The sequence below is a fragment of the Lissotriton vulgaris genome, chromosome 5 (assembly GCF_964263255.1).
Source record: "Lissotriton vulgaris chromosome 5, aLisVul1.2, whole genome shotgun sequence".
Classification (NCBI taxonomy): Eukaryota; Metazoa; Chordata; class Amphibia; order Caudata; family Salamandridae; genus Lissotriton; species Lissotriton vulgaris.
This window is the reverse complement of record NC_141693.1, coordinates 583,216,430-583,360,608: the sequence shown is the minus strand read 5'-3', so window position 1 is coordinate 583,360,608 and position 144,179 is coordinate 583,216,430.

Here is a 144,179-nt window from a genome sequence, read left to right as displayed (position 1 = left end):
GACAGAGCGACTCAATTGTTTTAGGACATCAATTAACAGTACAAGTTCCACATTCTGTAGAGGTTCTTTTAAACAGAACTCAGACTCAGCACTTGACTATAGCACGACTGACAGGTTATGAATTGACACTATTCCAGCCACACATAGAAATCAGACGCTGCAGCATTCTGAATCCCGCAACATTGTTACCTACAATTATGACAGATCCAGCCCCGCATGATTGTATAGAGATCATTAATACAGTAACAAAGCCTCGACGAGACTTAACAGATGTCCCACTGACAAATCCAGACCTAACACTTTACGTGGACGGTTCATGCATGAGAACAAGTACAGGAGAATTAGTGGCCGCGTATGCAGTGACCACTGAAACTGAAGTTAAAGAAACACATCATATTGACACACTGTCTGCTCAAGCGGCGGAGCTCATCGCTCTGACCCGAGCTTGTATACTAGCCAAGAACAGAAATGTTAACATATACACTGATTCCCGTTATGCGTTTGGAGTCGTACACGACTTCGGAATGTTATGGCAAGAACGAGGCTTCTTGACCTCTCATGGTGCCAAGATACAACACGGTCCCCTCATTCAAGCACTGTTAGAAGCAATACATCTGCCCTCAGGCATATCCGTTATGAAGTGTAAAGCACATACTAAAGTTACGGATTCTGTTTCCCAGGGTAATGACCTGGCAGACCAGACAGCAAAACATACAGCATTGACTCACACCCAGACTACCGATGTGACAAAGACAATAGTACCAACACAGTGTATGTCAGTCCGGGATCCCACCCTAGATGTAATCGATATCCAGACACATGCTACTTCAGATGAAATAAAGAAATGGACTGAACTAGGAGGGATCCAGACAGATCAAGGATGGGTCACGAAGGGAAAATCTACATGGTTTCTCCCCGACTCAATGGTTCAAATCATGATAAATACAGCACATAGTCCAGCACATCTAGGAGAGAAAGCTATGTTAGACAGTTTACAGAATCTCTGGTACAACAAACACTTACGAGCAGCAGCAAAACAGAAAGTGCGTACTTGCATGATCTGTTGTCAGTTCAATCCCGGTAAAAGCGTTCCTGTAGAGCAAGGTGGATTCCATCCTCCCGATCACCCTTTTGAAGTCCTCCAGATGGATTATATCCAGATGGACCGTTGTCGAGGATTCAAATATGTCCTCGTAGTTGTTTGTGCACTCTCCCGTTGGACCGAAGCATATCCAGTCCCAGATTACACTGCCCCGACCACTGCCAAGCAGCTGGTTCGAGAATTCTTTCCATGGTACGGCTTGCCTCGTGTCGTGTACTCAGATAACGGACAGCCGTTCTCATCCGAACTTATGAGGCATGTTTCCCTTCTGTTAGGATACCAGTGGAGATTCCATTGTGTCCGACATCCCGAAGCCGCAGGCCTTGTAGAAAGGCATAATCAGACACTAAAGACCCGCCTTGCCAAAGTTTGTAAAGAGAAAGGGGTCGACTGGATAGTCGCCCTGCCAGTTGCATTATTCTACATGAGAATGGTTGCCCATTCGAGATCAGGACTATCCCCGTACGAAGTGGTCTTTGGTAGACCACCGAATATGTGGGGGACGCCCATGCCTAAGAAAATTACTGATGTCGATTGTAATATGCTGACAGATTACCTTGCCTCCTTGATGTCTGCACTCCAATCATGTCGTTCACAGGTTGCTGCAGCCTTCCCTGACAACACTGATGTAAAGCCACACGATGTCCGACCAGGGGACATGGTCCTAATTAGGAACTTCGACAGGAAAAGTCCGCTGGAGCCCCGCTGGAAAGAGCCGAAGACCGTCCTTCTTGCTACGAAGACCGCGATCAAGGTGGAAGGCAGAAAGGGGTGGATCCATACGAGTCATATTAAAAAGTGCAACGAACTGAAACCAGACCCAGACTCGTCCACCCCCTCCAAAGACTGTATCGAACCTAGTGACTTTAAGGTCCCCGAACGAGAGAAAACTCCCCAAGAGGAGTACAGACTGAAACTTCGATCTAGCAAGTCAGACAGTTTAATTGTTTAAGTCCTCCCCTAGGTGAATCGGTTAAATAGTTTCTGACATGTATCCCCTAGATCAAGATAGAGAGAGAGAGAGACAATTCAAGAAACGTGCATATTGCAAATCACTCCGTAGTCACTGTATAGTGACTTTATTGATTATGTTCTTTTTAAGTCTCCTGATTATTGTTGCTAGCATATTGCTTCCCATATACTACCCTATCTTCAAACGTGAACAATCTGCTTTCAATGTTTCTGCTGAACATTCTTTTAGTGAATTACCTCCCCACGAACTTTCTTACAGACTCTCGCTGCGCAACAACACATTCATTAGTATGTTACACCATTCCCATCAGACTAACAATGCTACAAACTGTTGGATATGTGGCCGACTCCCTCCCTACCAGAAATACAAGGGAGTTCTGCCCCTCTTTCCGTACCCGTTCACTCATAATGGCTCCTGTGGTGCATGGTTTAGAATAATTAATTCCTTAGATCCTGATGTCGCTGTTTTTAAAGGGAGCTGGGTTTGGGGAAACTTGAACTTAGTTCTGCTTAATGCCTGTTACCCTGACAAGAAGGGACTCCCCACTAGAGTAGGAACTGATCTAGAAAATGAAGTATATGGATTAGGTAATTATACAATTAACCTTATGATTCTCACTGTTGAATCCGAAGCCGCACTAGTTCTCCCTGCTATGTCAGTACTACCAGTCACAGGTGACTTATGTGTCAGAAAGAAGGGTTCAGTACACTTAGGTCATAGTAAATGTACTACCGTGGTCGAATTCAGTGTTCATGGCAAGTCCTCCTTTAAAGCTACTCGTCATTCCTACTTTGTTTGTGGTCATACCGCATACATACGCTTACCTCCAGATTGGGATGGTACCTGTTACATTGCCTTCCTTCTGCCACCTGTTTTCCTAGCCCCTCCTGATTATCACAGAAATACAAATCTAGTAAAGAGTAGACTCAGAAGAGATCTCCCGATTGTCGACTATACCGAAACGGCATGGGAGCAATACACAGATTTCAATAAGGGATTCTTTTTCTTCACAGGCCCCGTCCAAAACAGTAAATTAATACGTAGATTAACCAGAACACTCAAAGCAGTAGTAAATGAAACTGCCTCCGCTCTAGGTAACTTAACAGAGGAACAGTCTGCTATGCGGATTGTTGTTCTTCAGAATCGTCTTGTTATTGACGTCATCTTGGCAGATAGAGGTGGAGCCTGTAAGGTCATCGGGTCAAGTTGCTGTGTTTTCATTCCAGAAAACGCGCCAACTGTCTACAAAGCTATTACACGTCTTCATAAGATTGCAAGTTCGATACATCAGAATCCAGGCACCTGGACTTGGTCCGGTTGGTTCTGGACAACGTTAACCGCTTGGGGATGGAAGATCCTATCCTTCCTAGGCATTGCCCTTGTCATAGTATTCAGTTGTTGCCTGTGCCTACAGTGTGGGCCAGCGATTTGTGGACTGTGCGCCACATCGTGCATTGAACATTCCAGTTTTCTCTCAAACCGACAACGGAAGAGAGACGAGCAAATGATGTTACAAGAACAGACTGATCGATTCATGAGGATCGAGATATCATGAAGGGTCCGTAGGGAACAAGGAGGGAATGAGGAAATATAAATTTTTGGTCAAGTTATGTTCCCTATCGTGTACCCCACCGTCTCCATGTACGAGCTTAAAGTGCATGTAACTTCCCTCCTGTGCCAGCTATGAAGACGCAAATACATTTGCGTCCAACGTTAACATGTCCTCTTTCAGACCCACCCAAAATGGGTTGAATAGTCCGTTCCTAAGTATGCCATGCCAACGTCTTTTTGTGGTGTACTTTACACGTTTTTCAGCTCTGGCGAAGCAGGCCCTGAATTCTGCCATCGAGCCTTTTTCCGCTTTCTGACTCTGAAAGCCTCAGCCCAGGCTGTCTCTGTACCCGTGACCTCTGCCTTACTCCCTGCGCGGCTCACCGCGTTTAGCTCAGCCTGCTGCCTGCCAAGACTGAATTCAACCTTCGAGTTATCTGTTCCGCTCTCCGAAAATGCATTCCTGCCTACTAGTTTAAGTAAACATCCCCCAGCTGCAGAGCGAAGGGCCCGGCCTTACTGTCTCCGTGCAAGTAATTCATAGCCTCTGTTACCATGGCAGGCCCATGCCCCTCGCATCTCATGCAGACACTTAGACGCTTATGCACGCACTCACAGTCAGTATAGAATAGCTTCTGCCCCAGAGACCTTTTCCGCCCAGATAGTATGGTTCCCAAACATCAGATATCAGATATGATAGAGGTACGAGTTGATCTGACATGCCAGACTTCTGTCTCTTTCCGCCATTGTAAATGTCAAGTCCCCTGCACCCTCCAGTTTTACGTCAATCACACGTCATGCAGCTGTGCGCGCATCCAGGCCTCAGATTTCTGCTGACATTGCAAGATTCTGCTTTTTGTTGCCACCCACTTATGACACCTACTTATGACGTTTCTAGCACACACCTCTATGTTCACGCCTAGTTCACGCCTTCTAATTACGTATTATTACCACGTGTGTGTTTTATCTTGTTTCTCTCAGCTGTTACGCCTACTGTATTGGTTTCTATAATGTAACTTAAGTATAAAAGCTATGTATTGTCAATAAAATATTGCTCTATCCCTTCCTGCACCCCAGTGGTGGCAGGAACAAGATATCCGGTCATGACCATTCCTTTTTAAGGAATAAAACCCCTAAGAACTCTAACACCACGGACTCTGCCTTTTTCTTTCCGATTGAGTTATTATTGATTAAGTACTTACCTGCATAGAAATTAGGACGGTAAATCAAATATTTACCACAGGCCGGATGCCTTGCCGCTAGCATTACTCTCTCTTAGATCAGTGCCCCACTCTCGAACTGGCCTCACACCGTATGAAGTGGTGTTTGGAAGGCTTATGAACATATGGGGAGTTCCTAAGCCGCGATTGTTACAGGATGTGCCTTGTATAATGATGAACGATTATTTGGCACGATTAACAAATGATTTGCTTTCTATTCATCAACAGGTTCGAGAAGCGCTCCCTGACAATTCCATTGGAGAGGCCCATAATCTCCGTCCTGGAGATTATGTCATGGTGAAGTCGTTTGAGAGAGCGAACAGCTTGGAACCGAGGTGGCGTGGCCCCGAGCAGGTCCTCTTGGCGACTCGAACGGCTGTGCGAGTGACCAACAGGAAGCGGTGGGTGCATTCAACTCACTGCCGTCGCGTCTCTCCGGACCTGGTGAATCCTACGGTGTTGTCCGACTACAAAGAGATCTTGGATAAAGAAAAGAGCCCAGCTGTGACGTCGGCCAAACCTGAGGGAGCCTTCCCGGACCACACCGTTTCTGGACGACAGCGCTACGATCTGCGGCCAAGATAGGAAGAAGATTTTTTTTTTGTGCGAGACTGGTTGGTTACCGCTCTGGGGTTTGTGAAACGGAAGCCGGGAATCTCAAGGGGGGGGGATCAGTTCTGCCAAGAGTAGCGACACCCGTCTTGACCCCGGAGAAGAAAACAACGGCTACCTCGGAGCTCAGCACTAACGTTTTTATTTTTTTATAGTTGTGTATTTTAAGACATTGTGAACTTTTGAACTGTGGCGTCTTTTGCATCACGAGACAAGAGAATTCTTGGTGCTATCTTGTTCGTACTGACAATTGTGGTGATAGCAGTGATAGCCTGGGTAGTCGAACTTGTGGTGCCCGTGCGAGAACATTTGCTGCCGACTACCCCGGCTCCATCTGAACATTTTCACTTCACCTTACCCTACCATGAAGAACGGCACCGACAGACTTACTTGAACAATAGCTTTATTCAAATTTTGCATCATTCTCATAATATGACGAACACTTCTACCTGTTGGGTGTGTGGGATGTTGCCTGGGCATCAGAAGAAAGGGGGCACCCCGCTCATCCCACTCCCGTTTTCCCACAATGGTTCCTGTAACGCCTGGTATACTCTTTTATTCACTCTACGATGGCCAACAAAAGGGGGGGTGCTTTTCCGTTTAAACAAGATATGTTATCATGACCGGGATGGCTATCCACGAGCTGAGGGTACTCGATTTGAATGGGAAGAGTACCGCCCGACAATGTGTCTGCACCCCGAATTTACAGCAATCAAAGGAACATTAATATGTCCAGCTCGCATGTCATTAATGTTATAGATACTAAGGCTGATCTTTGTATACAAAATAAAGGTACAATCCCGGTTGGGAAAAGTGAATGTAACACCACACTTACATTTGACAGTCCGAATGGCATATCATTTGTGGCATCTCGAAATACATACTTCATTTGTGGTAATAAAGGCTATCATCAGCTCCCATTAGGATGGTTAGGTACATGTTATATTTCCTTTGTATTGCCCCCTGTATTCATTGCTCCACCAATGTATCATAATGATTACGTGTTTGTGTTAAATAGAGTTAAACGTGCTGTAGTCCTAGAGGACATCGATCAGACCGATACTGCCCTACAACAATATGTAGATTTCAATTTGGGATTGTTTTCCTTTGTGGGGGCTGCTCTGAATAGTCGGAAAATACGACGATTGACCCGTGTTGTTGAGGCTGTAGCTAATGACACTACTTTTGCATTAGGAAATATAACGGAAGAACTTCAAATATCCAGAATTGTTACGCTTCAGAACCGAATGGTTCCTGATCGAGGGGGGGCATGTAGAATTATCGGAAGTAGCTGTTGCGTTTACGTGCCTGATAACTCGCCATCTGTATATGATGCGATTTCCAAACTCCACAAAATCGCTGCTGAAATACACCCGGACAATGGTACATGGACCCTTTCGGGGTGGTTCTGGTCAATGCTTAGTACTTGGGGCTGGAAGCTACTGACGATTTTATGTATCATAGTTGGGATACTATTCTTTGTGTGTTTATGTATACAATGTGGCCCTGCCTTATGTTCTATGTGTTTATCAGCTTGCATTCCATCTAGACGAGCACTTGCCCAAAAAGAATTGATGCTTCATAAAGAAGTAGCTCAAATAATGTTAATTGATATCGAAGATGAGTATCCCGACTACGTCCACTATGAGGTAGCTTCAGCTAAACGCTAAAAGGGTCGTCTGTCGTAATTTGACAATGGCCGGGTTAGCGCTTAGCTTTGCTACACGTTATTTCCCTTAACTTGGCCTTACTTGAAAACGCCATTTTGTATGCTACGGCGGCCATTTTAGGGAATGAGCGGCCTCGTGGTCAGCATGCCCTTTAGTCCTTTGTCCGTGCCGCTGACCTCTCAAGTTTGCCCAGCAACAGGCTAATTTTAGTAACGGTCAAGCCTGTACATGCGCAGTTCCAACTGACCAGTCACCTCTCAGGAATGTTGCGCCAAAACTGACCAGTGGAGTTGTAACCCCTCCCATGAGTTGGCTGTGCTCCAAAAATGGCCATATATGTACCTAAACTCTGTAAACCTTGTACCGCCTACTTTTTATTACCTGTAAATTGTATAAGAGAAGGATTCGCACCAACGTTCGGTGTGATACTTCTTGCATTGCCGAAGGGTGCTGTAGGGATGTACAACCACCCCATGGGGTCTTAATAAACTTGTCTTTTGTACTTTTCAGTTTCCGTGCCAACAGTTCTTTCGGTGTAAGTGGGTATTTCTGCGGAGCATGTAGGACTTGGGAACCCATTACCACAAAACGATGAAAGGGTGGATGGATGAAGGATGGATGGATGAAAGGGTGGATGAATGAATGAAAGGGTGGATGGATGAATGAATGAAAGGGTGGATGGATGGAAGGGTGAAACGGTGGATAGATGGATGAAAGGGTGGATGGATGGATGAAAGGGTGGATGGAAGGAAGGGTAGATGGATGGGTGGATGAATGAATGAAAGGGTGGATGGATGAATGAATGAAAGGGTGGATGGATGGAAGGGTGAAACGGTGGATAGATGGATGAAAGGGTGGATGGAAGGATGAAAGGGTGGATGAAGGATGGATGTATAGATGGGAGGATGAAAGGGTGGATGGATGTATGGATGGATAAAAGGTTGCATGGATGAATGATGGATGGATGTGTGAAAAGGTGGATGGATGAATGATGGGTGGATGGATGGATGAAAGGGTGGATGGATGGATGAAAGGGTGGATGGATGAAGGATAGATGTATGGATGGGAGGATGAAAGGGTGGAAGGATGTATGGATGGATAAAAGGTTGCATGGATGAATGATGGATGGATGTGTGGAAAGGTGGGTGGATGAATGATGGGTGGATGGATGGAAGGCTGGATGGGTAAAGGATGGATGTATGGATGGAAGGATGCAAGGGTGGATGGATGTATGGATGGAAGGATGAAAGGGTGGAAGGGTGGATGGGTGAAGGATAGATGGATGAAGGATAGATGTATGGATGTAAGGATGAAAGGGTGGACGGATGAAGGATGGATGGATGAAAGGGTGGATGAATGAAGGATAGATGTATGGGCGTAAGGATGAAAGGGTGGATGAATGGATGAAAGGGTGGATGGATGGAAGGATGAAATTGTGGACGGATGAAGGATGGATGGATGAAAGGGTGGATGGATGTATGGATGGATAAAAGGTTGCATGGATGAATTATGGATGGATGTGTGAAAAAGTGGGTGGATGGAAGGAAGGGTGGATTGGTAAAGGATGGATGTATGGATGGAAGGATGAAAGGGTGGATGGTTGAAGGATGGATGTATGGATGGAAGGATGGATGTAAGGATGAAAGGATGGATGGATGTGTGAAAGTGTGGGTGGATGAATGATGGATGGATGTGATGAGGTCTAACAGGCGCATTTATGGTTGTCAAAAGTTGATGAAGAGGAGTACCAGTTTCTAGAAACTTTTGTCGGAAGGGGGTCCTTACGCCTCAAATCGTTTTACAAGGGGGTCTTGGCATCAAAAAGTTTGAAGACCTCTGCTCTATATGTTACCCAACTCTACATGCAAATACCCCAAGATGAGGCTTTAGCAGTATTACAACATTTTCTGGACTCAAGACCTAGACCAGTTCAGGTGCCAACTAAATTCCTAGTAGATTTAGCGACATTTGCCTTAAAATGAAATTACTTTCGTTTTGGAAATGAATTCTTTCTCCAAGTCAAAGGAGTTGCGATGGGGTGTCCCTTTGCCCCAGAGTTGGCGGTACTCTTTATGTCGCTCTATGAAGACACCTATGTTCACAATAACAATCCTTTCAGTAAATACATAGCCACTTGGTGGCGCTTCATAGACAACATCTTTATGATTTTTACGGGTGGTGTAGAAAATTTAACATCTTTTTTCAATTGGCTCAACACTAGAACGATAAACAAACAATTCAGCACATCACACTCAACGACAAAAATTTTGTTCCTGGATCTGGAAGTTTTTCCATCTGATGGTAAATTGGCACCATCACTATTTACAAAACCCACCGATCGCAATAAAGCATTACTATTCTCTAGCAATCACCCGAGAAGCCTAAAAGAAAATTTGCCATTTGGCCAATTTCTACGTATTCGAAGAAACTGCTCTTCCACTGAAGACTACAAATTCCTCTCAGAAAATCTAGTGTCTAAATTGTGTGACTGCGGTTACCCAAAAAAACTGGTCCGCAATTCAATGAAAAGGGCAAGATGGATACCCAGAGAAAGCCTTCTTGACCGAAAACCCAAATCCAAACTCAAACGACAGGTTTGTGTAACCACCTACTGTCCTAATGCCAATAACCTTAAAAAATCATTGGTCAGAATTGGCATTTAATAAAAAACCTGGACGAAAGCTTATATGCACCACCACTGTTTGCGTTCAAAAAAGAGAATAGTATTGCGAATCATGTAGTAAGAGCAGCTATGAAAAGGGAAGAACAACCATCCTTGAGACAAATGATGGGACTGGCTCCCATTGTCGGCCACCACAAATGTGGCACTTGCTTGTGTTGTGTATTGACCATAGAGGGATCGCTATTTCAACATCATGGCATCTCGTGGAAATATGAGACCTTCAGCAACTGTAAGTCTAAGTATGTAGTGTATGGAGTGTTATGCCCATGTGGACTCCTGTACATCAGAAAGACGAACCAAGAAATCCACCACAGAATTGCCACAGAATTGCCCAACACAAATCAAGGATAAAGAATCAAGTAGAAAATGCACCTTTGGTCAACCATTGGATCCGCAGCGCACATGGAATAAATGACCTCAAATGGACCGTCATCTCCCGCGTGGAAAAAGACCTATGTGGTGGAGACTTGGACTTGAAACTCTCTAAACGTGAAGCTTATCTAATTGTGAAGTTCGATACAGCCGTAAAGGGACTAAACGAACTATCTGAAATATACAAACTTTAAGACCCCATTATCTCAATTTTTGTAAGTTCACCCATATCTGCTAAAATCCTTCACAAATCAGATGTCTCTACACTAATACACCCGAAGTGCACAAGCCCTACCTCTTCACTTCCTTAGTTTTTGAACTGACCATTCCCGCTGTCTGTTTAATGTATCACAAGATTTGATTTTCACAGTTCGTTGGAACAACTGCTCAACTGCTCTGCCTTCCCTTTCAATAAAGGGACCGATATTTCATTTGACCCCGGGGAATTATAACGTACTTAGTACATGATCCCGCCTGAATAATGTAACACATTCATTTTTTTGCTCACCGGGACCAATGCCCTATCATACAACTGTCCGTTTCCACAAATGTAACTGACTTCGTGGCTCTGAAGCGCACTGATTATAACCTGTGTTCGCCCATTGCGTGAAGCCGGATATGATTTAGCACCCGCGCGCATGCCCAAGTAATCAGCGTTCCGTTTTTTAAGGAGACCTCGCATCTCCAAAACAACATGCTCAGCGCATGCGCGAGTAAGCAGTGCCACTTGAAACGCCGTTGGACTCTGACAAGCTGAAGCCGATTGCCGATCCCGGTAGGTCGATGCCTTTTCACCCATTTCTCTCAGAATCCCCGCATTGCTCGCTTTACTAAGTGCTTCCCATTTCCCTTCCAGCCTGAATCCCAGGAACCCCCTCGACTTATTTTGAAAATTGATCCCTTTCCAGCGCGCCCGACCCGAACTACGGGTAAGAGGTCTCCACCTTTTTTGCCTCATAGAAAACGCCTGTCTCCACCACAGTCTTTTACTAATAAAGTGTATCCCCTCACAGGTCAGTCCTTCCCCATCAAAATATACATTCTAGGACACAAGACCACCCACCTTAGAGGTACCTGTTCCAAAATGTTTGCACTCTGTATTAGTAGACTTCACATCTGAGAATACACACAGGAGCTGACATATTCTTTCCTGTTTTTCCTTTGTGTTTTTGGATTTGTTTTTATAGGTGACCCACATCTTTTCACTCTTTAATCTGCTCTGTTGGATACATGTTCCGAGTTAGTAAGCAGAGGTTACTTTGGGTGTTGTAGTGCTCATTTTGGTTCTGCCCCCGTATTGTTAAAAAATTGTGTACATAGGCTCTCTTTTTCTTTTCTTTTTTAGAGTGATCTGGCCCTGATGAGAATCCCTCCAAAAATTCCAGGGATTTGAAACGCGTAGGCCTCCTTTGTCCAGTGTCTGCTTTTCCTTTGTTTATTGCCCTAGTGTTGATCTGTTGCCCCACTAGGTTTCACCAATTATGCACCCATTCCATGTTTAATTTTGATAATTCAATGGATTTAAATGCAAATTAATGTGTGTACAATGTAAATTATTGTAAATACTTATGTTATCAGTTTGACAGCAGACCTAATACTTAAGTATTGGCACCCCTGTCTTGTTGTTTAGCTATTTAGGCTCAGCCTTACTGATTAGAGCCAACCCCAGTTGCTCCATATAGATTGAAAATATTCAAGGCTTGAGAAGAAGTTTACTGAACATCCTAGTGTACCTTTAGAGCGTTTCAATTTTTTTAAAGAAATCAAAAGGTAGGAGAATCTGTGGCTGCATCTGCCATCGGTTATTCTGCTGCTAATTGTAATTTTGAGACCATACTAGAGATCAATATAAGAGACCAAGGGCTAGATGTAGGTAATTTAAATTTACCGATTCGAAAATACCGAATTTTCACGATTCAGTATTTTCGAATCGATAAATGCTATGTGGGTAAAAAATCAGTAAAAAATACTGAATCGTTAAGATTCGGTATTTACCGAATCAGTATTTATCGATTCGGTAATTGCTATTCATTCCTATGGGCCTGTAGGCCGATAGGAATGAATGTCAATTACCGAATCGGTAAATACCGATTCCGTAAAATAGGGAAAGAGTCAAGGGTGGCAGGGGGTCACTTTGACACCCTGTTGCACCCCTGAATAGTGCTGGTGTGCACATGTGGCATACATACATGCCCTAAGGGCATGTGTGTCTGCTACATGGCACTGGTGTAAATGCACACATTTGTTATGTTATGCAGGGGTTTTGTATAGCGTACGGCTACTCGGAAGAGTGTCCCGACGCTTTAGATTGCACACTAATCTCATAACACAACAGGGAAAATAAGAAACAGAAATAGAAGGAAGCTAAAAGGGACCGAAACTAAGAGGAAAAGAGCCAGGTTTTAAGCCCTTTCCGGAAGGCCAACAGATTAGGAATGCTGCGCAAGGACACAGGCAGTTTATTCCATAACTGAGGTGCTAGTAGTTTAAAAGAGCGGCCTCCGATGCGGGCTCTCTTCACACGAGGAACCGCCGCAAGAAACAGGGCTTCAGACCTGAGCGACCTAGCAGGCAGGTAAAAAGCCAGCCTGTTCTGCAGGTATTTTGCTCCGGAGGCGTGCAAGGCTTTGTGCGCCAGAGTAAGAGTTTTAAAAATTATCCGCTTCCGGACAGGGAGCCAATGCAGAGCCTCCAGAAGACTCGAGGCTCTGGCACGGCGCGATAGTCCAAAAATGGCCCGTGCTGCCGAATTCTGGACAACCTGTAGCCGTTGGAGCAGATACTCTGGCAAGCCGAGATAGAGGACGTTGGAATAGTCAATTCTCGAGCCTATAATCGCCTGCACCGTGATCTTCCTATGTTCCTCCGATAACAGGGGAAGGAACTTGCGTAGCATCCGGAGTAGGCCAAAGCATGTACCAGTGAGACCGATTACCTGTGAACGTAGTGTGAGGCCATTATCGATCTTAATCCCAAGGTTTTTAGCCACCTGGGACGAACTTGCTGGTGGAAACATGTTCTCAGGCCACCACACTTTCCAGTCCGGATCCGAACTGCACCCAAAAAAGAGGACCTCGGATTTATCCGAGTTGCACTTGAGGCTGTTGTGATGAAACCATTGAAACACAGCCTCAAGGCAACCCTGGATCCTACCTCCATCGAAGTCCGCACCCCTCTCACAGGTGAAGAGGAGCTGGGTGTCATCGGCATAAGAAACGATCTGGGCCCGAAAGACTCCGCCAATGCCGCCAAAGGGGTCATGAAGATGTTAAATAGAGTTGGACTCAGGACAGAGCCCTGAGGAACTCCGACACCCAATGGCGACATCTCGGCGGAGCAAGCAGAAGCCCAGACCGTTTGTCGACGGCCTGCCAGGAAAGATCGAAACCACTGGAGCACCGTCCCTCGGAGACCAACCTCTGAGAGTCTTGCAAGAAGACCCTCATGAGGGACGGTGTCGAAGGCCGCCGTCAGATCTAGCATCACCAGCATCGCTCTCCCGCCCGAATCCAGCACCTCCTTAATCGCCTCCGAGACTTCCAGGAGGGCTGTTTCGGTGCTAAGATTGGCGCGGAAACCCGACTGGGTAGGGTGCAGTAGGTCGTGTGACTCCAGGTAATCGGCAAGCACCTTATGGACATGCTTTTCAATGACCTTTGCAAAAGCCGGCAGGATCGAAATAGGTCTATAATTCGCCAACACCTCCACATCCAGGCCAGGCTTTTTAAGCAGGGGAATGATCATGGCCTGCTTCCAGGCCTGGGGAACCACACCCTGTGCAAGAGAACAATTCAACAGGGGGTTCACAAGGGGGTTAATGACAGCTGCCATTTTAGCCAGAAATTTTGCCGGACAGGCATCCCGAGGGGAACCTGATTTAAGGCCAGCCATCAGGTCAAATGAGGCGGTCAGCGAGAGAGGAGGGAAAGCTGCCAAGGCCACACCTGCGTTAAGTCGGGTATCAGCGGTATTCTCCACCCGACCCGGTATCTCAGGCTCCAGTACAAGGAAGGAGTCCTGGATCCGCTGGATCTTAGAGGTGAAAAAATCCGCAATTGCCCTGACCCAAAGCGCAGGAGGGGGAGACTGGGTTGGTACTGCGCGAGACGTTGTAAACTCCCGCACAACGGCGAAAAGCTCCTTGCAGGAATTGGAGGCAGCTTCAATTTTTCTCGCGAAGTAAGCCTTCTTCTCCGCGAGGATGTTCCGATGGTAAGCTTTCGCCACAGACCTGTAGGTGAGTTTCGCCGTTGCGTCGTAATTTGCGCGCCATGCTCTTTCCGCTACCTTGCATTGGCGCCGAGAGGCCGCCAATGCTTCCGTAAACCAAGGGGCAGAAGCACCTTTTCCAGGTTTGCGGAGGGGTCTCAGAGGAGCCAGATCATTAAGTCTCTCTGAGAACCAGGCCTGCAGTTGTTCCACATCCTCCTCTAAGTTCCCCGCTAACACGAAAGGGTGGTCCGCACAAGCTTGTGCCAGCAGTTCCGGAGTAATCCGGTGAAGTGCCCTGAATCCCCCGGAAGACTGCCGGGGGGCATTTACAGAGGTATTTGCTATTTACCACCAACTAATAGTTGGTGGTAAATAACAAATCCTTAAAGCACAGAGAACTCTTTAAAGTGCTTCCTACATGTCATTTACCGATTCGGTAAATACCAAATCGGTAAATGATGATTCAGTGAACACCGAATTGGTACATACCAATTACTTATTTACCAAATTGGTAAATTTGCCACCTACATCAGAAAAGGCCGACCGGTAACAGCCTTCCTACATCTGGCCCTAAATTGTCTTTGGCTACAAGTCTAAGAAAATCCAGGGACGTATTTTAAGTTGTAGAGATCCAACCTTGACAGAAGTTATCGACTTGGCTAAGGCAATAGAGAGATCGACTATTTCTAGTGAAAGAGTGACTAATGATTTACATTCTCATTCTTTAAATGTGGTTCAAGAATCTGACACTGTGAATGCTTTATCTCTGAAAGAGAAAGGTAACAAGGTCCTACCTAAAAAGGGTGCTGTTTTTTGTTTTGGATGTGGATCAAAGTTTCATATGAGCAATTTTACAGGTTTTCCAGCTCTAGGTAAGAATTGTAACAAATGTCGTAAAGTTAGGCATTTTGAAGGGGTTTGCAGGAACAAGGGAAATGTTCAAGTACACAATATTGATATAGACCCTCCTATTTCTGGTCTTTCACATGATCTCTCCAAAGTGATGCTCACTTTAGACACTATCAATAGTAAAAGCAAATCAGTCAAAGGACCCCTCTATGAAGCAATGGTTGAGGGAGTCACTTTGCAAATGATGACTGACTCTGGAGCCCTAATTACCATTGTTTCTGACATTTAATTCACCCAACATAGGGATGATTCTAAGATATTCTTACCAACAGATGTTAACCCCAAAGCCTATGGGGACTCTGGAGCCCCAATTACCATTGTTTCTCACATTTTATACAACCAACATTGGGCTGATTCCAAGACATTTTTACCAACAGATGTTAACCCCAAAGCCAATGGGTACCAAGACATCGGCATGCTTGTATTCTTGGTTGAAAGTCTTGAAAGTCTTGGAAGAAAAGTCATGACAAAACTTTTTGTAGCCCTAAAAGGCAAATTTATTATTGGTTGGCAAGATCTAGCAAAACTGGACTTTATGCTGATTTCTGCATCTGACATTCCAGTGGTGGGTAATCCTACTTGCTTACCTACTGTTTGTGCTTTGTTTGAAGAAATTGAAGGGATTATAAATATTACAAAAACTTATAGAGAAGTGTTTCAATCTCAAATTGGGACGATTTCTGAGTTTGAGCACAAAATCAAATTGAAAGCACATATCCTACCAATTTCTCATAAACCCAGGCCTGTACCATTATAAGTGAGGGCTGAACTTTAAGGGTTATTAGACAAATTAGTTTCAGAAGCTGTAATTACACTCAAAGACTCCTCTGAGTGGGTTAGCCCCATTGTCATAGTGTGAAAAAACAATGGCAAACATCGTCTATGTGAAGATTTATGCACACTTAACAGCAATATATTGGTGGAGTGTCATCCCATTCCTAAAATTCAAGATCTATTGGCCAATTTATCTGAAGCAGAGTATTTTTCTCTTCTAGATTTGCACTCAGATTATCTCCAGGTACCACTTGCTGAGGATTCCCACGATTTGGCCACCTTTGTGACTCCATTTGGAGCTTACACATTTCTTATGCTTCCATTTGAGCTGGCATCTGCAGCGAGTGTTTTCCAAAAACTGATGGAGACTATTTTGCTTGGGATTTCTTGTACTCAAGCTTGCCAAGACGATGTGGTAATTTTTGGAAATCTATCAAGGAGAACAATGACAGTTTATTTAAAGTTTTGGATGTTTTACAATGTCTGGAATCACATTGAAACATGACAAATGCCATTTTGGGTAAAAAAACATGATTATTTAGGTCACCACCTTTCTATAGATGGTATCAAACCAACATTTCCCCTTTTTTAAAGGCTATCTCAGTGGTACCACTCCCCAAAGGACAACAAGGAATTTGTAGTACAACCTCTCCGTAATCTTTTAAGAAGGGGGGGACATTAGTATGGGACAATTCTGTACTCTATATTCTGTGTCCATCAAACAAATAATCATTCAAGCTCCAGCTCTTCTTTCCTACAAATCCGGATGTGAATGTACATTAATGGTTGATGCTAGTCAAGTTGGTCTTGGTGATGTTCTTTCTCAAAATGTGCAAGGTAAACATATAATTTGCCTATTGCCTAATGTAACAATCTGAGAAAGCATACAGTACTATCAAAAGAGAGGCATTAGCGTGCTCATGGGCAATAGAAAAATGTAAGAGTTTTCTTTAGAGCACACATTTTACACTATACAGGATTCATAAACCTTTACTCTAAAATTCTAACAGTAATGGCTCAGGCAAATCATCTGAGAGATTGGTAAGACTGCTATAGCGACTCCAAGAGTATAATTTTCAGGATTTTGCATGTACCAGGGGGGAAAATGTCACTGCTGATTGCCTCTCAAGTTTGTCATTGACAGATGTGGAGCCTGATGACTTTAAAAATTATGTTGAATGTGTTGTGGCTATCCTAGACTCCTTCTCTGCCAGGTGACCCCACAGGTCCAAGGAGGATCTAGACCGGCAAATCTTGTCTCTTTCTCTGCCAGGTGAACCAAGGAAGCTTTTTACAGCAAATAGCCTGATAAAGCCAGAGGGAATCCCCCTCTAACATATAAACGCACCTTAGGGAGTGCGACACATAGCCAACAAAATAACACAATCACTATAATTTAATACTTTTATTTAAATTGCACCTTTTCACATACTCACTTGGTCCTGAGGAAAGCCAGTTTTAAATTAAAAAAGGCCTGGCTGAAACATGTAGACCACACAGGACGCTGGAGGTCTTAATTCGAACTCCAATACGTCCGATTGCCTTTTAACAGCTAACAGGGGCCCAGTAATTAAAGTTTATCCATTTACCCTCGGGTACTGGGACCCACTGTATAGCTTTTTAAATTTCACTTTCTCACTCACTGCACTGCACACTCAGCGAACATACCAGCTCCGCAGTAACCTGGCGTCGAAGCACACCCAGGACACACTTGGATTCACTGTGGTGGGCCCGATGATGAAGCATGCCACCAACTAGGTTGGTAATAATAATAATAATAATTGTTTATTGATTGATTATTTAAAATCTTTACCAAAAAAGAATGCACAATATAACATTTTGATTATAGTAATACAGTAAAATTATAGTAGTACAGTAAAAGGGTGATGACTTTAAAATGTAAGCGGTAATTTAGTAATTTTTTTAAAGAAAAATTTAGAAATACAAACAATATATTAATTAATGTTTTAAAAATTCCAGTTTTTTCCATGCACTTGATAAAAATTTTGAGAGAGCCGAGTTAATATGTATATCTTCCAGGCAAAGGCACTGGATTAGCGCTTGTCTACATGTCCTTATTGATCTTTTATTGAAGTGCCTGTTTTAAAAGTGTTATTATTTCATTTTTTAGGTTGGTGGGTGAGGGCTTCATGAACAAACACATTGGTTTGCCGGCACACGTACTTCTTTGAGTCCCACCCTTCCCCCTAACATAGCTAGTCCTTAATGATTTTGACATAATATCCTAGACAATGCTCTTCTATCTTCTTCTGATACCATTTCAAAGCTTCAGTAAAAGGAAGCTCTAAATAGGGATGAAGTACTGCTGTTCGTTAAAGAGTTCTTGATGAAAGATTAGCCCAAGGAAAAATCTTTAGCAGCACCCTTGAAGCCATTTGCACACATTCAAGAAGAGTTTTCAGTAAGGGATTGTGTTCTTATGAGGAATGATTTATGTGTTCCTCCTACTTCCATTAGAGAAAACATCATTGCAGATTATTTTGCAGATCATTTTGGTCACATGTAAATTTATCAAACAGTTCCTTTGGTGGCCATCTTTGGACACACAATTTGTAAATGAGGGTAAAAAATGTACCACTTATCTATTATCTGACAAATTTTGGACAACTCGTCTTACACCTCATCACTCAGTACCACTTCCGTATGATGTGTGGTCCAAGGTCGCAATGGGCTTTGCTGGTAATTTTGATATTCTACCATCCTCTCAGAAATATCGTATTGTTCTTGTTGATTATTTCTCTAAGTGGGGTTATTTTGACTTTGTTCCAGTACCCTCTACAGCTTATGTTATTAGCTTTTTACAAACAAAAATGGTTTAGAAGGGCCACCTAGAGTATTAGTTACAGAGAATGCTACTCATTTCGCTTCCACACAAATGAACGAGTTCCTAGCCAAACATCAGGTTAAGCACCTGCAAGTTGCACTCTATATACCTACGTCCAAAGGTTTGGTTGAGAGTGTGAATTCTTTCCTAAAGGAAGGAGTGCAGGCAGCTGTAGCAAGCAAACTTCCTGTGCAAAGCTTTTGGAGAGAGAAAATGTTTGCATACTCCATCACACCACATAGTACTACTGGCTTGGCTCCCTTCTGCATATTAAGATCAAGGTCACTCAAGAATAATACTTGTCTGATCGGATTAGAAACATTGTTTCTAAAGATAAAGCCTGTTGGTGTGAGGTCAATAATCTTGTCAAGTCAAGAGTGCCCCAGGCACCAGACAATTAAAATAAACATATGATGAAAAACATAGTGTTAGGTGTGTAGATATTTGTGTCAGTGGTTCAGTAATGATAAAATGCCCCCACAGAGTGAAAAATCAAGAGTCAAAGTTTTCTGTTCCTCTCAAAGTGAAAAGAGTGGCTAAAGGATCACTTCAAATTGATGGAAGAGGATGGTGGAGTAAATGAGCAGTAGTGAAACTCACTCCTGAACAAGCCAAAACTACAAGCAAACGAAATGTGGTGCTAACCAAGGTACTGATCCAGCTCCCCTATAGAAAATCTGTCTCAACAACACTACCCAACACCATGATACTCACCATTAATCATAAATTCTCATAAGGCCCATAAATAAACGAGACAAATATTGGGCAACTGAATCATGTGACCTAATTAATCAGAACTATTTTCAAACTATTTACACATTATATACAACTGCAGTTTATCATCATCATAATCATTAAAAATATAGGAAAACATTTAATTAAGTCACTTAGGTAATTGGATCAACTGTTGGTAACTAGACTAAGAATAAACAAGACCAGCTTGTCATTTCAAAAACTTTATTTATTAGCAAAAGCAGATTAGCAGCATTTATTAAGGTAAAGGCACATAAAACTGACATTTCAAAACTTATTCAGAAACATGAATAATAATCAGAACGATTTTCATTCCGTAATCTATTTCACTAACTGACTCACTTCACCTAGGAGGGGAAAATGTAAAGTCCATAAACCCTATTATCCTTACGTGAGCAAAAAGTCCATCAGCATGTCACGTCTCTCAGGAATTGGAAAGTGAGGAGCACCCTCTTGTCATGGGGCCAGTTTTTATACCTTTCTAACTTACTAATCTACACTAAAAGAATACTTTTCACCGACATTCTGCGTTCTGATTGGCTGTCAACTGTCAGTCCATATGAGATCATAACTTTTTCAATCCAAAATCGTGCCATTCTAAAACATCTTTGTCCTTTATTCACAGGCGACATTAGCTTCTGAGGATTTGCAACATCTTAATAAATAACAGTTTGCTGCTTCCTCAGCTTGGCTGTTCTGCTGCTTCCTGTCCTTAAAGTTATTCAACCCAGAGCACATCTTGCACAGTTCAATTTATTTATTTAACTGATGAACATCATTGTGGCAAAACTTTTCCACTTTCTTAGCTGTGCTCGGCTCATCACGACAGGATTCCAAAACCCCATTTAAAAAGCTAGGCCCCAGGCCTTTTTCTTGAAAACTAGTATTCAAAGAAACACAAAACATTAATTAATTTGAGTATTGAAAATCATATTGTTACCCACCCCCTTTACTAATGTTAACCCATTAGTTTATGTTATCTAGCTTTAAGCAAATGAATGCAGCATTTTTTATTTACCATCTTCTTTTAGGCCAACAGGATTCTCCATGAACCTTTGCCACATATAAAACACGACATAGACAAACGCACATTTAAAATAGGCACATGCCATTAATTAAACAGCCGCAATTAATGTATTTTTATTTTTTTAAATCCTCATTTGCCAACTCGCCACCCAGTTAAGTCTTTTTTTTTGTATCTCATACGCTAGTATATCGAGGAAGAGACATCGGGCTCACCTCTACAGAGTCCGGCCAGCGTATTTTCCAAGCCCTTAATGCCATTTGACCCATCTGGTGTGCCCATCTAATCATCATTCCTGGAGCCTGAGTGTCAACCCAAATACTAGCGAGATAGGCGCGGGGCTTAATCATAGGATTCATGTTGCTTTGTTCAATAAACTATTCAAAATTTCCCACATGCCAATCACCCAAAATGTAGAAGAAACGGTACCCAAAATGCTAGATTTTTGCTGGTGTGATTCAACATATCTAATTTAGCTGTATATCTCATTGACTTTATCCAGTCCAAAACATTTGGAGAGAGGAGAGAGACCCACAACTTACAAAGTTCTCTAAGTGCCAGCAGTATAGCATAAAAAAATCAATTTCACATTGTCATTAATACTATCTCCCTCTAGGTCATTCCTCCCAGTAATTATACGTTTGGGGCTTACCTCTATTTGTAGGTTCAGAGCTTGAGATAGACAGTTACTCACATCTTGCCAAAAGCCTCTTATTTCCGAGCAAAAGACAAACATATGGAGGTCATTGGCATTGAGGGTCTTACATTTTGCGCACTCCACCACTCCACTTGATTTAAGTTTTGTCAATCTGCGCGGAGTCCAGTAGGCCCTGTGGGTTGTGAACAGAAGGTTTCTTCTTAAATTCGCAGGTTTAACCACTCTGTATAGTATAGCCATAGATACTTGCCATTGGTTTTCTGTTGCAATCTTTGGCAAGCTTTGCTTCCACAGGACCTCCGGAAGTAAGAAGGGGCCATCTTCCATCTCCAACATTGACCAATACCACAAGGCCACCTCCTTCTTAAAAGACCCCTCCATCGCCAGTTTTGCCTCAAAGTCATGCTGTATCCCAATTCGAATTTCGGCGCCCTTCGCCCAGCTCTGAATCTGTAGGTATTTATACCTTGAGAGGACTTGCCCCCACCTTTGCTCCATGCCAACAAATTTCCCTCCTGAAACAGGTCATTCCATCTCTGAACTGAACCCTCTCTCTTCAATGAAATTGCCAATAAGTCCTTTGTCCAAGGCGGAGAACCTGGTGAGTCCCATATTGGAGCCATACAACTCAAATATGGTATCTTTAAGAATTTCCTAATCTTGTACCACATCTCCGCCAAATCATATAGAACTTTCAACCTAATCTTTTTAAAAAACTTAGGATCTGAGAACTTATACAAAAAACCAAAATCTGTATAACCACCATTCTTTAACATCACACTAAATACTTTTCATTATTTTTAACATACTTGCAAATGCAACATAGAGCACATAATATTAATAATCCCTTATGTCGTGTATGCATTTGTATCTAGATTGATTAGTACATATCATGCATAAACTCATTAATACGATTAATTATTATGGAAGTTTAACTTCGCGAGTCAAAATACAATTCATTGCTGAACCTCGCTTCATCAGTACTGAGAACGTTTGAAATTCCTCTCACTCTGAGCACTTGCCCTATTATTTTTCTGATGAAGGTGTTTTTACACAACCAATCGCTTTTCATCAGTTGTCTGATGATACAATCTTAACTTCTGCTAAAGCTGGGTGCCCTCAAGAAGGGTTGACTGAGGTAAGGGACTTAGTGATTGACATTTCTGAGGTCCCACATGATACAGGTATCCCTGTTTTAAACAGGGATATTGATTCAACTTATGGTTTCAGAGTTTCATGCAATGTATCCTCACCTACGAGACTTAAGGCTAATTATATGACTTGAGTCCATCCTGTAGTGGTATGTTGCTTATGTATTTACATATCTTGCTTGGTTGCATTTAATACTTGTTGTTTTATTTGTGTAAGGAGGGAGATGATGTGGTGATAATCTGTTGTTTATTTTCTTCACTGCACAGCATGCCTGATATTGTGATGCAGCGAAGAATGCCCTGTTTATTCTTATATTGAGCTCAAGGTTCTCTATTCCATCTCCATGGTTGCCAACACCAGTTTAATACGCTGGAGCTGGGAATTCCTAAGAGAGGATACGCAGGGAGGGGCTCCTTTTGCATGAATAAAAACGGCGTCCTATTTACATACTTCAGCAACGTTATTTATATTCTTTTGATGCACCTCACATTGGCAGGGTGGTGATGAGTGACATGTGCCCACCCTCTACATCGGCGCCCATAGCCAGGATGGTGTAGCCTAGGTGGATGTGGCTCGGCCTGGGACCGAAAGAGAAAGTGAGGTCACCAGTCTGGGTGGCTTAAAGGCGATATCATGGGAATAACGGTTGGTGTTGTGCAGACTTCAATTAAAGGAGAGCGCAGCGATAGGCCACTTTGAGAACACATAGAGGTTGTCCTTGGGGGAGTGGTTATAGGCATATGTTTCCTAGGGGATGAAACTAGGTTAGCCTTCACGGAACCCTCTCCCCATCTACCTTCATGCCCAGTATGCGCATATGCGGGAAGCTTCACAACATTGACTGTGAAGCGCCCAGTAAATTAGGGGGCAGAGGTGCGTGTAGTGGGTCGGATCGGTAGGGAGAGCATGAAAATGAGGGAGCCTGCCTTGTCCCCAGCATGAAGAGGGCCTTGGGGGTATGGTGTCTTAAGTGCTAGAAGTTGAATTCAGCACTACACTTACCTAATTCTAGACAAGACCGAAAGCAGCAGAGCTCCGTCTGCAAAACCTCTGCAGCCCCTAACACCACACCCCATTTTGTTAAGATGCAGGGCAGCTAGGCTAAAGAGCACATAGAAATGGAATACGGCCCAGGAAGCAAGAATATAAAATAAAGTTATGGCTCATTCATGAACCGCATGTTCCTTGTAGGAAGGGCCCAGGCTCTATATGTATCAGTGTGCACATGGACATGACTGAGAACGAGCTCCTCATGAATTGATGCAATGTGATCTAAGAGCAGGTGTTCAGAGAAGGGAAAATCAGTCTTACCTTCAGATCAAATTGCCTACCTCTCTCGGGCCTCATTTGCTAGCCCAGCTCCGATTCTGTCCGTAAACACAAAGATCGCTATATTCAAATGAGGTAGTGACATTATAACTTGTACAAAAGGAATACAAACCAAGGCGCATATTGTCAAGGAGGTATCTCCAAGTTAACGGCACTTTATCGTAGCCAAAAACACAATAAAGTTATCACCCCATTCACAAGCTTCGCTAACAGCCCATAGCATCAGTTTACCCTTGATAGCAGCCGCAAAAAACATTGCCACAGACGACCCCAGCAATTATCGCTAGTGAGATGCAGAGTAGGCATTCCCATGCAAAAAGCAACAACAAAACTACTCCACAACATTCTCTATGACCAGCCATATCTGCGATATGACCACAAAACATGCGATAAGGCATGTTAGCAGCAGGAGAGTAACACCTGCTCTGACCTGGTGTAAAGTTGGACCACAGCCTGCACCACAAAAGGGAGCCAAGGCCAGAGCCACACCTGAAGGGCAACAGTTGCCATGGAGCCACTGATCATGCAGGCCAGACAACCAAGAGGGCCAACAACACCCACCACCACAACCCCCAGGACCCCCAGACCCCCCCGACCCCCAGGACAAATACTGAGGCAGCACACACAAAGGCAGCGACCCTCAGAAAATGCACGAACCTCACAGACCCAACTCCAGAGAATGTCATTGCCCACTACATGTTTAAAGGGACAACCCTCCTCTACATCCTGATCAGCATTGCCCACAGGCTGACGGTACCAACACAGCGGGCAACCAACATCCCAACTCGGACTAAGCTACTGGCCGTGATGCACCTGTTGGCCACAGGTACCCTCCAAACAAAATCTGCACGAGTCGGAGAAGTCACACAGCCAGGCCAATCCAAGTCCCTCACAACAGTCATGGATGACACTATCAGCTTGGTACCCCACTATCTTTACTTCCCCCACACTGCGCAGGGACAGCTGGAGACCAAGCAAGCCGTCTATGCCATAGCTGGCTTCCTTCACATGTTGAGGGCAATTGACTGCACACATGTCCTACTTGTGCCCCCTGGCAACACTGCACAAAATAGGCGCAGCAGAAAGCGCACATATCCCCCAAATGTGCAGGCACTAGTAGACCACCGGGGACTCTCCGCCAACATTGTGCCAACCTCCGACAGTCCATCATCAACCAGCGCTTCCAGGATGGCAGTCATGGAAATGCACTGCATTACCTGAGTCCTGGAGTATCCTGCTCTTTGCCCACACCGCCGAGAGTCATGTTCCCTGAAGCAGAAGTGTAGCGGGGGCATTTTACTAACGCTACTCCCACTGGACCCCACTACCATCAGTGCCGCAGCCCCGGAACTACAATTCCCGTTGATCCACAGCGGCGGCGCGCACCGCTCACGCGGCAGCAGCGCCAGGAGGCGCATTTAGATGCCCAGCCCTCAGTGGAGCGGGGGGGGAGCCATACCTGAGTCCTGGAGTAACCAGTTCTTTGCCGACACAGCTGAGAGTCATTTTCCCTGAAGCAGAAGTGTAGCGGGGGCATTTTATTAACCCTACTGCCACCGGACGCCACTACCATCAGCGCCACTGCCCTGGGACTACAATTCCCATCATCCTCAGCGGTGGCGCGCACCGCTGACGTGGCAGCAGCGCCAGGAGGTGCATTTAGAAACCCAGCCCTCCGCGTCGCGGGACGAGCCGGGCGAAGCCTGTGCCAAGGGCGGGCCCGTTTAAGCCCGTTCAAGTACGGATAAGGATGGGACGGGCCACCTCCCTAACATCCATACTCAAGCAAGGTCAGTGACTACCTGTAAAACTTAGTTTTTCTGACAGAGTTTGGATAGGATACATATATTTTAAAAGCTAGCCCTACCTGTTGTAAATATTATGGCCACTTACCCAACTGTAGGAGGGAACAGCAGGAAAAGCACTGGTGGGACTTTAATGGGCACTCAGGATAATTTCCTCATAAGAGTGTCAACTACCTTGGCCAAAGACATTGAACTGGCTGAAAAGAGACTATCTCTTGACCCCCTCTTTGACAAGCGATCATCAATGGGAAGTCTGGCAAAGGCTGGGTCACCTGTCCTCCAGGAGGTTGACTTCCAGGATACGCTGTCTTCCTCTGGGGGATGGGAGAAGTTGTATTTTACAGCCAGCTGGGCCCTTTGTACCCCCGGAAACACGACTTAACATTCTAATGGTCAAGACTAACCCGAATATTTCCTCGAAGAGGCTGCCTTCAACTAATATTAAGACCAGGTCAGCCAGCAATGCCAAAACAGGTGCAGCACAGCATCCACAGGGTCTGGCATCAAAAAGAAAACGTCCAGGGGTGCAAGAACAAGCATTAGCAAGAAAAGCAAAAAATGTAAAGGAGGCTGTGCCCAAGGATAACCCCACATTAAGCACTTCAGCTTGTCCTAACTCATCGTCACTAGCTAATGAAGGGGCAAATTTATTGCCAAATGTGAAGGGCGAACCATTGTGAGAGCCGGGTCTTTCCTTCTGGAAAAGGCTTGAATGTATTGTCAAGAAGATAATCCACCCGATATATGATAGACTAGAGTGCATTGATACGAGACTGGTGTATCTGGAACTTACGCTTGCTTCAGTTCAGTCACAGGTGGGAAATCAGGGTAGCGGACCACATTGTACACAGCTAAATGTGGCAGGGCAAAGTGTTGTGGGCACACATTCTAATGTTCTACTAAATGGCAGCAATAGTACTGCAGTGAACAATCCCCCAGTGCCCTGTGTCACAACTCCCCCAACTAACCTAACAGGGGTTATTAAAATATTACGGAATATAAGGTTATATATTAAGGTTCGAGGCCCTATCTGGGCTGGAGGACTGTGATTGACAACAAAAATGGAAAGGCTCCAATAGTGAGAGTAGAACACAATTGCCCGATAAACATGTAGTCAGGAGGGAAGACCAATTAACAGAATATGAAAGTCTACAGGCAAGTGCAATGGGATCTAAGTTGAGTAATGGAATTGTAGCTATCACACAGAAGGGTGGCAAACTTCCATTCCAGTATGCATCGAGTAGGGTAAGCCCCTCACCTTCCATGGACCGAAGTATACTGCCGCGGCATAAACCCGCTGTAGTTGGGGACGACATAGCTGGTAGGCGTCTGAGTACAGCTAGCCTGACATCTCTAATATCCTGGAATCTGGCGGGTATGGGGCCCAAGCTAGCATCGCCATGCTGGCTGAGCTTTATTGACATATTGAATATTTGTCTCTTTCAAGAGCCCTGGTCTGTTGAACCAGTGTTTAGATTGGGCTACCTGAACTTCTATGTTCCTGCTGCGAGAAGGCTAAAGGGACGTCCAGTAGGAGTAATGGTGATCTGGGTCAAGCAGAACCTAAGCTGCAGCATTCAATTACTTCCAGTCTTACACTGTGATATCCTTGCAGTAAGACTTAGCTTCCAGTGTAGCCTAAAAATTGATATCATCAATGTTTATGCAAGAGGTGTACCCGGAGGGAAAAAATCGGAGTAGTAATGGCTTTAGCAGCTCTGACTGAAACCATGCCAGCTAATGTATTGCCACTAATTGTGGGTGACTTTAACACAACTTTTGAGCCTTTGAGGCTCGAAGACCTGAATCTGTCAGAAGAAGAAGATTCTAGATGGGGTGTCCCCCAACTTGAGACTAGGCCTGTAAGTAAATGGACTGAGGCTGCATTGCTCCTGAATGGGTTCTGTCTAGGGAATCAGCTAAGGGCCGCTAACGGCCGTACACCGTCTGACAGGATGGGGAATAAAACCTATGATAATGGTATAAGGTAAAGTAATATTGATTATTTTCTTGATCACTTAAAGCTATGGCATTCTCTTGTGGACATGGAGGTGAAGTCTTGCATAGAGAGTGACCATAACCCCTTGACCACATTATTTAGATTGGGTCTAGAGGGAACGGTAGGCGTGACCCAATAACTAACAGCCCCAGAAACTGTCTTAACAAATGATGAGCGCCACCTTAAGTGGTGTAAAGTCGCTAACCACCCTGAAACACTAATTGCTATTAAAGCTAGTGTAGACAAGGTATTAGCTACGTTGGGGTCAGGTCTAATCAATGGGATGAAGTATAGTCCCTTTGTGGAAGACCATGCTGATCTCTTTGCCAACCTCAAAACCTATTTCTGCAAACCAAGCTCGGCTAAGAGAAAACTAAGGAAAAAAACAGAGAGCTGGTATAACAACTCTTGCAGAAAAGCCCGGGCTGAGTTGGGCCTAGCATTAAAATCTAGGAACCAAAATATAGTAAAAGTGGCTCGAGGTAATTATAGGAAAACAAAGTGTGGGGCAAAAAGAGAATGGGAAGATAACAAGTGGCAGGAACTCAAGGTGGCAGGTTTGTCTAAAACCCAAAGTTATTTTGGGATACTTTCAAATGGGATGGAGGAGGGGGTGCTGATAGCCGCAGAAGAACGTCCCGCAAAATTCATGGATTGAGTATTTTGAGCCCCAATACGCTAATGTAGAAGATAATCAAAGTGAGGTGGCTTTTGTCTTTAATTTCTATGAAGACACTGCATAGGGGGTGTTGACAGAGCTCTAGACTCAGTAACTGATGGGCGAGCCCCAGGGATGGATTGTGTACCTGCGGACCTATTTGTAAATGACAAAGAAAGATGGCGATTATATCCACTTATCAAATGCCATAGCCCAAGGGATGGCTGTCCCCCATTCATGGAAGGGGGCAGAAATTGTGCATGTTTATAAAAATGGGGATAAGTCGCTAGCAGGCAATTACAGGACAATCAGCCTGATTGATTCTATCCAAAAAATGATGTATCACTTAATTCTGGGAAAGATACAGACCTGGATGGACGAAGAGAATATCTTGAGCCCATTCCAGGCCGGCTTCCATCCCAGGACTAGCACGATAGATCAAGTTTTTCGGTTTATTAAACTATATTGGCCGACAGTGGTCCTAGAGAAAGGGGTACTTTATGCTGTATTCGTTGACTTGAGGGCGGCTTTTGACCTAGTTCCGCGTTGTAAACTTTGGCGTGTCTTGGAAGATCTAGGAATGGCCCCAGAGTTGTTGACCTTGATCGTCCGCTTGCATGAGGACAATTTTGCTAGGGTCAGGTGGGGAAAGCAGGGTGAGGTTACGGATGCCTTTCCTGTTGAGCGGGGAGTGAGGCAGGGCTGCGTCATGGCGCCTACCCTGTTCTCGCTCTTCGTGAATGGGGCGGCAGACTACCTCTCCCTGGTGTCCCTACTTTTGCCCCTGTGATGGCTGGCAATCGTATCCCGATCCTCAGGTTTGCGGACGACACTTTGATAATCTCAAAAACTCCAAGTGGTCTCCAACAGGCCCCCCAGGGCTTCACAGACTTCTGCCAGCTGCGCGGACTTGAAATAAACACCGCCAAAACTAAGTTTATGTTTCTTAGTGAACATAAACCGTCCAACTCATTTAAATCTTTCAGAGGAAGCATATATATGAATAACTGCCCGCTAGAGCAGGTTGACACTTTCACGTATTTGGGGGTCACCCTTCAGAAAGACATGCGCTGGAATAGTCAATTAGATCTGACCATATTAAGACACCAGCAACAGGCAGGTCCTCTTCTTAAAATGTTCAAAACTTCATTTGCGAAACCAATTAGCCCACTACTTGAGATCTACGGGATGAAGGTGCTAAGTTCGGCCCTATATGGACTGAACTATGGGGGTTCGAAAACCTGCAACATCCGACATTAGTAGAAAATGAATTTTTGCGTAAAGCTGCTAGTGTCCCGCAAAGCACCCCCCTAACACCTCTGTTTTGGGATCTTGGTAAAAGAGCAGTACAAGATTTGCCCATTCTTCGACCATTATTGTATTGCCGCAGAATTTGGACAACTGAGGAACTACACCATTACGCCCAGGGTCACAAGGAAAATATTGAAAAGGATCACTTTCATAAAATTAGTTGGTGGAAGGCAATTAGATCCTTGTTAGTGAGAATGGGTATGAGTGAACTGTGGGATGACCCAACAAATGCAGTATTTCCATCCAAAAAAGATATGAAGGCCATATACTGGAAGATGGTTATCTCAATAACATGTGCAAAAGGCCACTCAACTCACCTAATAGGGCGATTCCTTGAATTTAAGGCTTACCTAGCATTAGAACTGTACTAGGACACCATAGAGAACCCGTTTGATCGTAAGCTCTATTTCCAACTAAGGGTAGGCACCCTCCCCACAAGCAAGTTGGGCTGGGGCTACTGATGATAAATGCCCTAAATGCAGGGGAAAAAAAGAAACTATAAGCCACCTTTTGTTTTTTTGTCCCCTGTATGCTGCTCCACGGGAAAAATGGGTAAAACCAGTATGCCGACTAATTGGTACCCGCAGACATGAAGAGGCATTAAGAATATTATGTACAGACCCCAGCCTCCCAATTGCTATAGCTATGGCAAAGTTTTTAAAATGGGCATGGGTAATTCGATTGAAAATAATTTGACAATAATTTGGGAAGGTCAAATAATGGGAGGGCTGTCCTTATTATGATTAACTGAGTCAAGAGTAGTGACATCTAGCCTATACATACTGTATTTTTTTTTTTAAAGATTGATTTTACAGGGTCCTTTTATTCTAATCGTATATTCGACATTAGTCTTGTGGAGTATAATCTTTTCTTAAATATTTATATAAATGTATTTTTATGAGATTTTATCCTGTGATAAATGTATGTTTTTATGTGATACTTTTATGACTTAATTGTCGAATAAAGTTTATGATGATGAGGAAATGCCCTGCTCGTTGGCCAACACCACACACCTCAACTCCACAATCATGAAACTCGCAAACACAGGAAATACACACATCACAAGCTCACATACAACATGCACACCCACCAGACACAACAGCACTACTCACTTTGGGAATGTGGCCCGGCCATGGACTTTGGCCATTAATGGCATGGCACCTCAGCAACGCTTGAAAATTATTACTCCTAGGCAATCTCAAATTTATAAACCAATAAACAATTTCAAAGTTTGGCAAAATCTAGTAGGTGAAGTTTAAATCATCAGTAATTCAAAAAGACTTTTACACAGTTTTTAATAATGGTTAAAAAATCCCAACTAAAGGGATAGGTACAATACATCCAATGTTATACATTAAAAAACAACTGACATAATCATTCAATTTTACATTAAAAGTTAAAAGTGTCAAAATCTTTTAATTCTTTCTCGACGTGCATTTCGGCGTATTGACACCTTCTACAGGAAGAGCTACAATATATTCTGTAGGTAAAAAATACATACAATTTGAAATTTAAAAACCAAAAAATAACATAAATTTGTCATATTAATTTATATAATAACTTTTACAATTTATACATTATACCGTTTGACAATAAAATACAGCCTTAAAACATCTGTGTATTTCCTAAAACAACATTTAATCTTCACATATGCCACCTAATATAGTATATCTGGTCAAGTACTCATTCTAGGCGCTCAATGTTCTATATTTTACAGAAAGATATATATCTCTAAATCGTCATTGTTTATTTCTTATTCTGATATCAGAATAAGAGATAAACAATGACTATTTAGAGACATGTGTTGACATTTATGTGTTGGCGCATTGTTCTTATTTAAATGCCGACTGTATGACAATATACATTGTGACTTTTTGGGAGGTGCAGGATTTGGATGCGGGATCCTGTACAATTGGACTACATGACGGATGTGAGGTTGTAAACATACATTTCCATTTCACAGTTTCCAGCTCTGTCAGATGTTGTAGGCCTGTTTCTGCACGTTTGCGGAGCAAGTTGTGTCCTCTGTTCTGCAGTGTCTGGTTTGCGCATTGGACCACATTGTTGACAATGTGTGTGTGCTGTTATTGCTATGTGTGCATGCTGCAGTGTGCCATGGGGATCAGGGACATGATCCAAGGTCATTGTGAGTGTGCAGTGTGCTACATCTCGTTGTGCATGTGTGCCATTGTGCCCATCTCCCCCATCCCCCCAGTCTCTGGTCATTACTCACCCTGTTGATGTTGTATCAGGTCTTCTCGAGCTGTGTCCGTACTTCCGACTCCTTGCACCGTCTCCACACTGATGACTGTTGCCTCGGTTTCCTCCAGCTCCTCCTGTGGTGCAGGACTCCCACCTCCTGTCTCCATTGCAGTCTTCTTGTTGGCAGTGGGTTTGTGCCTGGTTTAGGTTATCACATCATGCCAGTGCCTCTTGGCCTCCTCGACACTCCAACTGCATTCCCGGTGGAATACTTGTGGGTCAGTTGATGGTAGTGTTCTCTCACCTCCGTGATGCAGATCTGATTTTGTTGTGGACTGCACCCCGACTACCACTCACTGTTCTCCTTGGCCATCCCCATTGTTCCTTGCTGGTGGTCTGTGGGGGTTGTGGGGTTTGCGTTGGACTCTGCTCTTGGTCAGGGTGCATCCATGTTGCTCTGTGCTCTGGATTGTTTCTGGAGTGTTGTTTCGCGTGGGATTTGTAGGCCTGTCACTGGTTTTCTCTGCTTTTTTTATTGCGATTGCCTCATCGTAAGATCTTTTGAGTTCGCATTTTGCATTTATGTGGCATGGCATTGATTTCAATGCTGACATTTGACGCATTATCTGGAGACTATTGCATGGTACCGCCATGTTGAGAATGCTTAGTTATCACAGTGTAATTTTCCCACGATAATCAGTGATGTTGATAGTTGTGTTACGTTACTTTTGCGACAGTTCTCACACGTTCTTGAGAATATGCCCCCAGGTTTTCTCTTGACAAAGGTGTAGCATCTATATCCCTGTTGCATTATGCTACATGTAGTTTCCCTCCCACACTGCAACAGAAATACAGTGCCTTTGCGAAAAGTGTGCGCCATGTGGGAGCTGGGTCTCCTAGAACTTACATTGGAGCTGTGAGAGCTACTACTGCTGCGAAGGTGGGTGTTGGCTGCAATGCTGCTCGCCAGTGTTTTGAGTCCGTTGTGTGCCCTGTAGTGCCTCTTACCAACGAGGTCTTGGCGTTAAAAGGTTTGCTCTGAGGAGAGTGGCAGGGCTGGAGGTGCTCCGACAGAGTCTTGCTCCTGTCCCATGAAGGAAAGTGTATTATGTTCTGTTGTTTCTTGACACAGTGCTGGCAGTCAGTTGTTCATTTGGGCCAGTGATTCCCTAGACAGTGCATTTCTTTTGTTTCACTGAAGCTGTCTAATACCTCAGGGTCGAGTTAAAATAGACAATGCGCCAGAAAGTATGGCATTGTCTGACCTCCTCAAAGTGTCGGGAGGAGGGTTCACGGACAGTTCACTAAGAGGTATTCTCCCATTTGTATGAGGTTGGTGTGAGTTTTTTGTAAAAAATAAGAAGCACTAGTTATTATAATCCTGCTGTAGCGGGCAATGGAGAGAGAGAATTACATGGTGCCATTGTGATGCTCTAAGCCTCTCTCACAAACAAAGGATGCATCTTCACTGTCCGACGTTCCTCACAGCCTCAACAGGTAGTAGGCAGAATTGATGTACAGCAGCTGGATGCATGATGGAAGTCTGCGACCTGCTGGTTGGAGATGTTGTATCAGGAGTTCCCATTCATTCAAAAGAACATGTCCATACCACCGCTATCTGTGTTGCAACACGGATAGCGGTGGAACTCCCAATGGAACGTATCATGGTTCTAACGATATAACTAACTTGAAAAGGAGGATGTTTATCGTACACAGAGTGCACAGATTTTAACTTTGGCTCCAAAGATGTTAAAAGAGGACTATAAAATTCAATTTGGGTACTTTGACTATATTTTGGAATTGTAACTATGTTCTGTGTTATTTGGAGACTTAACGTCACACTACTACATTAGCAAGCCTTGAGGAAGCCCCGGAGGGCGAAACACGCGTCGGCTGCAGCGTTTTGTGAAGAAATAAAATTTGAATTTGAAATTGATCTACTGCTACGGTGACACTTAATTCTGTAGGACTCTTTCTCGTGGGATGATACTGCTCTGCATGGGGCATAATGCATACAGTATGAAAGTAACTATTGTATGGTGTGCTCTGATGTCTTTTACTTAAACAGATATGGCTTAATAAGTGATGAGCACAGACACCAGCCCACCCGCCGGACCTACGACGCCACCGAACTCCGCGCACTCAACGCCGGTCGAATCCCAGGCTGCTATCGAGCCACCCCGAGATGCACCCACGGACCCTTCTGCTGCCACTCCTGCAAGTTCACCTGCACCCGGACCTGCACTACACCAGCACCGACCAAGCCGAGCACCAGCAGCAACCACCTCAAGTGCATCCTGCTCAACACCCGCTCCATCCACAGACACGCCGTCGAGCTCTGGAACCTGCTCGACACCACAGCCCCAGACGTCGCCTTCCTCACGGAAACCTGGATGAACGCCTCCTCAGCGCCTTCATCACCATCGCCATCCCGGACGGCTACAAGATCATCCGGAGGGACCGCGTCAACCAGACAGGAGGAGGCATCGCCATCATCCACAGGAACACCATCCGCATCACAACCAACACCGACGACACCCTCGCACCCGCCGAACACCTGCACTTTCAGATCCACATCAACCCCAAGACCACCCTCAGAGGCACCCTCATCTACAGACCCCCGGGACCACGCACACAATTCAGCGAAGACATCACCGACTTCATCAGCCCGCACGCCCTCCTCTCCGCTGACTACATCCTCCTCGGGGACCTCAACTTCCACCTGGAGAACAACAACGACCGCAACACCACCACCCTGCTGGACAACCTCGCCAACCTCGGTCTCAAGCAGCTGGTGACCACCCCCACCCACTACGCCGGACACACACTCGACCCTGTGTTCTCATCCAGCAAGGACATCACCTTCAGCCACGCCACCGGACTCCACTGGACGGACCATAGCTGCGTCCACTTCAGCTTCAGAAGGACCACGATCCACCACCACCAGCAACAGGTTGCACGCAGAAGCTAGAACAAGATCACAGCCGACCAGCTCGCGACTTCCCTGAGCATGAACCCTCCCACCAGCGCAACGAACCCAAGCCAGGCGGCCACCAACCTCGCGAAGTGGATCAGCAACTGCGCAGATGACCTCGCCCCTCTGAAGACCCCACCTAGCAGACCCGGCAGCAAGAAAGCCCCATGGTTCACCGACAAACTGAAAAGCTCCAAGAAGAACTGCCGAGCACTCGAGAAAGCCTGGCGCAGAGACCCAACACCGAACAACATGACTGCCCTCAAGCTCGCCACGCGAAAACACCACCAACTGATCCATGCCACCAAGAAAACTGCATTCAAGGAACAACTGGACAACAACGCACACAACAGCAAGGAACTCTTCAACATCGTTAAAGAGCTCTCCAATCCCAACGCCGGAAACAACGACATCACCCCTTCGCAAGACCTCTGCAACTCCCTCGCCTCCTACTTCCACAACATGATCGCGGACATACACAACAGCTTCAGCACTCAACCGACGCACGCCACGACTGAACCACCGCCCCCACCACCACCCTCCGTGCCTGGACCCCGATCAGCACCGAAGACACCATCCGCACGATGAACTCCATCCACTCCGGCTCTCCGACCGACCCCTGCTCTCACCACGTCTTCAACAAGGCCGACGCTGTCATCGCACCCCACCTGCGGGACATCATCAACACCTCCATCGACACCGCTACCTTCCCGGAGAGCTGGAAGCACGCCGAACTCAGCGCTCTACTAAAGAAGCCATTAGCCGACCCCACCGACCTCAAGAACTACCGCCCCATCTCCCTGCTCCCGTTTCCTGCAAAAGTCATCGAGAAGACCGTCAACAAGCAGCTGGCCACCTTCCTCGAGACGAACGGATCCCTTGACCTCTCGCAGTCTGGCTGCCGGGCAAACCACAGCACCGAGACCGCCCTGATCGCAGCCACTGATGACATCCGAGCCCTGCTCGACAACGGAGAAACAGCGTCCCTCATCCTCCTAGACCTCTCCGCGGCCTTCGACACTGTCTGCCACCGTACCCTAGTGCGGCGCCTCAGCAATGTCGGAATCCAGGAGAAGGCACTGGAATGGATCATCTCGTTCCTCGCCGGAAGGACACAGAGAGTCCGCCTCCCCCCGTTCAGATTAGAAGCCACCGAAGTCATCTGCGGCGTTCCTCAAGGCTCCTCGCTCAGCCCAACCCTCTTCAATGTCTACATGAGCCCCCTCGCAGCCATCGCACGCCAACACAACCTCAACATCATCTCCTACGCCGACGACACCCAGCTGATCCTCTCCCTCACCAACGACCCTGCCACCGCCAGAGCCAACCTACACGAAGGGATGACAGACCTAGCCAAGTGGATGACGAACAGCCGCCTGAAACTGAACTCGGACAAGACGGAAGTCCTCATCCTGGGTTCCTCACCCTCCACCTGGGACGACTCCTGGTGGCCCCCCACCCTGGGCAGTGCACCCAAACCAACAGACCACGCACGCAACCTGGGCTTCATCCTGGACTCCTCCCTCTCCATGACCAGACAAGTCAACGCCGTCTCCTCGTCGTGCTTCAACATCCTGCGCATGCTACGTAAGATCTTCCGGTGGATCCCCACCAAGACCAGGAAGACGGTCACCCAGGCCCTCGTCACCAGCCGTCTGGACTACGGCAACTCCCTCTACGCCGGAACCACCGCCAAACTCCAGAAGAGACTCCAGCGGATTCAGAACGCCTCAGCACGACTCATCCTGGACATCCCCCGTCGCAGCCACATCTCCGGACACCTGAGGGATCTGCACTGGCTCCCGGTCAACAAGATAATCACCTTCCGTCTCCTCAACCACGCACACCAAGCCCTACACAACCAAGGCCCAGGATACCTCAACAGCCGCCTCAACTTCTACGCTCCCGGACGCCAGCTTCGATCGACCGGCCACGCCCTCGTCGCCGTCCCCCGCATCTGAAGAGCCACCACAGGAGGAAGGTCCTTCTCCTACCTGGCCGCCAAGACTTGGAACTCCCTCCCGACCCACCTTCGCCTGACCCAGGACCACCTTGCCTTCAGGAAGCAGCTCAAGACCTGGCTGTTCGAGCAGTAGCGGACCCCCCCTCCCCTAGCGCCTTGAGACCCTCCGGGTGAGTAGTGCGCTATATAAATGCTTTGATTGATTGATTGATTGATTGATTGATTGTTGGGGCCCAGGAATTCCCCAACGGCAAGTGATTTGGAAAAGTAATTAACCTGAGCACAGTAAGGAATGCAGACCTCATGAGAATAATTTCCCAGCCATAACATGCTTCTTGTTGTGGTTCTTTCGAACCTTACACATTGCGGCCTCACAATTTCAGGCAACAATAAAAGGTGAGATGACTTCATTGAATGCCTTGCCAAGAAAGGGCCTGGGCACTTTGTCTAGAAAAAATTGTTGACTGATCGAGGTGCAGGGCAGAAGGTTAAGATGCATACAGCAAAGGCTGTGTTGCCAAGTAGGTCACAAAGTGTTTTGCAGTAGATAAGTCAGGGTGCTACTGCAGTTATAGATTAAAGCTTAGCTTGAACAGTGAGCTCTTACCTGTTAACAGAGCTGCATGCACCTGCAAGGTATAGATTAGAGCATTATGATGTTCCCACTACTGCATGATCCTAAAGTTGAAAAAAGGATTTATTCAGTTAGAAAGCAAATGTTTATAAAAAAAAAACAACCATGGTGCCACATATTAAATCCTGAATTAATGCTTCTCCAGACCAAGCATTCAAAACTAAACTGCCTATCACAATCAAAGGCTTGTAACTACTACACCTGTTACTCGTCTTTCTCAGGTGACATTGACTATACTCTGTTTAAACACAAAGGATTGATTCTATTGGTGTAAGGTTGGTGTGGGGTGTAAAGTGCTCACCCTACACTTGTATGAAAGGGGGTGTAAAGTGCTCACCCTACACTTGTATGAAAGGGCTCTCGTCAGGAGGCTACCACAGCTTGCACTACCAATTACATGTTCAACACACCTTAAGCTATAAGAATGGCTTGGGTGACAGGTAATGAGCTGAAGTGCATTTACATGGACTCAGTTAACTTTCTATCACCTGTGGAACTATTAGGAAACAGATTGCTGCATAGTTTAATGGATGAAACCAGCATGACTTTCAGGCATGATAAATGCAGGTTCAAGGGCCCATAAAGTTGATACCGGGAGAAGTTGCACTGAGACAAGGGCTTCTGCATTATGGTGGCAAGGGTCCTTCTAAGGCGAGGGTTCAGCCCCAGCAATGGTGACAGGGTGACTTTAGGCAGGGAAGCTGCAAAAAAATTAATAAAGGAAGAGGTGGTGAAATGTACTCATTTAGAGAGTAACAGCTGTAAGCTACACTGCTTTTGTGGAACCCTGGAAGAATATTGCGTATCATCAGCCCATGTTATGCAGGGAGTAATAGTTGAGTCAGTAATTAGCATCCACAGGTTTGAATCCCACAGCGTATCTCTACTGGGAGTTAACGTAATCACCCACAATGGTCAGAAAGCACACCAGCAGCATTTTGTGAGGCTGGGACCTGGGATTATTGATTAATAGGATGGTGCCTTTGCTTACATTCCTGCACATGTGCTGGATGGGAAATGTACTGGTTTCAACCAGGGGCTAATTAAGTTAAGTTAAATTAAGTTTACAGTGGTCTCAACTTATAGTTGTACACTGACAGCTCAGGCCAGGCATTGCAATCTTGCCAAATAGCGCAGGGGCTGAATCGGTGAGAGTAGTACTGCATTTCTCTTGTGCAACTAGAAAAGTATTAACCAATTATTTACTTTCTTGTTTGCTGCGGGTCCTGTACTTTATCTCTACTCACGGAGACCGTTGCTGCAACTCGCCGCACTCTCTCTGCAGGTGCCGCTTCGTCTTTGGAGCAGCCGGAGCATTTAAACATCGGACCTTGACCTGCGGGGGCTGAGGACCTTGCGAGGAACTGTGGTTGCGTATGAGCTGTGATTGGCGTGGGCAGGGACTCGATCTCCCAGGAGTCCCTGCATGACCGATACCACCTGGTCCCGCCTTCCTTGTCAGCCCCGCCCACAGGACCCCGTGTGGTTATAGCCAGCCTGTTCCCCTCACCTGTGGGCTACTTTCATGTTTGCTGCGGGTCCAGTACTTTATCTCTACTCACAGAGACCGTCACTGCAACTCGCCGCACCCGCTCCGCAGGTGCCACTTCGTCCTTGGAGCAGCAGGAGCATTTAAACATCGGACCTTGACCTGTGGGGGCTGAGGACCTTGCGAGGAACTGTGGTTGCATTTGTTCTGTGATTGGCGTGGGCAGGGACTCGATCTCCCAGGAGTCCCTGCACGACCGATACCACCTGGGCCCGCCTTCCTTGTCAGCCTCGCCTATAGGTCCCCATGTGGTTATAGCCAGCCTGTTCCCCCTCACCTGTGGGCTACTTTCTTGTTTGCTGCGGTCCTGCACTTTATCTCTACTCACGGAGACCGTCGCTGCAACTCGCCGCACCCGTTCCGCGGGTGCCGCTTCGTCCCAGGTCCCCGTCACAGGTCCCCGTATGCCCAATTTACAGGATCCTTCTTTCCGCTGCGCGGGAGCGCGCGGGAGTGTCTCGGGAGAAGCCCTGGACAAGGGCGGGACTGTCTTAGGCCGTCCGGGGCCGGCAGGGGCTGGGCTGGGCCACCCCCCTAACTTGTACTGTTATATATCTGTGTAGAGTATTGTTTTCTTGAAAACTTTTGGAACTTAGTTGTTGGCAGTATCTGCGTTAAGTCTAGTACCAACGTGGATGCCAATGACAACCCGATCTGGTAAGGGGAAGGGGGTCGGAGGAGGTTCTGTTATTGGCTTGATGGACTAGTTGATCACCAAAACAGTCTCGGCTATTGACAAAGAGATTGCCAATACTGAACACCGTCTTTCTCACGAACTATTCAATCAAAAGCGCTCTTCCTTAGGTCCCACTGATTTGATAGTTTCTCCTGTACAGCTAGTAGAGGACCTGCCTGTTGAAGGCTGTCCTGTTCTAGATTTGGCAAGAATAGGAGCCATTAGAGCTAGCATCAACAGGCTTAATGCTCTCAATTGTAGTATATATCCGTCCACACAGCCCTTATTGGGGGTCGACTTGTGCTCTCCAACCGGGTATCAAGCTATTGTTAGTACTCCCATTTCCTCTGAAGAAATCCCGGTTCAGCCAGAGGTAGCACCCGCTAGCAGACCTAGAATTGTATCCATCAAGGGAAAAGAGCCGCACTCCACCCAAGGGCTGACTACCTAAACCCCCCTAAGAAATTTATGGGCAAGCGCCCTAAAGCACGTGTTCAATTAATAGGGGGAGGGGAGTCTGGAAATCACCAAACCATCGTTTCCCACCGTGCCCCTCTTGGGGTCCCTCTATCCAGAGCTCAGGTGCCAAACACCCGAGCAAGTCGGAGAGCGGGAAGCAGGCGCCCTCTCGAACATTAATTAATCCTGACAATCTGCTCTCCTTAGCCCAAATTGAGAAACTGATGAAGTCACTCATTCTCCCGGTTCTTGAGAGGGTGAAGGTTTTGACGGAGAGGCTCGATCGGTTCGATTGTAATTAAATTACACACAAAAATTAGGGAGGGGGCTCCTGAAAAGATTAAAGCCAGTCAGATGGATTTAACATCTCCATTGTCTGGGGGGCAACTACCACCTGAGGATGCAACATGGCCCCCACGTGTGAAAATCCAACTACTAAAGATGGATCTATTGAATCCAATGTACAAGCTGGTAAGAAGTCCAGTGTGGATAAAGGATCCAATGGTTGTCCTGCAAGTCTGATCACCCAGAGTAAGGCTACTAAAACCGCTATGGGAAATAGCAAGGGCCAGAAGGGTAAACATTCTGATCAAATTAAAGAATCTTCTGTAGCCAAAACCGACATTGACCTTCCCACCATCAACCTACCCCCAGAATGCCAGCCGTATGTAGTTGTGCTTACAGGGGTACCTCTCCGTAAACCAGGCATTCAGGAATCGTATAATGAGCTTAAGAACAAAACGATGTTCTGGCTATCTGAAAATAGACCCCTGCCAAACAAATTTGATGGCCAGGTTCTTAATGTCAGAAGATTTAGTTGGGTTGGGAATAAGCCCAAAGATTTGCCATGGGACTGCATCTTGGTTAACTTTAGGGACTCTAGGGTGGCCAGACCTGGTCGGCCCGGTCGCTCCTCCTGCCGCGTGGCCACCCCGAGTGTGCCCGCTCGCCTTCCCACTGCTGCCGCCACTGCCGAGCTCAAAACGGCCCCTTTCTTTGTTGGCCCCGGTTCCCTGACTGTCCCTGTGCCTGTGCCTGCTCTTTTCGTTTTGGGTTTTCTCTGGTAACTGTACTTGTCTTGCTGCCGTTCTCGTGTGTGCCCTTGTTGTCCGTCTGTCCCTTGTTGCTGCCTGCCCCACCCCGCTCCCTGCCACTGCTCCCCTGTGGCCCCACCCACGCTCCCTCCGGCATCCCCGCATGCTCCCCCGTCTCGCCACCCCGCTCCCACCTCCCAGCTGCTCCTCCCTCCCACTCAGGTACTTAAAGAGTGGCTCACTGGGCCAGAAGCTGTGACCTGACCTGACCTGGTCGTCACGGTCGCTCCTCCTGCCGTGTGGCCACCCCGAGTGTGACCGCTCTCCTTCCCGCTGCTGCCGCCACTGCCGAGCTCAAGACTGCCCCTGTCTTGGTTGGCCCCGGTTCCCTGACTGTCCCTGTGCCTGTGCCTGCTCTTTTCATTTTGGGTTTTCTCTGGTAACTGTACTTGTCTTGCTGCCGTTCACGTGTGTGCCCTTGTTGTCCCTCTGTCCCTCGTTGCTGCCTGCCCCACCCCGCTCCCTGCTGTTGCTCCCCCGCGGCCCCACCCCCGCTCCCTCCGGCATCCCTGCACACTGCCCCCCACTCACCACTATGCTCCTGCCTCCCCGCTGCTCCTCCCTTGCCCCGCCCCCCTCCACTCTCCATTGATGGCAGAGTGCATGCGTAATCGCAGCGTTGACGCGCAGCAGGCGCGCCGATTGCGCGCTGATGGCACGCCAAAGGTAAGCTCGTCTGCGCCCGTCCGTGCCTGGACGGCGCCCAGCTCCAGACCCCCTGGCCCCCGTAGATGCCAGCCCACCCGCAAGACCTACGACCACGCCATCCTCAACGATCTCAACACAGGCCGAATCCCTGGCTGCCACCGAGCCACCCCAGGACGCACCCACGGACCCTTCACCTGCCAATCCTACAAGTTCTCCTGCATCCAGACCTGCACCGCACCCGCCAAGACGAGCACCAGCAGCAACCACCTGAAATGCAATCTGCTGAACACCCGCTCCGTCCACAGACACACCGTAGAACTCTGGAACCTCCTCGACACCACAGCTCCAGACGTCGCCTTCCTCACGGAAACCTGGATGAACGCCTCCTCAGCACCAGACATCGCCATCGCCATCCCGGACGGATACAAGATCACCTGTAAGGACCGCGTCAACCAGACAGGAGGAGGCATCGCCATCATCCACAAGAACACCATCCGCATCACGACCAACTCCGACGACACCCTCACAGCCGCCGAACACCTGCACTTCCAGATCCACACCGACCCAAAGACAACCCTCAGAGGCACCCTCATCTACAGACCCCCGGGACCACGCACACACTTCAGCGAAGACATCGCCGCCTTCATCAGCCCACACGCCCTCCCCTCCACTGACTACATCCTCCTCGGGGACCTCAACTTCCACCTGGAGAACAACAACGACCGCAACACCACCACCCTGCTGGACAACCTCGCAAACCTCGGACTCAAGCAACTGGTGACCACCCCCACCCACTACGCCGGCCACATGCTAGACCCTGTCTTCTCATCCAGCAAGGACATCTCCTTCAGCCACGCCACCGGACTCCACTGGACCGACCACAGCTGCGTACACTTCAGCTTCAGAAGGACCACGCTCCACCCCCACTAGCAACAGGTCACAGCCGACCAGCTCGCCGCATCCCTGAGCCGGAACCCTCCCGCTGGCTCAGCGAACCCCAACTAAGCCGCCAACAACCTCACGAGGTGGATCAGCAACTGCGCAGACGACCTCGCTCCACTAAAGACACCTCCCAGCAGACCCGGCAGCAAGAAAGCATCCTGGTTCATCGACGAACTCAAGAGCTCCAAGAAGAACTGCCGAGCCCTCGAGAACACCTGGAGCAGAGACCCGACACCAGACAACATGTCCACCCTCAAGCTCGCCACTCGAAAACACCACCAACTGATCCACGCCACCAAGAAAACCGCATTCAAGGAATGACTAGACAACAACGCCCACAACAGCAAGGAACTCTTCAACATCGTCAAAGAGCTCTCCAACCCCAGCGCCGGAAAAAACAACATCACCCCATCGCAAGACCTCTGCAACTTGCTTGCCTCATTCTTCCACAGCAAGATCGCAGACATACACAACAGCTTCAGCACACAGCTGATGCACCCTACAACGGCACCGACGCCCCCCACCACCACCCTCCGCACCTGGATCCCGATCAACACTGAAGACACCATCCGCACGATGCACTCCATCCACCTTGGATCACCAACCGACCACTGCCCTCACCACGTCTTCAACAAGGCCGACTCTGTCATCGCACCCCATCTATGGGACATCATCAACGCCTCCTTCGACACCGCAACCTTCCCAGAGAGCAGGAAGCACGCCGAACTCAGTGCCCTACTGAAGAAACCATCAGCAGACCCCACCGACCTCAAAAACTACCGCCCCATCTCGCTCCTCCCGTTTCCTGCCAAAGTCATCGAGAAGACCGTCAACAGACAGCTGGCCACCTTCCTCGAGTTGAATGGATCCCTCGACCACTCGCAGTCCGGCTTCCGAACCAACCACAGCACCTAGACCGCCCTCATCGCAGCCACCGATGACATCCAAACCCTGCTCGACAACGGGGAAACAGCAGCCCTCATTCTCCTGGACCTCTCTGCGGCGTTCGACACGGTCTGCCACCGCACCCTAGTGCAGCGCCTCAACAACATCGGAATCCAGGCGAAGGTACTGGACTGAATCATCTCCTTCCTCGCCGGAAGAACACAGAGAACCCGCCTCCCCCCGTTCAGATCAGAAACCACTGAAGTCATCTGCGGCATACCACAAGGATCATCACTCAGCCCCATGCTGTTCAACATCTACATGAGCCCCCTCGTGACCATCGCACGCCAACACAACCTCAACATCATCTCCTATGCCGACGACACCCAGCTTATCCTCTTCCTAATGACCCCTCCACCGCCAGAACCAACCTATACGAAGTGATGAAAGACGTAGCCTAGTGGATGATGAACAGCCGCCTGAAACGGAAGTCCTCATCCTGGGATCGTCGCCCTCCGCCTAGGATGACTGCTGGTGGCCCCCTGCCCTGGGCAGCGCACCCAAATCAAAAGACCACGCACGCAACCTGGGCTTCATCCTGGACTCCTCCCTCTCCATGACCAGACAAGTCAACGCCGTCTCCTCGTCGTGCTTCAACATCCTTCACATGCTACGTAAGAACTTCCGGTGGATCCCCGCCGAAACCAGGAAGACGGTCACCCAGGCCCTCGTCACCAGCCGACTGGACTACGGCAAATCCCTCTACACCGGAACCACTGCAAAACTCCAGAAAAGACTCCAGTGCATACAGAACGCCTGCTGAGCACGACTCATCCAGGACATCCCCCGACACAGTCACATCTCTGCACACCTGAGAAACCTGCACTGGCTCCTAGTCAGCAAGAGAATCAAGTTCCGACTCCTCACCCACGCACACAAAGCTCTCCACAACCAAGGCCCAAGAAACCTCAAAGACCGCCTGAACTTCTACACTCCTACCCACCAGCTTCGATCGATCAGCCACGTCCTCGCCGCCATCCCCCGCATCCGAAGAGCCACAACGGGAGGAAGATCCTTCACCTACCTGGCCGCCAAGACGTGGAACTCCCTCCCCACCCACCTCCGCCTGACCCAAGACCACCTTGCCTTCAGGAAGCAACTCAAGACCTGGCTGTTCGAGCAGTGGCAGACCTCCCCACCCCAAGCACCTTGAGACCCTCCAGGTGAGTAGCACGCTATACAAATGCTCTGATTGATTGATTGATTGATTGATTGATTGATAATCTCCTGCCTACCATAGGGAACACAGGGATTGGCACATTTGAACTCAGCCACTTTCAAATTCTCCCGGTTCCCCAACCCATTGCTAGTCAGCATCCTAGGGGTTGGAGGGACAATTGGCTACATTCCGAAGCCGACGATGATACCCACCAGCGCTACATGCCCTGGGTTGGTAGAGCGGCTTATAGATTGGGCTATGGCTGGTGACAAAATACATTTTCTTTTGTTAAGCTAACTGAGTTTCCCACAAAGGATGGGGGTTTGTCAGAGGACCCTGATGGTAGAGCTCTTAACCAATCCTGCTCTGGTCCCTCGGCACAAGAGAATATTAGCGGGGTGGGGGAGCAGGTGACTATCTCTGCGGAGACTGATACTGGGCCTAATCTGGCGGTTTCACTTTATCCCTCTGAGGTGACAAATAAAAGTAAGGACCTAAAGATCCTGAGTTGGAATATAGCTGGTATTTCAAGGAATGTTCCTGACTGGAACTCACTGATCGAGTCTATGAGATTTGTATCTTTCAAGAGACTTGGAGTGTGGAACCCCGTCATAAGGTCGGCTACACTACGTTTTTTGTTCCAGCTATTTCCTCACACACCCGGAGAGGTCGCCCTTCAGGAGGTCTTTTAATCTGGATCAATATCTCCTTGGGCTGCCACACTAGACAACTTCTTTCCAAATCTCCTGATATTTTAAGATTGTCAGTGAGGGGTCCACACCAAGGGCTTACAATTGCGATATTTAATATCTACGCCAGAGGCACTAATGGCGGCTCTGAATCTCCAATCATTTCTATCCTTGGAGAGGAGCTCAGTTATTGTAGCAAGAATGCAAATATCTTGGTCACAGAGGATTTCAATTGTACTTTTGAACCCCTGGTGGATTAGGACATTTTGGGCACTACCAATGAGGATGGTAGAATGGGCATCCCAGCCCTTACTATTCCGCCTATCAAGAGATGGTCCCAACGGTCCATGCAGCTTAACATCTTGACCTTAGAATTTGGCTTGAGGGCTGTGGATGGTAGAACCTCTTCAGACCCTTCAGGTGCCAACACATTTAACAGGGTAGACCATTCCTCATGGATAGACTACATTTTACTTGATCTAAAGCTCTGGAGTCACATGAGAGATATGGAGGTACTGCCAACTACAGATAGCGATCACAATCCGCTATCTTTAAGCCTAAAGTCTATGTGGTCATCCTCATTTGATGTTGCCCCACCACAATCCATAATAACCTCAGATGTTCGTCCATCAAATGGGGGAAGGCGCCTCAAATGGTGCATGGTTGTCCTTGATGATGGGCTGGTGCAACATTTAGGGGCCCTGATTGAAGGGGCAGTATCCAGGCTGGATACCACCATTTTGGCCCCGCCTGAGGTTCTCTGCCTTTTTTGCAATACCATTGAAGCCCTGGGAAGCCTACTCATAAAACATGCAGGGACTCCCACGCCAGGGGGGATCAGAAATCAAAACATAGTCCGGGGTGGTTTTCCAAAAAGTGCCGGATGTAAAAAATAGCCTTAGTGAAGGCTGTCAAGCTAAAAGATCTTGCGCTGATTCGGGGCTCCAGGACAAATTACGGGCTTACTATTAGGGAAGCTAGGAGGGATTGGGACAATCAGTTATGGTGTGATTTAAAGGTTGCCAGTGTAAGGAAGGATGCTGGAGGTTTTTGGAACCTGGTAAGGACCAGGAATAGGCCCGATTGTACCCTTATTACATGTAACATTACGGGGCAAGCGTGGTTTGATCACTTTTCCCTTCTTTATTCCACCCATCCTGTTGAGGGGTTGGGCCAACTACACCTCCTGCTTTGGGCCTCTCTGAGGCAAGCGAGGCGATACTTTTTACATCGAAGGAGGTGGAAGAAGTGATCAAATCCCTAGTGCCAAACAAAGCAGCAGGCCCTGATAGGCTACCGGGGGACTTACTCCGTATGCATCCGCCAGATTGGGGTAAGCTTATATCAACTTTACTCAATTCCATCATGCTTGGTGCGGCGATTCCAGACTCGTGGAAGGGGGCCGAGGTCGTCCCGATTTTTAAAAAGGGCTGTTGGGACGACCCAGCGAATTATCGCCCTATAAGTCTTATAGACTCCATACAGAAGGCAGCCGGAAAGGTTGTCCTAGGGAGAGTGCTCCAGTGGGAGGTCAAGAATAAAATTCTTTCAGAATTTCAAGCAGGTTTTAGGTCTGGCACTGGGACCATCGAGCAGGTTTATAGACTAATGCTCATTTATTGGAAGATGGTAGTACTAGGCAAAGGCAGTCTTTATCTCGCTTTTATCGATCTAAGGACTGCCTTTGACCTGGTACCTCGGGAACGCTTGTGGGGGATACTTCTCGATCTGGGGATTCCTGCATACATTCTGTCCTTATTGGTGAAGTTGCACAATGGGAACTATGCGCAGGTGAGGTGGGGCACACAGGGCCAGAAGACAGCCAAAATTCCAGTAGATAGGGGCGTCTGCCAGGGGTGCGTCCTTGCCCCCACCCTGTTCTCACTATATGTGAACGGGGTGGTGGAGCATCTCTTAAATCAGCCATCTGACGCTCCCTCTTAGGCGGGAAAGAAAATACCCACGCTCCTATTCACCGATGACACCCTGCTCATCTCAAAGTCCCCGATGGGCCTACAGAGCCTCTTGGACAATTTTCAATCTTTTTGTAATAGCAGGGGCCTCAAAATCAATACTGACAAAACCAAGTATTTGGTACTGAACCCCCCCAGGAAGCTTGGTCGCCCTTCTTCTTTAAACCTTGTGCCCCTGGAAAGGGTCAAGGAATTTGACTATCTGGGTATTCGTTTATCTGAACCTATGCAGTGGGGCCCTCACCTCCAGAAAATGCTGCTGGGTCACAAAAGGGTCGTGGGGGCACTGATTAAAGAGCAATGCTAATCCTCAGTAATGGCCTATTGCCCCAATCTTAGATATTTATAGAGCAAGCGGAGTTAGTGCAGCGCTTTACGGGGCTGAACTTTGGGGATTAGGTACTATTGACCATCTCTTAAAATCTGAAAACAATTTTTTAAGGGATTTGATGTCACTTCCCCATAGCATCTCCACGCTCCCCTTACTGTTGGATATGGGTTGTCGCTCGATCAGAGATCAGGCCCAACTGCGCCCGCTTTCATTGTGGGCACGTTTACGGAGAACTCCCGAACTAGCTAGCTATGCGGAGGGGCTAATGGAAATATTGTCAATGCCCGGCTGGTCAAAAATCGGGTGGCTTACCAATGTTAAAACACTATGTGATAATCTGGGTCTTGGAGATGCATGGGTATCTAGGAGTGCTCCCTTTAAACATGTTCTTAAAACCATGTATTGGCAGTGGATAGCTAACAAACTAAATTCAAACCCTAAACTTAGTAGGACATCCACTGAGTTCCTTAGGATCATGGATGTCGCCCTTTACGAACCCTATATGGATTTGATCTCTAAATCCTTTGATCGAGCGCTGTACTTCAAGTTCAGGTGGGTTTTCTCCCACTGAAAGAATTGTCTGCCCGTTGGAATATTCCAGCACAAACTTCTCCATTTTGCATATTTTGTACTTCTAAAGTGGAATCTGTCGCCCACTTTTTATTTGAATGCCCGGCCTACAAATCTCCAAGGTCTTTGTGGTTAAAACCATTATGCAGGGAGCTGGGTACCAGCCAGATACAATATAGTCGCTTTGCGAATCTTGAGGTCGGACACCCGGACCCTGTATGTCTGTGGTATGGCCAAATACCTTGGCTGGGCTTGGTCAATCAAATGTAAAAGGCTGAAACTCATTGTTTAATTGTGGTCATTTATTGGACCTTCTTACTTAATTTATTGAAAAGTGTATCATTTTTATCTGATTAGCCACTGGATTTTAACTAACATGGTTTTACTTGCTGTTTTATGTAATGCTTTTATGATATTTTTACTATCGAAATAAAGCTGATTGACTGACAATTATTTATTAGCATTATTATCGCGAAGAATATTCTCACCTAGCTATGGCGGGGTCACTGGAAACACTCTGTGACAACATATCGGGGCCTGCTCAGTGACTACAAAGTGTCCCTTTTGATAGACGGAGTGCACACTGCAGAAAGTAGAGGCTAGTGCATGATTTTCTAATGAGACACATTAATTCACGGGCGTCTCAATACAGATGCTTCAACTTTATCATAGTGGAGAGCTCTGGTTGGGAGAATTAATGTAGCCTCTTTGCTGCTTTTTCAATGATACAGGATATTACAATATTACTTGTGATTGCTGACAGGAGGGCAGTTAGTGAAAAAGGTACATGGGCAATGTGGTTTTTGGAATCCCCAAATTCTTCCTAGAAAACAGGTAGGTTTGGTCAGCTAGGTTGGCATTGATCAACCTGTTGGGGGCTACCTGGGTGGCTGAAAGGTTAAAATGGCGTTGCTCCCCTCAAGAGTTGTATGGCTTTGCCCCTGGTGGTTCTTTGGGGTTACACAGTTGACAGGGTTCATCTGTCCAGTGGACAGATTGCAGTGGCCCTGTGAAAATCATGTGAGCTGGAGAGGTGCAGCCGGAATGGTGAGGGGCCCACACAACCCCCTTCTGGAGGGCGGTAACCAGAGCAGGCTGCAGCTAAGAACGGGTTAATGCAATGCACCGTAGGCAGCGTAGTTCGAAGTGATCATTTGGCGGGGGCTGGCCCTGGGTGCACCACAAGGTCAATGGATGTGCCCACCACCAGAATCATGGGCCTTTGACTCTGGTGGTTTACTCACCAGTTGCACAGATGAAAAGGCTCATCTGTCTGGGGGAGTGAACAACATGTTCCTCCTGAACATTGCAGGGACCCTCAAGCGGCTGGCGGTACTAACCATGGGGGGAGTTGTCGGTGGTCAGTAAACCACCTTCAGCATGGTGGGGAGGTATGAAGATTAACAAGAAATATCTTCATATAGGTCGTAAAAAGGGAAATTGCCTGAACAAGGTCCTTGGGATGCCTTGTGGCTGGGACTATGGAAACAACTGCAATTGCCCGAGCAAGGTCCCTGGAATGCCTTGCAGCAGGGACTCTTGAGACAAGTGCTCAGACAAGGTCCTTGGGATGCCTTACGACAGGGATGCTTTAGGGCAGATAAAAGGGTAGGAAGTGGTCTGCACTGGGTGGACACAGCACTTGCAGCCCAGGCATAGCCATGGGGCCACAAACGGCAGTCATTCTGTAGTAAATTGAAGCCTGAAAGCAGTTGCCCGCTATACCAAGTAAGTGACAGAAATCGATCTGTCACAACAGTTTGTAAGTGATTTATGACAACCTTGATGAGACCAGAAAATGTAGGATCAGTGGGTCACTGGTCCCATCCTTGGGTGCACACTATAATTCCTCTATGATTCACAGAGGTTCCACACTTAGTTCATTGTTAATTGTTCGTATTTATTTTTTCTCAAAAAGCATATTCTGTTAGGTGAATTTATTCCATTCTCAACATATTAACTTTATCCTTTGCGCCAATCCAATGCATTTCGGGGCGATTAACTGCCCCTTCATCAGGGAAAAGGTACTGTAACAAAGTTGGATAAAAAAAGATATAAGCGATAATGAATGGGAACGTTATGGTGTGTGGTATAGGGAGGATACTAAGGGTGTGAGGGGAGGGAGTGGTGTTGGTAGTTTAAAGGTCACCTTAACAAACTTTTTCGACCCGTGTAGAAAGCATGATCGTGCTTTAAATGTGGCTTACGTGCGCTGAGGATCGTCAAAATGCACCAGTCTGTTGAAAAGTAAAGGGTGCGTTTCGTAAGTCCGAGTTTAAGTCAATTAAAATCAAATATGTGGTTGCCCTTGATGCAGTGCACTAACCTGTTGAAATTGAAGCTTAAGGTTCAATGTAAATCCGTTCGTGAACGCCGGTCAGGACGAGGACGTCTACTGCCGCGTTTGGTCAGTTACGAGTGTTGCGGTCACGATCATGCTTTCTACACGGGTCGAAAAAGTTTGTTAAGGTGACCTTTAAACTACCAACACCACTCCCTCCCCTCACACCCTTAGTATCCTCCCTATACCACACACCATAACGTTCCCATTCATTATCGCTTACATCTTTTTTTATCCAACTTTGTTACAGTACCTTTTCCCTGATGAAGGGGCAGTTAATAGCCCTGAAATGCATTGGATTGACGCAAAGGATAAAGTTAATATGTTGAGAATGGAATAAATTCACCTAACAGAATATGCTTTTTGAGAAAAAATAAATACGAACAATTAACAATGAACTAAGTGTGGAACCTCTGTGAATCATAGAGGAATTATAGTGTGCACCCAAGGATGGGACCAGTGACCCACTGATCCTACATTTTCTGGTTACATTTTGACGTCGTGGGACACTAGACGTCACTTGCGAAGCACCTAAACTTTGATAAACATAAGTTTAAACTCACATAAACTTGCTGTGCATCTACCCAAACTACTTGACAACCTTGATGAGACATCATGACTGGAAGGATGATGCATGGCAGGATTAGACACGTTATGGTTAATGTGCAATAAAGTATAGGATGGACACTGTATAACCTGTTATGAAAATGCCTTACATTGTAATACAAGAAATGAGCATGTTGATGACCCGTGCCATCATGACAAGTGTGTATGAAACTATGATTGTAATAAACTGCGGCTGTTTTAGCACCACAAAAGGTCTTGGTTGTACATAATTTATGGGAAGAAGGAACAGTGGGAGGGCCCATGAATGCTTGCACAGCAGGGGGAAAATATGGGATATCACCAATGCGTGAGTCCTATTATGTGCTCATATTAGAATTATACCTTTTGTTTTTTTTATTTCAGATTGAAATGTGTTTTTCACTGCGTTAACTGAATAAAACTTATCCACACAGTTTTGTTTCTGATATGCATTCATATACTTTTATTGTAAATACTTAGCAAGGTATTTTGCTCCAGTGTTACATGGAGCACCGCAGAAAGTTAATAGGGTGTAGCCTCTGCTTTTCTTGTTTCTCTCCCAGAACTTTTCCCCCCTCTAAGTTAGACCTGGAGTGGCTTTGGATCCAACCATCTCCCAAACAGACAAGAAGCTGCCAGTATCTCCCGCTGTTGCCTCCTGCAGTGCTCATCTCAATGCTCTGTTAATGTCTTATTTCCTGTTTCCCCTTCCTTCTGGCATCATACTCAGGTTGTTAAACACACACAATTGAAAACAATGTATCTTTTTCTATTATGATTAACAGCTTCAACTGATTGAAATGTGGCGACAAAAGTGTACGTACATTGTTCTAACATTCAACCAGAGTGCCTTAAAGAACAAACAAGACTGACCAAAAACAATGAAGGGTATTAATAAAACATGCATGATAACATAAGGTAACAACAATGAAGCCTTTAGTAATGGTGGGAAAAATCAAAATGATAATGAGTTTAAAGAAGTCCCTAATTAGTTCCATCAGTGCACCTGTCTGTCTCTGACTCATTCTTTGCAGTTCCCCTGTGTTATTCTCCCTGGCTGATTTTCACACTCCGACACTCAGAAACAACTGGTGGGACCTCAATATACCTCTATTGATGCCATTGCAAACATTTACTAGACAACCATCTATCAGCATTTGCTAGCCCCACATTCACCAACCAACAGTGCTTAATGTGAGCCAGTGGTTTCCAGTACCAGGTACTTATTGTTTCTCAACTAAGCACTACCCACGCACCCCCAATCATCTCACTTACCTCCAATCCACTCATCTTCAATGTTTAGCAGCTTACCTTCGCCTACATATTAAAATACACACACTCATTTCAAGCACTCCTACTCACTTTCACCCCAGTCTCCAACATGTAACTATCCACTCACTCACCCATTCTCTTCCTCATATACAGACTCAAAAAAACACATAACTAATGGCAAGCATGTTTACCAATAAAAATTCCAGACCTATTGACTTTTCTAACACCTGCATACTTTTGCGATCACCTGGCCTAATGTGAGGCTTCCCTACCTGAAGACACTATAGGGAGACTAACATTTTTCGACCATGACCAACAGGAAAGGGATAGTTGTACCTTTGCCTAACCTTGGGTTGACGTGTTAGGTCTGCATAGAGAAGGCTTTAGCGCGTATTTAATCTGACGTAATATAAATAAATAAATAAACAAACAACTAAAGAAATAAAAAGAAATAAAATATACATACTTACAGTGCATGCAAACGTTCATACTAAGAAATACTTAGCAACAGCTCTCTTCATGTATTAGCTTGCTCAACTGGCATTTATATTTGTATGTCCACTAACCACAGAATACAGAATAGAGCAATGGGACTCTTCACTTCAGCCTTTGGCACTCTTGCATTGCAAGAGAGCATTTTGCTTCATCAGGTGCATATCTGCCTAAAGAGAAGCAGTCTTCAGTTCCCGGGATGCTGCATAACTACTTTACTTGGCAAAGAATGTTGTTTTTCATTTCATTCTACATTGTTATTTTTTCATAATCCTCATGTGTTTAATCTATTTTTTCATACTATAGTAATCAACGCCAATAACACAATTTCTAGGCACCATTAAGTGGATCTATGTCGTTACAACGCGTTATTTTACAACGCAGACCGTTACAACGCAGTTTTTACAACGCAGGTACCATTACAATATATGCCATTACAACGCATGTCATTACATAGCAGATACTATTTCAATTTTATTTATTATGATTTTGGCTCTCAAAGAGGGCCACATAAAATATACAAAATATAGCACACAACAATTACAGCACAACCATTACCTTGCTCGGAGAGAGCAGCAAAATTATCCTAAGGTAAATACGAAACTGACATATAATTCAAAAGCTACACAAGTCGGACAGTCAAGGTACATCTCCATGGACATATTAATAAATAGCTAAAAACCCTTTAAAAAAGTTAAAAATGTGAAAACAGAACATTTCATTGGGAGGGGAATAAAGTGCAAACAGGAAATCGTTCAAAGTGACAATGCCAAGATCCAAACAAATAACTTTTATCCATCTACAACGTAATTTACGAAGCGCCGGGCAGATCAGCAACACATGCATACAGTCCTGGATATTTACTTTACAAAAATTACACAGAGGAGAGGAGCCATTCCATTTAAATAACAGTCGGTTTAACGGTAATAAATCATAACGTAAAAGAAACCAAAATCTACGGATACCATGTGGTAGGTTCCATCCTACATAGGGCTGAGGGAGTTTCCACAAATAGGAATCAAGGAGATGTTCTACCTTTCTTTTTCCACAGATTACTTTTTTATCCATCTGGAAACACAAGTCCCATGAAGCTGCTTTTAAAGCAAATTTTAACTGTAAAGAAGAGTACAAAAACAAAGCAGATTCATCTAATTTGAGGAGGATTACAGCTTTTCGAAAATTACGCACAAGTTGAGAAAACTCATTAAAATTACCCAGTAGTTCACTTTTGAGGATAGCTCTCATTGTCCCTACCTTAGCTCTTGCAAGGCAGGCCACCCATCTAACAAGGGCCGATAGTCCCTGTACCCAGCTACTCCTGAGGCCGAAATCCAGCCTACAGGCAGCTAAAGGGCACGCGTTGTTTAGGGAAGAGAGAGATCTTAGAAGTTTACCCTCTATCTTATTGCAAAAGTCCCACTTTTTCACATCAATAAGTTCAATACCATACAATATTGTTGCGGGGATTTTTGATCTGTACACTTCCAATAAAATCGGAAAGTGCCGTTTCCCCGTTGCATGGTAAAGAGAGTTTAAACCTTTGCCATGGGCAATAGCTTTGCGTGTACAATGTTCTATGTGGAGTTTCTCGCTCAAATTAGCCATGATAATTTTCCCCAAAAAAGTATAGGACTTTACCACCTCAAGTTTTTGGCCCCCTATAAACCAACCAAAATCAGCGGAGCGGCACCTCTTCTTACCAGCTATACACATAACTTTGCTTTTAGTAATGTTGATCTTCATATGATGATCCACAGCAAACATATGAAGCGCATTGAGCCGATTTGCAAGTCCTTTGGTGGATAAATCAAAAATCAGAACATCGTCGGCGTACATCAGGCAAGATATAGGGGACCCCCCGAGCACCGGGGCAATGCCCTCACTAGAAGAAAGGGCTACGGGTAGGTCCACCGTGTACAGAGAAAACAAAAGGGGGGCCAACAAACAACCTTGCTTAAGGCCATTCAAAGATGGAATTATATCTGAAAGACCCCTTTCGCCTCCCATCAACACCCTACACCAGGTATGTAGAGCCCGCACCAGCTCCAATAGGTAGGATGGCAGACCAAGCGCTGCCAGCTTTCTCCACAGCGTTCCGCGGTCCACTTTATCGAACGCTGTGGAGAAATCGATAAAGGCAGCATACACCACCCCACCTCTCACCTGAACATACTTATCCGTAACCACATGCAGGGCGGTCAGGTTGTCTAACGTACCGTGGTCCCTACGAAAGCTAGTCTGTTCTAGCGGCAAAATATTATTCTCCTCTACCCAATCGGAGAGGGCTTTCAGTAAACATTTCGCAAACACTTTTCCGATGGAGTCGAGGAGAGCAATCAGACGATAATTACTGGGGCTGTCCCTAACTCCCTTCTTAAAAATAGGGACCAGGATACTACCCCTCCACGAATCAGGGACCATTTTCGTCATAAAACATGCTTTAAACAGGGGAAACAGAATTTTACTCCACCTTACAGGATCAGATTTCAGGACCGTCATAGGGAGTTCATCGGGTCCCATTGCCCCGGAGACCCGCATGTTTTTTATCGCCATCTCAATTTCCTTCTCAACGGGGTAATTAGTAAGCCCCAGGGGAGTAGCACTAATGGCATTATCATTGCCTAAATTACCACTGTTGTCAATATCGTTACTTAAAATCCCATTCCCAGCATAGAGTTCCCGAATATAAGATATCCACTCCTCTTCCGCTATAGGGATAGGGGAAGGGCCTAGTCTAGACCCACACCCCTTACCAATTATTGTCCAAAAATCTCTAGTCCTACCATGGACCACCAATTCCCTCAAATTAATCCATACAATATCCTCCCTTTCTTTTTTTAATTTTAACTGGACTCTGCTTCTCTTTCTTTTTAACCTTGATATTTCTTTACCACGATCCATAACCCTATCAAGATATTGTTTGCGAACCAGTTTGTTTATTTCCTTATTCAGGCTATGCAGTATACTCGGGACCGCTACCCTATTTCTTGGTCGAAAAATTTTTTGGGCATAAGAAGTGATATTACGTACAAAATCTTCAAAATATGCTATTTCATTCCCATGCCACTCATTTAAGACTAATAGGGTCTCGTCTAGAAAGTCCTGTATCCCATTAATGGCATTGGGATTCCAATGGCACCTTCCCGAGGAGGCATGGAAAGCGACATCACTACCCTTAAGAGACCAAGATGCCATTGTCAGAGGCTTTAAGGAAAGAGTAACAAGTAATATACTGTGGTCGCTCAACGGAGTAAATATTATCTTAATATCCTGAACTAGAGGGAACAAACCGTAGTCTGAGATAACATAATCCAAGATAGAGGTCCCAAACGGAGACTTGTGAGTAAATTTTGCAGGCAAGTCAGACGGAAATCTCCCATTTAATATCAGTCCATCGACGGCCTCTAATTCATTTAATAGGATCTTCCCTCTTTTATTTGTCACTAATTTATCAGGGAAGAGTGCCTGCGGAACAAAATACGCCTCTTCTTTTGGTTTATTCCTAAATAGATTCAGGCTAAAATTAGATATTTTACAATTCAGGTCTCCTACCAACAGAATGTACGGGGGGGATGGGACATTTTTGATTAGGTCAATATAACGAAATACCTGCTTTAAAAGCACATTAAAACACTCTTCCGGAGGAATATAAACATTCAAAATTACCACAGGGGATTTTATCCCATTATTAAACAAATTGTCGATAGTTATAGCTTGGAACAATTTACTGGGATCCATGTAATAGCTAAATTTCCAATGTAATTTATTGGATAATAGGCAAGCAATCCCGCCCCTGGCATGGCCTTTCTTAGAGGGAACGGCGGGAACTTCCAGAACATAGTAATCCTTAGAGACCTTCAGCATATCAATACACCACGTTTCCTGCAGGCAAATCACATTTGCTCCTAGAGAAAAAAGCAACTCAAACTTCTCAGGGCTACTGTGAATCCCTGCGGCATTCCAGGAGATAATATTTAATGGGGTGTTAAAGGTGCTGGAACAATCTTGGATCATCTTTGGATTTAGTAGATAAGGCACTTTGCAGCCAGTTCCACTGATTATTGTCCTCTACCAGGGAGGCGTTCTGAGTCAGCGGAAGAGGCTTCACTTGTGAAACCAAGCGTTTTCCCTTAGCTACCCAAATCTTCAGGTCCCTAAGAGGGGAGGCTGCCCCCTTTTGTCCCTCCCTTCTGGTTATCTCCCCAAACTCCGAGATTTTATTTCCAGGGATAAAGATCGGGAGAATATCAATGCCTATACGTTGGAAGTTTTCAGCTTGCTGGAGGATTAGATTTACAATAATAGGAGAATAAAATTTCACCCTTATACTCGTTACATTGGCTTCACCAAACAGGGAGACTAATTCAATATCCCTAGTTTGGATATGATGTAAACTATCAATTTCACTAAAACGCTTAAGAAGCCAAGCTCTGTTTAAAGGCAAATCAACGTCGAATAAAGGTAAAAAGTCTAACACAAGAGTTTCAAGTGGAATGTTTAAAGTTGTTAAGGAGCGATCCGGGGAATGGCGATCTCCATTCCCAGAAACTACACGGAACGGAGAGGCAAAAGGGTTAAGGACCCCAGGTGGATTTTGTATAGCAGCTTCAGTCATTGGTGGTTGAGACAGACTGGTAGGGAGGCCCCCCCTTTGAGAGGTGGATTCCAAAGGCATTGGGGGACACAAAACGCTTTCTACCTTAAAAAAGGTACTAATGGGTAAATTCTGTTCAATATCAATCTCTGCCTTTCCAGAAGTAGTAGATAACTCCAAATCAATCACTTCATTCTCCAGTGTAGATACTGGATTTTGAAAAATTATCCGGCGCTGCCTTTTCTTCCTATATTTACGAGTTGGTTTCCTTTTATTCCCCTTGTTGCTTCTGAATTTCACATTTTTTGCCTTAGCCTCATTTGTAACCTCGGGAGAATTTATTTTATTTTCCGACATGAAGATGGGAAAAAGGTCTTGAGCCACTTTAGGTTCAGAAATGGATTTGTTTTCCTCCGTTATTATTAGAACTGAGTTATTTATACAGTTAGGCATTGCAGTTAAGGAAGTAGCCGCCGTATGTGGAATCAAAACCGATGTCCCAGCTTTCGTGTCAAGCTCTACTGAAGCCACGTTTATTTCCCCCCCAGGCCGACCATGTTCGGTCATGAGGGGAACATTCATAAAATCCGGTGACTTTTGTAGCAGAGTCTTCAGTATTTGGGTAACGGATTCCAAAATACAATCCGAGTTGCCAACAAATTTCCCTAAAAGAGTTAAAATAGAGGCTAGTAATTGTTCCAACGCAACCATGGATTCAGAGATAGGTTTTTCATATGCTTCCGATGGACGGCAGATGCCAGAAAGATTAAGGCCAGGGGTCCCGGAAGCGACTAACAAGTCAGACATATCCTGATCATTCAATGAGGGGGTACTACTATACAGCATTAGACCAGATGGGGTGGCACCCCCAGGGGATTTATTAGGGGCCAGGGACCCCCTATTCGCTATATCTACATACCGGCCACAGAGTTCATGATCAATAAGTAAAACGGATAAATCACCATCCAACTTATCCTTCGACGTGGTTTGAGACATAGGTGGAAGATTCATAGATTCCCTCTCATGTGCTAATGCATTGAGTTTGCTTTCCCCATTCCCTTCAAGGAAAACAGGGGAAGAAGGCACCACGGGCACAGGTAATTGTAGTGCGAGCTGCGATGAAGGGATCTCCAGGCATGTACTAGGTTGCATAGGAACCTCCTGAGACGGGGTGCCAGAAGCTTTTTTAGAGGGTAAATTAGCGTTCTTAGGGGAGGGCAAAGCCCAAAGCTCATACAAATGGCATTGACCCTTAAGGGGGGGATTATTTACCGATTTATTTCTCGTGCGAATAGTTTCCTTATTTGCACTAGGCATACCACCCACCTCCCTACCAGAACGAAGTTTCTTAGACATGTTATCAACAATGTGACCACGAGATTTAAGTTGCAACAATGAATTACCTCCGAATGAATGAATAAAATAAAACAATATACCACAATAATAATAATTGTCCCGGAGATGCGACAAAGGCCGCCCGAAAATAAAGTCAGAGGAAGATAACTGACAATGATGTCTTCCGCATATAGTCAGGCGTATTTCCAGTGGAATAAAGTATCAGTCACTATTAAGGCAATAATACAAACGATGAAAATAACCGGGCCCAGCCCAGCCTACCTCGGCCACTGAGGGCCACAGAGGGCCCGCCCTTTGCCCGGGCTTAGCCCGGCGTCCCGCTTGACGTGAAGGGCGTGTCCTAAATAGGAGGAGCAAGGGGCGGGAAGAGACACCAGGTGCGCTCCGGTCTTCACGCGCTGAAGCCTGGGTTCCGCAGTCCCAGCCCCTGTCTATCAGCCTCACAAACAGGAAATCCAAATGCCGCGTTTACTCCGTTTATGCTCGGCAGGAGCAGGCAACACCAAGCGCAATTCAAACACGGCAGCCAAAGAACAGCTGCGAGCGGCTCCCGCAGAGCGGGGGCCGCGAGCTGTAAGTACACTTGGCAGGTGATCAGGGCGGAGCGAGCAGCCAGCAAACAGGGCGGAGCAGGGGCGGGAAGAGACACCAGGTGCGCTCCGGTCTTCACGCGCTGAAGCCTGGGTCTCGCAGTCCCAGCCCCTGTCTATCAGCCTCACAAACAGGAAATCCAAATGCCGCGTTTACTCCGTTTATGCTCGGCAGGAGCAGGCAACACCAAGCGCAATTCAAACACGGCAGCCAAAGAACAGCTGCGAGCAGCAGATACTATTACAACTCATGCCATTACATCGTAAGAATTGGTAAGTATATCTTTTTTTTAAAAATGTAATAAAGTTAATGTAATTAGTTTAATTTATTAAATATAATTTAAAAATTGTTAAAACAGTAATTAATTTAATTTAATTTAATTATAGTAATTTAATTAATATTAAAATTGTAATTAATTTAATATATTTAATATAATATAATTAATGAAATATAATAAAATAAAAAAAATAGTAAATAATATAATGTAATTTATTACAATAAATATAATTTAAATAAAATTAAAATAATACTTAATATAATTTAATTTAATATAATTAAAGAAATGTAATTAATTTAAAAATTGTAAATAATAATAATTAAATGTAATAAATTAAATAAATGTAAAAATAAATTAATTTAATTTAAGTAATGTAATTCAATTAATTTTTTAATTGTAAAAATTGTAATTAATTTAATTAAATGTTATTTAATTAATTAAATTAATTTAATTTATTTAAAGTCGTAATACCCCTGTACCCCAAAACACAAAACCAAGCCCTAAAACCTAAAAATACCCCTGTACCCTAAAAACCAAACCCAGCCCTAAAATCTAGAAATACCCCTGTACCCCAAAAACCAAACCCAGCCCTAAAACCTAAAAATACCCATGTACCCCAAAAACCAAGCCCAGCCCTAAAACCTAAAAATACCCCTGTACCCCAAAAACCAAACCCAGCCCTAAAACCTAAAAATACCCCTGTACCCCAAAAACCAAACCCAGCCCTAAAACCTAAAAATACCCCTGTACCCCAAAAACCAAACCCAGCCCTAAAACCTAAAAATACCCCTGTACCCCAAAAACCAAACCCAGCCCTAAAACCTAAAAATACCCCTGTACCCCAAAAACCAAACCCAGCCCTAAAACCTAAAAATACCCCTGTACCCCAAAAACCAAACCCAGCCCTAAAACCTAAAAATACCCCTGTACCCCAAAACCCAAACCCAGCCCTAAAACCTAAAAATACCCCTGTACCCCAAAAACCAAACCCAGCCCTAAAACCTAAAAATACCCCTGTACCACAAAAACCAAACCCAGCCCTAAAACCTAAAAAAATACCCCTGTACCCCAAAAACCAAACCCAGCCCTAAAACCTAAAAATACCCATGTACCCCAAAAACCAAACCCAGCCCTAAAACCTAAAAATACCCCTGTACCACAAAAACCAAACCCAGCCCTAAAACCTAAAAAAATACCCCTGTAACCCAAAAACCAAACCCAGCCCTAAAACCTAAAAACACCCCTGTACCCCAAAAACCAAACCTAGCCCTAAAACCTAAAAACACCCCTGTACCCCAAAAACCAAACCCAGCCCTAAAACCTAAAAACACCCCTGTACCCCAAAAACCAAACCTAGCCCTAAAACCTAAAAACACCCCTGTACCCCAAAAACCAAACCCAGCCCTAAAACCTAAAAATACCCCTGTACCCCAAAAACCAAACCCAGCCCTAAAACCTAAAAATACCCCTGTACCCCAAAAACCAAACCCAGCCCTAAAACCTAAAAATACCCCTGTACCCCAAAAACCAAACCCAGCCCTAAAACCTAAAAATACCCCAAAATTACTTAAATTAATATATTCATATTTTATTTTTAATATTAATTAAATTAATAAAATAATATAAAATTAAATTAAATAAAAATAATATACTTACCTATACTTACGATGTAATGGTATGCGTTATTGCGTTGTAATAGTATCTGCTATGTAATGACATGCGTTGTAATGGCATGCATTGTAATGGTATTTGCGTTGTAAAAGTTGCGATGTAATGGTATAGCGTTGTAAAAGTTGCGTTGTAACGGTGCAATACCCATTAAGTATCCTCATTACACCCAGGATGGGTGCTGGCTAGGGAACCAGTGAGGATGTGAGGGCCTCAAGACTGCCCCAGCGAGCCCAAAACAATATAGCAGTCAATATGGCAAGATGTAGGTGTCCTGGGTTGGACCAGCACCCAAAAATAATTGAAAAATGTGGCGTGTGACTGTCAAATGTAATCATTAGTGAGCGGCCAGAGACCTCGTGTATTACTCCCTGCTCCTGGTAGGGTGTGTTTCATAATGCCCTTTGTGGACTAATTTGCATATGTTTCCGGCTTTTTGTTGCCCTAATCTGAGGAAGGGTACCAGGAGAATGGTACAAAAATAGTGTATGGGGATGAAGGAAGTGCAGCAGAATACAACATGCAGTATACAATGTGGCCACAACAAAGAAAGAGTTGGTGCTTTTGTTTGTTAGCAGAGAATTGCAGGAATCTCTTTCAGTTTTTCCAATGGCCGAATTATGTGACCTGGGGAGTGTAAAAGTTGGACTCTGACACGTGTTTAATGTTGTTTTGATAATATACGGTTTACTAATTAACTCTGACAATAGGCTTGCCTTGCATAATGATATGGTCATCTCTCAACAAAGCCAATAGGTCTACCTTTTATATATTGATCTGGTCACTAATTGGCAAAGCCAGTATAGTTGCTTTATTTAACATGACACCCCTTTATATTGTGATGAGGGCCCTGTTCGGCTTCCCCTGATAGGTTTGGGAACATGTCCTGTCAACCACAGGCCACAACAGCACCGCCCTCTCTGTACTGCAGTTACACCCTGGTTTTTAATATGCAGTAATTCTTCCTCTAGGCCAGTTGCTTTCCTGATGATTCAAGTCTTGCATATTGAGACGTTCAATTCTGATAAAGGAATGTAGATGGCCAGTGTTTTTGTGTACTATGTATCCAGTACTTTGAAGCAGATGAAGTGTTGGGGGAACCTAGTCTGGTTTTGCAGCCCTGGATGAGTGTTCAATCGAAACATTAAGCTGTTAAGCAAAGCAGCTGCTTCTTCAATAACATTGCTAGATGTGTGTGCCACCATGGGAATATGTTCCTGCAGCAGGTACAAGAACATGATCGGACACACAGCAAGATCACCTGGATCTCTCCTCCTTGCTGACTTCCAGTGTGATAATATGAAAAGGGAGTAGCATAGAGATTATGCACTTTATTAGCCATCAATTGTCCACCTCCATCGGCATAGCTTTGGCAGTTGAATCCTGTCTCAATTGAATAGTATAATCATTGATATACCTGTACTGGTCAAACAGGTGTAGCAGCATGCAGTAGGCTGAGTTCCAACTTGCTGTCACCTCCTGTGTGGGGGCTATTACAGGTACTTTATTAGCCTGCAAAATGATTCTCAATGGTTTCCAAGCTTTGAATCATCAATGATTAAAATGACTACAACATCTTTTTCAGGTAACCCATATGTCTCTGACTTATTTTTCTTTTTAGAGGAAGCCCTGCACAATCAGGTTTATGCAATGTGCTACTCACAGGGGACTTTGTAAGCAGACCTTTTTAGTGCACAATGTTCATAGGTCACTAGACCTAAAGCTACTTGCAACTTCTTAGTTTTCTAGGCATGCATGTTAAGACATTTAGATTTATAAGCAATTATCTGGCCCCATAAGCAAGCTTTAAGAGCTTCCCACTCAGAGAACATTGAAGCGGTGTCAATATTGGTTTAAAGAAACTCAACTATCAAAGCTCTTCCTTCTAGATTCCAATACTCATGTAGCAGCAGCATCTTATCAAAGCACCATCTAAGATAGGAAGAAGGCCCAATATTAGCTCAGATTTCTAGCATGATTAAAAAATGAACAGTGGGTATCTACTTGAAGATCTTTTGGACCAGGGGTAGCATGTGGAAGCAGGATGATGAGACAAAGTTGATCTAGTGTTTCATGGTGGCTAGGAGTTCACGATGATGCCTAGGTTTTGTGTGTGGTCTGTGGGTGTGGGGGGGTTCTAAGTGCTGCGGGCACCAGGAGTCATTCCAGGTGGAGGGGGTGGAGCCCATGATGTAGACCTTGGTCTTTTCTGAGTTACGTTTGAGGCAGTGGTTCTTCATCCAGGTGGCAATAGCCTTAATCCCGTCCTGGAAGTTGGTCTTGGCAACTGTGTGTTTGTTGGTGAGAGAACCGTGTGTCATTGACATTGGAGACGTTGTGGAGTCCATGTTTCCTGACAATGGGTGTGAGCATGGCCATGTAGATGTTGAAAAGGGTTGGGCTCAGGGTGGAGCATTGAGGCACAACACAGTTGATCTCTGTGGCTTTGGAGAGGAACAGTGGTAGTCTGATTCTCTGTGTTTGGCTAGTGAGGAAGGAGTGGATCCATTCCAGGGCTTTATTGTAGATGCCGGCATTGTGGAGTCTTGCACATAGAGTGCAGTGAGAGACATTATCCAAGGCAGCCAAGAGGTCCAGGAGAATGAGGGCTGCAGTTTTGCCCCGGTCGATAAAGGGTGCAGACATCATCTGTGGTGGTGAGGAAAGTGGTCTTGGTGCTGTGGTTGTTTCGGACACCAGATTAGGATAGGTCCAGGATGTGAATCGCTTTGATGAAGTTGGTGGTGATGGAGCAGCAGATGGTGCTGTAAAGTTTGGGGGTTATGGTTGTGCTGGCTATGTTAAAGATATGGTTTGGGCAAGGGTCAGCGGGAGCTCCTGATTGGATGTTCTTCATGATCTTGAGTGTGTTGTCCACAATGCTGGTATTCCAGCTGAGGAGGGTTTGCTGGGGTCTGGTGTCTTTGGGTGCAGTTGTTGTGGGTGGGGTGGGAGAGTATTAACCAATTATTTACTTTCTTGTTTGCTGCGGGTCCTGTACTTTATCTCTTTTCACGGAGACCGTTGCTGCAACTCGCCGCACTCGCTTTGCCGGTGCCGCTTCGTCTTTGGAGCAGCGGGAGCATTTAAACATCGGACCTTGACCTGCGGGAGCTGAGGACCTTGCGAGGAACTGTGGTTGCGTGTGGGCTGTGATTGGCGTGGGCAGAGACTCGATCTCCCAGGAGTCCCTGCACGACCGATGCCGTGCAGGGACTCATGGGAGTCCCTGCACTGGTCCCGCCTTCCTTGTCAGCCCCGCCCACAGGACCCGTGTGGTTATAGCCAGCCTGTCCCCCCTCACCTGTGGGCTACTTTCTTGTTTGCTGCGGGTCCTGTACTTTATCTCTACTCACGGAGACCGTCGCGGCAACTCGCCGCACCTGCTCCGCGGGTGCCACTTCGTCCTTGGAGCAGCAGGAGCATATAAACATCGGACCTTGACCTGTGGGGGCTGAGGACCTTGCGAGGAACTGTGGTTGCGTTTGTTCTGTGATTGGCGTGGGCAGGGACTCGATCTCCCAGGAGTCCCTGCACGACCGATACCACCTGGTCCTGCCTTCCTTGTCAGCCCCGCCCACAGGTCCCCATGAGGTTATAGCCAGCCTGTTCCCCCTCACCTGTGGGCTACTTTCTTGTTTGCTGCGGGTCCTGTACTTTATCTCTACTCACGGAGACCGTCGCTGCAACTGGCCGCACCCGCTCCGCGGGTGCCGCTTCATCCTTGGAGCAGCGGGAGCATTTAAACATTGGACCTTAACCTGTGGGAGCTGAGGACCTTGCGAGGAACTGTGGTTGCATGTGGGCTGTGATTGGCGTGGGCAGGGACTTGATCTCCCAGGAGTCCCTGCATGACCGATACCACCTGGTCCCGCCTTTCTTGTCAGCCCCGCCCACAGGTCCCCGTGTGCCCTATTTACAGGATCTGTCTTTCCGCTGCGCGGGAGCGCACAGGAGTGTCCCGGGAGAAGCCCGGGACAAGGGCAGGACCGTCTTAGGCCATCCGGGGCCGGCAGGGGTTGGGCTGGGCCACCCCCCTAACTTGTACTGTTCTATATCTGTGTAGAGTATTGTTTTCTTGAAAACTTTTGGAACTTAGTTGTTGGCAGTATCTGCGTTAAGTCTAGTACCAACGCGGATGCCAATGACAACCCGATCTGGTAAGGGGAAGGGGGTCGGGGGAGGTTCTGTTATTGGCTTGATGGACCAGTTTATCACCAGAACAGTCTCTGCTATTGACAAAGAGATTGCCAATACTGAACACCGTCTTTCTCACGAACTATTCAATCAAAAGCGCTCTTCCTTAGGTCCCACTGGTTTGATAGTTTCTCCTGTACAGCTAGTAGAGGACCTGCCTGTTGAAGGCTGTCTTGTTCTAGATTTGGCAAGAATAGGAGCCATTAGAGCGAGCCTCGACAGGCTTAATGTTCTTAATTGTAGTATATATCCGTCCACACAGCCCTTATTGGGGGTCGACTTGTGCTCTCCAACCGGGTATCAAGCTATTGTTAGTACTCTAATTTCCTCAGAGGAAATTCCGGTTCAGCCAGAGGTAGCACCCGCTGGCAGACCTAGAATTGTATCCATCAAGGGGAAAAGAGCCGCACTCCACCCAAGGGCTGACTACCTAAACCCCCCTAAAATAATTTATGGGCAAGCACCCTAAAGCACGTGTTCAATTAACAGGGGGAGGGGAGTCTGGAAATCACCAAACCTTCGTTTCCCACCCTGCCCCTCTTGGGGTCCCTCTATCCAGAGCTCAGGTGCCAAACACCCCGAGGAAGTCAGAGAGTGGGAAGCAGGCGCCCTCTAGTACATTAATTAATCCTGACAATCTGCTCTCCTTAGCCCAAATTGAGAAACTGATGAAGTCACTCATTCTCCCTGTTCTTGAGAGGGTGAAGGTTTTGACGGAGAGGCTCAATCGGTTCGAGCAGGCCACTCTCGATAACTTTTTTTCTCTCAAGTCCCTAATTAAATTACACACAAAAATTAGGGAGGGGGCTCCTGAAAAGATTAAAGCCAGTCAGATGGATTTAACATCTCCATTGTCTGGGCGGCAACTACCACCTGAGGAAGCAACATGGCCCCCGCGTGTGAAAATCCAACTACTCAAGATGGATCTATTGAATTCAATGTCCAAGCTAGTAAGAAGTCCAATGTGGATAAAGGATCCAATGGTTGTCCTGCAAGTCTGATCACCCAGAGTAAGGCTACTAAAACCGCTATGGGAAATAGCAAGGGCCAGAAGGATAAACATTCTGATCAAATTAAAGAATCTTGTGTAGCCAGACCGACATTGACCTTCCCACCATCAACCTACCCCCAGAATGCCAGCCGTATGTAGTTGTGCTTACAGGGGTACCTCTCCGTAAACCAGGCATTCAGGAATCGTATATTGAGCTTAAGAACAAAACGATGTTCTGGCTATCTGAAAATAGACCCCTGCCAAACACATTTGATGGCCAGGTTCTTAATGTCAGAAGATTTAGTTGGGTTGGGAATAGGCCCAAGGATTTGCCAGGGGACTGCATCTTAGTTAACTTTAGGGACTCCAGGGTTGCCAGACCTGGTTGGCCCAGTCGCTCCTCCTGCCGCGTGGCCACCCCGAGTGTGCCCGCTCTCCTTCACGCTGCTGCTGCCACTGATGAGCTCAAGACTACCCCTTTCTTTGTTGGCCCCAGTTCCCTGACTGTCCCTGTGCCTGCTCTTTTCGTTTTGGGTTTTCGCTGGTAACTGTACTTGTCTTGCTGCCGTTCTCGTGTGTGCCCTTGTTGTCCCTCTGTCCCTCGTTGCTGCCTTCCCCACCCACTCCCTGCCGCTGCTCTCCCGCGGCTCCACCCCCGCTCCCTCCGGCTTCCCCGCACGATCCGCACCACTCTTCAACCCGCTCCCGCCTCCCAGCTGCTCCTCCCTCCCACTCAGGTACTTAAAGAGTGGCTCAGCGGGCCAGGAGCTGTGACCTGACATGACCTGGTCAGTCCGGTCGCTCCTCCAGCCGCGTGGCCTCCCCGAGTATGCCCGCTCTCCTTCCCGCTGCTGCCGCCGCTGCCGGGCTCAAGACTACCCCTGTCTTGGTTGGCCCCGGTTCCCTGACTGTCTCCTCCTGCCGCGTAGCCACCCCGAGTGTGCCCACTCTCCTTCCCGCTGCTGCCGCCGCTGCCGAGCTCAAGACTGCCCCTGTGCCTGTGCCTGCTCTTTTCATTTTGGGTTCTCGCTGGTAACTGTACTTGCCTTGCTGCCGTTCTCGTGTGTGCCCTTGTTGTCCCTCTATCCCTCGTTGCTGCCTGCCCCACCCCGCTCCCTGCCCCTGCTGCCCCGCGGCCCCACCCCCGCTCCCTCCGGCATCCCCGCACGCTGCCCCCCACTCACCACCCCGCTCCCGCCTCCCAGCTGCTCCTCCCTCGCCCCACTCCCCTCCACTCTCCATTTATGGCAGAGTGCATGCGTACGCGCAGCGTTGACGCGCAGCGGGCGCGCCGATTGCGCGCCAAAGGTAAGCCCGTCTGCGCCCGTCCGCGCCTGGACCGTGCCCAGCACCAGACCCCCTGGCCCCCGTAGATGCCAGCCCACCCGCCGGACCTACGACCACGCCATCCTTAACGCTCTCAACACGGGCCGAATCCCTGGCTGCCACCGAGCCACCCCAGGACGCACCCACGGACACTTCACCTGCCAATCCTGCAAGTTCTCCTGCATCCAGACCTGCACCGCACCCGCCAAGACGAGCACCAGCAGCAACCACCTGAAATGCATCCTGCTGAACACCCGCTCCGTCCACAGATACGCCGTAGAACTCTGGAACCTCCTCGACACCACAGCTTCAGACGTCGCCTTTCTCACGGAAACCTGGATGAACGCCTCCTCAGCACCAAACATCGCCATCGCCATCCCGGACGGATACAAGATTACCTGGAAGGACCGTGCCAACCAGACAGGAGGAGGCATAGCCATTGTCCACAAGAACACCATCCGCATCACGACCAACTCCGACGACACCCTCACAGCCGCCGAACACCTGCACTTCCAGATCCACACCGACCCCAAGACAACCCTCAAAGGCACCCTCATCTACAGACCCCCGGGACCACGCACACAATTCAGCAAAGACATCGCCGTCTTCATCAGCCCACACGCCCTCCCCTCCGTTGACTACATCCTCCTCGGGGACCTCAACTTCCACCTGGAGAACAACAACGACCGCAACACCACCACCCTGCTGGACAACCTCGCAAACCTCGGACTCAAGCAACTGGTGACCACCCCCACCCACTACGCCGGCCACATGCTAGACCCTGTCTTCTCATCCAGCAAGGACATCTCCTTCAGCCACGCCACCGGACTCCACTGGACGGACCACAGTTGCGTACACTTCAGCTTCAGAAGGACCACCCTCCACCACCACCAGCAACAGGTTCCCCGCAGAAGCTGGAACAAGATCACAGCCGACCAGTTCTCCGCATCCCTGAGCCAGAACCCTCACGCCAGCTCAGCGAACCCCAACCAAGCCGCCAACAACCTCACGAGGTGGATCAGCAACTGTGCAGATGACCTCGCTCCACTAAAGACACCTCCCAGCAGACCCGGCAGCAAGAAAGCATCCTGGTTCACCGACGAACTCAAGAGCTCCAAGAAGAACTGCCGAGCCCTCGAGAAAACCTGGCGCAGAGACCCGACACCAGACAACATGTCCACCCTCAAGCTCGCCACTCGAAAACACCACCAACTGATCCACGCCACCAAGAAAACCGCATTCAAGGAACGACTGGACAACAATACCCACAACAGCAAGGAACTCTTCAACATCGTCAAAGAGCTCTCCAACCCCAGCGCCGGAAACAACAACATCACCCCATCGCAAGACCTCTGCAACTCGCTTGCCTCGTTCTTCCAAAGCAAGATCGCAGACATACCCAACAGCTTCAGCACACAGCCGACGCACCCTACAACCGCACCAACGCCCCCCACTACCACCCTCCACGCCTGGACCCCGATCAACACTGAAGTTAGTCTGCCCTGTTCCCATGATGCACTGGGCCAGGGACAGACTGATTTGCATATAGCCAGGTTCTGAGCTGGGATGGGGCAGTGAGATAAATAACGGTGATGGATCAAGCCCTGATCTTTGGACTGGGTAAGAGTGGTCTGCTCAATTCAGACACTCTGTTCATCACCACCCCCTTTTGTAAATCGATTTTGGCCACTATAGGTGTGGCAGGGTATACTCAGACATGAGTCCCTTTCTCACTGCTCCATCAGGATTCAAGCAAGCCGGGCCGAAGAGGCTGAAATGCCAGAAACCGGTCCCCGGTAGCTTGTCTCCTTTCTGGTAAAGAATTGGCTTGGTAGTTTAGTCTGCCCTGTTCCCATGATGCACTGGGCCAGGGACAGACTGATTTGCATATAGCCAGGTTCTGAGCTGGGATGGGGCAGTGAGATAAATAACGGTGATGGATCAAGCCCTGATCTTTGGACTGGGTAAGAGTGGTCTGCTCAATTCAGACACTCTGTTCATCACCACCCCCTTTTGTAAATCGATTTTGGCCACTATAGGTGTGGCAGGGTATACTCAGACATGAGTCCCTTTCTCACTGCTCCATCAGGATTCAAGCAAGCCGGGCCGAAGAGGCTGAAATGCCAGAAACCGGTCCCCGGTAGCTTGTCTCCTTTCTGGTAAAGAATTGGCTTGGTAGTTTAGTCTGCCCTGTTCCCATGATGCACTGGGCCAGGGACAGACTGATTTGCATATAGCCAGGTTCTGAGCTGGGATGGGGCAGTGAGATAAATAACGGTGATGGATCAAGCCCTGATCTTTGGACTGGGTAAGAGTGGTCTGCTCAATTCAGACACTCTGTTCATCACCACCCCCTTTTGTAAATCGATTTTGGCCACTATAGGTGTGGCAGGGTATACTCAGACATGAGTCCCTTTCTCACTGCTCCATCAGGATTCAAGCAAGCCGGGCCGAAGAGGCTGAAATGCCAGAAACCGGTCCCCGGTAGCTTGTCTCCTTTCTGGTAAAGAATTGGCTTGGTAGTTTAGTCTGCCCTGTTCCCATGATGCACTGGGCCAGGGACAGACTGATTTGCATATAGCCAGGTTCTGAGCTGGGATGGGGCAGTGAGATAAATAACGGTGATGGATCAAGCCCTGATCTTTGGACTGGGTAAGAGTGGTCTGCTCAATTCAGACACTCTGTTCATCACCACCCCCTTTTGTAAATCGATTTTGGCCACTATAGGTGTGGCAGGGTATACTCAGACATGAGTCCCTTTCTCACTGCTCCATCAGGATTCAAGCAAGCCGGGCCGAAGAGGCTGAAATGCCAGAAACCGGTCCCTGGTAGCTTGTCTCCTTTCTGGTAAAGAATTGGCTTGGTAGTTTAGTCTGCCCTGTTCCCATGATGCACTGGGCCAGGGACAGACTGATTTGCATATAGCCAGGTTCTGAGCTGGGATGGGGCAGTGAGATAAATAACGGTGATGGATCAAGCCCTGATCTTTGGACTGGGTAAGAGTGGTCTGCTCAATTCAGACACTCTGTTCATCACCACCCCCTTTTGTAAATCGATTTTGGCCACTATAGGTGTGGCAGGGTATACTCAGACATGAGTCCCTTTCTCACTGCTCCATCAGGATTCAAGCAAGCCGGGCCGAAGAGGCTGAAATGCCAGAAACCGGTCCCCGGTAGCTTGTCTCCTTTCTGGTAAAGAATTGGCTTGGTAGTTTAGTCTGCCCTGTTCCCATGATGCACTGGGCCAGGGACAGACTGATTTGCATATAGCCAGGTTCTGAGCTGGGATGGGGCAGTGAGATAAATAATGGTGATGGATCAAGCCCTGATCTTTGGACTGGGTAAGAGTGGTCTGCTCAATTCAGACACTCTGTTCATCACCACCCCCTTTTGTAAATCGATTTTGGCCACTATAGGTGTGGCAGGGTATACTCAGACATGAGTCCCTTTCTCACTGCTCCATCAGGATTCAAGCAAGCCGGGCCGAAGAGGCTGAAATGCCAGAAACCGGTCCCCGGTAGCTTGTCTCCTTTCTGGTAAAGAATTGGCTTGGTAGTTTAGTCTGCCCTGTTCCCATGATGCACTGGGCCAGGGACAGACTGATTTGCATATAGCCAGGTTCTGAGCTGGGATGGGGCAGTGAGATAAATAACGGTGATGGATCAAGCCCTGATCTTTGGACTGGGTAAGAGTGGTCTGCTCAATTCAGACACTCTGTTCATCACCACCCCCTTTTGTAAATCGATTTTGGCCACTATAGGTGTGGCAGGGTATACTCAGACATGAGTCCCTTTCTCACTGCTCCATCAGGATTCAAGCAAGCCGGGCCGAAGAGGCTGAAATGCCAGAAACCGGTCCCCGGTAGCTTGTCTCCTTTCTGGTAAAGAATTGGCTTGGTAGTTTAGTCTGCCCTGTTCCCATGATGCACTGGGCCAGGGACAGACTGATTTGCATATAGCCAGGTTCTGAGCTGGGATGGGGCAGTGAGATAAATAACGGTGATGGATCAAGCCCTGATCTTTGGACTGGGTAAGAGTGGTCTGCTCAATTCAGACACTCTGTTCATCACCACCCCCTTTTGTAAATCGATTTTGGCCACTATAGGTGTGGCAGGGTATACTCAGACATGAGTCCCTTTCTCACTGCTCCATCAGGATTCAAGCAAGCCGGGCCGAAGAGGCTGAAATGCCAGAAACCGGTCCCCGGTAGCTTGTCTCCTTTCTGGTAAAGAATTGGCTTGGTAGTTTAGTCTGCCCTGTTCCCATGATGCACTGGGCCAGGGACAGACTGATTTGCATATAGCCAGGTTCTGAGCTGGGATGGGGCAGTGAGATAAATAACGGTGATGGATCAAGCCCTGATCTTTGGACTGGGTAAGAGTGGTCTGCTCAATTCAGACACTCTGTTCATCACCACCCCCTTTTGTAAATCGATTTTGGCCACTATAGGTGTGGCAGGGTATACTCAGACATGAGTCCCTTTCTCACTGCTCCATCAGGATTCAAGCAAGCCGGGCCGAAGAGGCTGAAATGCCAGAAACCGGTCCCCGGTAGCTTGTCTCCTTTCTGGTAAAGAATTGGCTTGGTAGTTTAGTCTGCCCTGTTCCCATGATGCACTGGGCCAGGGACAGACTGATTTGCATATAGCCAGGTTCTGAGCTGGGATGGGGCAGTGAGATAAATAACGGTGATGGATCAAGCCCTGATCTTTGGACTGGGTAAGAGTGGTCTGCTCAATTCAGACACTCTGTTCATCACCACCCCCTTTTGTAAATCGATTTTGGCCACTATAGGTGTGGCAGGGTATACTCAGACATGAGTCCCTTTCTCACTGCTCCATCAGGATTCAAGCAAGCCGGGCCGAAGAGGCTGAAATGCCAGAAACCGGTCCCCGGTAGCTTGTCTCCTTTCTGGTAAAGAATTGGCTTGGTAGTTTAGTCTGCCCTGTTCCCATGATGCACTGGGCCAGGGACAGACTGATTTGCATATAGCCAGGTTCTGAGCTGGGATGGGGCAGTGAGATAAATAACGGTGATGGATCAAGCCCTGATCTTTGGACTGGGTAAGAGTGGTCTGCTCAATTCAGACACTCTGTTCATCACCACCCCCTTTTGTAAATCGATTTTGGCCACTATAGGTGTGGCAGGGTATACTCAGACATGAGTCCCTTTCTCACTGCTCCATCAGGATTCAAGCAAGCCGGGCCGAAGAGGCTGAAATGCCAGAAACCGGTCCCCGGTAGCTTGTCTCCTTTCTGGTAAAGAATTGGCTTGGTAGTTTAGTCTGCCCTGTTCCCATGATGCACTGGGCCAGGGACAGACTGATTTGCATATAGCCAGGTTCTGAGCTGGGATGGGGCAGTGAGATAAATAACGGTGATGGATCAAGCCCTGATCTTTGGACTGGGTAAGAGTGGTCTGCTCAATTCAGACACTCTGTTCATCACCACCCCCTTTTGTAAATCGATTTTGGCCACTATAGGTGTGGCAGGGTATACTCAGACATGAGTCCCTTTCTCACTGCTCCATCAGGATTCAAGCAAGCCGGGCCGAAGAGGCTGAAATGCCAGAAACCGGTCCCCGGTAGCTTGTCTCCTTTCTGGTAAAGAATTGGCTTGGTAGTTTAGTCTGCCCTGTTCCCATGATGCACTGGGCCAGGGACAGACTGATTTGCATATAGCCAGGTTCTGAGCTGGGATGGGGCAGTGAGATAAATAACGGTGATGGATCAAGCCCTGATCTTTGGACTGGGTAAGAGTGGTCTGCTCAATTCAGACACTCTGTTCATCACCACCCCCTTTTGTAAATCGATTTTGGCCACTATAGGTGTGGCAGGGTATACTCAGACATGAGTCCCTTTCTCACTGCTCCATCAGGATTCAAGCAAGCCGGGCCGAAGAGGCTGAAATGCCAGAAACCGGTCCCCGGTAGCTTGTCTCCTTTCTGGTAAAGAATTGGCTTGGTAGTTTAGTCTGCCCTGTTCCCATGATGCACTGGGCCAGGGACAGACTGATTTGCATATAGCCAGGTTCTGAGCTGGGATGGGGCAGTGAGATAAATAACGGTGATGGATCAAGCCCTGATCTTTGGACTGGGTAAGAGTGGTCTGCTCAATTCAGACACTCTGTTCATCACCACCCCCTTTTGTAAATCGATTTTGGCCACTATAGGTGTGGCAGGGTATACTCAGACATGAGTCCCTTTCTCACTGCTCCATCAGGATTCAAGCAAGCCGGGCCGAAGAGGCTGAAATGCCAGAAACCGGTCCCCGGTAGCTTGTCTCCTTTCTGGTAAAGAATTGGCTTGGTAGTTTAGTCTGCCCTGTTCCCATGATGCACTGGGCCAGGGACAGACTGATTTGCATATAGCCAGGTTCTGAGCTGGGATGGGGCAGTGAGATAAATAACGGTGATGGATCAAGCCCTGATCTTTGGACTGGGTAAGAGTGGTCTGCTCAATTCAGACACTCTGTTCATCACCACCCCCTTTTGTAAATCGATTTTGGCCACTATAGGTGTGGCAGGGTATACTCAGACATGAGTCCCTTTCTCACTGCTCCATCAGGATTCAAGCAAGCCGGGCCGAAGAGGCTGAAATGCCAGAAACCGGTCCCCGGTAGCTTGTCTCCTTTCTGGTAAAGAATTGGCTTGGTAGTTTAGTCTGCCCTGTTCCCATGATGCACTGGGCCAGGGACAGACTGATTTGCATATAGCCAGGTTCTGAGCTGGGATGGGGCAGTGAGATAAATAACGGTGATGGATCAAGCCCTGATCTTTGGACTGGGTAAGAGTGGTCTGCTCAATTCAGACACTCTGTTCATCACCACCCCCTTTTGTAAATCGATTTTGGCCACTATAGGTGTGGCAGGGTATACTCAGACATGAGTCCCTTTCTCACTGCTCCATCAGGATTCAAGCAAGCCGGGCCGAAGAGGCTGAAATGCCAGAAACCGGTCCCCGGTAGCTTGTCTCCTTTCTGGTAAAGAATTGGCTTGGTAGTTTAGTCTGCCCTGTTCCCATGATGCACTGGGCCAGGGACAGACTGATTTGCATATAGCCAGGTTCTGAGCTGGGATGGGGCAGTGAGATAAATAACGGTGATGGATCAAGCCCTGATCTTTGGACTGGGTAAGAGTGGTCTGCTCAATTCAGACACTCTGTTCATCACCACCCCCTTTTGTAAATCGATTTTGGCCACTATAGGTGTGGCAGGGTATACTCAGACATGAGTCCCTTTCTCACTGCTCCATCAGGATTCAAGCAAGCCGGGCCGAAGAGGCTGAAATGCCAGAAACCGGTCCCCGGTAGCTTGTCTCCTTTCTGGTAAAGAATTGGCTTGGTAGTTTAGTCTGCCCTGTTCCCATGATGCACTGGGCCAGGGACAGACTGATTTGCATATAGCCAGGTTCTGAGCTGGGATGGGGCAGTGAGATAAATAACGGTGATGGATCAAGCCCTGATCTTTGGACTGGGTAAGAGTGGTCTGCTCAATTCAGACACTCTGTTCATCACCACCCCCTTTTGTAAATCGATTTTGGCCACTATAGGTGTGGCAGGGTATACTCAGACATGAGTCCCTTTCTCACTGCTCCATCAGGATTCAAGCAAGCCGGGCCGAAGAGGCTGAAATGCCAGAAACCGGTCCCCGGTAGCTTGTCTCCTTTCTGGTAAAGAATTGGCTTGGTAGTTTAGTCTGCCCTGTTCCCATGATGCACTGGGCCAGGGACAGACTGATTTGCATATAGCCAGGTTCTGAGCTGGGATGGGGCAGTGAGATAAATAACGGTGATGGATCAAGCCCTGATCTTTGGACTGGGTAAGAGTGGTCTGCTCAATTCAGACACTCTGTTCATCACCACCCCCTTTTGTAAATCGATTTTGGCCACTATAGGTGTGGCAGGGTATACTCAGACATGAGTCCCTTTCTCACTGCTCCATCAGGATTCAAGCAAGCCGGGCCGAAGAGGCTGAAATGCCAGAAACCGGTCCCCGGTAGCTTGTCTCCTTTCTGGTAAAGAATTGGCTTGGTAGTTTAGTCTGCCCTGTTCCCATGATGCACTGGGCCAGGGACAGACTGATTTGCATATAGCCAGGTTCTGAGCTGGGATGGGGCAGTGAGATAAATAACGGTGATGGATCAAGCCCTGATCTTTGGACTGGGTAAGAGTGGTCTGCTCAATTCAGACACTCTGTTCATCACCACCCCCTTTTGTAAATCGATTTTGGCCACTATAGGTGTGGCAGGGTATACTCAGACATGAGTCCCTTTCTCACTGCTCCATCAGGATTCAAGCAAGCCGGGCCGAAGAGGCTGAAATGCCAGAAACCGGTCCCCGGTAGCTTGTCTCCTTTCTGGTAAAGAATTGGCTTGGTAGTTTAGTCTGCCCTGTTCCCATGATGCACTGGGCCAGGGACAGACTGATTTGCATATAGCCAGGTTCTGAGCTGGGATGGGGCAGTGAGATAAATAACGGTGATGGATCAAGCCCTGATCTTTGGACTGGGTAAGAGTGGTCTGCTCAATTCAGACACTCTGTTCATCACCACCCCCTTTTGTAACACTGAAGACACCATCCGCACGATGAACTCCATTCACTCCGGATCACCAACCGACCCCTGCCCTCACCACGTCTTCAACAAGGCCGACTCTGTCATCGCACCCCATCTACGGGACATCATCAGACCCTCCTTCGACACCGCAACCTTCCCAGAGAGCTGGAAGCACGCCGAACTCAATGCCCTACTGAAGAAACCATCAGCAGACCCCACCAACCTCAAAAACTACTGCCCCATCTCGCTCCTCCCGTTTCCTGCCAAAGTCATCGAGAAGACCATCAACAGACAGCTGGCCGCCTTTCTCGAGTCGAATGAATCCCTTGACCACTCGCAGTCCGGCTTCCGTGGCAACCACAGCACCGAGACCGCTCTCATCACAGCCACCGACGACATCCGAACCCTGCTCGACAACGGGGAAACAGCAGCCCTCATCCTCCTGGACCTCTCCACGGCGTTCGACACGTTCTGCCACCGCACCCTAGTGCAGCGCCTCAACAACATGGGAATCCAGGAGAAGGCACTGGACTGGATCATCTCCTTCCTCGCCGTAAGAACACAGAGAGCCCACCTCCCCCCGTTCAGATCAGAAGCCACCGAAGTCATCTGCGGCGTACCACAAGGATCATCACTCAGCCCCACGCTGTTCAACATCTACATGAGCCCCCTCGCGGCCATCGCACGCCAACACAACCTCAACATCATCTCCTACGCCGACGACACCCAGCTGATCCTCTCCCTCACCAACGACCCCGCCACCGCCAGAACCAACCTACACGAAGGGATGAAAGACGTAGCCGAGTGGATGATGAACAGCCGCCTGAAACTGAACTCAGATAAGATGGAAGTCCTCATCCTGGGATCGTCGCCCTCCGCCTAGGACTACTCCTGGTGGCCCCCTGCCCTGGGCAGCGCACCCAAACCAACAGACCACGCACGCAACCTGGGCTTCATCCTGGACTCCTCCCTCTCCATGACCAGACAAGTCAACGCCGTCTCCTCGTCATGCTTCAACATCCTTCGCATGCTACATAAGAACTTCTGGTGGATCCCCACCGAAACCAGGAAGACGGTCACCCAGGCCCTCGTCACCAGCCGCCTGGACTACGGCAACTTCCTCTATGCCGGAACCACTGCAAAACTCCAGAAAAGACTCCAGCGCATACAGAACGCCTGAGCATGACCTGGACATCCCCTGACACAGCCACATCTCCGCACACCTGAGAAACCTGCACTGGCTCCTCGTCAGCAAGAGAATCAAGTTCCGACTCCTCACCCACGCACACATAGCTCTCCACAACCAAGTCCCAAGATACCTCAACGACCGCCTGAACTTCTACACTCCCACCCGCCAGCTTTGATCGACCAGCCACACCCTCGCTGCCGCCCCCGCATCCAGTGAGCCACAACGGGAGGAAGATCCTTCACCTACCTGGCCACCAAGACGTGGAACTCCCTCCCCACCCACCTCCGCCTGACCCAAGTCCACCTCGCCTTCAGGAAGCAACTCAAGACCTGGCTGTTCGAGCAGTAGCGGCCCCCCCCCCCACCCCAAGCACCTTGAGACCCTCCGGGTGAGTAGCTCGCGATACAAATGCACTGATTGATTGATTGATTGATTGATTGATTGATTGATTGATTGATAATCTCCTGCCTACCACAGGGAACACAGGGATTGGCACATTTGAAGTTAGCCACTTTCAAATTCTCCCGGTTCCCCAACCCATTGCTAGTCAGCATCCTAGGGGTTGGAGGGACAATTGTCTACATTCCGAAGCCGACTATGATACCCACCAGCGCTACATGCCCTGGGTTGGTAGAGCGGCTTATAGATTGGGCTATGGCTGGTGACAAAATCCTTTTTCTTTTGTTAATCTAGCTGAGTTTCCCACAAAGGATGGGGGTTTGTCTGGGTGTAGAAAGGTAACAGAGGACCCTGATGGTAGAGCTCTTAACCAATCCTGCTCTGGTCCCTCGGCACGAGAGAGTATTAGCAGGGTGGGGGAGCAGGTGACTATCTCTGCGGAGACTGATACTGGGCCTAGTCTGGCGGTTTCACTTTATCCCTCTGAGGTGACAAATAAAAGTATTGGCCTAAAGATCCTGAGTTGGAATATAGCTGGTATTTCAAGGAATCTAGTTGTTCCTGACTGGAACTCACTGATCGAGTCTATGAGATTTGTATCTTTAAAGAGACTTGGAGTGTGGAACACCATCATAAGGTCGGCTACACTACGTTTTTTGTTCCAGCTATTTCCTCACACACCCGGAGAGGTCGCCCTTCAGGAGGTCTTTTAATCTGGATCAATATCTCCTTGGGCTGCCACACTGGACAACTTGTTTCCAAATCTCCTGATATTTTAAGATTGTCAGTGAGGGGTCCACACCAAGGGCTTACAATTGCGATATTTAATATCTAAGCCAGAGGCACTAATGGCGGCTCTGAATCTCCAATCATTTCTATCCTTGGAGAGGAGCTTAGTTATTGTAGCAAGAATGCAAATATCTTGGTCGCAGAGGATTTCAATTGTACTTTTGAACCCCTGGCGGATTAAGACATTTTGGGCACTACCAATGAGGAAGGTAGAATGGGCATCCCAGCCCTTACTATTCCGCCTATCAAGAGATGGTCCCAACGGTCCATCCAGCGTAACATCTTGACCTTAGAATGTGGCTTGAGGGCTGTGGATGGTAGAACATCTTCAGACCCTTCAGGTGCCCACACATTTAACAGGGTAGACCATTGCTCATGGATAGACTACATTTTACTTGATCTAAAGCTCTGGATTCACATGAGAGATATGGAGGTACTGCCAACTACAGATAGCGATCACAATTCGCTGTCTTTAAGCCTATTGTCTATGTGGTCATCCTCATTTGATGTTGCCCCACCACAATCCATAATAACCTCAGATGTTCGTCCATCAAATGGGGGAAGGCGCCTCAAATGGTGCGTGGTTGTCCTTGATGATGGGCTGGTGTAAAATTTAGGGGCCCTGATTGAAGGGGCAGTATCCAGGCTGGATACCACCATTTTGGCCCCGCCTGACGTTCTCTGCCTTTTTTGCAATTCCATTGAAGCCCTGGGAAGCCTACTCATAAAACATGCAGGGACTCCCACTCCAGGGGGGAACAGAAACCAAAACATAGTCCGGGGTGGTTTTCCAAAAAGTGCCGCATATAAAAAACCGCCTTAGTGAAGGCTGTCAGGCTAAAAGATCTTGCGCTGATTCAGGCCGCAAGGAAATATTACGGGCTTACCATTAGGGAAGCTAGGAGGGATTGGGACGATCAGTTATGGTGTGATTTCAAGGTTGCCAGTGTAAGGAAGGATGCTGGAGGTTTTTGGAACCTGGTAAGGACCAGGAATAGGCCCGATTGTACCCTTATTACATGTAACATTACGGGGCAAGCGTGGTTTGATCACCTTTTCCTTCTTTATTCCACCCATCCTGTTGAGGGGTTGGGGCCGACTACACCTCCTGCTTTGGGCCTCTCTGAGGCAAGCGAGGCGATACTTTTTACATCGAAGGAGGTGGAAGACGTGATCAAATCCCTAGTGCCAAACAAAGCAGCAGGCCCTGATAGGCTACCGGGGGACTTACTCCGTATGCATCCGCAAGATTGGGGTAAGCTTATATCAACTTTACTCAATGCCATCATGCATGGTGCGGCGATTCCAGACTTGTGGAAGGGGGCCGAGGTCGTCCCGATTTTTAAAAAGGGCTGTTGGGACGACCCAGCGAATTATCGCCCTATAAGTCTTATAGACTCCACACAGAAGGCAGCGGGAAAGGTTGTCCTAGGGAGAGTGCTCCAGTGGGAGGTCAAAAATAAAATTCTTTCAGAATTTCAAGCAGGTTTTAGGTCTGGCACTGGGACCATCGAGCAGGTTTTTAGACTAATGCTCATTTATTGGAAGATGGTAGTACTAGGCAAAGGCAGTCTTTATCTCGCTTTTATCGTTCTAAGGACTGCCTTTGACCTGGTGCCTCGAGAACGCTTGCGGGGGGTACTTCTCGATCTGGGGATTCCTGCATACATTCTGTCTTTGTTGGTGAAGTTGCACAATGGGAACTATGCGCAGGTGAGGTGGGGCACACAGGGCCAGAAGACAGCCAAAATTCCAGTGGATAGGGGCGTCCCCAGGGGTGCGTCCTTTCCCCCACCCTGTTCTCACTATATGTGATTGGGATGGTGGAGCATCCCTTAAATCAGCCATCTGACGCTCCCTCTTTGGCGGGAAAGAAAATACCCACACTCCTATTCGCCGATGACACCCTGCTCATCTCAAAGTCCCCGATGGGCCTACAGAGCCTCTTGGGCAACTTTCAATCTTTTTGTAATAGCAGGGGCCTCAAAATCAATACTGACAAAACCAAGTATTTGGTACTGAACCCCCCCAGGAAACTTGGTCGCCCTCCTTCTTTAAACTTTGTGCCCCTGGAAAGGGTCAAGGAATTTGACTATCTGGGTATTCGTTTATCTGACTCTATGCAGTGGGGCCCTCACCTCCAGAAAATGCTGCTGGGTCACAAAAGGGTTGTGGAGGCACTGATTAAAGAGCAATGCTAATCCTCAGTAATGGCCTATTGCCCCAATCTTAGATATTTATAGAGCAAGGGGAGTTAGTGCAGGGCTTTACGGGGCTGAACTTTGGGGAATAGGTACTATTGACCATCTCTTAAAATCTGAAAACAATTTCTTAAGGGATTTGATGTCACTTCCCTATAGCATCTCCACACTCCCGTTACTGTTGGATATGGGTTGTCGCTCGATCAGAGATCAGGCCCAACTGCGCTTGCTTTTATTGTGGGCACGTTTATGGAGAACTCCCGAACTTGCTAGCTATGTGGAGGGGCTAATGGAAATATTGTCAATGCCCGGCTGGTCAAAAATCGGGTGGCTTACCAATGTTAACACACTATGTGATAATCTGGGTCTTGGAGATGCATGGGTATCTAGGAGTGCTCCCCCTAAACATGTTCATAAAACCATGTATTGGCAGTGGATAGCTAACAAACTAAATTCAAACCCTATGCTTAGTAGGACATCTACTGAGTTCCTTAGGATCAAGGATGTCGCCCTTTACGAACCCTATATGGATTTGATCTCTAAATCCTTTGATCGAGCGCTGTACTTCAAGTTCAGGGTGGGTTTGCTCCCACTGAAAGAATTGTCTGCCCGTTGGAATATTCCAGCACAAACTTCTACATTTTGCATATTTTGTACTTCTAAAGTGGAATCTGTCACCCACTTTTTATTTGAATGCCCGGCCTACAAATCTCCAAGGTCTTTGTGGTTAAAGCCATTATGCACGGAGCTGGGTACCAGAAACCATATAGTCGCTTTGTGAATCTTGAGGTCGGACACCCGGACCCTGTATGTCTGTGGCATGGCCAAATACCTTGGCTGGGCTTGGTCAATCAGATGTAAAAGGCTGAAACTCATTGTTTAATTGTGGTCATGTATTGGACCTTCTTACTTAATTTATTGGAAAGTGTATAATTTTTATCTGATTAACCACTGGATTTTAACTAACATGGTTTTACTTGTTGTTTTATGTAATGCTTTTATGATATTTTTACTATCGAAATAAAGCTGATTGATTGACAATTATTTATTAGCATTATTATCGCGAAGAATATTCTCACCTAGCTATGGCGGGGTCACTGGACACACTCTGTGACAACATATCGGGCCTGCTCAGTGACTACAAAGTGTCCCTTTTGATAGACGGAGTGCACACTGCAGAAAGTAGAGGCTAGTGCATGATTTTCTAATGAGACACATTAATTCACGGGCGTCTCAATACAGAGGTTTCAACTTTATCCTAGTGGAGAGCTCTGGTTGGGAGAATTAATTTAACCTCTTTAGAGCTTTTTCAATGATACAGGATATTACAATATTACTTGTGATTGCTGACAGGAGGGCAGTTAGTGAAAAAGGTACATGGGCAATGTGGTTTTTGGAATCCCCAAATTCTTCCTAGAAAACAGGTAGGTTTGGTCAGCTAGGTTGGCATTGATCAACCTGTTGGGGGCTACCTGGGTGGCTGAAAGGTTAAAAGGGTGTGGCCTCCCTCAAGAGTTGTATGGCTTTGCCCCTGGTGGTTCTTTGGGGTTACACAGTTGACAGGGTTCATCTGTCCAGTGGACAGATTGCAGTGGCCCTGTGAAAATCATGTGAGCTGGAGAGGTGCAGCCGGAATGGTGAGGGGCCCACACAACCCCCTTCTGGAGGGCGGTAACCAGAGCAGGCTGCAGCTAAGAACGGGAAAATGCAATGCACCGTAGGCAGCGTAGTTCGAAGTGATCATTTGGCGGGGGCTGGCCCTGGGTGCACCACAAGGTCAATGGATGTGCCCACCACCAGAATCATGGGCCTTTGACTCTGGTGGTTTACTCACCAGTTGCACAGATGAAAAGGCTCATCTGTCTGGGGGAGTGAACAACATGTTCCTCCTGAACATTGCAGGGACCCTCAAGCGGCTGGCGGTACTAACCATGGGGGGAGTTGTCGGTGGTCAGTAAACCACCTTCAGCATGGTGGGAAGGTATGAAGATTAACAAGAAATATCTTCATATAGGTCGTAAAAAGGGAAATTGCCTGAACAAGGTCCTTGGGATGCCTTGTGGCTGGGACTATGGAAACAACTGCAATTGCCCGAGCAAGGTCCCTGGAATGCCTTGCAGCAGGGACTCTTGAGACAAGTGCTCAGACAAGGTCCTTGGGATGCCTTACGACAGGGATGCTTTAGGGCAGATAAAAGGGTAGGAAGTGGTCTGCACTGGGTGGACACAGCACTTGCAGCCCAGGCATAGCCATGGGGCCACAAACGGCAGTCATTCTGTAGTAAATTGAAGCCTGAAAGCAGTGGCCCGCTATACCAAGTAAGTGACAGAAATCGATCTGTCACAACAGTTTGTAAGTGATTTATGACAACCTTGATGAGACCAGAAAATGTAGGATCAGTGGGTCACTGGTCCCATCCTTGGGTGCACACTATAATTCCTCTATGATTCACAGAGGTTCCACACTTAGTTTATTGTTAATTGTTCGTATTTATTTTTTCTCAAAAAGCATATTCTGTTAGGTGAATTTATTCCATTCTCAATATATTAACTTTATCCTTTGCGTCAATCCAATGCATTTCGGGGCGATTAACTGCCCCTTCATCAGGGAAAAGGTACTGTAACAAAGTTGGATAAAAAAAGATATAAGCGATAATGAATGGGAACGTTATGGTGTGTGGTATAGGGAGGATACTAAGGGTGTGAGGGGAGGGAGTGGTGTTGGTAGTTTAAAGGTCACCTTAACAAACTTTTTCGACCCGTGTAGAAAGCATGATCGTGCTTTAAATGTGGCTTACGTGCGCTGAGGATCGTCAAAATGCACCAGTCTGTTGAAAAGTAAAGGGTGCGTTTCGTAAGTCCGAGTTTAAGTCAATTAAAATCAAATATGTGGTTGCCCTTCATGCAGTGCACTAACCTGTTGAAATTGAAGCTTAAGGTTCAATGTAAATCCGTTCGTGAACGCCGGTCAGGACGAGGACGTCTACTGCCGCGTTTGGTCAGTTACGAGTGTTGCGGTCACGATCATGCTTTCTACACGGGTCGAAAAAGTTTGTTAAGGTGACCTTTAAACTACCAACACCACTCCCTCCCCTCACACTCTTAGTATCCTCCCTATACCACACACCATAACGTTCCCATTCATTATCGATTACATCTTTTTTTATCCAACTTTGTTACAGTACCTTTTCCCTGATGAAGGGGCAGTTAATAGCCCCGAAATGCATTGGATTGACGCAAAGGATAAAGTTAATATGTTGAGAATGGAATAAATTCACCTAACAGAATATGCTTTTTGAGAAAAAATAAATACGAACAATTAACAATGAACTAAGTGTGGAACCTCTGTGAATCATAGAGGAATTATAGTGTGCACCCAAAGATGGGACCAGTGACCCACTGATCCTACATTTTCTGGTTACATTTTGACGTCGTGGGACACTAGACGTCACTTGCGTAGCACCTAAACTTTGATAAACATAAGTTTAAACTCACATAAACTTGCTGTGCATCTACCCAAACTACTTGACAACCTTGATGAGACATCATGACTGGAAGGATGATGCATGGCAGGATTAGACACGTTATGGTTAATGTGCAATAAAGTATAGGATGGACACTGTATAACCTGTTATGAAAATGCCTTACATTGTAATACAAGAAATGAGCATGTTGATGACCCGTGCCATCATGACAAGTGTGTATGAAACTATGATTGTAATAAACTGCGGCTGTTTTAGCACCACAAAAGGTCTTGGTTGTACATAATTTATGGGAAGAAGGAACAGTGGGAAGGCCCATGAATGCTTGCACAGCAGGGGGAAAATATGGGATATCACCAGTGCGCGAGTCCTATTATGTGCTCATATTAGAATTATACCTTTTGTTTTTTTTATTTCAGATTGAAATGTGTTTTTCACTGCGTTAACTGAATAAAACGTATCCACACAGTTTTGTTTCTGATATGCATTCATATACTTTTATTGTAAATACTTAGCAAGGTATTTTGCTCCAGTGTTACATGGAGCACCGCAGAAAGTTAATAGGGTGTAGCCTCTGCTTTTCTTGTTTCTCTCCCAGAACTCTTCCTCCCTCTAAGTTAGACCTGGAGTGGCTTTGGATCCAACCATCTCCCAAACAGACAAGAAGCTGCCAGTATCTCCCGCTGTTGCCTCCTGCAGTGCTCATCTCAATGCTCTGTTAATGTCTTATTTCCTGTTTCCCCTTCCTTCTGGCATCATACTCAGGTTGTTAAACACACACAATTGAAATCAATGTATCTTTTTCTATTATGATTAACAGCTTCAACTGATTGAAATGTGGCGACAAAAGTGTACGTACATTGTTCTAACATTCAACCAGAGTGCCTTAAAGAACAAACAAGACTGACCAAAAACAATGAAGGGTATTAATAAAACATGCATGATAACATAAGGTAACAACAATGAAGCCTTTAGTAATGGTGGGAAAAATCAAAATGATAATGAGTTTAAAGAAGTCCCTAATTAGTTCCATCAGTGCACCTGTCTGTCTCTGACTCATTCTTTGCAGTTCCCCTGTGTTATTCTCCCTGGCTGATTTTCACACTCCGACACTCATAAACAACTGGTGGGACCTCAATATACCTCTATTGATGCCATTGCAAACATTTACTAGACAACCATCTATCAGCATGTGCCTACCCCCACATTCACCAACCAACAGTGCTTATTGTGAGCCAGTGGTTTCCAGTACCAGGTACGTATTGTTTCTCCAACTAAGCGCTGCCCACGCACCCCCAATCATCTCACTTACCTCCAATCCACTCATCTTCAATGTTTTGCAGCTTACCTTCGCCTACATATTAAAATACACACACTCATTTCAAGCACTCCTACTCACTTTCACCCCAGTCTCCAACATGTAACTATCCACTCACTCACCCATTCTCTTCCTCATATACAAACTCAAAAAACACATAACTAATGGGAAGCATGTTTACCAATAAAAATTCCAGACCTATTGACTTTTCTAACACCTGCATAGTTTTGCGATCACCTGGCCTAATGTGAGGCTTCCCTACCTGAAGACACTATAGGGAGACTAACATTTTTCGACCATGACCAACAGGAAAGGGATAGTTGTACCTTTGTCTAACCTTGGGTTGACATGTTAGGTCTGCATAGAGAAGGCTTTAGCGCGTAGTTAATCTGACGTAATACAAATAAATAAATAAACAAACAACTAAAGAAATAAAAATAAATAAAATATACATACTTACAGTGCATGCAAACGTTAATACTAAGAAATACTTAGCAACAGCTCTCTTCATGTATTAGCTTGCTCAACTGGCATTTATATTTTTATGTCCATTAACCACAGAATACAGAATAGAGCAATGGGACTCTTCACTTCAGCCTTTGGCACTCTTGCAATGCAAGAGAGCATTTTGCTTCATCAGGTGCATATCTGCCTAAAGAGAAGCAGTCTTCAGTTTCCGGGATGCTGCATAAATATTTTACTTGGCAAAGAATGTTGTTTTTCATTTCATTCTACATTGTTATTTTTTTCATAATCCCCATGTGTTTAATCTATTTTTTCATACTATAGTTATCAACGCTAATAACACAATTTCTAGGCACCAATAAGTATCCTCATTCCACCCAGGATGGGTGCTGGCTAGGGAGCCAGTGGGGATGTGAGGGCCTCAAGACTGCCCCAGCGGGACCAAAACAATATAGCAGTCAATATGGCAAGATGTAGGTGTCCTGGGTTGGACCAGCACCCAAAAATAATTGAAAAATGTGGCGTGTGACTGTCAAATGTAATAATTAGTGAGCGGCCAGAGACCTCGTGTATTACTCCCTGCTCCTGGTAGGGTGTGTTTCATAATTAACCCTGGGCGTAGTGGGCGTAGTGGGGCTTCGCGGAGCTACGCGAAGTGGGCGAGAAACTACGCCCACCTCCGCACTCCGCGTAGCCCCACTACGCACCACAGGCCTGCCTCCCTCCCGCCCTCCCTAAATACTTTAATCTAAATGGTATAAAGAATTAAAAGGCACTTACCTTGCCCGCCGCTGCCCGCCGCGTCCCCGGGGCTCCCTCTCTTCAGCGCCGCCGTCTTGGCTAGTAATGCGCATGCGCGGGCGGCCGCGCATGCGCATTTCTCGTGGTTGGAAGCTGTTATGGAAAGGATACAATTTAAGGCCCTGGTTAATTTTTTCCAAGCCTTCCATGGCACATGCACTGCTTACCTTAGAAAAAGTGTGAGCCGTTATGTTCCTTCCAGGACACTCAGATTATCCATCGCTGACCAGGCCTGCATCCCCAAAGCTCGTCTCACACGCAGAGGTGGCAGATCTTTTGGTTTCCTGGGAATAAAGTGCTGGCAGCACTGAAAGCCTTAACAGTTCTCTCCCACTTAAAAAAACAGCTGAAAACATGGCAATATAAAAACGAAACCCTGGCGGGGCATGCACATGTCAACTGTTAGCGTCAGGACACTGCAGACAGAGTCGCTGTGCGCTATACAAATATTGGTCATTCATTCTGGATATTGATGCTGTCGAAGTTCTCTTATATCTTCTTAATCTTATGGTGGAAGAAGGTGCCTAGGTTATTGCAGATGTTGGGATGGAGAGATGTTTGCTGTCTCTGTGCTGGGTCTGTCAAAGTCTTTTATCACGGGGAAGAGTTTCTTACTGTTTAGTGCGCAGGCTTCGATCCTTCCCTGTAGGGCTGCTTTCTTTGATGTTCTAATGAGGTGGTGGTGTGCAGCGACAGTGATTTTGAAGGCTGAGTGGTAGTCCAGGGTTTTGCTGCTTCTCTTTTTTTTGTGAGCCTTCTACAGGTGCTTCTGCATTCGTGAAGGGCAGAAGAGAACCAACTGGTTTTCTTGGGGTGCCGCTTGCCTGAGGCCTTCTCCAGTGGAGCCAGTGTGTCGGAACAGTTGGAGATCAATCAGCTGAGGCTGCATGCTGAGGTGTTGGAGTTTGTGGATGTCAGTGGGAGTTTTTGCTGAGGCAAGTGGTGAGCTGTTCATCTGCGACCTTGTTCCAATATTTGTGAGGGTAGGTGTGGGCACGGTCATGTACAGTGGGTTTTGTGATGGAGAAGTGAAAGCAGAGGTGATAAGTCCACAGGAGCTCTGTGGTGTGGCTGATTGTGATGCTGTCACTGGCAGAGAAGATTGGGTTGCGTGTGTGTCCGGCTGAGTGGTTTGGGACAGTGACCCGTTGTTTGAGTCCAACTGTGGTGAGGTTCTCCAGCAGAGATGAGGCATTTCAGTTGTTGGAGTTGTCCAGGAGGAAGTTGAGGTCACAGGGGAGGATGATGTCTATTGAGGCAAGAGCGTGGGGCACGATGAAGTTGATGATGAAATAGCTGAAGGGTGGGTGGGGTCCAGGGAGTCTGTAGATGAGACTACCCCGGGGGGGTGTTCTGGTTGGTCTGGACCTGGAATTGGAGGTGCTTAATGTTGGTTGAGTTGTCTGCGTGGGTGGTGAAGCAGAGGGTGCCTTTGTGTACGATGATGATGCCTCCCCCTGGTTTGTATATGTAGATGATCACATATGGGCCATTTAAGAATAAGACTCCACATTTTTATAACGCATGACATTACAACGCATGTAAAAAAAAATACCATTACAACGCATTGCACTACAATGCATACCATTACAATGCATACCATTACAGCGTAAAATACTTTTAGGGCAACAGTAGGGTAAGTGTTGGATAGTGTAGGGGTAAAATTACTATTCCCACTCCAGTGAGTGCAACAGTAGGGTAAGTGTTGGATAGTGTAGGGGTAAAAATTACTATTCCAACTCCAGTGAGTGCAATGGTAGGGAAAGTGTTGGAGAGTGGAGTTGGAATAGTAATTTTTACCCCTACTGATGACACCATCCAGTGAATATGTGTCTTTCTGAAAAATAAATATTAGTGAGTTATGTTTAAATATTTAAATACATATATTAGTGTTTCACTTTGTGTATAAGTGGCTACATGTGTTGATAAGTAGCTACATGCGTATGTATATGGGTTATTTGATATTTTTATTAGTATCAGTTTGAGTGTCTATATGGTTTGGTGGGGGTATTACTTAGCACATAGATGCATGAGTGACTGACTCTTTGTATGTGTTTTGAAGACAGCATATGTACAGGACTGTATGGGTGGATGAGTGTCTATATGTGTTTGTTAGTGAGTGAATGACTGTCTCACTAGTGTCTTTATCAGTAACGACATATGTTTTAATCTAGTATATATGAATATTGATGTATATAAGTGAGTATATGTGAGAGTAAGAGATTGTAAGAGTTCCTGTTTAAATAAGTATGTGTTTCTATAAGTGATTGTTTAAGAGAATAAATATGTGTAATTTTCAATAGAAGTAAGGTGGAAGTGTGTGTATATCTCTATATTCAAATAAATGGATGTTCAATAGTTTATTTGCACGTGTGAATATGTGTGTGAGTAACTTTTGGATGAATGTCGGTGTGTAACAGGATGTATAGGTGTATCTCTTCATATGATGAGTGAGTATATGTATGAGTGACTGTATAGAACTGTTGGTGAATGAGTGGATGTGTATATAGATAGTGGAGGAACAGAATTGCTTGTTGTAACTGATATAGGTATGTCCATTTTTTAAAAATTTCAGTTTCTATTTTTGAATATGTGTCTCAAGGGTTACTTTACACTGAGAGGAGGTCTGTCACTGTGTCACAAGGATGGTGTCATCAGTGATGTCATGAGTGATGTCACTCACCATGTCATGAGTGATGTAATATGTGATGTCATCAGCAGTGCATTGCACGCGCAAGTTATAGTGAGTCCGACTAACTATAACGTGGGAATTTCAATGGTTTTATATCAGTAAAATTTCCAGCTAACTATAACTGGTGTGAAACCTATGTTTTTTTCTGTGAATTTAATAGGTTTTTTAAATGCTAATTCCTAACTATAACCGGTGTGAAACCTATGGTTTTTTCAGTGAATATATATATATATATGTAGCATTCTTAATCTTTTTAGAAACACTCAGTCACTGGATGATGTCATCAGTGATGTCATGTGAGAAGTCATCAGTGATGTCATCAGTGATGTCACTGACCATGTCATGAGTGATGTAATATGTGACGTGACCAGCGGTGATTTGCAAGGGCGCAAGTTATAGTTAGTTCGGCTTGTTACAAAATATAAATGAATATCCATATAAATTCATTCGCATGTACTTCCAAAGATTTCACGCTGATATAAAATCACATTACCTTGAGGCCTGGAGCTCAAAAGGGCTTCCTATCTGACCCTGACTGGACAAGCTTCAACAAGCTATTCTGGACTCCCTTACAGGTCACCTTGCTTGTCTTGACTACATGATATGCAAGTGTTACACAGTACAGAGCCTGCCTTTCTGGTCTGCCCATATCTGGCTGTTTTGCATGGCGCAGACATTGCATATCCATGACAGCCATATTTGTATTGGTGCCTTATTCTAGTTCCGCTGATATGGCATTTACTACTGTATGTAATACCTAGAAATCTGTCACTCTGGGAAGAAGTGGTCTGAGAGCCCCTAAGGTGGCAGATCTGACTTCTTCCATGCTAATTAGCAATGATGCATGCTTTTGGTACCATTAAATAAATTTCACTCTGTTTCTGAGCAAACCTATTATGTCTTGTGAGTTTCATTCATATGCTACTGGGAGGGTGCCAGTATTTCCCCATCACAGCAAACCATAACGGGTGAATTTCTTTAGTTTTGTACAAGTGAAATGTCAGCCTAACTATAACATCTCTGAGACCTGTGTTTTATATATATATATATATACATATATATATATACATATATATATATATATATATATATATATATATATATATATATATATATATATATATATATATATATATATATATATATATATATATATATATATATTACCTACTGGCGGTCGCCAGTAGGTATATATAGTTAGGATTTTTTCCCTATGGGATTTCTGAAAATTCTATGCCTAATAACTTTGGCGTTTGTGGACGGAATTGGCTGAAATTTTCAGGAAAATGGAACATTTTGTTTCTGAGCAGCCCTTGAAAATTTGGGGGGGTTTTGTGGAGGGGGGGCCGAGAAAAAAGGGGGGTCCCAAAACGCCTTTTTCCCATGTTAATTTCCATAGGGCGGTTGGACTCACTTTTAGCCCGAACGGCTGAATGGATTTTCACGAAACTTGGCAAAATTGTAGGGACTGTTAGCCCGATGTGCCTTTGCTAGGTCTCAATATATGTGCTCCAGTGGATTTTGAGAAATTAACGTTTGAATCAAGATATATATCTGTAACAGCGCTCCGGGCAGCGATCCGGTTAGCGAACCTTTCGCGTATCGGAACTTTGCGATGCGAAGCTGATTGGCCCTCCGGTGTCTGTCAACATTCTAAACAGTCCGGAGCGGCCGCCATCTTGTCTCTCGGTAGGATCGAGAGACAAGAGGAGGCCAAAACAAAGGGGGAAATTGCCATAAGGGGGCATAGTAGATCCTCGTTGACCCCCTAGGTTTTATGTGGAGGTTTTAAAAGGGCCTAGGAGGGTCCCAAAAAAAAAAATTAAAAATTTTTTTTTTGCGTGGTAAGCGCCAAGTTCGCGAACCGGAAAGCGTTCTGGGCAGCGAACTTTATGGATAAAAGAATGAAAGACTTTTCTAATACTGTATGTTAATTATTTGTTGGTTTTGTTGATTTTTTTTTAATATTTTTATTTTTTCAGCAATTTTTTATTGTTGTGATTGTGTTTCAAAATTTAGTAACATTTCTTACATTTAACTACTTTATGAATTACATATAAAAATGATTAAAGACTCAAACAATTTTTTAATATTACATATAATTTTATTTTTCGGATTGTTTTTCGAAATTTACTAGAACGTCTAGCATTTCACTGTCTGATATGTGTTCTTGTTCAGTGAACATAAGTTCAAACATTTGACCGTCATCATAATGAAGTAAATGATCCACTGATTCCACACATTGAACTAATTCATGGTCCCGTGATTGATCCATGAAATCAGAGTCATCATTGTCCTCAATTTCTTTTTCTGTGTTGGTCTCCAGAACAATTTCGAAGGAAACATTCTGCTCACCTTCCATTTTATTGCTGTAATTTGCATAAAAAATAAATATATCAGTAGAGATAGGGCACTGTTGGGTTTAAGTTCAGACAGGCATTTGTGAGTTTATACCAGAGAAGTAATCTATGGGCACTGTATGGTTTCAGGCGTGAAGTAGTACTATTAAAAAGTGCCTGTGAAGAAGCCTAAGTAAATTCATAATTATACCACAGAAACCTAAATCAGTCCATAATTATAATAAAGAAGCCTTTCTCAATGTCTAACTCTTACAGAGGGATAGTATATAACTATCTGAAAAAGTTTACCATATTTACTTATAGTGCACAATATACTTCAGTTTTAAAAATAACAACTTACCTTTAGAAACAAGTTGATGTTATTATTGATATTCTAAATGATATATACAACAACAAGTAGTAGTCAAAATGGCTGTGTTTCCTTCTCTCCCTTTATATATATACAGGTATATAACCAATCAAATGTCAGGTAATAAAAGTAGAAAATGAAAGTAACATTTTCATTGGTTGTCAATTCCAACACTTCAGATGTGTTTTGTGAAGTAATTTACCTCACGGTATTTGGAGAGGTCTACAGGCTAAATGGCTAAATGAAATTTCAATGAAATTTGTGAGAATGGAAGGGATTGTTATGTAGTATGAGCTAATGTATATTTGGTGAGAGTGTCTCTAGTCGTTTTTCTGTAAATTACTTTCCCACCTTTTTTTTGGACCGCTTTCCGGGAAGCGGCCCGGTTAGCGAACCTTAAGCGTCACGGGAATCCACCATTTTGTGTTTCGGTCGCATTAAGATACAAGATGGAGGGCAAATAATGTTTAGAATGGGTAGAAGGGGTCATGGTAGACTTATCTTGACCCCCTAGGTTTTCTGAGCATGGCTGAGGAGGCTTATATGTGCGGAAAAAAACACTTTTTAAAAAAAAATTCCGCGAGGTTAGCTTTCGGTTAGCGAACCGGGTAGCGCTCCGGGGAGCGAATTTTGTGGAAAATTAGTGAAAAAAGTTAGAGAAAAATAATAATTGTGAGTGATCAGATGTAGGGTAGCTCTGAGAAGAGCTTTTGGGTTTATGGTACATTTAGGTACTTATAAGTAGGTACCAATGCACAGTCTTAAATTCAGAATGAAAATTCTGTTGCCCTCATCTGAGAAGTGAACTCCATCTCCTCTGTAGATATCTTGCATGTAGTAACGCAAGTTATTGTTGTAAAGAGAGCCCATTCCATGGTCTCTCATGTAAGCTGAAACAGATTTGTTTACATGCTTCCTCGCTTTCTCAATTTGTGGACAAAATTGGTTGGACCACCTCCATTTCTGTCTTTGGCATATATTGGAATATACCAAGGCAGTTTTAGGAAAAAGTGCCATTAATTGCTCAAAGGTGTCCTTTAAAAGCATTTCCAGACCTACCCCTGTCAAAGTGCCCAAATCATTACCTCCACAGTGCACTATTAACAGGTCAGGGTTTGGCAAATGCATAAAGGTTTTCACCAATGGTATCAATTGGTGACATTTTAATCCTCTTTGGCCCAACCACTTAATTTCCACATCTTGTAAATTGAGGTTATGTAAATGTCTGCTCTCAGCATACCTTTGAGCCCAGTGGATGTAACTATGTCCAAGAATCCAGACCTTAAACATGGTGGGTGAAGGTTGGGCTGCAGTCAGATGAAGTGTGGTAATGAAAGGGCAGTTGAAACAGTAGGAGTTTCTAAAGAAAAAAAATTGTGGATTTACAATGCTAATGATTCATTAGCAGTGATTGGTGCATTTCCATTTCTGAAAACAGAAAGTTAGGGTGCATGGATGTGTTCCTTGAAAGATGTAATTTGAATGGTCAAGGAAGAAACATTTAATGAAAGATTGCACTGGATACGCAGGTGCACTGAGAGTTCAGAGTTCAATTGAAACATTGTTGTGTGAATTTGCAAACATGAGAGGTCTTCCAGGAGGTGGTTGCTATGGAAACAAGGCAGACAGGGCAGAGGGGGGAAGGGTTTTGATTTGAAAAAAGTGAGGGAAGAGGAATGATTGGCTAATATGAGAGATATGTGAAAAGAATATCTGTATTTCTGTGCTTTCAATAGCTGCAGCCTTTGGAGTGCATCCTTTTTCTTCTGCTGAAGACAATTTGGTGTATTTCTGAGACTGTTTTCAAAACTCAAAAAATATTTGCTAAGGTGAGAAAAGATTTATTTAATTTAGATAGAGAATAGTATGATTTAAGGAGAAAATGATGAAAAAAGCTGTGTTTACAAAATGTGGTTTTGTCTCTAGTGATATACTAATAGAATTAGTTTCATAGAGGAATTGTAATTGCATATTTGGTGTAACATTCTGGCATGCAGTAACACAAGATATTGTGATACATGGAGCCCATTTCATGGTCTGTTATGTAAGCTGAAACAGATATGTTGCATTTAAAAACGATTTAAGAAATCAATTACATTTCTGGATATGTACTGCTAGAGCTTCATAGGTTGTTTTGGGCCATATTTATAAGGTATTTGAGTGTCTAAGATATTATGTTCGCCTTTTAAAATGTAAAGTGTTCCTCATGGGGCAAGTGTCTTGTAAATACGCTCCCACTTGTGCTTTGCAAATTTAGATTTTGATTATGGGAGTTACCTAGCCATATTAATAGTGTCCCAAAAATGGTGCTAGGGAATTGCAGAAAACACTTTCATGTGTCTCAAGGACATTTTTAGTCATTTCTTCATGAATGCAGGTATACAATTGATTTATATGCTGTGTTTAAAAACGAATTTTGAAATGAATTAAATTTCAGGATATGTACTGTTAGAGCTTCATAGGTTGTTTGGGGTCATATTTAGAAGGCATTTTAGTGTCTTTGATGTTATTTTTCCCTTTTTAAATGGAAAGCGTTCCTCATGGGGCCCTGAGCAGTTCTTAGCCATGTTATTTAATTGGAAGTGGATAACATGGCTAAGAGCATTTGCTGGAAAATGCATGAATATCGCTGACTTTTCTGTTATATTCATGCATTGCGGCAGTTTTTTTTCACATTGCTTCATGGGTTGTTTGGGTTCATATTTAGAAGGCATTTTAGTGTCTTTGATGTTATTTTTCCCTTTTTAAATGGAAAGCGTTCCTCATGGGGCCCTGAGTAGTTCTTAGCCATGTTATTTAATAGGAAGTGGATAACATGGCTAAGAGCATTTGCTGGAAAATGCATGAATATCGCTGATTTTTCTGCTATATTCATGCATTGTGGCCGTTTTTTTCACATTGCTTCATAGGTTGTTTGGGTTCATATTTAGAAGGCATTTTAGTGTCTTTGATGTTATTTTTCCATTTTTAAATGGAAAGCGTTCCTCATGGGGCCCTGAGCAGTTCTTAGCCATGTTATTTTATTGGAAGTGGATAACATGGCTAAGAGCATTTGCTGGAAAATGCATGAATATCGCTGACTTTTCTGCTATATTCATGCATTGTGGCAGTTTTTTTTCACATTGCTTCATGGGTTGTTTGGGTTCATATTTAGAAGGCATTTTAGTGTCTTTGATGTTATTTTTCCCTTTTTAAATGGAAAGCGTTCCTCATGGGGCCCTGAGCAGTTCTTAGCCATGTTATTTAATAGGAAGTGGATAACATGGCTAAGAGCATTTGCTGGAAAATGCATGAATATCGCTGACTTTTCTGCGATATTCATGCATTGCGGCCTTTTTTTATCACATTTGCAAGCACTTCCTAGCCATGTTATCCAATGGGAGGTGGATAATATGGCTAAAAGCATTTGCTTCAAAGGTTGTTTGGGGTTATACACCATTTTTGGGAAATTATTAACATGCCTATCTAACTCCCATAATCAAAATCTAAATTTGCCAACCGCAGGTGGGAGTGTATTTACAATAAATTTGCACCATGAAGAACGTAAAATAGCATACTAGATACTCAAATAACTTATAAATGTGGCCCAAAACATCTTATGAAGCACTAGTAGTGCATATTTCTAGAAATGTATTGGTTTTCATTTAATGATTTACTTCATTGGTAGGTCTTCACATGTTTTTTTACCTTGGTTTTTTTCAGTGAAAATCTTATCTGCAACCATGTGTTGGCCTCACCTCAAATAAACAAAACAGGTGATGGACTGAATGTGGATCAATGACACACATTCACCCCAGTCTAAAGATCAGGGCCTAAACAAATCTTTAGATAGGCTACATCTTATCGTCATCCTGAATTAATGATCTAAAGTATTAGGGAGTGATTTATGAGTGTTGTATGCCTGTTTTGTACCATTGAGTGTCATTTTTGTGATGCAGTTCTGGTGGAAAATATTTGCTATGTTAAATAATTAGTACGGCATTAAGTTTTAGATGACTGTTATTTATTTACTGTTTGGTAATAGTGGTTAATAACATTTTATATTATATTTTTCCACAGGTTCAACTGCAGATTCTTTCATAGTTTGGTAAATGCCTTCCAGAAGTCGAATACGAAAGGCTAGAAAACGTCAAAGACAGCAGGATGATGTTTTATTGCAGCAGTCCTCTTCCCCAAATACTTGTCAAAACACCAAGAAAGGTCCGGGTAAGAGCACGAAATCATTCTTAAGAAATATTTGTAGTAAAAAAAATTTTGCTCAAAAAAATGTTTCAGTTCACAAAAAGAAAAATAATTTAAATGGAAAGGAGAGACCCATCACAAATGTTACTGGTAGAGGAAGAGATAACTCTGTGCATGATAGTAGAAGGAAACAACAGTTTAGGGACATTCGAACTCGGATGTTCCGTAATAGGATATTAGTTAATTTATTGAAAAATATTAAAAAGAAAGGCCAACAGAAAGCGGCATTTTATAGGAAGAAGAAAAATGTAGAGAAAATTATTGATCATGCTTTTGAAATTAAGCGAAAGTTGTTTATTTTGGTAATCAATAGAATTAGGAAACTAAGCAAGGTAATTTCTGATTTCAAAACAAAAAGTAGATGGAAGAGAGTAGTAAATCGTACTAACTTTTGTGAAGTTTTTTCCGGAGAATGGATGCATAGTTCAAGTTCTGAGGCATTTTTTAATGAGGAGACTTATTTTCAGGATAATGATTTGGTGCATGCAGTTGACATCAGTGGTCGAGCTTATGAAGTGAAGGATGGTTGTCCAGTTGAAAAAGAACAACTTGTGACAACAGAGACAGAAGAGGCGCTAAGTGATGAGGTTTTAGGAAGACGTCCTAAGGGTCCTGTGTACATTTGGAAGTGTAGTTCTATTTGCAGTGTGCGACAGGTTTCCATCAATTTGCTTTGTGATTTTATACGGACATTTAATAAGAAAAGTTTGAAGCAGAAAATGAAGTTGTTGCAAGATTTAGATCCTTGCAGAGTGAGACAAATGACAGGTTTCCGTGGTCATTCGCTGGCTTGTCTTTCCAGGAGAGTATGCCAGAGTGTTTTTCATCATTTCAGGATGCTAGCAGTGCATCATAATAAAGTGAGAAAATTAGTGAGAATGTTGTATTATGCTAAGAGTCCAGCAATTATGCTTAAACAGTTATGTGCTGCTCTTTTGCATGGTTCTGAAATAGATGTGAAGAATCTTTGTGAAGAAATTGAGTTTTGTTACTTTGGTAGTAAAGATGAGAATGTTCAAATTGACCCTGAAGTAGAGGGTAATGTGGAAGATAATGTACAGGTTTCCAGTACAGATAATTTTCAGAAGGAAATTGCCACGTTTCAGATGAAATCAAGTGAGAGGCCTAATTTCACTTGTGTATGTTGTCGACGCACTTATTATAAGAATCAGACTAAGGTAGTTGATTTATATGCAAAAAGTGAAAGGGAAAATAATAGTGAATGGAAGGATTTAGCCACATACTTGATGGTAGAAAATTATTTTGATTTGGGATCGGATCAACGTGTGTGTACTTATTGTTGTAATAAATTAAACCAAAACCAGATGCCTGCTAGGGCAGTTCATAATAATCTGGAATTGGTTGAGATTCCTTCTGAATTGAAGGATTTAAATACTTATGAATCTATTTTGATTCAAAGTATCCATCCCTTTCAGGCTATTGTAAGAATGGAGCCAAAGACAGGGAAGTTGCCTCCAGCAGATTTACAGAGAGGATTAAAGGGAAGAGTTGTTTATTTGCCTCTAGATTTGAAGAAAAACATTAACACAATTGGAATAGAAAAAGTGGAAGAGGAACCTCTGGTTATCTTGGTTAATGGGGTTCCGACAAAGAATAAGAAAATATGGCAAGATTTAGTGGATGTTAGGAAAGTCAAAAAGGCAACAGTGTATTTGAAGAAAAATAATAAGTACTATAAGAATGTATATGTTGCAGAAGAGGAAGTAAGTGATGAAGAGGATAGCGATTTGTGTGTAGGCCAAATTGAGAAAGTAGAGGCCTCTAAAAGTGAAGAAATATATGAACATTATAGTGTTCATCCTTTGCATTCCAAGGAAGTCATGGGGAATGCAATTGAGTTGTTTCAAATGAAACAAGCCAAAGGGAGTCCCATTAGTGTTTGGGAGGAAAGTTTGGAAGCTCGGTGTTTCCCACAGCTATTTCCCACAGGTCAAGGAGGAAGATATGATGAGCGACCTCATCAAATTCCTGCGTCTGAATACCGGACTTTACGATTGTATGCAGAAGATCCTAGGTTTCGGCAATGCATTCCCTATTTGTTTCATCTCCTGTTTGAAAGCGATCTGTCTGGACTGTCATATGCAGTGAACCACATCTTAAAAAGTGGTATACACATGCGAAACATCTCAGCAAGTGACTTTATGCATAAAGTCAATGTCCAAGACAGTATTTTGGATTCTCACTTAATTAATCTCATGGCGTGTCAGCGTGGTACTAATGAGTACTGGTACCGTCGTCATGGTGATTTAAAATGTATGCTGAGGAACTTAGGAACTCCAACATGGTTCCTCACTCTGAGCTGTGCCGAGTATGGCTGGGAAGACTTACTTGAATTTCTACGAGAGGCAAATGGAAATATTGAAAACATTGAATTCAAGACACCTGGAGAACTGTGTTCTTTGGATCCTGTGAATGTATGCAGGTACTTCAATCATAGATTTGAAGCTATGATGTCTTTCATCACAAATAAAAAGAATCCACCTCTTGGAGAGGTGTTGGATTTCTTCTGGAGAAAGGAGTACCAAGCAAGAGGTGCCCCTCATATACATATGTTGCTGTGGATCAAGGATGCACCTAAATTTGGAACAGATCCGGATGACTTAGTGATGAATTTCATCGAACAGTATTCTACGTGTGCTGTTCCAAACGCAACGGAGAAGAAAAGTCTAAGAGAACAAGTTCTACGTTTCCAAAGCCATCGTTGTGGAAAGTACTGTCGTCGTAAATTCAGAAACAAGGACAAGTTTTACACCAAATGTCGTTTCAACTTTCCACGACCGGTGATTTCTAAAGGAAGAGTGAACAGTTTGATGTCTTCGCTGCGACATAATGTGACGAGGAAATCACCCAAGAATACATACAATTTGAAAAGGAATGAAGAGTCCAAGTATATCAATGACTACAACCCAGTGATTTTGTCCATGTGGAATGCCAACATGGATATACAGTTTGTGGCTGACAACTGTATGGCTGTGGCTCGGTATGTGACATCTTACATCACCAAAAAAGAAAAGACCGAACTGAAGGATATGTGGGAGGACATTTCCCATGAAAAGAGCCTCAGCAAGAAGTTGTACAGTTTCAGTCTGAAGATGTTGTCGCATCGAGAAATCGGAGCTTACGAATGTTCTGATCGATTGTCTTCAGCAAGTCTCTATGCCAAATCCAGGAGTCTCGTTTGGGCGAGTCTTGGTCTTGCTGCAACCCGAAATCGAGTTCTAAAACCTGTTCGGGAAATTGAGTATTTGGCAGAAAAGGAACCAAACAGTACCGACATTTTGAAGACCAACATGTTGGATACATATTATCCAAATCGAAGCAGTCACCTTGAGAATGTTTGTCTATATGAGGTTCTCCAAAATTATATATTCAAGAGGAACATCAAAGAAGATATTGAGAAAGGAGTGTATGCTGTAATTGGAAGTGAGGGATGCCTGGTCAAGCAAAGAAAATGCCAATTAGTAAACCATCGAAAATTGAGTGGCGAATCTCCAGAAAAAAAGGAGTTTTTCTATTTAGCACTTTTGCAACTTTTCAAGCCTTGGCGTGCAGAAGAGGAACTGCTTGGAGATTTCCTCTGTTACGAAGACTCTTTCAATGCAGCCAAGGAGTCCATAGAATGTCCTGCTTTTTCTAGATATCAAGAAATGCTAACTTTGGAAATTGAGCAGGAAGCAACGATTGCAGCCGAGATTGCCAGAGACAGTTCTCAGGACAGTCAGAGTTCTGTTTCATTGAGTCAAGATCCACTTGGAGGACCTATTATCGAAAATGAAGCTGCCACTGCTATGAATGAAGTAGAAAGAGCCATGGCACATGCTCAGGAGGATTCAGTTAACTTACAAGACTTGGAAAAACAACTCAACGTTGAGCAGAGGAAAATATATGATGAAGTTACCAAGGAAATTGAGCACGGATTAAGTCATGAGAAGAAAGAGTGCTCATGTACATCGTTGAAGCCTGTCCGACTGTACGTGAGTGGAGAAGCGGGAACTGGAAAAAGTTTCCTCATTAAAGCAATCTCTTGTTATTTGCAGGAAAGGACTGAGTCATCGCTGTCTTGTGTTGTCACCGCTCCTACTGGACTGGCAGCACATAATATTAAAGGTATTACTTTGCATCGTCTACTGATGCTGCCGGTGGAGCATGACAACAAATTACAATACAACAAGTTATCTGGAGATGCTTGCTGTGAAGTTTCAAGAGTCTTGAGGAAAATGAAACTACTTATCATTGACGAAGTAAGCATGGTTTCCAATGTCATGCTTGCCTTTGTGCATTTGAGAATGCAAGAAGTACTTAAAACTGAATATGATGTCTTATTTGGTGGGAAACACATCATTGTTTTCGGAGATCTTCTACAGCTGACACCAGTAAAAGGTCAACCTGTGTTCAAAATACTCACGCATGAAGATACCAGGAAGTGCCTAGGGAGCATTGGCAACGTCAATATATGGTTAAACTTCAATTATGCAGAACTGCATCAAAATATGCGTCAGGCAAAGGATGAAGATTACAAGAATATTCTACAAGATATTAGAATTGGAAAAGTGACCGAGCATGGGAAAGAAGCTTTAAATGCACGATTACTGTCAAATTTATATCCCAAACAAGAGATTGTGCCTGAGAATATTTTTCAGAAAATTACTGCGAAGAAATCCGGGATATGTCTCATGCCAACTCTTGCAGAATGTGCCATCTTCAACAACAAAATGTTGAATTTAGAAAAGCAAGAGATTGTGAAACTTGAAGCTATCGACAAATTAGAGCATATGGGATCAACTATTATTTTGTCAGACAATTTGAAATCAAAATTGGATTCATTAGAGAAGACTATATCTAAGACAGCGGGTTTTGAAAAGACTCTGAATGTGTGTTTAAATTGCCGAATCATTTTGAGACGGAATTTACATGTAGAAAGAGGTCTGGTAAATGGATCAATGGGTAATGTTGTTGATTTTGAGAAATACAGAAATAGAGATGGAATAGAATTCTTAAGAATTAAATTTGATGGCATTGAGGAAGTACAGAGAATTACTCGTTGTTCTGCTAGGTTTTTGCTTGTTAAAGACTTATATGTTCGCCGTAAACAGTTTCCTGTTTGCTTGGCATATGCGGTGACAATCCATAAATCGCAAGGTTTAAGTGTAGACTGTGCATTGGTGAATATTGGCAGTTCTGTGTTCAAGGAGGGTATGGCATATGTGGCATTGTCACGAGTTAGAACTTTATCGGGATTGTACTTAATTGACTGTGATGTCACAAATATTTGTGCGGATCTAGATTGTGTTAAGGAATACAATAGGTTAAGAAGAGAGTATGCGCCACATTTGCCTCAATATCCTTTGTTTGAGAAACGTGTGTTAGGCCGGAAACGTAGAAATAGCAGTAATAGTAGGGAGGTTGTTGCAAAAAGACTAAAAGTCAATGAACCGAAAATTGTTAGCAGAAAGAAAGTGGATTCTGTTGAAGATGTTGTCGGTTTTCAATTTGAAAACAGTTCTGGTGTCAACTGCTATGCAAATGTAGTGGTTAATGTTCTCTTTTCACTAGAGAGTTTAAAAGAACAGATTGTGTTCAATTCAGAACAAAGTTTATGCTGCTTGTTGAATTCTGTGTTAGAGAAATGTAGCACTGATCGAAGAAAAGTAGAAAGTGTGTCTGAAGTTCGTTATCTGTTAGATGAATGTTCAGGTCAAACAGACTTCTCTGAAAATAATCAGCAAGATTGTCAGGAGTTTTTAATGTATATGCTTGATATATTGCAAGATGAGGGTGTAGATGTAGATCAACTGTTTGGGCTTTCTTATCAATGGCAGCATGACTGCGAGAACTGTATGGTATCAAGTACTACTAGTGTAGACTCAGAAAGATTTATATATTTAACTTTGCCAGACAGTAAATCAGTGTCCTTTAATAAGCTAGTAAATGCAGCGGATCACAACATGGAGTGTAGCCAATGTAAATGTGATATGATGTCAACATTATTTATACGTAGATATGGCCAGTATGTCATTTTAATGATGCAACGATGTAGGCCTGATGGATCAAAATTGTCAACTTTAATAAAAAATTTTGTGGCTTCTCAACTGTCAATATCAGGGAGGACTTTTGTTACTGTAGCAATTATCTATCACGATGGTCCATCAACAACATCAGGACATTATACAGCTTACTTAAAGTCTGGAAACGGCTGGTCATTCTGTAATGATTCTGTTGTAACTTTAAAAAAAAAATTGCCGTTTGACCTTAAAAATTCTTACCTGGTGTTTTTAAAACCAAAATTTTAAGTAGAGGGAATGTAAGTCTGCAATGCTGTCTCGATTAAAAATCCAACTATATAAACCTGATGCAAGTAAGTCTGCTTCATAGTAAGCAGTATCAGTGTCATAGGAAAAGGAGAACATGAGTGACAAAGAAGAGTAAGATATTAGTAGTCCAGGATTGTGAAAATAATCTCAAATATTTTATTTTTGAAAGTTGCGAAAATAGAAAATGTCGGGATTTGATTGGAAGAATTACAAGACTTGCGAATCGCGGCAACATGATTTGGCCTAGTGGAAACATGTGATATAATGAGAGAAGTTTTTTTTCTATGTAACATATTTCACGTATCGATGGAGGTTTTCTTTCAGAAAGTGGCGGGCTGAAAATATTTAAAGCACAACAGAGTGGATGCTGTTCATAGGAGATCGTTCGACGTCATTGAAAGTAAGTTAATTTTAAGGAGTTTTGAAATCAGATTTCTTAGGTTGTATGGGTTTTTTAAACACAGTCATTTTGATTGTGTTTTTTTTTCCCCGCTGTTGCATGATGAATACCTTCAAGTCACTGATTTAAGTGAAATTTGATACATTCTGAGAACAGCAAAAATAAACCATTTAACATGTATAATTAATGTTATGCTTTTTGTACTTATGATATACATTTAGAAATGTGTGGTACATATGGGTAAGCTGAGTTCTGTAAATATCAATTTTAATGCTTAGAGTGCTGTACTTCTGAGTAGTGTTTTTTTTTTTAAAAAAAAGAGGCCTCACCTCAAAGAAAGCTCTTGAAAGCACACATCTTATTTGCATCCTAAAACAATCATTTACAATGTTAGACACAATTTCATGATGGCTTTACATCTTTTTTGCGCTGCTATTGCATCACTACTGTGAGGCATTAGCAGTGCAAGAAAAACATCATGTTCCAAAATAGGCTCCAGTTCAGCAACATCAAGATACAGTTTCTTTCGAATATATATCTTTAGGATTGTGTAGGGGACGTAGAGAAGCAGAGACTTCTGTAAATGTCAAAGTTGTTGAAAAACTGTTTGTTTTTGAACCTTTTCCCTTGTCTTTTCTAATTTTTAAAAACATGTTTTAATATTTTTTGAAATGTTTGTTCTTTGTTTTACAGATTGAAAGTATTAAAAAATATTTTAAAAAGGTAACAAGAATTATAAGGTAAATGTTTTCCACTCTTTTTACCTGCAATGCACTGCTGATGATGTCATTGACACTATCTCTCATTTACTCTCTCTAGCTGTCTTTCTTTTTACATTATTCTCTGTTTACTTCCCTTATACTAACTCTTCTTTTTTTTAAAAAAATATTTTTTTAGTTCGCTTAAGGTTCGCGAACCGGTCAGCGAACTTGAAGCGAACCAAAAGAAATAGAGCTTGCCAGAGTGATAAACATTCTAGCAATTTTGTTTGAAAGGGGAGGTAGTTCTGAAAAGAACTGTTTTTTTTTGTTTTTCTTGTTTTATATTTTTTTTTTATTTTTTGAACATTTTTTGATTTTTTTGTATTTTTAGAACTGTTTTATGTTTTTTTTGTGTTTTTTATGGAGGGGAGACAACAAAAAACAGGCTTTCAAAACGGCTCAACTGGAGCAAAAAAAAAAAATTACTTTTTGGGTGCTTTAGGGCATTTATGATTTTCAAATGCAATGTTCATCAGGTTGACACTCATGTTGCCATATGACAACATAGCACCACAGTAAATGCAAGTTAACTTCATGTGCTGGAAGTTGGGTTGGATGTTTGGCACAGTCTCTTGTGCCTCTCTTCCCGTCAAAGACAATGTGGATGTAGATCTTGCCACAGGAGTTGCCGTCGGATTGTCTTCAAGATCCCTTAATTCAGCCCGGCTGTAGTTATTGGGATGCCACCTGCTCATGTGACGATGCATTGTATAGTTCCCCATACTGTACTTCTTTTCTGTGCCTCTCGACAATCTGTAGTCACAGATGAGGCAGGTGGCATATTTTGCATTTACTTTCTTAGATCCAGGAGGGATGCTGAAAAACTGCCAGATGAAACTGGTTTTTCGTTTAGAAACCCGGGGCAACTCTTCGACAAATTGTGGTTCCTCTCTGTCCTCTTCTTCTTGCTCATCTTCCTCTTCTCTGTTAGTCAAAATTTGACTAGGTGGTCCTCTCTTCTTATGAGGAGGTGGAGGTGGTGGTGGGGGTGCACCAGCTGCAGCAAGAATGGAAGCCATTGTGGAACTTCAGATAAATGGTCTTTCTCTCACCAAGATGAAAGTCAGAGTGAGGAAATAAGGAGGGGTTTACATGATTTTTGGAAAACAAAAGTTCTGAGCCAATGAAAAGTGTTATTTTTAGGTCACATGACCTAGTCATACATCATTTGGAAACCAAAAGTGAAATGAACCAATGAGAAGTTTGATAAACAAGTCACATGACCTGTTCCGCTTACGTTACGCGGCGCGCGCCGCGTCCCAGATCGCTTCCGGTTCGCGGTCCGGAGCACTTCCGGGAGCGCTAACGCGACGCGTCATTAGACGCATTACGCGATAACGTGATACGTCGCGCTTCCGCGACACGTCACTGTTCCGCTAACGTAACGTTGACCGGTTCGCGGACTAGATCGCGGCATCAAGATGAGCTAACGGAAAGCTTCCCGGTTCGCGAACTAGAAGCGAAGAAAAAAATATTAAAAAAAAAATTATCAATAAACATCTAAATATATTTTGGGATTTAAAGAATAATACATTTTACAGCTACAGATGTTAGCTTTTAAAAAACCAATGAAATTCACCGAAAAAACCATAGGTTATAGACCATATATAGTTAGAAATTTGCATTTAAAAAACCATTGAAATTCAATGAAAAAACCATAGGTTATAGACCATATATAGTTAGGGATTAGCATTTACAAAACCTTATTTTACTCACACAAAACCATTGAAATTCCATATATAGTTAGTTGCACTAACTATATATCGCGCACCCGCAATCCACTGCTGATGATGTCACATATTACATCATTCATGACATGGTCAGTGACATCACTGATGACATCACTGATGACATCTCAAATGACATCACTGATGACATCACTGATGACATCTCATTTGACATTACTGATCACATCACTGATGATATCATTCATGTGATAATACGATGAACCTCTTCAGACTCTAATATAACCTTAGATACAATCAGTGTAAACAGACACTCACAGACTGTCACTCATCCATGGAGTTACTCACACACCTAGTGAGTCATGCAAAGAATCAATCACACCTCCATTTCCTCAACTATACAGTTATACAAACTTTACTTATTCAAACATATACTAACACATATTTACTCTCTTATACAATCCCTGATACAAGTTCACAATGATCCATACAGCCACTCACACATTCACTGGCTCTTATGCACAGTTATTTATATATGTCAACTCTCACATGTACTGTGTTTTACATATGTACTTACTTTGACATGTAGCACTGAGATATCCATTCACTCACCAATACACTCATGCACACAGTCAACCGCCCATACAGCTGTTTCCACATGCACTTTTGAAACCATACATCTAGTGAATCAACTGCTCACACATCTATGCACAGAGTCACACACCTCCCAGCCACCCACACACACACTCAGTCTCCCATACAAATATTTGGGCAACCAATCAATAACCCATATAGTTACTCATATAGCTACTTATCAACACATGCAGCAGTTTACAGAACAACAGACATAATGATGCACAAATTAAGACAGTTTAGTCACTAACCCATGCACTCAGTGAAACACATTTAATCACTCACTCATACAGTCAGTCATGCACCTACTAAATCCTTCATCCAGACACTTATACATCCACTCATTCTTCAATATGTAAGACATATTTTAACTTTACAGAAACATACAGTCACTGGATGTTGTCATCAGTGATGTCATCAGTGATGTCATCAGTGATGTCACTGACCATGTCATGAATGATGTAATATGTGACATCATCAGCAGTGGATTGCGGGTGCGCGATATATAGTTAGTGCAACTAACTATATATGGAATTTCAATGGTTTTGTGTGAGTAAAATAAGGTTTTGTAAATGCTAATCCCTAACTATATATGGTCTATAACCTATGGTTTTTTCATTGAATATATATATATATATATATATATATATGAGGTACGTGGCGCTCCTTTAGGCAACCCACAGCATTCAGCTGAACAGTGGACACAGGAACCAGCAAGACCCGTAGTTGGTGCAAATATTTTTATTTTAGTATTAAGCCCAGCACCAGTCCGCCATGACGCGTTTCGGCTAGAGATAGCCTTGATCACATGACAACGTCACGAGGGCTGATCACCCTTTTAAAGTGCAGTGTGCCATCACATGGTAATAGAAACAGAAAAAATACTGTCAATGTTTCTAAACCTCGAGACAAATAATTACGGCATGAATGCCCGTATACTGTTCACAGTGTTACACAATTAGCATCATAGATACATGTTAAATATGTTAAACATTATGAAATTATGCACAATATAAAATGTTTTCACTTTTGCTATACAAGCTAATACATACATATTTACATGACACTGGCAATGAAAAACTTTTAAAATTCCTATAAAATATATATATATATATATTACCTACTGGCGGTCGCCAGTAGGTAGTTATAGTTAGGATTTTTTTCAATGTTAAATCTCAAAATTCTATTTGGAATAACTTTGGCACCGGTTGACGAATCTGCCTGAAAATTTCCTGAAAATGGCCTCGTTGAGCTCCGGTCCTTCCTTGAAAGTTTGGGGGGATTACGTCAAGCGGGGGCCGAGATAAAAGGGGGGTCCCACAACGCGTTTTCCCCATGTAAATTTCCATAGGGCGGTCGATTTCACTTTTAGCCCGAACGGCTGAATGGATTTCCAGCAAACTTGGCAAAATTGAAGGGACTGGTAGCCCGATGTGCCTTTGCTATGTCTCAAGATATGTGCTCCAGTGGATTTTGAGTAATTTAGGTTCAAAAAAATATATATATCTATAGGCGCGCCCCGGTATGCGCACCGGGGAGCGCACCGGGCGGGCCACGCGACTTGAACACGGAAAGCTGATTGGCACTCGGGTGTCTGTAAACATTCTAAACAGTCCGGAGCGGCCGCCATCTTGTGTCTCGGTAGGATCGAGACATGAGAGGTGGCCAAAACAAAGGGGGAAATTATCATAAGGGGGCAGAGTAGACCCTCCCTGACCTCCTAGGTTTGATGTGGGGGCTTTAAAAGGGCCCCGTGGGGCAAACAATTTTTTTTTTTTCGTTCTTTTGCGGGGGGAGCGCCCGGTACGCGCACCGGGAAGCGGACCGGGGAGCGTACTATGGGGAAAAAAGAATGATAGACTTTTCAAATATTGTATGTTTATTAATTGTTCTTTTTGTTGTTTTTTTTATTTTATTTTATTTAAGTACCAACATGTAGGTACCAATGCAGAGTCTATAATTTAATGTACACAGTCTTCTTTGTAGATATCTTGCATGTTGTTACAGAAGTTATTGTGGTATATGGAATTCATAGCGTAGTCTGTCAGGAAAGCAGAAACAACATGGAGGCAGGAGATGATAAAGAGATGTTAAATACACATTGGAGATAATATAGTGGGAGAAAGGAAGTAACTATGAGCAAACTTATTATGTAACACAAAAAAGTTGCACAGCATATTTTAAGTCTGACTTTACATTATAATCAATTTGGTACTAGTTTAAGAAATACATATAAAAATGAATAATGTCTCAAACAATTTTTGAATTATTAAATATAAATTTATTTTTCAGATTCCTTTTCCAAATTTAACAGAACTTCTAATATTTGATTGTCAGAAATGTCCTCATTTTGAATCAGGAAATCTACTGATTGTACACATTGAAGTAGTTCATAGTCCCGTGATTCATCCATGAATTCTGAGTCATTGGGTTCAATAACTTTGATATTGTTGCTTTCCAGAACAATTTCGTTGGAATTTTTTTGCTCTCCTTCCATTTTTGTGCTGTAATTTGCATTTAAAAAAATATGTCAGTAGAGATAGGGCACTGTTGGGTTTAAGTTCAGACAGGTACTTTGGTTTTTTTAATAGTGATTTTATCTTTGGGCAGTGTATGGTATCAGACTGTATGTAGAAATATAAAAAAGTGTATGTGATAAAGCTTAAGTAAATTCATAATTATACAAGACAAGCCTAATTCCATCCATAACTATAACAGAGAAGTCTATCTTATTCTATAACTATTACAGAGGGATAGTATATAACTATCAGAAAATAATTAATTAATTGCAGGTTTATATTCTAAATTAATTTAAAGTGCACAACATACTTCAGTTTTTAAAATAACATCGTACCTTTCAAAAAGAAGTTTAAGTTGTCAGTGAAAATGCTCTTGAAATGTACTTCAGGAAGTAGTAGTCAAAATGGCTGTGTTTCTCTCTCTTTCTTTATATATATATATACAGGTACATAACCAATCAAATGTCATGAAATAATAGTAAATAATGAAAGTAACATTTTAATTGGTTGTCAATTCTAACACTTCATATGTGTTTTTGTCATGTAATTTACCTCAGGATATTTAGTCAGGCCTACAGCATAATTGTCTCAATGGAATTCCATCAAATTTGGGTAAATGGTAGGGACTGCTATGTAGTAGGGACTATTCTATATTTGGTGTAAGTGTCTCCAGTGGTTTTTCTGTAAATTACTTTCCCACCTTTTTTGAGGGAGAGCTTACCGGTGCGCGCCCCGGTACGCCCACCGGCAGCGTTACAGGAGTCCTCCATTTTGTGTTTCGGTACAATCGAGACACAAGATGAAGGACAAACAGCGCTGGGAATGGGTAGAAGGGGGCACGGTAGACAGCCCCTGACCCCCTACGTTTTCTGAGGGGGGCTTAGGAGGCTCATAAAGGCTAAAAAAAAAAGAAATTGAATTTTTCGCAGGGGAAGAGCCCGGTACGCGCACCGGAGAGCGTACCGGGGAGTGTACTTTGGTGAAAAATAGTGAAAAAAGTTAGAAAAAGATAAACGTTTTGAATGATCAGAGGTAGGGTAGCTCTGAAAAGAGCTTTTGAGTTCTGTGGCTGATTTAGGTACCTACAAGTAGGTTCCAATGCACAGTCTTAAATTCAGGAGGAAAATTCTATTCCCCTCATCTGAGAAGTGCACACCATCTCCTCTGTAGATGTCTTGCATGTTGTAACGCAAGTTATTGTTGTATATTGAACCCATTCCACAGTCTCTCATGTAAGCAGAAACAGATTTATTCACATGTTTCCGTGCTTTCTCAAATTGTGGACAAAATTGGTTGGACCAGTTCCATTTCTGTCTTTGGCATATATTGGAATATACCAAGGTAGTTTGTGGAAAAAGTGTCATCAATTGATCAAAGGTGTCCTTTAAAAGCATTTCCAGACCAACCCCAGTCATAGTGCCCAAATCATTTCCACCACAGTGCACTATTAAGAGGTCAGGGTTTGGCAGATGCAAAAAGGTTTTCACCAATGGTATCAATTGATGACATCTCAATCCTCTCTGGCCAATCCACTTGATTTCCACATTTGATAAATCAAGGTTGTGATAATTTCTGCTTGCTGCATACCTTGGAGCCCAGTGGATGTAGCCATGTCCAATAATTGATACAGAATACATGATGTAAGAAGGTTCTGGTGCAGTCAGATGAAGTGTGGGAATGAAATGGCAGTTGGAACAGTAGGAGTTTACAAAAAAATAATTGTGGAGTTTCCCTGCTGTTGAATCACAAGCAATGATTGGTGGATTCAGTTAGTTGAAAACAGAAAGTTAGGGTGCATGGTTGTGTTGTGTGTAAGAAGCAATTTGAATGGTTAAAAAACAAGTCACTAAAAGCAATAATGCCCTGGATAAGCTGGTGTATTGAGAGGTCAAACATCCTTGCTGACTTAATTTGCAACATTGTAGAATAAACTTTTGAACCTGAGAGTTCAGTCAGGAGGGAGTTGCTATGGTAACAGATAGAAAGGTCTGAGAGGGGGAAGGGTGTTGGTTTGAAAATAGTGAGGGAAGACTTTTGATTGGTTGAAATAAGGCATATGTGTGTAAAGTTGGAGATTTTCTATGCCGATCTTGGTTTCAGTGTATTGAGTGCACACCTTTTGCTCTGCTAAAGAAAAATTGGTGTGTGTGTCTGACACTATTTTCAATCTCCCAAAGCATTTGTAAAGGTAAGTAATGATTTATTTAATTTAGATAGAGACTTGTTTGCTCTATGGAGAATATTTGGAAGCAGATATTTAAGTTTCAGTAGTGAAATTGAATGCTTGTACATAGGTCCTGTGTTGTGTTTCTAAAATGTTATTCAAAAAACGATTTTGGGTACAAATGAATGATATTTTCATTTGGCCCTTATTTATGATTACCTTGTGCAGCCGGTGCATCACTTTAAACATGGGAAATAAGTGACGCTCTTGTGGCGCAAGGCCTTCATAAATAAGGCCCTGAGTTTGTTGGCTGTTGATTTGTTTTTTGCTTTTTGATAATGCTTGATATCAACATTTGCAAGATAGAGGATTTGTATTTTGGGAAACAGTGAGGTTTCAAAAGTGATATTGAGTGGTTGTACATAGGTTCTGCGCAGTGTTTCTAAAATGTTATTCAAAAAACGATTTTGGGTGCAAATCAATTGTATTTTCATTTGGCCCGTATTTATGATTGCCTTGTGCAGCCGGTGCATCACTTTAAACATGGGAAATAAGTGACGCTCTAGTGGCGCAAGGTCTTCATAAATAAGGCCCTTATTTTTTTTGTTGTTGGTTTGTGTCTTGCTTTTTGATAATACTTGCTATGAACATTTGCAAAATAGAGGATTTGTATTTTGAGAAACAGTGAGGTTTCAAAAGTGATATTGAGTGGTTGTGCATAGGTTCTGCGCAGTGTTTCTAAAATGGTATTCAAAAAACGATTTTGGGTGCAAATGAATGGTATTTTCATTTGGCCCTTATTTATGATTGCCTTGTGCAGCCGGTGCATCACTTTAAACATGGGAAATAAGTGACGCTCTTGTGGCGCAAGGCCTTCATAAATAAGGCCCTGAGTTTGTTTGCTGTTGGTTTGTTTTTTGCTTTTTGATAATGCTTGATATCAACATTTGCAAGATAGAGGATTTGTATTTTGGGAAACAGTGAGGTTTCAAAAGTGATATTGAGTGGTTGTACATAGGTTCTGCGCAGTGTTTCTAAAATGTTATTCAAAAAACGATTTTGGGTGCAAATCAATTGTATTTTCATTTGGCCCGTATTTATGATTGCCTTGTGCAGCCGGTGCATCACTTTAAACATGGGAAATAAGTGACGCTCTAGTGGCGCAAGGTCTTCATAAATAAGGCCCTGATTTTTTTTGTTGTTGGTATGTGTCTTGCTTTTTGATAATACTTGCTATGAACATTTGCAAAATAGAGGATTTGTATTTTGAGAAACAGTGAGGTTTCAAAAGTGATATTGAGTGGTTGTGCATAGGTTCTGCGCAGTGTTTCTAAAATGGTATTCAAAAAACGATTTTGGGTGCAAATGAATGGTATTTTCATTTGGCCCTTATTTATGATTGCCTTGGCAAGCCGGTGCATCACTTTAAACATGGGAAATAAGTGACGCTCTTGTGGTGCAAGGCCTTCATAAATAAGGCCCTGAGTTTGTTTGCTGTTGGTTTGTTTTTTGCTTTTTGATAATTCTTGATATCAACATTTGCAAGATAGAGGATTTGTATTTTGGGAAACAGTGACGTTTCAAAAGTGATATTGAGTGGTGGTACATAGGTTCTGCGCAGTGTTTCTAAAATGTTATTCAAAAAACGTTTTTGGGTGCAAATCAATGGTATTTTCATTTGGCCCTTATTTATGATTGCCTTGTGCAGCCGATGCATCACTTTAAACATGGGAAATAAGTGACGCTCTTGTGGCGCAAGGCCTTCATAAATAAGGCCCTGAGTTTGTTTGCTGTTGGTTTGCTTTTTGCTTTTTGATAATGCTTGATATCAACATTTGCAAGATAGAGGATTTGTATTTTGGGAAACAGTGACGTTTCAAAAGTGATATTGAGTGGTTGTACATAGGTTCTGCGCAGTGTTTCTAAAATATTAATCAAAAAACGATTTTGGGTGCAAATCAATGGTATTTTTATTTGGCCCTTATTTATGATTGCCTTGTGCAGCCGGTGCATCACTTTAAAAATGGGAAATAAGTGACGCTCTTGTGGCGCAGGGCCTTCATAAATAAAGCCCTGATTTTTTTTGTTGTTGGTTTGTGTCTTGCTTTTTGATAATACTTGCAATGAACATTTGCAAAATAGAGGATTTGTATTTTGGGAAACAGTGAGGTTTCAAAAGTGATATTGAGTGGTTGCACATAGGTTCTGCGCAGTGTTTCTTAAATGTTTTTCAAAAAACGATTTTGGGGGAAAATCAATGGTATTTATATTTAGCCCATATTTATGATTGCCTTGTGGCACCAGTGTGTCTCTTTTAACATTGGACCCACACTGGTTCACTTAGTCCTTTCTGACACTCCTTCCTTTACTCTCTCTGTTCTTTCTCTCTGTCACTCCCCATGTCTTACCCTTATTCACTTATATCCACCCTCTTTCACTCCTCTTTACTTACACTCACTGCTATTTTCTTTCCCTCCGTCACTACTGTTTCTTTTCTCTGGTTCCGTCACTACATGCCATTCCCCATACTTAACTCTCCTTCCTTTTACTTATATCACCCATTCACATTCTCCCAGAACCTCTGCTTTAGTTTTCTTCCTCTTTCTTCTCTTCTTTTGCTCCCTTATTCATTTTCCTTTTCTCAGTTACTTTCTCTTACACATTTTCTCTGTTTTACTATCTCTTACACAGTCCCTCTGTGTTTCTCCCTCTAGCTCTCTTTCTCTTTACACCACTCTCTTTGTCCCCATTCGTCATGCTCACTCCTTCATTATTTTTTTTACATTTTTTTTTAAGTGCGCTAACGGAATGCGCCCCGGTACGCGCACCGGGGCGCTCACCGGTACGCGCACCGGGGCGCTCACCGGTACACGCACCGGGAGCGCTCCCAAGTGAAATTTAAAAAAAAAAGAATATTCTTTAAAAAAATATATTATATTAATATACAATATAGGGTTCATTTTTAGAAAAACATACCTTTCTCAGCTATAGACATTTGCGAAAAAATAACCTTAGAAATTCACTAAAAAGTACATAGGTATGAAGCCCTATAAAAAGTTAAGAATTAGCAGTTAAAAAACCTATGAAATTCACAGAAAAAAACAAAGGTTTCACACCAGTTATAGTTAGGAATTAGCATTTAAAAAACATATCAAATTCACTGAAAAAACCATAGGTTTCACACCAGTTATAGTTACCTGGAAATTTTACTGACATAAAACCATTGAAATTCCCACGTTATAGTTAGTTGGACTCACTATAACTTGCGGGTGTAATGCACTGCTGATGACATCACATATTACATCACTCATGACATGGTCAGTGACATCACTCATGACATCACTGATGACACCATCCTTGTGACAGAGAGACTGACCTTCTTTCACTGTAAAGTAACCCTTGAAACACATATTGAAAAATAAAAACTAACATTTTTAAAAAAGTGGACATACCTATACCAGTTACAACAACCAATTCAGTAATTCCACCATTTATATACACATCCACTCATTCACCAACACTTCTATATAGTCACTCATACATATACTCACTCATCGTATGTAGTGAGACACCTATGCATCCGTTAACACACCAACAGTCTTCCAAAAGTTGCTCACACACATACTCACACATGCAAATAAACTATTGAACATCCATTTATTTGCATATACAGCTATACATACACTACCACCTTACTTCTAAAGAAACTTACACATACTTACTCTCTTAAACAATCACTTATAGAAACACATTCTTATTCAAACAAGAACTCTTTCAATCTCTCACACTCACATATACTCACTTATATACACCAATACTCACATATACTAGATTAAAACATATGTAGTTACTGATAAAGACAGTAGTGAGACAGTCATTCACTTACTAACACATACATATACACACTCACTCACCCATACAGTCCGGCACATATGCTGTCTTCAAAACACATACAAACAGTGAGTCAGTCATTGATGCATCTGTGTGCTATGTAACACCCCCACCAAATCATACAGACATTTATACTGATACTAAAAAAACATCTAATAAGCCATAGAAACACACATGTAGCTACTCACCAACCCATGCACTCACTTATTACAAAGTGAAACACTGATACAAACATTTAAATATTGAAACAATACTCGCTAATATATGTATTCACTATGATACACTTAATAAGCCAGTTAACCAATCTTTTTTTTTTTTAAAACATCCATTAAGACACTTATTTAACCATTTATTCTTCCATCGACCTTTACATATACATATATAAAACATATTTATTTTTCAGAAAGACACACATTCACTGGATGGTGTCATCAGTGATGTCATGAGTGATGTCACTGACCATGTCATGAGTGATGTAATATGCGATGTCATCAGCAGTGCATTACATGCGCAAGTTATACTGAGTCCAACTAACTATAACTTGGGAATTTCAATGGTTTTATGTCAGTAAAATTTCCAGGTAACTATAACTGGTGTGAAACCTATGGTTTTTTCAGTGAATATATATATATATATATATATATATATATATATATATATATATATATATATATATATATATATATATATATATATATATATATATATATATATATATATATATATATATATATATATATATATATATATATATATTTATATATATTTTACTGGTGGTCGCCAGTAGATGGTTATAGTTAGGACCTAGTTTCCATAGTAAAAGTATTTTTTCTTTTCCCAATAACTTTGGCACCGGTTGACCATTCTTTGTGAACTTTTCAAAACTAGGGGGACGTTCCGGTCAGCTCCTGTCTTGAAAGTTTTGGGATGATTCGCCAAGAGGGAGCCGAGTAAAAAGGGGGGTCCCAAAACATGTTTTCTTCATGTTATTTTCCATAGGAATCTTTAGACACAGCAAACCCCCGAACTGCTGAACAAAATTACAATACATTTAGCAAAAAGGTAGCCCTTGGTTCAGAAAGAGCCTTTTTTGTTAAATGGGAAAATCCATTCAGTAGTTCTTGCGAAAATCAGAAAATAGAGGTCAGAAAATTATTTTCCCATAGGAAACTTTAGACACAGCTACAGCTCAAACTGCTGAACGGAATTACACCAAATTTGGCAAAAAGGTAGTGCTTGGGTCAGAAAGTGTCCATTTTTTAAATAGTGTAAATCTGTTCAGTAATTGCTGAGAAAATACAAAAAATAAATGTTTCGATATCTAGAGGCGCAGTGTATCCGTGAACCCTTCTGAGCATGAGCTTTATCCGAATTGGCTGTCACCACTTTAAACCAGGAAGTGTTAGCAGCCATCTTGTGACTCAGTAGAACTGAGTCACAAGAAAACAGTGAAACAAGTGCAAAAAACAAGAAATGGGGGCAGGGTAGAAACAACCTGACCCCCTAAGCCTGCTCAGGGAGGTCCCGCACAAACCCCAAGGTAAAAAAAAGCATTTAAAAAAAAATCGGCCACATTATCGCTGGGTGCGTGAATTCGGTCGAGAACATTTTAAAAAAGGAAGCTCGGGCTGATTTTTTTTACACTAATTTTCAATTTTCTCAAATTTGAGAGTGTATTTAATCTGTGTTTTTGGGGGTTATTAAATGTCAGCAAACATTATTTTAACATTTCTAGCATGTTGAGCAGCTAGGTGATGTTTGTCCAATGCTGTACTGTGGATTTAGTCAAGATTTCTGGGAAGGAAATCACCAACTTGGAAATCTACAGGTATTGTGTAATAAGTATGTATGTGTGGGAGCCTATCTATTAGTTTATCACCAAAGTCGTATTGGTGCTGTAGGAATGGGTGCTGCAATTACAAATATTAACTCTGCTCTTGAACGTGTGTACTTAATTGTAATTACCTACACAATGCATTTCTATCTCAGTCCTTAATCTGTGGTAAGAAGAGGGGCAAGAAGGGATACTAAATTTAACATGGATGACGAGTAACTTGGTTAAGTGGAAGTGCTAAGCATGAGCCGCTGTCCAAAAATTCAACAGGAACTCTGCCAGAATATGCCAGTGTGATTGCAGCGCCAGCACCTGGGCAGGTGCCAGCCAAACTCCAGGAAGGAAAATGTGCACCCTGGGAACTCTTTTTGTGCTGACAGTGCCAACATAAGGCTTTCCAACAGCCAGAGGGCAGGGAAGAGTAAAGGTGGCAAGAACTGGAACATGCTGGTCGAGAAAGCCGGGCAAAAGTGACGTCACCTGCCAGGGTTTTGAAATGGACAGACACTGCTGTCAATACCAGCAGAGGGCTGGTCCTCATGTATATCAGAAATATTAATATACCAGTGAAAATTAAAAGTTAAACCGGGAAATAACAACGCATATCTTGTGCCATGAGATAAACCACATATGCACAACAGTATTGCAGGCTTATGATTTTCAGCGCCACCAGAGGACAATTCTTGGCAAAACCCTGTTACCTTCCTAGACTCTGGCCGGTGATTGACTCTTCCGTTTTCTGTCACTGTATCCTTCAAACCTGGACAGATGAGTGTCATAAAACAATATGCCTAGTCACAGCTTACCTTGGGAGGCAGCCCCCCACCCCCTGCCAGGCACCATACTACAAGCAAAGATCACACAAGGTGCCGAGAGTTCAACGGATTTTTCCATGTTTCGTTGGGCTTTGCTAACAATAATTCACCCATCAGCACGTAAAAGGTTCTGCATTACTCGGCTGCGAAGATAAAAATTATTCTGGATAAAAATAAAATAGCTACCTGGAGTGTTTTTTGCTTCATAATATTTATGGTCCATGATGTGTCCTGATATTTATCTAAAAGCAGAGACAGATTACCAGCATTGAGTATTTCTGGTTGTGTTTGCAAATTCAAATTCAACAGTTTTGAATAACGTTGCTGGTTCTGTCGCTCACATCGATAGAAGAAGCAGTTCATAGAAATAGAAATATTGCAGTTTCAAGTAAAAGCACAGACGTCAGACACTATTCCAGAAGCGTCACCCTTTTCCCTTCATAAATGAGGGTAGAATCGAATCGTAGCTGCTGTATCCACCGTGTCAGCTGCTTTGGCCTAACAGTGGCACAGACCTTGTTTAACAGTACTCATAAAACATAAGACATTAATAACAATGAAGTAACACACACTCTGTGAGCTAAATTACTACTAGTTATCCATTGCAGTGTTGCTGGAATATTTGTAAAGTATGTTGTTTTTTGTTGTTTTTTGGGTCTAAAAATATATTGTGTAAACTGAAATACTAATAACTTGTTTTTGACAAACAGCAATTGCTCCTGTAGATTTCCTTATTACTAGTACTAAAAAAATAAAGATACATTTATTCCAAGGTCCTTATCTAATGGATTTAGAAATCACTTTAGAATGATGAAAGCCCTACAGTGTTCCCGTTCTTGGGTCACAAACTGTACATAGACAGCATGCGCTAAATAAATTATCTGGACAATGATACCGCTTGTGAAATGCCGTATTGCGTTTCTTGGCAAAGATTAGTTTGAAAAATATAGTACAGATGTTAGGTACCAGTTAATATGCACTGTTTCACTACCTATGAAGTCAAGGTGCTCGCAGCAGCAACCAGCTTCTCTGTTTAATTGTATAAGAAGTGTGAGTCGTCAGATTTTTCTCGACATTAAACATTTTTTATGGCATCTCTTGTTCCCACCACAGCTTAGGTACAGTGGTGGCGCGTTCTAGTGTTTGCACGTCGCGTAGTTACACGACGTGCCGGAGGCCATGTTTAGGCTGCGAGCGCATCGCGCATTGTGTGGCGCGAAAGCTTAGGCTACGGACGTGGCGCTCGCCGCTCTTTAGAGGCAATAATAAATAATTTCAATTACGCAACTCACACCAGGCTGCAGCGTCTTCATTGGGCAAGGTCCATACTTTACAATGGCGACGAGGGTGGGAAGCTAACCCTGGCATGCCACAGAGGAAGAACACTGCAGCAAAGGTCACCGAGGGAGACATCACCAAACCGGTGCACAGCAGAACCCCAGCAGCAAGCAGGATCGTGAAGCCAGAGGGACCAAAGGAGGCAGACGGTCAAGTGCGGACCAACAAGCCACCAACAGGTACCCTGCCCTAAAGAGCGCGGCAGAGCCCACTATCACCCAGAGGGAAGCATAATTAAGCTAAAGGGGGGAGTGAACTATTCCCCAGGGAAAGCGCGCAAAGCCACCCAACAGACTACATACAGGGATAACCGCGCTGGCTACCCCAAAAAAGAGCGAGGGGGCTGACGCAGTAGTCCCCGGTCCTACGCAGAGAAAGAGGAACAAGACAAGACACCGGGCAGTCCCAGAGGCCAAGAAAGCACACAATCCGCGATCAAGAGTGAGAAGATGAGTGCACAGGCAGGATACGCGATGGCGCCAGTGCAATTTCTGCCCAGGCCAGGTGAACCACTAATGAAGTGGGAGGACTGGCGAGAGTATATCGATAACTTCATAGGGGTATTGGAAGACGAGAACGGTTCAACTCCAAGAGGAAAAAACTCATCCTATTGCTCAACCTAGGCCCAGAAGGTCTAAGAATATATAAGAGCCTGGTACCAAAAAAAAGAGGAAGCACTGACGTTGATGTATATGCCCACGCCATTGATGACCTGAACGAACACTACAGGCCGGCGGTGTGCGTTTCTGTGGACAGGTTTAATTTTCAACAAAGGAAACAACGTCAATGGGAGACGGTAGAGGAATACGAGGCGGCCCTGAAGATACTAGCATCCACGTGCAGATACGACAACTGGGAAGAGGAATTTATCAAGGATCAGGTAGTGATGCACACCACAAGCACGGGCATGCAGGACAAGCCATGGGCCAGTGGGGACATGACACTAAAAGAGGTGATGGTGATCGTCAAGAGAGCAGAACTGGTGCGCAGGTGCGCGGAAGCAACGAAGAAGGAGACGGCGCCCAGCACCATGGTGAACAAAGTAGATGAAGAGGAGCCCCGCAGAGACTAAAAGTACAAAGGGTCATTGGCGAAGGGACCCAATAGATGGCAAGGCAACCCAGGCCCCCCAGGAAAACAAACAGGGGGCAGCAAGAAATCATGCTACAGATGCGGGAGTTGGTCCCATGAGGCGCATGACAGGAAGTGCCTGGCGTTCCGTGCCAAATATATGTACTGCGGCATCGTGGGCCACTATGAGAAAGTATGTCGGAGGAAGGCTTCGAAAGGCATGGTGAAATACGTTGGACAAGAAGATGAAGAACATGGCGAAGACACAGAAGAGGACGTTGTAATGGTACTCTGCATTTATGACCAAGTGCTGAGTGTAGATGGACAAGTGATGAGTGTGAACAGCAGAAGAACGATGAAACCCATCTTAGAAATGTCGATTGGGGGTGTACTGATAAAAGTGGTGGCCGACACAGGGTCGCCGTACACCATTGTCCAGAGAGCGGTGTGGGAGGAGAGTTTCGCCCCGCACCTCGGCCCGGAACTGGAGAAGCTGGACATCCGCCCAGTCACGTAAAATGGGGACCGCATTCCCATGGCAGGATTCAGACTATTAAAATTTGAGTTTAGAGGCCGTTCGGCGTTCTGCAAGCTCTACATATCAGAGAGAGGACCCTCAGTCCTAGGTTGGCTGGACCAAGGCGACCTAGGCATCAAGCTAGATCCAGGCGGAAAGGAACAAATACTGCTTCCTGAACTAGAAGAATGGCCCAACCTAGAAAAATGGAGAAGCGAGTACCCCAAAGTATTCGGGGCACGGTGGGAAGGATGGAGAAGTTCTCCCACAAGATAATCCTGAAGGAGGATGCCACACCAGTCGCCCACAAAGTGAGGAATGTACCTCTGGCGGTGAGAGAAGCAGTACAGGAAGAACTGCAGGACTTAGAAAGGAAAGGGATCATCGAACCCATCACATGCGCGGAAAGGCTGGCGCCCTTGGTGGTAGTTATGAAACCAAACGGGAAGGTCAGGTTGTGTGTCGACCTGCGCAAATTGAACAAGAACATTGTGGTGGAGAAGTTCCCCTTGCCCAGAATCAAGGAAATGCTGGCCAGGACGAGGGGAATCCAGTGGTTCTCTACTAGAGACTTGACCTCAGCCTACCACCAGATCGCACTGCACCCAGAGAGTTGTAAACTAACATCATTGCTCACCCCATTCAGGTGCTATCAGTTCTGCTGCATGCCATACGGACTGGCCTCGGCGGCTGCGGTGTTCCAGAAGCTGATGCACCAATTATTTAAGGACACCAACGGCGTACAATACTTCCAGGACGACATCCTGGTGATCGCGCGAGACAAACCTGACCACGATGGGAAACTCAGCAAGGTACTGAAGATCCTAGAAGGGAAGGGCCTCACAGCAGAATGGTCCAAGTGTCGGATAGGAATGGAGTTGGTGACCTACTTGGGACACGAAATAGGGGTAAGAGGGGTGACTCCAAAAGCAGAGAACGTAAAGGCAATTTGTGAAGCACCACCGCCTACCAACAAAGAAGAAGTCAGGTCATTATTGGGCATGGCGGAATATTATAGAAAGTTTGTGCAGCACTTTGCTTCCAAGACCCATCACATGAGACAGTTGACGAGAGACAGTACGGAGTTCCGTTGGTCAGAGGAAGCACAAGGGGAATTCGAGATCGTCAAGAAAGAAGTGGCCGGAGCAGTACCCCTCCAAGGATATGACCCCCAAGGCAAGACGGTACTCACCACCGATGCCAGTGACAAAGGTCTGGGGGCGGTATTGATGCAAGACAGGGGACAAGGAAGAATGAAGACAATCAGCTTCGCGTCCCGCACACTGAGCGAGACGGAAAAGAAGTACAGTGTGAAAGAAAAAGAAATGCTGGCCATCGTGTGGGCAACGACCAGGTTTAGGCAGTTCTTATGGGGCACACGGTTCAGATTGAGAACGGATCATAAGCCCTTACTGAATGTGCTGATGTCCAGCAGCCATGCCAATGCAACGCCCAGGATCTCCAAAATGACCATAAAACTGTTGGAATTCTGATACGATGTGGAGTACATCCCAGGCAGTAGGAACAGAGTGGCAGACCACCTGAGTAGAGCAGCGGCCATGGAGCAAGGCGGGGAAGATCAAGCAGGGGCAGAAGAGCTGGTAGCGCTCACGGAAGATCTGGAAAGAGTGATAGGAATCCAAGAATGGAAGAAAGCGTACGACGAAGACCAAACCTTAGAAGAGGTGAAAACGTACATTACAAAAGGATGGCCAGACAAAAGACAAACCGGTGAGGATCTCAAGCCATTCTACGAAATCAGGGATGAGTTGTCAATGGACGACCAAGGAGTCTTTGTGTACAGAGGGGAGAAGGTCATTCCCCCAGCAGGCATCATCCCCAAGTTATTAAGCATGCTCCATGAAGGACATTTGGGGATAGGAAAAATGAAATCAAGGACCAAGCAGAACTACTGGTGGCCTGGAATGGACGTGAGGGCCGAGAGACATGTTAGGGACTGCTCACAGTGCCAAGGAGCAGATAAAACACTCAAGCCTCTACTTCCGGCCATAGGCATGTTTGACCCTCCGCTGAATCCATGGGAGGAGTTGTCAGTGGACATCCTGGGTCCGATTCTAGATGTACACGGAGTCCAAAAGTATGTGTGCGTCCTAATGGATAGGTACTCGAAGTGGCCGGAATTGAAGGTAGGGGAAGCGATGGACACAGACACCATCATAAAGTTCTTGTCAGACACCTTTGTGAGGGAAGGCATCCCAAAGTCCATTTTGAGTGACAAAGGCCCCAAGTTCAGATCAGAAAAATGGAGTGACTTCATGCAGAGAAATGGCATCCAAGTCAAACACATGTCCATCTACCACCCGGCGGGAAACGGACTAGTAGAGCGATTTAACAGAGCGGTGATGGGCTCGGTCCAAGCGGCTATCTCCAACAACAAGGACTGGGAAAAGGAGATATGCCACATGGTGTGGGTGTACAGGATCACCCCCACAGGGACTGGATATAGCCCCTTCCAGATATTGAGGGGCCGCGAACCATTCACCCGAGACAATCGGGTATGGAAAGAAAAAATCATAACGAGTGAGTGGTCTCCTGCTGTGGTGCGAGCCAATCTGGAAAAAGCACAAGCCATTTACTCGAGACATTATAATAACCGGAAAAACGTGAAAGAGACGGAACTGGAAAAGGGTGAATGGGTGCGAGTAAAGTTGGCCACCCTACAAAGGAAGGGAGACAGTAAATACAGCAAGCCCATGCAGGTTAAGGAGGTGCTAGGCAGAGCGGCCCTGTTAAGCGATGGAAACGTGTGGTCACAGGATCGCATGGCGAGATGCAACAGAGTTGTAAGAAGGGACCAAGGTGGAGCAGACCTAGAAGACATGGGAGAAGGAAACGAAGAGCAAGAAGACAGGAGAGGAGAACAGCGAGAAGAGAGAACGGAGGACAGCAACCAAAGGACTGTGAGTGCTGGAGACACGACGAGTCTAGAAGGAAGCGCGGCTGCGCTTGGAGGTGGAGAGATGAACGAGAGGACTCAGAAGAGGAACACTCCACCTACCCCAGTAAGATTGACTCTGAGAGGTAGAGAGGTGGTCAAGCCAGCGAGGTTCAGAGACTTTGTTATGAACGACGGACTGTGAGTTAACAGTTTCATTGTTGGGAAAAAAGGGGAGATATGTGGTGGCGCGTTCTAGTGTTTGCACGTCGCGTAGTTACGCGACGTGCCGGCGGCCATTTTTAGGCTGCGCGTGCATCGCGCATTATGTGGCGCGAAAGCTTAGACTACGGACATGGCGCTCGGGCGCTCTTTAGAGGCAATAATAAATCATTTCAATTACGCAACTCACACCAGGCTGCAGCGTCTTCAATGGGCAAGGCCCATACTTTACAGGTAATACCTCACACTGCACCCCGTGCCTCTGTAAAACCCTGCACGAGGAGTTCTGTGCAAAACGTTCTCGCGTGCAGTAGTATTTCCACCACAAGCATGTGAAAATCTCCGTGAAAAACAGATACTGAATCAGACAAAAGGTCTGAGGAAAAAAAGATCCTCAAACATTGAATGATAGTCTCTGAGCAGTTCCATCTGTCAAGTAACATTTTTAGGCTAATAACCAGTGGCCATCTCTCTCTGCATTCCACTACCTGCCTTTGTCCTACTAAATCTCTTCGTTTCTCTACGAAAAAAAAAGGGTCAAAGAAAAAAACTCTTTCAGCAAAGCCCGGACTCTAAGCACCTGCCTTTGATGCAGCGCCCAGCTGGAGCGTTGAAAGGCAGCGCGCCGAAGAGAGCACTGCGAGGTGCCTCGTGCACACACTTCACCTTGCTATCGGCTCTCTGAGAGCCTGCCTGTGGTGATCTGGCTGCATTGCATCATTACTCCCTGTCATTGGAATCTAGAATGTTTCATGTGATTGCTGTTACTGGGTATTCTATGTTTCACAGTTTCTTGTGACTGCTATAGCTGTGACTTATATAAACTAAAATTCGTTTTAATATTTTAAAAAAATATATATATCTGTGTTATGCACATACTGTATAGAGCAATCATTTTTCTTTTAGTGAATATTCACAAATTGATTTGGATTCACAGTTAATTATTTCAGTTTTTTTTAAATGTTATATTGCTTTTATAGTTGAATGTTATATGTCTATTTAGGAAGTATAACCCAATATAGCCTTCACAACAAGTTTAGTTATCTTTCACCCATTGAGTCATGGCTACAATGCAAAATGTTGGTGCTCCTCCTCCTTTTCTACAGACTCCTGGTGACCCTCTAGTTCCGTGGTGGAATTGGTACAGGGCTTTTACTAAATATTTAGGAGCAATTGTTGGTAGTAGATGTCAGCCTGAACGGAAAAGGTTTCTTTTGGAACACAATTTCGGGTTCGAGGGTCAATCTATTTACGAGCATCTTCCACCCTATGTAGTTCCGCAAGATCAGGAAGATTTGGATGAATTTGAATTAGCTGTAAAGAAATTAGAGAAACAATTTGATGCACAACCTAGTTTAATTGTAAATAGACACAAGTTCTTTACAAGACAGTAGTTGCAAGATGCATCCTTTGTCACTTATGTTGCTGTTTTATGCATGTTGAGCAAAAAAACACATTTGCCCACGTACTCTTTGTTTATAATACAATTATTCCATAGACCAAATCATTAAATCTGGTCAGGTACTTTTATTTATACCTATCACTTATTTTTAGTAACACTTTTTGTATCTAGGGTTGAAAAAAGATAAACAAACCGCAAGGTTTAATGGCCCTAGTGTGATATATGATATAAATGAACAACAACATTCTTCTAAAGAGACATGCATAAGGTAGGATGTTTGTTCTACAATATTACTTCATGAATACATAACAGCTGTGTGAGAGTGCCTTCCACCAACACAATATTGTCGGACAGACAAAAAGAGGACAGCCCTAGTAATTCAGATTGTATACACTTTTTTAACTACATGATGAAAATTCATGATGTTGGTCTAAAAACCACGAACTACGATTGTGGCACATCCTCCTAGTGACTCTAACTTAAATAAAGCATAATGGCTCACAATTATAATCTTTCCAAATAAAGCGCTGTTTTTCATCGCGTTTTAAACTACATGTCCCATAAGACACTGGGACAGCAACTGCTTTTTTATACATTTCAAGAGGGCCACCACAGTAAGTTAGGCGATCCAGAGGGATCCTGATACTGGATGCGGACAGTGCACGCATTAAGGTATGCACCGCGCGCCCCCGTCCTAAACGCCAGCCCCCTTTTTTTTAAAGGATTGCTTTTTGTTTATAGAGATAGTCGGAAATGATAGTAAGCGAACGCCCCTTATGTTTACGATGTAGTGCGTGATATGAAAAGCCAGTGATTGAAACGGCCCTAACAGGGGCTTTGAGAAGCAGCAGCCTGTTCAATTACAGAACAGGTATGCCGATTTTCATAACTGCCACATGGCATCTTTATGTAGAAACTTGTTGCTCTAAGCGTGTTTGGGCCCTGTTACTTTAATCGGTCCTTTACTTTGATAGGTTTCAGACTTAATGATGGTTATTCGCCAAAGGAAAAAGCCACCCTGTATATAACTCAGGATACACATAAAAGGTATGGGACACTCGGTGATTAAAACGCGTAGTGTATTCACTTTTGCAGTGAAGTGTTAAAACATCGTTTATGAATCTCTTTTTTTAAACAGGATGGTGCACTTGGAGGTATGTAAACTCAAGACATGAGTGTTTGAAAGCTATGAAATGTTGTGTTGTGGCCTGCACTCTTACATGGTTTGCGCTTCACTTTTTAGAAACAAAGTTGCAATGCAGAGACCCACTAAATAGCGCGTCTTCATGACATATATGAAAATATCCCCCGCCTGATCAAAAACATACAGGTACAATTTGATGATTCTACAAACAATGAATGGTATACATGATGCATACAGGTTGTCAATAAAACTTTATTGTTTTCTTGCATCCTATACAGGAAAATAACAAAGCCCTGATGAGGTTTTGAGAACTGGTTACTCGAACCCCAAACGCGTCTGCATATCTGCGAGAGCTAACTATTTCATCAAGTCCTATAAAAAAATAGACATACGCTGTGTTGCTCTTGTCATTTGACGGTGCTTTGTATTATGTTTTTGGAATAAGACATTGATTTGGAAACAGTGTAAAAAATGAATGAAATCTTCATGTTTATTGTCATTTGGATGTATTTCTGTTTTGTGTGTATTTTTCGGTAAAGTTTGCCTCGTCTGTAATGTAATGGTTTTATATGTGTAAATAGGTTATACATGTTTTTTTGCATATATGTATTCTTTTTTGCCCAAAAAGAATAATTCCCCAACAAGTGATAGGTATAAAAATAAAAGTACCTGACCAGATTTAATGAATTTTTTCATTTGGTAATGGAATAATTGTATTATAAACAAAGAGTGCGTGGGCACTTGTATTTTTTTACTCTAGTTATAATGGTCCAGCCCACCCTCAGTCCCGATTACAGGACCTAACTCCTTTGTGTACAAAGTTTTATGCATGTTAGCAGCATAGTGTGAATTTGACAATTTCACTGATCAACTTATTTGGGATCAAATTGTTGTACGTTGTTATGATGAAAAAGTTCAAGAAAAACTGCTCACTTTGAGAAATCCTATTCTTGCTCAAACAATTGATATTGTAAAGGGAATTGAGGTTTCAAGTAAAGCACGCAAAGAACTCTCTCGAAAGGAAAATAGTGGTGTCTCTGTAGTTAATAAGAACTCAGTCTCAAGGGAAAAATATTACTCTAAAAAATTATAAAACAAAAAAACAACAAAAATAGTTTCTTTTCCAACAAAAACAATTTCTTTTCACAAAAAAATATTTCTTTAAGGTTTGGAAATTCAAAACATGCCTTTAATGGGAGACCTTGTCCTGCGAGAATTTTGAAATGTAAATTGTGTAGCAAAATCGGGCATTTTGCCAAGGTTTGTCAGACTCCCAAGGATAAAATAAATTCTATCATTGAAGGTGATAAAAGCGACAGTTCAGATGAAGAACAGTCTTGTTCTAGAGGTATTAGAGATATGATTGTTGTGGTTCAGGATGATGAATCTGACTGTGTGCATCCAGTCAGTCAGTCAAAATACTCTTTATTCAATTTTTGTTAAAATCATAAAAGGACAGCATACAAATACAATTTAAAACATCAATTGATCTGGTTACTAAATTATAACATGTTAGCTTCATTTTTCCAAAAAGTTACAAAAGTTAAAAATTATTACAATTGTTAAAAATCTCCGTTTAAAACCAAGTTTGGATTAAAATAAGGCTTTCTTAGGTAATCTTTTCTTCCTTGATCTGAATACAGCTGTTAAATAACAGGCAACACTGAACATAGTATGTGTATCTGCTAGCATTTGAAGAAAAATTAAAGCTGGCCTTATTTGAATGAAGCCAGCAGACACTTAAAACAGGAAGTAAATATTTTACCCTCTCCCTACTGTAGGAACCACAGAAAAATGTAAAATGGAGGGTATCTTGTACTGAGAACTGATGTCTGTGTACATCCTTATGAGTTCATAGAAACTGATGGAAAAAATGTGAGACTACTCATAGATTCTGGTGCCAGAATGACAATGATAACTGATGAATTGTTTGACAAAGTTTGGGGTAAACGTAGTCTTCTTCCTCCAGATAGAAATCCAGTTACTGATGATGGAAGAAAGATTGAGTTGTCTGGATATTTTGAATGTGAACTTAAATTTAAGGGACGCTGAATTTTTGGGAAGGTCTATGTTGCAAAAAAAGGCTTAAATATACTTGGTTGGTATGATCAAGGCCTGTTTGGCATGACACTCAGACTTGGGAGAAAAGTACAGCTGTCCTTAGTAGCTGATGATCAAGAAAGTGAGGTTACTGTTGTGAAACAAGAGAACGGCAATACTGTTGGGGAACATAACAATTCCAGTAAATGGTTTAAAAAGTTCCCAAAGGTTTTTAAAGACAAGTTAGGCAAAATAAAAGGATTTAAACATAAAAGTAAAGTGCAAGATAGTGTCACTCCAATTAAACACAAGTTGAGAAATGTACCTTTTAGTGTACGTCAAGATTTGGCGGACATTCTTAAGAAAATGTGTGACGATGGAGTGATAGAACCCATTGAATCGTCTTTATGGCTAAGTCCATTAGTTATCGCAAGGAAAAAAAATGGCAAATTGAGAGTGTGTATTGACTTGAGGAACTTGAACAAAGTAATTTGGGTCGATTCATATCCATTACCAAGGATTGATGACATTATTAGTACATTTTCAGATGATAGTATTTTTTTTTAAATTTACCTAGCACCTGCATATCACCAAGTGGTACTTGACAAAACTTCAAGACATCTCACAGCCTTTATTTTCTCCATGATCTCTTTTCAATTTAAACGGATGCCTTTTGGGTTGTCATCAGCGGCATCCGTTTTCCAATGTGTTTTGGAGAATGTATTGGAAGGAGTTGATGGGGTAGTAACCTATCAAGATGATACCTTAGTTGCAGGGCAGAATCAATTCATTCATGATCAACGAATGAATACAGTTTTAGAGAGATTGGAAATTTTTTGGTGTGGTTGCAAACCGTGAAAAATGTGAATTCACAAAGGACTCAATTGAGTATCTTGGACATGTGATGTCAAAACAAGGGGTTGAACCTAGGCCAGGTTTCATTGATGCTATATCTAAGGCTCCCACACCTAAAACAAAAGAGAATGTGGCCTCATTTTAGGGACTTTGTGAATTCTATTCAAAGTTTATCCATAATTTTTCTGCGAAAACAGTAACATTAAGAGAATTGCTCAAGAAAGACAAGAAATTTGTGCGGGAGAAAAATTGTCAGGATGAGTTTGATGTTTTGAAAAAAAGACATTACTTCAGCTGGTGTTCTTGCACCATTTGATCCTTCCCAGGAGTGCATTATTACTGTAGATGAAAGTGATGACGGTCTTGGTGCTACTATTGCTCAAATGAAAGGTAAAAATGAAGTAACCATTGGGTTTGCTTCGAGGTCCGTAAGACCTAATGAGAACATTTTTTCAGTTATTGAAAAGGAACTTTTGAGTTGTTGTTGGGCTGTTGAGAGATTTAAGTGGTTCATTTGGGGGAGAAAGTTTGTGCTTAAGACTGATCACAAACCTTTAGTCAGCATTTTGAGTAGAATCACTATAAAAGATCATACCCCAAGAATTGCACAATTGAGTTAAAAGTTATTGCAATATAATTTCACCATTGAGTGCATACCTGGTGGTAGAAATATTAGGGCTGATTATTTATCCTGTTCACCCATAAGTCTTACAGAGTTTCATGAAAATGGAGATGAAAATGATGAAGAATGTTTGATTTTGGTCATGACACTACTTTCAGTGAACAGGAGTGGTTTTCTGAATCATTGAAAGATATGGAATTGGAGAATGTAAGAGAGTATGGTATGTCTGGTTGGCCAAAAGAAAAAATACTTCCTCAAAATTTGTAGCCTTATTTCAAGATTGCTGACAAATTGTCTATTGAAGGAAAGGGGATGTTGGTACGTGGAGACAAATTCATCCCACCTGCTTCTTTGAGAGACAGAACCATTATGTATAGCCATGAGGGACATTTGGGTCAAACTATAACTAAATAGAAAATCAGGGAAAGTTATTGGTGAACTGGAATGTATTCTGCTATTGTTGCCAGTGTACATAGTTGTGTAGTGTGTGCAACAAGTGATAAAGGTTTAAAAACGGAAGCTGTTCCTTTACAGCATGTTGACCTACCAAGTACTATGTGGTCGAAGTTAGCTATAGATTTTATTGGTCCTTTTGGCACACTTCCAAGGAAATTGAGGTTCGCCATTGTTGTTGTTGATTATTACAGCAAATTGTGGGAGGTTAAGTTTGCAGAAAAACCTAATACTCTCAGTGTCATTATGTTTTTGAAAAACGTATTTGTAAGAGAAGGGTTTCCTAAAGAGATGGTGTCGGATAATGGGGTCCAGTTTGTGTCTAAAGAGATGAGAAGCTTTCTTGACAATAATGCGATCAAACACAAGTGTGTGGCTCTTTATCACCCTCAGGCCAATGGCCTTGTAGAAAAAATGAATCGCACATTAGTCGAGTGTATTCAATGGGGGATCCAAAACAAATGTGATATTTGTAAATCTGTTGAAGAAATGATGTGGTCTCATAGATGCTGTCCAAATCTGGTATCTTGTATTTCACCTTTCGAGGTCTTGCAAGGACGTCCACCTGCCTCAAGACTATGTCCTGCTTGGTTGAGAGAATTTCAACATAAAAATGATCATTTGCTAAACATTGATAAAGTTGTGAGATCCAAGGTGGAAAAATTTCAAAATAAAATGAAAATCATTATGATACTTTCCACAGGGTAAACCTCTGGAAAACAAACTTAAGGTAGGTGACTGGGTCCGCATTAAGGATCCTAATCATGTTCCTAAAGGGATGTTAAAATTTAAACCTCCGGTCACAATTGAGGTGGTGACAAAGAATGCAGTGAGAACCAGTCGGAATGAATGGTGCAATAAGGGAAGAGTGGTCAAGGTGCATTCTCATGATTTTCTTATGATCATGATGCCTCTTCCCATGATTCGAGGGTTTCTGTTCCTCCTGCTGTGTCTTCCCCTGATTTTCAGCTTGCTGAATCAAAGTGTAACTCCTATCCGTTATCTGAACGTAGAACCGGCAGACGAAATATTGTCATACCTTCAAGGTTTCGTGATTAATGTCTTTTCTTAAGTTTCTTACCTAAGTTCATTTCATTTCATTTCCTTTTTTTTCCCATTTTTTTTGTACAGGGCACAATAAGAGTAAAAAAAAAAAGAAACAGAAACAAGAAGAAACGAAGAGGCAAGATGGCGGCCGTGGCGAAGGCTGTGTGAACAGCCCTATCCCTTGCTCCGAGCACCCTGGAGTAGAAGGAGGAGACCTTTGCGTTTTGACCGACTACAGTGAGCGCCGCATGCTGGAGAAAACTCGTACCGGCGCTTCTTTTGAAAGTGCACATACTTGAACTGAGTGGCCCTGGTTCAGCTCCGGTGATTTCTTCATGATCCGTGTAGCCGTGTCTGATTTTACCAGAGGCGGTGCATCCAGCTGAAGATCTTCGCTTTCCTACGGCTTAGCTGCCGCAGCTGCTCCGAATGCTGGCTGACCTTTTCCGTATTCAGCGGCGTGCCCCGCTGTGGCGTGTAACGGTGTATCTGCTCTGGGCTCAGAGCAGCGTGTATCCCGGACGCGGGGGGTCCCGCAAAAAGAAGATGCAGCCTCAAGTTCTGGCTCAAGCTCCGGCTGGAACTCGTAGTCATAAACCGATTGAAGAAGATGAAAATACTGCAGGAGGTAACAGTGATGGCAGTGGCGTCAATGTGGAGAAAGAAACAATTACTTCCAGTAAGACTCCCGGTAAGACTGTATCCAGAGTGGGGAAAAATACACAGAAGGGGAGTGCTCAACTTCAGAAGCCTGCTGAAAAGCCGGCGGGCACAGGGGGGAAAGGCATCATCTCTTTGACACTTCCGGAGTTTTTTGAGAAACAATCGGTAAAAATGAGAAAAAATGAGAAAGCCTTACAGCCTAAAGACACTGAGTTATTGATAAACCAGGCTCTGGATAGCGCGAACTGTTGCACTATGGGAGATGGAGTCCTAGAAACTTTGGGAGATACACAGGATATGCAGGAGATTGGTCAAGAATCAGGCCCCTCATTAGTGTCTGAAACAATTTCGAGAGTAGAAATGTTACCCCCCCAGGAACTGCCGGAAAATTTTTACTCTCTATCTGATTTTTCTACAGATGAGAGTACGAATATTAGTAAAGACTGGGGTGATTGCAGTAACGAGAGTGGTTCAGTAGAGGGGGAGCTTAGCGGCAGCCCAGTTACTCCGAATGCTTCTGCTTCTACGGTCAGGAGACGGAAAAAGAGGGGCTCTCAACGGGTTGTAAATAAGGAGAGTGAATCCAATTTACTGGAGTTGGCTGAAGGTGTTTTTTCTGAAGCAAATCCTCAGGAAAAAAACAGTGCATCTAAAACCCTCGAGGGCATTGATCAGGCTGCTAATGCTAATGCTATAGTCGAGGATGGACCTCTTAATGACAATTCTAAGGAAATCACTCTAATAACTATTTATAACACTATGATGAGTCATAGGGCCGAAAGCAAAGCAGAGAATCAGCGCACTCAGGCGACGTGCTCAAAGGTAAAAAATGCAGTTCGCAGAGCTATCAAATTGTGCACAGAGACAGCTGATAGAGTCACTGAGGCAGAGGCGAGGATATCTGCTCTCGAGGATGAGACTATAGTGCAAAAGCAAGAGGTCGCTAACATTAAAGCCCACAGAGATGATATTTCTGATAAGCTGGCAAGTTTGGAGAACCAGGCCCGTAGAAATAATTTACGGTTTTTGGGTGTGCCCGAGAAAAAAGAAGGGGCTGATGTCAGGGGTTTCATCATTGGGTTACTAAAGGATGCTTTTCCTGAATTGACGACTTGGGACTGGTCCAAGGAAGTGCAGCGTGCACATAGATTTCCTTTTGTAATTAGGAAACCACGACAAGGTCAAGAAGAATATCCTAGGGCCATTCTGGTTTCCTTTAATAATTTTCTTGCCAGGGAAGCAATTTTTTCATTAGCAAGACCGGATAAAAAAGCCGAAGGCATGAACTGTCAATTTTTCGTGAGACCTGATTATTGTCAGGCCACTGTGTCCCAACGATGGCAACTGCGTCAACTTATTCCAGACTTCCAGAAGAAGGGAGTCACAGTGTTTCTGCAAAATCCGGCTAAATTGAAGACTATATTTAAGGGACAGATGAAATTCTTCTTTTCAGAAGTTAAAGCTAAGGAATATTTGGACACTCTATGATGCTCTAGGACATAATGCATATTTTTTGAGCTGGTAATGTTGCTGTATTAGATTATTCTAAGAAGATCAGTGTGTATCTTTTTTCTCTTTTGTGTTTTTACAGATATCGCATATGCATGAATTGTTCTCCTTCTACCTCCGGAGGGGGTCTCTAGGGCAGGGGATGCGGTACTCCATCTTTTACAGGAACTGGTAGTTCCTGAGCCTCATATGATGGGGAGGGTGGGGGGGGGGTTCCGGTTGGGAGGGGGGCGGTGGGGTTGGGGGTGGGGTTGGTGGTGGGGGTGTAAGGCAGAGGTAGTTACTAGTGTGCAGACATTAAGACACATATTACGTTTTGCTGATTTTTTTGTTTTTTTCTGGTTATTGCTACAGGATGGATAAGAAAATAAAATGTTGTACCTTAAATATTAATGGCCTCAACGACCCGAAAAAAGTAGGGATTCTTCGTAGAATAATACAGCTTTTAGGTGTTGATTTTTTGTGTATACAAGAAACTCATGTTCCCTGGGATAAACGAGCCCTTTTAAAAAATCTCGGGCTTGAACTTTTAGTCACCTCAAAACAAATGGGTGTTAAAAGAGGCATTGCAATCTGTATGAAGAAAGGGGTGGGGAAATGTCTTAGAACTTTAGCAGATAAATGGGGCAGATGGGGCCTCGTCGAATTAGTCGTGGAAGGGCATAAATTTACGGTTTGCTGTATCTATGGCCCCAATTTGGACGATAACGAAGTTTTTAATATTGTTAATGCAGAAATCTCAACTTGGCCTCAGCCTATTATTCTATGTGGGGATTTGAATATTCACATCGAGGCGAATTGGAATATTAGGTCTGAGAGGAAATATACTGGTCGTAAAATGAGGACTTATAGAGCTCTAAGAGAATTAGTACTAGGAAATGGGTTAGTGGATGTATGGTATAAATTGCAAGCTAATGACCCAGGCTATACCTTTTTTTCCATCCCTCACCGAAAGTTTGTCCGCTTAGACTATTTTTTTGTTTCTTCTTCGTTTATTGAGAACGTGAAGATCGAGGTGTTACCACAACTGGTCTCTGACCATAATCCAGTTATAATGGAATTATTCTTACCTTCTAAATGTGGTAGACCTAATATACAGTGGTCATTTCAGAGAAATCTACTACTTGATGAAGAATATCTTCAATTTATGGCTGGAATAATTAGGGATTTTTTTGAGCGGAACAATGGGACGGCCTCAATACAAGTTGTCTGGGATACTTTTAAGTCTATTGTGCGGGGGGAAACAATCAGTTATTCCAATTTTAAACGTAAGAAAGGCCAAGCCGATTTTAAAGATAGATTAGATAAAATCCGGGAGGCTGAAGTTAATCTAGCGTCTGCCCTTAGAGACAGGCAAGGCTCTGATGAGGCTCAGCGACTTTTAGTTATTGAGCGGTCCATTCTGTATTCATATGTAGCAGACCAGGTAGCTGTTAAATATAAACAACACAGAGCTGAGTGTTATGAATACAGTGAGCAGACAGGGAGGATCTTAGCTCAACGGCTCAGACAGAAAGCAACGCTAAATGAAATAGTGGGAATTAAGGACTTAGATGGAGTATTTCAGGAGACTAAAGCAGGGATACTAAAGGCATTTAGCTGTTTTTATAAGGTATTATATAACGACACCCATAACGAAATTAATAAAGCTAGTGATCCAATGGATTATTTGAGGTATATCGAAAATACACCGCTGATCGAAGATGATAGAGCTCTTTTATCAGCTCCTATTACATGGGAGGAGATTGAAAATGCAATTCTTAGTCTTGACGCGGGGAAAGCAATGGGGCCAGACCAAATCCCTCTTGAATTTTATCGCACCTATAGGAATATGCTCAAACCAGAGCTACTTAAGATATTCCATCAAGCTTTCCAAGGGAACCCACCTAGCTCATGGTCCATGGCTACAATTGTAGTATTTAGTAAAAAAGGTAAGGATCCCAAAGAATTAGGTTCATACCGACCAATATCCCTTATCACATCAGACAGTAAGATTTTCTCAAAAATGTTGGCCAATAGATTAAATAATATGATGCCTGATTTAGTATCTAAGACTCAGCATGGTTTTATTAAGAACAGAGACACGACAGACCATATAAGGCGTGTCATTACATTGTTAGATTGGGCACAGGCCACGGAATCTCCAGTCGGGGTTATCCTGCTAGATGCTGAGAAGGCTTTTGACAGGGTTGACTGGAGATTCCTGTGGTCTGTTCTGGCCTGGAAGGGTCTTCCGCTAGAATTTATTATGGCCATACAGGCGCTTTATTTTAGTCCTAAAGGAGCAATTCGTATAGGTATAGAAATCTCTGATTCTTTCTCAATAACCAGGGGGACAAGGCAGGGCTGTCCCTGTTCCCCTTTACTGTTTGCACTCTATATAGAGCCATATTTGAACAAACTTATTAAAGAAACAGGGATTCCACCAGTAAAAGTGCATAATGTTGATCACAAGGTTTTTGCCTATGCAGACGATGTTGCCATTGTGACCTCAGATGCCGCTTTAGCTATACCTAAAATTATAGAAATGGCACAGGAGTTTGGTGCACTATCAGGATATAAGCTCAACATCTCTAAAACTCAAATTTTACACTCATCTGTTGGTCAACCGACCGGTATAGCTCTAGCTCCCATAGGCACATACCTTGGAGTAACTATCTCGGCCAAGGTGGAGGATATAGTTGGGCTTAATTTGGACCTTTTGTTAATTTCTACAAATAGGACATTAGAAAGGCTAAATAATTTGCATTTATCACTTTATGGCCGTACAAATGTGGTGAAAATGTTGATTTTTCCAAAATTTCTTTATTTTTTTCGCACTATACCACTCTTCTTTCCTTCGTCCCTTTTTAATAAAATAGATCGAATGGTATCTAGGTTTTTATGGGGCTACCATCGTACCAGAAGGTCTCTAAAGTGGTGTATTCTGCCGAAACTGCGCGGTGGCCTGGGAATACCAAGCTTCCGACTTTACTATTGGGCAGTCATACTTAGACTTATGGGGATTCTATTATTTCATGATTTTAGTTTAGAAACATTCATGACACCATCTATATATGAAATGCTGCTGGGGGAGGAGGCGCGACAATGCCTGGTGAAATTTTTTGAACCGAGCTATTATAAAAAAACAAAGTTTAAGATAATGATATCCGCTTTTCAGATATGGAAACAAATAAATAAGAAATTTCATCTTTTACCAAAACTCAATTATTACACGCCGCTTTATGGAAATAGTCCTCTTTCTGGGATCTTCGCGGATCCCGCTATGCTTCGATGGCAAGTCTCGCAGGTTTATGTGTTGGGGCAACTATATCAAAATGGATCTCTTGTTTCATTCTCAGAACTACAGGAAAAATTCGGACTTATAAGGGGTGATTTTTTTAAATTCTTGCAGATTCGTAGCTTTCTGGAAACCAATAATTTATTACACACTGACTCAATGCAGACAAAAAATGTCCTAGAGAGCTGCAGAAAGAAAAATCGAATCGGTGTCGTATACCAACTACTGCTAGACAGGATGCAAGATGATTTAGTTCTTTATGATGAGAAGTGGCAAAAAAGCTTGGGAATCAAGGGAATAGATGTCTCTAGGGCTTTTGAGATATGTAATAGGGTCTTAGTTAATGGCTCTCTTAAAAGTCAGCATTTTATGTCTGCCTTAGACCTGTATTATACACCTTCAAAACTTGCAAAGTGGAAAGCACTAAAGGGCACATGCTGTAGTCGTTGTGGGTTATTTGCAGCCGACCTAAACCATATGTTTTTTTGTTGTCCGAAATTGACGCAATTTGTATCTAAAATTCAAGAATTTCTAAATATTGTGATGAATACTAATGTGATCTTATCATCTGCACTTATAATTTTTGGAATTCAAACTGAATCTGAAGTGTTGTCAGCAGCTGAAGAAGGTTTTCTATTTATAACCATGGCAGTATTTCGATCTTGTATAACTTCACGGTGGCTAGATAAGGACCCCCCAACTTTTAGTCATTGGCAATCTAAACTGTTAAATATATACAGGATGGAAAAGGCGGTTTATAAATTTAAGGGGCGGAAAAGAAAGATCTTTGCTCAAAAATTATGGTCCCCGATTGAAACTTGGATTTGAAAAAGCTTTCTATGTATTAAGTGTTATTTGACTATGTGATATAAGGGGGGGTCTCCCATCTCCAGAAGTATTCTAATGAATTTGTATGTGCCTTAGTGTTTTATTGGGTGCTATATAATTGCTTTTTTTTTTTTTTTCTTTTTCATTTTTTTTTTTTTGTTGTTTTTTCTTCTTGACTGCTGCAATTGTATTTGTTTATGTAATTTACCTCTGCCATAAAAATTAATAAAAAAAAAAAAAAAAAAAAAGAAACAAGAAGAAACAATATACACAAAGAACAAATCAATTTCAAATAATGCAATTACCTACATTACATTCTTAGGTATATCACTGCTTCTAGAGAACAAAACCTCACATCCTATATATAAGACATATCAGATAAGGAGAGAAAATAAATAAATTAGGTATACAAAAAGATTAGAAAAAACGATTCAAACAGGCTTATCTTATTAAGTCTCTAATTAACTAGTACTTCATTCTTTCCAGCAGGTAATCGGTTTCCAAATTTGTTTACCCAACTTTCTTCCCTTTTTCCCTTTCCTTGCATATATCACAGACTCTAAATTATATATTGACAACACTTTGGCTAACCACTGATGGTACGTCGGTGGGAGAGGATCGAGCCATGCCGAGGCTATGCATAGTCTCAGAACTGCCATGGCTAAGAATATGAAACTTCCATCTAGTATCTGCCCCTCATTATTAACTCCTAATATTATTATCGATTGAGTTAAAACAATCTCAGTTCCTAGTACTTTATTTAAAAAATTCTCTATATCCTTCTTGGTTGTTTGCAGGTGAGGGCATGATGCAAAAACATGTACCAGATCGACCTCTAAACTTCCACATCTGGAACAGCTAATGCCAGATGTGCCTCCCCATTGGGCAATTTTTGAAGGTGTGTAGTAGAGATGGTATAAAGTTTTATAGTGTTGTGCTTGTAATGAGGCTGAACACAAAAGTTTCTGCCCCATATCCAATGACAAGCAGAACTGATCTCTCCCTATATCTAAACTAGTTGCCCACTTGTCCGCCCATTTTCCCAAATCGTCCTGTTTCAGCTTTATCAACTCTGTGTAGAGCCTCTTGATCATACAATCGTTACCAGTTTTGACAACGTCCATTATTTAATTTTTCCCATAACCAGCAGATCCCCCCCTTTTTTTGCTGACAAAGCTTCTTACTTGGAGATATTTGAAAAATTGTTTTGTGGCTAAACCATAATTCATCTGTAATTCTGAGAATTGCATCAAACCTTGTGGACCGAAAATATCACCAAGCATCCTAATTCCCTGTCTCCCCCACACACTAAAAACTCTGTCAGAAAAAACCTCACTAGGGAGAGTAGGATTACCGCTCATCCTTGTGTAGGCATTATACTTCCCTAGACCAAACCTCTTAGCAAATGCTTTCCAAATAGTGTGTGCTGCTAGGATAGTCTTAAATCTTGTCCTTTTAAAATAACTTGCATCAGTAAATTTTAGAAATACATTTTCCGCTTCCGCCCCATAACTAATCCATATAGAGCTAATGTACCAAATTCATCCTGCCCTTCTGCTTCTGCTCCCCCGATCAGGCCCGCCATATATTGTATTGCTGCTGCCTAATAATAAAGTTTAAGATCTGGCACCGCCCATCCTCCCCATTCACGAGGGAGTGCCATAAATCGAAGCGCTCTCCTTGTTTTTCCCTTTGCCCATATGAACCGGTTGATCATATGCTCACAGCTCTTAAACCACTTATTTTCAAAAAGAAGTGGGATCGCTCTAAAAATATATAAAAATGTAGGCAGAATCATCATTTTTATGATGTTAGTGCGCCCCACAATGGAAAGATGTAAATTGTCAAGTCTGTCTAACTGCTTCCTTACTTTAACCATTATGGGTGTGATGTTCTTTTCCACTAAAGTTTTGAGGTCGGCAGTATTAATTACTCCAAGATACATCCCTGTTTGGACCACTCGGTTGTCATTACAGTCAGCCTGACAGTTTTTAATTATCTGCGTCTTGGATGTATTTAACGCGTACCCAGAATTGTGTCCAAATCTCCGTGCCTCAGTCTCTACCTGACCTATAGCCTCCGTTGGGTTTGATGTAATCACTCCCACATCATCAACATATGCAAGGATCTTGCATTGGCCCATGTGTGTGGTCAATGGGGTAATTCTTTCGCACATCTCTATTCTGTGGATTAGTGGATCCATATAGACTGCGAATAGAAGCGGGGAACACAGGCACCCCTGCCTCGTGCCCCGTTTTATCTGAAATGGCCGAGAAGATCCTGCATTAACTCGTATGGAAGCCACTGGAGCAGTATACAATGTCTGTATTGCTTTAACATATCCTTCTTTGAACCCTGCCCTCATTAAAACATGCTTCCGAGGACACCCTCACAGCTGCTGAACATCTTCACTTCCAGATACACACCGACCCCAAGACCACACATAGAGGCACCCTCATGTACCGACCCCCAGGACCCCGCACACAATTCAGCAAAGACATCGCAGACTTCATAAGCCCACACGCCCTCCCCTCCGCTGACTACATTCTCCTAGGGGACCTCAACTTCCACCTGGAGAACAACAACCACTACAACACCACCACCCTGCTGGACAACCTCACCAACCTCGGACTAAAGCAACTGGTGAACACCCCCACCCACTACGCCGGACACACGCTTGACCCAGTCTTCTCCTCCAGCAAGCACATCTCGTTCAGGCACTCCACCAGTCTCCACTGGACAGATCACAGCTGCGTCCACTTGAGCTTCAGAAAGATCACAACTCACCACCTCCCGCAACAGGTTCCCCGCAGGAACTGGAACAAGATCACCACCGACCAGCTCACCACATCACTGAACCAGAACCCTCCCGCCAGATCAACGGACCCCAACCAAGCAGCCCACAACCTCGCACAGTGGATCACCAACTGCAATGACGACCTCGCACCCCTGAAAACCCATCCTATCAGGCCCGGAAGCAAGAGAGCCCCATGGTTTAACGATGACCTCAAGAACTCCGAAAAGAACTGCCACACCCTCGAGAAAGCCTGGCGAAAAAACCCGACCACAGACAACTTGACCGCCCTCAAGCACGCCACCCGCAAACACCACCAGCTGATCCACACCACCAAGAAGTCAGCATTCAAGGAACAACTAGACAACAACACACACAACAGCAAGGAGCTCTTCAGCATCGTCAAAGAACTCTCCAACCCCAGCGCCGGAAACAACAACATCACTCCCTCACAAGACCTCTGCGACTCACTCGCCTCATTCTTCCACAGCAAGATCGCAGACATACACAACAGCTTCAGCGAACAGACCACGCACCCCACCACAGAACCGACACCCCCCACCATCACCCTCCACAACTGGACCCCAGTCAACACCGAAGACACCATCCGCACGATGAACACCATCGACTCCGGATCACCAACCGACCCATGCCCTCACCACGTCTTCAACAAGGCCGACTCCATCATCGCACCCCAACTCCGGGACATCATCAACTGCTCCTTCAACACCGTCACCTTCCCGGAGAGCTGGAAACATGTCAAACTCAGCGCCCTCCTGAAGAAACTATCAGCAGACCCCACCGACCTCAAGAACTACCGCCCCATCTCGCTCCTCCCGTTTCCTGCCAAAGTCATCGAGAAGACCGTCAACAGACAGCTGGCCGCCTTCCTCGAGTCGAACAGATCCCTCGACCACTCACAGTCTGGCTTCCGAGCCAATCACAGCACCGAGACCGCCCTCATCGCAGCCACTGACGACATCCGAACCCTGCTCGACAATGAGGAAATAGCAGCCCCCATCCTCCTGGACCTCTCCGCAGCGTTCGACACTGTCTGCCACCGCACCCTAGTACAACGCCTCAGCAACGTCGGAATGCAAGAGAAGGCACTGGATTGGATCATCTCATTCCTCGCCGGAAGAACCCAGAGAGTCCACCTCCCCCCGTTCAGATCTGAGGCCGCCGAAGTCATCTGTGGCATACCACAAGGATCATCACTCAGCCCCACCCTCTTCAACGTGCACATGAGCCCCCTCGCTGCCATAAACGCCAAACACAGCCTCGACATCACCTCCTATGCGGATGACACCCAGCTGATCCTCTCCCTCTCCAATGACCCCGCCACTGCCAGAACCAACCTACACGAAGGGATGAAAGAAGTAGCCGAATGGATGAAGAACAGCCGCTTGAAACTGAACTCAGACAAGACAGAAGTCCTCATCCTTGGATCATCACCATCTGCCTGGGACGACTCCTGGTGGCCCCGGCCCTAGGCAGCGCACCCAAACCAACGGACCACGCCTGCAACCTGGCCTTCATCCTGGAATCCTCCCTGTCGATGACCAGACAAGACAACGCCATCTCGTCTTCATGTTTCAACATCCTACGCATGCTCCGAAAGATCTTCCGATGGATCCCCACCGAAACCAGGAAGACAGTCACCCAGGCACTTGTCACCAGCCGACTGGATTACGGAAACACCCTCTGCACCAGAACCACAGCCAAACTGCAGAAAAGACTCCAACGCATCCAGAACGCCTCCGCACGACTCATCCTGGACATTACCTGCCACAGCCACATCTCCGGACACCTGAGAGACCTGCACTGGCTCCCGGTCAGCAAAAGAATCACGTTCCGCCTCCTCACCCACGCACACACAGCCCTCCATGACCTAGGCCCCAGGTACCTCAATAACCGCCTGACCTTCTACACTCCCACCTGCCAACTACGATCGACCAGCCACGCCCTCACCGTCATTCCACGCATCCGAAGAGCCACCATGGGAGGAAGATCCTTCTCCAACCTGGCAGCCAAGACCTGGAATTCCCTCCCCATCCACCTCTGTCTTACCCAAGACCACCTCTCCTTCAGGAAGCAACTGGCTGTTCGAGCAGTAGCAGACCCCCCCCCCCCAAGCGCCTTGAGACCCTCCGGGTGAGGTGAGTAGCGCACTATACAAATTTCTTGATTGATTGATTGACAGATAATCTCATGAGACCCGATCGAAGGCCTTCTCGGCATCTAACAACATAACTGCCATCGGGTCCCCTGAGATCTCTGTGGCATTGTCATATGGATACTTCATTACATATATTGCGTTAAGTTAGCATGAGTGTATTACATGTTTAAACAGCCGGTTTGCCTTCGGCTTCAGTTTTGCACACGACACATACTTGTTGTTGTAGCTTTCACCCTAGAAGCGATGAGGTGGTTTATTTGAGAATAATATGTTATTTCCATGCTATCAGCTTTGCCTGGTACACTTGGTACAACTGTCTGCACACTGAGAGCTGCACACTCTAAGATTAACCTAACACAAGGTTGCTGGGAGGCCTGATCCTCGCACCACATTAGACATAACACAAATAATGTTGATGCCAACATCTTGGGCTCTACGCGGGTTTAAGATAGAGTTACACGGAATGAACGTAGACACTTGGTGCTGCGCATGAAGAGAGCTGGTAGCTGTTGATGTGAACTGCTCCTACTGACATTGAGAGGTATGGGGCCGCCCTGCTAAAGCCCGAATGAGACCTTCATATATATAAAATAATATGCTAGATAGGGTGCGCGAAATATAGGTGCTATCGATTTCTATAGTTTTTGCATTATAACATGCTAGCACCTTTTGCTTACTATGGATTAGTGACTATGCTGCTGACTCTGATTATTATAATCTGCATTTTGGTATTATACAAGATACTGCGTTTGAGAACTTTGCATTGAATAATAAATATTTCAAACTTGCATTTGTGTTCTTTGATTCTCAGTTTTGGTTTGAAATGATTATATAACGAAAGAGTGTTCATGTGTTCCACGATTCCTGAGGTATTCTAAAGATCATGTTCTGGTTTGTCTAAGACATGGTTCATTCCATAATGATCCATGAGACACTGTAGCTAGCTAGGTAAGGAGATTTCTGACACTGAGATGAGTTTTGGATCATCCTAACTCACTGAGGTTCTAGATCTCTATGCACAGTTCTGTGGGAGAACGGAAACCCTGCTACATGGCGCCCAACGGATTGGTTGGCCGTATTTCATGACTCTCGAGTAGTATATCAATCAAACCTTAACACCTTCATTCCCGTTTCCGGTAAACGGTGGTGTCGGAAAAACCTACCTATTTTTGAAATAGGTCTTTTCAAGCTTGAATTTTTCTATAAACGGTTTCTTTGAATTACTACCCAGTTGTGCTACAAAGTGTTCTTTGTCTTTTTTCACTTCCGGTGCTAACATGGCCGTGGAAATTGCGCAGCATAGCCGAGTCGCGGTTCGCGACCACTTGCGGGCATATAATGTA